General features: G+C 58.5%; 1 protein-coding gene across 1 annotated transcript; it reads right to left on the reverse strand.

The window, feature by feature from the left end:
• Positions 1–3,817: 3,817 nt before the first annotated feature.
• On the reverse strand, positions 3,818–5,332 carry GSC (goosecoid homeobox; the record flags this gene model as incomplete). The annotated part of the gene is made up of 3 exons (XM_081094245.1): positions 3,818–3,973; positions 4,270–4,529; positions 4,978–5,332. 3 exons carry the CDS (start codon positions 5,330–5,332, stop codon positions 3,818–3,820), a joined length of 771 nt encoding a protein of 256 aa, XP_080950371.1.
• Between the last annotated feature and the right edge of the window lie 136,830 nt (positions 5,333–142,162).

A 142,162-nucleotide genomic window follows, 5' to 3' on the forward strand; every position in this document is an offset into this window, starting at 1 on the left:
GGTCGCTGAGAGGTGCTCTCCAGGGGTGTGGGTGGCAGAGCAGCGTTTCCCAGCGCCCCCACCCCATGCACAGCCCGGTGCTAAGAGCAGAAAGGGCGCTCCCTCCACCGAGCTCGTTCCCAATCACAGGACCCGCTCTTCCCCCCACACTGCACGCTGTTACTTGGCCCAAGTGACCTGGCACCCGGAAGCGGCTCCCCCATACCTTGCCTGCACCCGCAGGTCTGTGGGAGGCCTGCTCAGGCTTGGGGGCTCAGGGCCCGCTCAGTCCTCCACTAGGTGCCAAGGGCCAGGCGTTTAGTCAGAGCCTCCACTCCCATCTGAACAAGGGTCTGGCCTCCGCCTCCAGAGGGCCTGGGGCCTCTGGGGAAGCCTCTGCCGTGGTAAGTACTAGACTGAAGTTAGGGGTTCTAATAGACCTATTATACCTTATCAGCTGCTCCCCTGTCTTAAGCGAGTGTCCTGTGGTCATGCAAAAACTCCTACACCAACAATTACAAACAAGGTGTGTTGTCCCTGCTCTTTGCACTTAGTGGCAGATTAATTCCCGTGGCCCCAGGGGCAGCGGCAGGCACTTGTGCGTCACGTGCTGTGGAGCTGGTGTCCGCAGCTGTGTGGCCACCAGGAAGAGCAGCGGCCCCGTGAGGCGCCTGGCTCAAGGGCATCGCAAGAGCCTGTTTCGTACAGACGGCAGTTCTCATTTTGGCCCCGCGTGCTAACGTGATGCCTCGGTTTGCTGCACTGTGAAATGGGGAGAATGCCTTCAGTTCCAGGGGAGGTGTGCAGAGCGGAGGCCACTCAGGCAGTCTCCTGGCTTACGCCTGGCCCGTGTGAACACACACGCACACCACTCCCCAGCACCCTGACCCCAACTCCCCGTCACGAGGCCCAGACCCTGCCCGTGAGGTCGCGTGTCTCCTGCTCCGTGACACCACCCAGCCTCCCCGACTCCCACCGCGGGCTGAGACAGCAGACTGAGCCCCAGCTGCCCGGGGCCTGCAGGAGAAAGAGGGGGGACAGAACCTGCTCCGCCCTCGGTCCCCTCTCCCTGTCACTTGCCATGGACCCCTCTCCAGACTAGACAAACGCATACATTTTAGAATACAAGATCCCCTCATAGAGGAAGTGTGAGAGCGCGTTCTGGGCAAAGAGACACAGAGGCGTTTATAGAGTCCTGAAGATGTCAAATCTCTTAGGGTGGGATACTGCCGCCACTGCTGCCCTGTTAGAATGTTCTAGAACAGTGGTCGGCAAACCGCGGCTCGAGAGCCACATGCAGTTCTTTGGCCCCTTGAGTGTGGCTCTTCCACAAAATACCACGTGCGGGGGCGCACGTACAGTGCAATTGAAACTTTGTGGCCCATGCGCAGAAGTCGGTTTTCGGCCTGGGCGAGTCTATTTTGAAGAAGTGGCATTAGAAGAAGTGGGGGTACATTTGCTGAGGTCGACCCCTCAGATTGAGGACGTTTTTAGCAAAGGCCAGCTTAGGAGTACCCTAATTAAGTTAATAACAATGTATCTACCTATATCGTTTAAGTTAAAAAAATTTGGCTCTCAAAAGAAATTTCAGTCTTTGTACTGTTGCTATTTGGCTCTGCTGACGAATGAGTTTGCCGACCACTGGGCTAGAATAATGGAGTGCCTACGGAGGGGAAGCCAGGGCTCATCCTGGATCGCCTGCAGGCTCACCCCTCTGCAGGGGGGTGGGGTCAGCACCCAGGAGCAGCAATGGGGAGCAGAGTGCCCAGCAGGCGAGGTCCCCTCGCCCTGGAAGTCAGGCAGGCCAACGGCACAAGGTTCATCTGAAGGTAAGGAATCGGCTTCGCTGAGCAGTGCTCCAGCCCTGGTCTCGGGGGGAACATGTCCGATGGTGGCATAAGACTTAGGTGGGCGACGATGGCGCCCTCTCTGTTTCTTACGAACTGAATGTTGTTCAAATGTTTAACCTTTCTGAACCTTAATTTCCTCACCCGTAAAAATGGTGAAGACACTCCCCGCCCCCAGAGCTCTCAAAAAGGAAAATGAGATCGTGTACACAGATCCTGACGTGCTGGCCTGAGACAATAAAAACCGTTACTTATTTTTTAAAAAGTAGCCACGGTGGAGGCTCCATCACAGCGTCTGTGATGCCCACAACGGAGCAGCAGACCCGACCACTGCGCCAGGCTCACGGACATGGAAAGCAAAGTGCAGGGTTGGGGCCAAGTCATGGGCCCAAGGTCACCAAGGATGGAGTCTGGGTGTGAATGCAGCGCCCTTGCCCCCTCGGTGGGTCTGGGAGTAAGTGCCTCCTTATTAAAGAGGCATGGCTGGGAGGCACTGCATATTTCACAAGTGTCACCTCATCTACTCCAGAAGCACCTTTTAAACATATAAGAAGCTGTGAAAAAAATACTGCTTCTTGTAAAAAGCTGTTACCTTGCGCGGACTGAGTTCCACAGCCGCACGCACAGCCTTCCCCCGAGGGTGCTTACACCAAATGCGGCGCAGCCCGGGGCAGGAAACGCCGCTCACATATTCCTGCTTCGGGCGGACACCTCCGCGGAGCTGCGGAGCTCAGTCTAAGCCTCCTCGTCCATGCAATGGATTTAATGCAACACCCATAACGTTCAAGCACTCGAAGCCACTTCGGCGGACCCCTGACCTCCTCTCGGCCTGCCCCTGGTCTGGGAAATCACAGGGAAGGCTTGCTCTTACCTCGCTCCTTATCCCAAGCGCTCACCCGCCCCATTCAGGCCTTCGCAGGGGAGGACCAGCGCACCAGGCTCTCTCCGGCACTCCCGTGGCCCCAGTTGGCGCAGAGAAGAGACAGCTTGGGGAGAAAGCAGGAGGCGCCTGTGCTCCCACCTCGCACCGCCTGGGCAGCCAGGGCGCTCTTAGGCCCGTTGGCCGCCTGATCCCCAGAACTAAGCGCTCAGGGAGAAGCCCTAAGGGCCCAGCGCGGTCTCCACTGCGCCCCAGGGCACGCAGCCCGGCCACCGGCAGGAGCCAGGCCAGCAGGGCTGTGGGGCAGAAAAGGTTGCCCTGGAGGAGGCGGGCAGCAGCAGCGCCCATGAAAGGCCAGGAAAGCAGAGGGAGCAAGGGCTCGCCTATGCCTGACCTCACCTGCGAACCCTTAGCCTCAGGTGCGGGGAATTCGCAGGAGCAGGGCCTGCTGAGGGTCCCGGCCTCCCCCAGCTCCCCTGCGGATGGATTCTGCTTCCCGAGAAAGCTTCCTGCCTGCGACGGTCTCCCCAAGAGCCTGGGGAAAGGGGAACCTGAGGCTGCCCCTCTCGGGGCAATACTATACCCCGCCCCCCAACAGACCCCAGCGCTCCCCACCCTTCCCAGAGACCTAGAAGCCAAGTGTACTTTCAAACCAGAACGCCCGCCCGCCCTGGGGCGGATTCTAGCCACAGTTTCTTTTTCTTCTGGACACGTCAGAGCTGCCCCATTTTCCTTCCAAAGCTGGGCTACATCGATTTGTTTCCCGGGCCTCGGCCCGGGGTCCTGGGGAGGCACGAAAAACAGCCTGTGGCCCATCTACACGGCCGTCACTTTATTGGGTTGTCACCTTTAACTTAACTATAAATACTACAGCGGACGCGAGCAAGACGCAGGTGGCTTCGGCTTCGGCCCGGACTGTGGGGCTGCGAGCCGCCGCTGCCCGACCCGGCGCCGGCCGCCCGGCCCTCCCGGCTCTGTACACTATTTACAGCTCCTCCGTCCTCGTTCCTCGCCCGACCCCTCCTGCAAGGCAGCGTGTGTGCAACAAAGTGGCATCGTCTGTCTGTGCAAGTCCTTCCCGTGAGGCAAGCGCCAGGCCGGCCTGCGGCCGTCAGCTGTCCGAGTCCAAATCGCTTTTACCTTCCTCTTCCCTCTTCTCCGGCGACGCCTTGGAAGACGGCTTGGTCCACTTCTCGGCGTTTTCCGACTCCTCCGACGAGGACCGCTTCTGCCGCCTCCACTTGGCCCGGCGGTTTTTAAACCAGACCTGATGCATATGGAGGACAAAACAACAGTTACCAGCAAAGGCGCGCTCGCTCCCCCAGAGCCGGGGCACCCGGGACCGGAGAGCGCCCGCGACAACAAAAAGAAAGGAGATCCGCTCCCTCCGCCGCATTTCCCGTCAACTTCCCGGGCCTGAAGGGCCCTCCGCAGCCTCCCGGCCACCCCGCCGCGATACGGGGTATTGCTTGGTGTGGAGAGGCCCGCGGAGCGCGGACGAGCCCGGCTGGGGCCCGAGGATCCGGGAAGGGCCTGGCAGCGCAGCGCAGGGCCCGCGCCTACCTCCACCTTCTCCTCGCGGAGGTGCACCTTCCGGGCCAGCTGCTCGCGCGTGCCCACGTCCGGGTACTTGGTCTCCTGGAAGAGGTGCTCCAGCGCTTCCAGCTGCTCGTCCGTGAAGATGGTGCGGTGCCGCCGCTTCCGCCGGCAGTGCAGCTGGTTGAGGAGCTGCAGCTCGGAGCGCGACAGCGTGCCCACGTTCATGTAGGGCAGCATCTGGTGCGGCACCGGGGACACCAGCACCGAGCCGGGGCCCTCGTAGCCTGCGAAGGAGCGGGGCGCACGGTCAGCGGCTTCCCGGCCCGGCGCGCCCGCCGCCCGCCGCCCGCCGCCCGCCGCCACCACTCCAACGTTCATGAAACTCCTCTACAAGGCAGTGCTGGGAAGTGGAGGTGCGTGGAAATCGAGGGTCCACCCACACTCCCAAAGCCAGCCAGGGAACCCTACAAGCCTGAGTCTCCTACACAGACAGTTCCCGCCAACCCCCCATCAAGTTCGTAGCAAGTGTCAAACCCCTGCCCCGATCGGCAAAAACAGAAAATAAAATAAAAAAAAAAAATAAATAAAATAGAATAAAATAAAATAAATAAAATAAAATAAGGGGGGAGGGGGGTCCAGGTTTGCAAGAGGAGGAAAGTTAGTGCAAAGTGGGAAAAGCTGGCGCCACCGCCCGCCCACGCCCCAGGCGGAGGCCCGAGCGCGCGACCCTACCTGGGGGCGTCGGGACGCAGGAGCACTGCTGGGCGCCCAGCGGCGGCACGGCCCCGCAGCAGGCCGGGCCCACGGGCGCCGCCTGCACGTGCAGCTGCCCGTAGAAGTAGTTGTTGTAGCCCAGGCGGGAGCCGCCGACCGCCGCCGGGAGGCCTGCGCCGCCGGGGGCCACGGGGCGCGGGTAGAAGGCGCCATAGTCCGAGGAGGCGGCGCTGCCGGCGCCGTAGAGCGAGTCCCCGTGCAGGGCCGGGAAGACGACGGGCGCGGCGGTGCTGGGAGCGACCGGCAGCACCGAGTCCTTGCAGCGCGGCCGAGCGGCCAGGATGTTGTCGATGCTGAACATGCTGGCGGGCATCCCCGAGCCCCGTGCCGGGACCGGGGGGCGGAGGGGGCGCGCGGAGGAAAAGAGCCTCCAAGTGGGGGGGTCCACGCTCCTCCGAAGCCGGACCAAACCGAAAGAGAGCGCCGGAGAGTGCGCGGCCCCGCTCCCCTCCCCGCCCCCTGCGTCCGCGCTCCCTCCTCCCGCCCTCCCCTCGCCGCTGCGCTCGCCGAACTCAACCCGCGGGTAGGACGGAGTTTAGCCCAGCTGAACCTCTTGTTGGTTTTATACCGAGTCGACGTCATCCTGGATTTAGTTCCTGGTAATATGCAGATGACAAACAGACCAGATTCGGCCCTTGCCGTTCCTTGTGGGGGGGGGGCCGGGGGAGGGGGGCTCGGGAGGGGGGAGGGGCAAAGGTGCCAAGGGGAGGGGGTTAGGGGGCCTGAACAGAGATTGTGGATTGCAAATTAATGAAATTAACCTAATCTTTTCCATTCTGCCGCCCCGCTGCGGGCCGGCGGAGCTGGGCGGGCGCCCTAATTGCCCCGGTTAATCTCATTAATTCCATTGTGCGGCCGGGCGCTCCGCTCCTCCGCTGACCTCTCCGCCCCCACCTTTCCCCTCGGATTGGGTCCTGTGATTGGGTGCGATTTCCTCCACGAAAAGCTCAAGTTCATTGTGGCCGATTCTACTTTGGGGCAACTTTTCTTTTTTCTTTCTTTTTTCCCCCCCTTTCCGATTTTGTTTTGTTTTTTAGAAAATGTGAGGGGCAGCTTCACCCCCAGCAGGACTGACTGCCAAGTCCGCTCTTCCCGACCCGGCACTCGCAGCCTAATCTCACCTCCGCTGCGTTTTGTCTCCCAAACGGGACTGGTTACCCGCGACCCCGAACCCTGTAGTTTTTGCAAAGGCCGACGTTTGTAAAGGCCCCAACGACGGGAGGGTGCCGCGCGTCTTTACATATTCGTGTGTATGTATTTTTTGCAGCCACGTTGGGTCTGAAAAGCACCATACCGGGCAGCCCGCAGGCCTTGCCGGGAGGAAACCGAACTCGGCCACTTTTCCGCGTGGCCATCAGAAGCAGCCTTCCGAGCCCGCTCCCAGCTGGGGACTGCGTGGGTGTCGGTAGGTTTTGCATTTTTTCTTTTCTTTTTAAAAATTATTATATTTTGGAAACGGGGTGTCTCCTCCAAAAATTTTTGTTTCAATACAAAAATGGGGCTTTGGGGGTTCCCCCTTCCCCCCACCACTGCGTCGCGCTTTTCCCCTCCGACTGGCCGGCTCCGGCCTGGCCAGGGCCCCTCGCTGTCCCTCCCGGGAAGGCCCAGGCTTGGCTCCCGGCCTCGGCGGCCCGGCCCGGCCAGGTTCCGCTCGCCGCCGGCGCCCGCGTGATTTGCGGGATCCTCGCGCGGCACCGCCCGCCCACCCGCCGGAGCCTCGGGAGTCGCGTCCAGCCCACGACGGCGCGCAGGCAGCCGAGCGCCCCGCGAGAAGGTAGGCGACTGGGCGCGCGGAGCGAAAGGACACCCCGAGGTCCCCGGGCCGGCGCACGCGTCCCGCCCTCGGCCCTGCGGGGCGGCCACTCCGGCCTCGGCCGGGAAGGGAGACCGCGAGGGCCGAGAGGTGGGGGCTCTGGGGGTCCCGCGGGAGGGTAGCCTCCAGCTCACGCCCGTTGCCCCCCGTTTCTCGCGGGTTGGCTGAGGGGTTCCACGGGGCTGCCGGAGGTCGCCGCACAAGGTCTGAGAACGTGGGCCGCCGCCTGGGCGCCGGGGCGAGGGGAAAGGCCGCTGGTCCGTGGCGGTTCCCGGTCGGAGCGCCGAACCCGGCGGGCGCGGGAGGAGCCCAAACGGAGAAGCCGGGCGGCGGCGCCGCTCCTCCCGGGCCGCCCCGCACAGCACGCGCCTCCGTCCGCGCCCGCGCCCACCGGGGCCTGAGCGCCCAGCAGAGGGGGAAGCGGTGGGCGGTGGCGACGAGGCGGGAGGAGCCGGTGTCCGCGGGGAGGCGACGGGACTTTTACAGTAAAAGCTGCTCCCAGAGCCAGGAGCGGGGTCCTGCCCTTCGGAGGGGACAGGTCGCGGGAAGCGGTGCAGCGCCTCCCCCTCCTACCCGCCAAGGCCGGGCCTTTCCCCTTTCCCGGAGACTCCACGCCGCGGCCCCGGGCACACACCGTCCGTCCCCAGCCGCCCCGGTGCCATCGCGGGGAGACGGCTGGGGCTGCGCTTCCGCGGCGAAGCTCACGGCTTTGGGGCGCGCGGCCGGGGCGCGTGAGGGGCCCGTTCCGATCCTCGCGGAGCCGCCCCAGGCAGCAGCGCCGCGGGAAAGGGCCGAGTCCGAGCGGGTGTCGCCGCGGTGCGCAGTGTAAGGCGCCCCGTTTCTCCTCCCCGCGCCCTCCCCTTGGCGCACCGGGGCTCTTGCTGCGCCTCAGAGTTAGACTTCGGCCTGGCTTTCCTGGGTCCCCCACTCGCCCACGACTCCCGGGTGAGAAGGGCACTGGGCGGCCAGCCTGACGCGGCCACTTTGGCCAACCCCCCTTCCCTCTAGGCCTCGGGGTTTCCAGCGGATAGAACCACGGCCACACTCACGGGGTCGCTTACCGCCCTGACATTAAAGCGGCTGCCGCATTGTGACCCCTTCCCGCGGAGGCTGGGGTGACTTAGGGGCATTTTATTTATTTATTTTTATTTTTTAGTGCTTTTCCTTGGGACAAAGAAGTGTGCTATCCCCACCTCCCCAACCCCCCTCCAAGGATGTCAGCTGGGTCCAAGAAAAGGAAAATCATTCCCAAGGTCTGCCCTCCTGCAGAGGGGCTTCCTGAGAGAGGACGCAGGGACCCCAAGGCCAGCTACTCCTCTTATCCCACCGGCTCTCCCGGGGCAGCGGGCCTGCCTGGCCACATCGCCCCTCTATCTGCAGGCGGTGGCGGGTCCGCAGGAAGGCAGGAGCCGGGAAGGTTGGCAGGGGCCCTTCGACTGCCTCCTCCGCCGAAACCCACAAGTGTCCGCTGCACCGAACCAACAATCAGCGGCCTCGCTCTCCCTGTTCAGTTGGAATGACAAATGCGTGGCACGCAAATTGCCCACCCCGTGTGGCTGCGCGATTGTTTGTGGGGCCGCAGGCACCGCTCAGCAGGGAGGACCCGGAGTGGCCGAGGCGGCTGGCGAGCGCGGAGGGCGGAGAGGCGGTAAACACGCTGCTGATTTCCCTCATTATCACCCAAACACGATTTCACACGAAGCAATCACCACGCAGAAGTCGACGAAAATGTGTTTGCTGAGGAGTCCGTCGCTCCGGTAATAGCCCTCATTTTTAAGATATTAAAGAATGGATCAGCGGATTCGACACGCATAAGGTGTATTTGCGGTTCCGGCATCCACGCCGCAGTCACCGCTACATTGATTCCTCGGCACAGATGACATTGTTTCTCTGATGTAACACCGTGCCCAAGGCCGGAGCGCGCCTGGGCGTCTCCTGCGCAGATGTTTCCATCGCGGAGAAAGCTGTCGCCCACTGTCCTTGCCCGCGAACTAGCACCCGCGGCTGTTCAAAGCAAACAAACAATAAAAGCATGAAGCATCCGGGGCCCCAACTTCTTAGGGTTTCAGGAGCTTTCTTTTCTTGATTCTTTCAGCCTCTTGCCCGGCAACAGAGCAGAGCGCATAATGGGGGCGTTTCAGTGGGGTTTTTCGTGCCACGTGCAAAACGTGGCCCGTGCTTTTCAAAGGTGCAGAGCGCCCTTGCAGGGCCAGTGAATGGGGGCAAAGCACAGGGCGGCTTCAGCCTGTGGGCAGCACCCAGGCCCCGCCTGGGATTCACAGCAATTCCATTGTATTGGGGCTTAAAAAAAATCCATTGTCTCAAACTAGTGCTTAAAACCTGCCCTGGGGCCCTGCTGCTGCCCGGAGCACATCTCTAGTAGCCTCGGGGAATTTGCCCCGGGAGGTTAGGCGTGTGCAGTAGAACAAGAGGCACAAATACCACCCAACTGCTCCGCACACAGGGGCTGGGGCCTCTGCACTGGCGATAGAGACCCTCTCTTGCAACCTTCCAAATGAACGCGCCGAGCCCCTGAGGATGAAATAATCAAGGTGTTAGGAAAACTCAACATAACACTGGGGGTAAAGAAGAGGGTGTCGAAAAATGACGTGTTCCCAAAGCATCAGAAAAAAAAAGTATAGTTTCCAGGGTTGCAAAAACCGGCTTTCCACAGCGGAGCTATTTACTCAAGTTTATTTCCTAAGTGACTGCCTGTTGCTTTTGCAAATCACAGAATGCAAATGACGATAATTTGTTCTCGGCGGGGCTTTCTCTTGAAATGATTAGCAAAGTCAGTCATTTGAAAATTGGAGCTAACGCACCGCCGGTTCCGAAGCCCCTTGCTAATCGATATCAGCTTCTAAAGTTTTCATTCATGTAAACCTCATTAATGAAGATCTTTTATTTAAACGTCAAGGGGATTTGAAATTTAGAGTAAATTATGAAGCTTGTATGTCTAGCCAAGTCATGGGTCAAATGCATTTGTAAAAACTGCTAAAAGAGCATATGGTTTTGAATTTTTCTACAATGACTAGTGTTTAAATAAATTGCTTGTACTGCTTAACTTCATGTGTAATTTTGACAGAAATTGGCCTATAGCCTTTTGATATGTAAACATTTCAGCCTTTTATGCGGCATAAAAAAGACACGTGCTTTTGAGGACCAGCTCGGGCGGTCACCCTGTAATTCAGAGGGCTGGCGAGTACCATTACATTCTTGCGAGATTTCAACTTTCAAGTGGCAGCCTCGGGGAGAAAAAAAAAAGAAAGAAAGAAAGAAAGAGGATATTTCAAACGCAATGTCCATTTGAGATGAAAAGCTGCAAATGAGGTGAGAACGTGCCACTTAGCTATCTATTAAAGAACATTTTCTGTCATTTTCCTTTAAGCCAGCCCTTCGAGGGGACACTTAAGCAGGGCCGGGACTGACTGGCATGTCATTAAATGCTCGTCTTAGCACCCAGCCGATCAGTCCAACATACAAATAGGTGTTAAAAACTCGGTATCACTTCAGGTTGTTCCCGGCGAAATGGCTCCGTGTCACCGAACCCATTAAGATGCAAACATCACTCAGTCTCAGGAGAGAGCCACGGTGGGCATGGAAGTACTGGGCACAATGGTCGATCCCAGCCTTGCACGGGTTTTTTTTTCTGGGTGGGAGGCTGTTGGTGGGAGATTCGAAGTCTGTGCGGGGTGCAGTTCCGGACTTCTGAATCTGCATAAACCCCTTTGTTGCTCATACATCCGTCTCCCCTACATAAGCATGGGAATGTGGATTGGTCGGTGTCACCCAGGGGGATTGGGAGCACGCACCCTACAGTTGCTAGACTGAGCCACTTGACTTCGTGGGGCTGGGGCAGGACAGGCACCCCCTCCCCTCCGTTCTCCAGTCCTGGGGCGTTCATCATATTTGTCATATACAGACTTTCCCAGAGACCTTGCCCCTGGCTGGAGTTGTGGAGGTGCTGGGGGAGAGAGGACGCTCCTGGAGCAATGGGGGCCCCTTTCTTGGTAGACAGTCGAATTTTCAGAACAAAACAAGGGAGATCCTCCTTATAAAATCCAAGCGGGGGTGGGGGGTGGGGGGTAATTAAGACAAAGGACTCTGGGAAAGACAGGAGGAGGCGTTTATTTACATTTCGGATGCATTCCAACACATGGCATTATGGTCAGCAAACCAGGGGGACGGTCGGTCACGTTGCCTGACGTAAAGAAGCCACCAGGCGTTTGGTGGTATTTTTTTTCTTTCTTTCTAAGCGGTCTGCAGTCCCATCTAAATTTTCTGTCCATCTTGATGTGGATAAGGGTCACTTTTTTCATTAGCTACAGTTTTAAAATTATTAAAAAAAAAACCAAAACAACCCACAAACAATGGACTTGTTAATAAAATGGTCCCGGAGCTTTTACCTTCTTAACTTTCAGAAACGTATCCCCAAATGTGTTTGTGATCAACATTAGCGAAGCAAGGGATATATTTTGGGTAAAAGAGGGACACTTGGTACTTCTAAGATAATTTGGGAGGTTGAAGGTGTTGTTGTTGTTTTGAAGTAATAATATTATAAAATAAAACCGAAAGTTATAGGAAAAGATCGCCATGGCCGTGTCACATGGATACAGCCTGGGGCCAGGAGAAGCGCGTGTTGGCGGAGACGCGTGTGATGTTCCACTTTGTCAGTGCGCGTATCTTCTTGCAGAGGGCGTGAGAAAGCGGTCCTGGTCTGGTGGGTCAGTTCAGGTCTGGGTGTGAAGTTGATATGATGTTGTAGTGTTGGTTCTCGTTAGTCACCCAAGTGAGGAAACGAACAAGCATTTCCCAGGGGTCTTGTCCTCCAGAGTGGCGGCTGGAGGCCCTCCAGCTCGCTTCGAGCGCACTGCTGGGGGTGGTTTCGAACAGTTTTCTGAATAGAAGGGCACCGACTGGGGCCCATTAATTCCCGCCTGCCTTTTAAGGAAGCAGCCAGACTCCCGTGCCCATGTGTATGTGCAGACATCAAGGCTTTTGCAGCCTGAGGAGTAATGGGAAATGGGGGGGGGGGGCGGTTCTTTCAGAGGTCACCGGTCCTGTCACCTGTTCAGGGCCACCACCTGAATGATCTGAGGCCGTGACTCAGTTACAGCCTGGCCTTGCTGCCAGCAGAGGAGGCGGAGCCCTCGGCAGCCCCGCTGGAGACTCCAGGCCAGTCCTCTGCTCGTCCCTGATGGGAAAAGGAGAATTCCCAGGAACAACCCAGACTTTCCATTTGATTTTTGTTGGGGCTTTCATTGCCTTTCCTTAGCCAGGAATACACTGCCCCCCCCCCCCCCACACACACACACACGCACACACACATACTTTGTTTTGCATGCCTGGCCGTTTCTGGGCCAGTCCATTCCGGCCAGCTCCCTGGCCACCTCCTGCCCGGAGTTGGTGTTTATTCTCTCGTTTGGGGCGTCTGCACTCCCAGGGAGGAAGCCCCATGATGCTGGAACCATGCTGTGGATTGGATTTCACTTAGCAGCAAAATTCCTTCTGCAGACCCGCAGGTCGTGGGTTTATAATCGCAGGAGTCTCTCTCCCATGCGGTTCGGCTGTGCGTGATTTATGTTACGGGGGAAAGGAGTCTGTTCCCGGTAACGATAGCCGGGGGAGTTCCGCGCCGAGCCAAGCCCCGGACAGCTGAACTGGAAAGAGCCCCTCCTCGTTCACATGGTCCCTGCAGGTTTTTAACAGGCCCCCCAAGAGCAGTCTGTCCCCCTCCCAAGGTTTGCAGACACAGTCATGTTCTGCTCTGCCTGGCGGGTCACCGTGACATCGGCCAGCGAAACGGTGACGTCAAAGCGCTTTCATGCCCAGCTGGTGACAGTACTTTCTCTGAAACCCTCGAGCTCTGCAGCTATTCGGATCTTGAGGTATCTCCAGTTGGCTTAGAGACGGGAACATACGTTTTTGATCATGCTGTCCACGTTCTGATTTAGGTCTTGACCATTCTCCCCTTCTCCCCCCGCCCCCCCGACCTCCGCACCCTCACCCCCCGCCCTCAGAAAGTAGCTTCCAAGTTAAGCTAGAGCAGGGTGATCAAGTGAATGTTTGACTTGAAATAATTTTTAAAAGAATGTGTTCGCTGTCCGGGCCCTTCAGCGAAGGCGCAGCGGCGGGCAGGCCAGCGGGCGAGTTGCGTTTCCCAGCTCTCGCTTGGCCAGGAATGTGGCCCTTCCTACGGGAGGCGGGCGCTGACCGTGTGTGGCGAGGGCACCCCACTCCGTGTGTCACGGCGATTCTTTATTGAATATTTCTCGCTCACGAGACCAGAGTCACTGTGAAATCTCGCTGCTCGGCTCTTGTCGGGGCGGACCGAGTGTCTCGACCTAGTGACACGTTGCCTGTAATGGGCTCCTGTTCTGACTGAGAGCAGGCGCCTGATCCTGGGGCAGAGAGAGGCCTGAACTAGTCCCGGGGCAGGTCTAGGACAAACTACTCGGTCAGTTGTTCTAGAAAACGGTCGAATGGACCCGGTGCCCGATCCTGAAGCTCTGGCCCAAGAGGCAGAGGGAGGGAGCACCACCTATGTGCTCAGCGGTGCCCCTTGAAGCTGGGGCCTCTATGGGTGAGGACACAGGACAGCGGGTCCCCCAGTGGAGGCCTGAACTTAAACTCAGCTCTGTTTAGCTCCAAAGCCACCCCCTTGCTATCATACTGTGTCAGCTCTTGTCAAACAAGAGAGATGCCCGGTGCTCGGGCTGGCAAGCAAGACCTCTCGCTCCCTGGCACCGAGTGCCTTCCCGCCTCCCTCCCCGAGTGTCCCCCGAGGACTGCCCGCCCCTGCACCCTGGCTGGTCTTCGCCACCCCTGCGGTTCTGCAGACCCACACCTGGCTTCCCGGTCCTGCCTGTGGGGTGTCCTCTCCCACTCTGAGGGAATTCCTAGAGCAGCGGTTCTCAACCTGTGGGTTGCGACCCCTTTGGGGGTTGAACGACCCTTTCACAGGGGTCGCCTAAGACGAGCGGTTCTCAACCTGTGGGTCGCGACCCCTTTGGGGTTCGAACGACCCTTTCACAGGGGTCGCCTAAGACCATCGGAAAACACATATATAATTACATATTGTTTTTGTGATTAATCACTATGCTTTAATTATGTTCAATTTGTAACAATGAACATACATCCCACATATCAGATAGTTACATGAGGATTCATAACAGTAGCAATATTACAGTGATGAAGTAGCAACGAAAATAATTTTATGGTTGGGGGTCACCCCAACATGAGGAACTGCATTAATGGGTCGGGCATTAGGAAGGTTGAGAACCACTGTCCTAGAGGGAATGGTTGGGGACTGGAGTCAGAGGTGTCGGACGGGACCACAGGGCCCAGCAGCACTGACTCAGCGCCTGTGTCCCACAGCGGCCGGCCTGGGCACAATGGCTGTGCTAAGTAACGCTTTGTGTAAGCAGAGTGCATTTTCACCTTGGCTCCCCACGCCCTGCTTCCAGAGCTCCCCAATTCCCGGCCTAAGAACATTCCCAGGAGAGTGTTAATGAAACCCAGTGGGTGCTCTCCTCAAGTAAAGAAGAGGAGGAGAGGGCGAGGCAGGCCGTCCCCAGAAGCTGGCTGGGGTCCCTGCAGGTAACACCTGGGTCCCTGCAGCCACACCTGTGTACACACACAGGCGGCCGGCCGGCTGTCACCTTTGAACCCGAGGACTGACACACTCAATGGAGGGCCCCATCGTCGTCTGGGTGGGTCCCGAATGAAGAGCATGAAGACGCCCCCACTGGAGCCTTCCTCTTCCCGTCTGGGAAAAGGGGGAGCAATCCAGAAGCAGCAGCAGGCTTCCTCAGCACAGGCACCTGCCGCAGAGCATGTAGCCTCAGGGCACGTGGCAGAGCCGCCTGGATGCCCGGCCTCCCGCGATGCTCGCCCCTCGAGCTGGGGAATTGGAAACGGCCCCTCCCGGAAACCGGGGTGGTGACGTATTGCAGGTGGGCTATTTTAAGACCATGGATCCCACCGCCTGCCCCTCTGAGTTGACAGGCGCGTCAGGGAAGATGGTTGCTTGGCACAGCCGAAGGAGTGATGGCCTTGGGGGCACGCCGGGCACTGGCAGTGTGTTAAGCGAGAGGCCATGCTGAGCCCGCCTGTCGCCTGTGGGTTCCAGAGCCCCCGGTTCCCATGGCAGCGGCCAGGAAAGCAGCCTGAGCTGCGTCCTCCATGCTGGGTGGTGGCCGCGAGGCCGGCTCTGTCAGGCTGACCTCCAGCTCTGCTGCTCGTGAGCCGTGTGAGCGGGGCCCGCCCTGCACATGCTCAACTCAGCCTTCAGTTCTGTGACCTGGGATGTCGGGCCCTCCTGGGGCATGTGGGGGGGGGGGGCACTCACCCAGCAGCTGGGGTTTTACAGGTGCAGCCCCCCCCCCTCGCACAGGACGAGACTTTACCATGAAGGCCGCCCCCCAAACAGTTTAAGGGCTGCTTATCGAAGGACGGAGAAGCCCGAGTACCTGGGCAGCTGGGACAGAGGCCTGGGCTCTGCTCGCTGCGAAACAAGAGGTTCCACCCTGTGGGGGGCGTTTCCAAGGAAAATGGCGCTTTCCTTAGGGATTGCAATTTGATTGTCAGATGAGAGCAATGGGGGGGGGGGGGGGTGCGCGGGGCAGACCCTGCACCTCAGCTTTCCTGATGAGGACCCCGAGGGCTGGGAGCCCAGTGGCTTGCTCCCGGTCTCAGGGCTGGAGTCCAGGCACCACGGTTGCCTGAGGGCCTCCTGGTGGCCTGGCTCCCGTCCCCCTGATCCCTCAGGGGCAGCCTGGTCGTTGGCTCCTTCAGACAGCAGCCACTCCAACCTGCTTCGGTGGAACTCAGGGTGGCTTCCCCCGTGGTAACCTCTCCACCACCCACCCACCCATGGACCGACCGGCCAAGGGGCTTAGCAGCTCTGCCCACGTGTATGTGATGCGGAGATTAACCCGCTGAGCTAAGGTTTCCCACGCCTTCAGTAAAGCCACCCCAGAAACCCCTCCCACTCTTCCTCTTCACCAGGCGTAGGGGACAGTATTTATGGCGTCGAAACACCGAAAGGCTCGCCGTGGGGTTCTCGTTAAACAAGCCTCCGCACTCACAGCAGGTGCCCACGCAGCCCCGGACGTGACGCAGCCTTACACGCACGGACCGGGAAAATCTCCCAGGTGTACTGCTGAGCCACAAGGGCAAGTTGTAGAATCCTGGCTAGTGAGTGTGTGTGTGTGTGTGTGTGTATGTGCGTGTATGTGCGTGTGTGCGTATGTATGTGTGTATGTGTGTGTGGGTGTGTATGTGTGCGTGTGCGTGTATGTGTGTGTGTATGTGGGTGGGTATGTGCATGTATGTGTGTATGTGTGTGTGTGTGCGTATGTGTGTGTGTGTGTGTATGTGTGTGTGTGTATGTGTGTGTGTATGTGTGTGTGTGTGTTCACATATACATGACAGCACTAGCTGAGTTACTATGAGGAAGGCGGTTAAGACAATGCCTGGAACAGTAAGTGTTGTGTCAGGTTTGAGGGGGAAATAAAGACGCCAGAGGGGAAGATCCGAGGTCCCCTGTGGAGTCAGCAGGAGCGATCGCCTCGTGGAAGAGGGGCTGGTTAAAGGGGACCAAGCCTTATCGCTCATATTTTATTTTCGCACAAAGACACGACAGTTGCATTTTACTTGTGAAGTTAAATATGCATCCAAAGCCAGCATCTCCGAGATAGGAATCTCTCTTCCGCCTCCACAGACAGCCGTGGAGGGAAGCAGCGCAAGGTCCAACAATGACAGGAGATAAGCCCGCCCCCACCCTCCTCACTTCCTCAGCTAACACCTCATCACAGGCCACCTGCAGCCTCGGGAAGGAGTCCCCTTGCTCCTGGCCAGCAGCTGGAGGGGGAGGGTCCTGAGTGGACAGCAGCTGGAGGGGGAGGGTCCTGAGTGGCCAGCAGCTGGAGGGGGTCCTGAGTGGCCAGCAGCTGGAGGGAAGGTCCTGAGTGGACAGAAGCTGGAGGGGGGGTCCTGAGTGGACAGCAGCTGGAGGGAGGGTCCTGAGTGGACAGAAGCTGGAGGGGGGGTCCTGAGTGGACAGCAGCTGGAGGGGGAGGGTCCTGAGTGGACAGCAGCTGGAGGGGGAGGGTCCTGAGTGGCCAGCAGCTGGAGGGGGTCCTGAGTGGCCAGCAGCTGGAGGGAAGGTCCTGAGTGGACAGAAGCTGGAGGGGGGGTCCTGAGTGGACAGCAGCTGGAGGGAGGGTCCTGAGTGGACAGAAGCTGGAGGGGGGGTCCTGAGTGGACAGCAGCTGGAGGGGGAGGGTCCTGAGTGGACAGCAGCTGGAGGGGGAGGGTACTGAGTGGACAAATTGCAGGTTTAAAGTCTCAAGACTGGATTCAAGTTCCAAGAGGTGGCCCTCGCACGTGTTCACTTCTCATCTGTGCAGCGAGCAGCTCAGCCCCTGCCTGGCGTCCCTCTCAAGGTGTGAGCGTACCTATAACCATCTGCCCCTGCGCCCCCAGGGCCTGGCACGCCGGGTGCTCAGGGGGTATCATGACCCCGAGCTGAGCGTCGTTAATAGGGAATTAAAACAGTAACAGTGGCGGTACATCGCGACGCGTGGAGTTGATACTTTTGATCTTTCCAATTCGTGTTTGCGGGGCAGTCACTGCGCAGGTATTTCACATTCACTGTCCGTGTGCCGGGAAGAAAGGGGTGAACATGAGGAGCCCCGACTTCGTGGCGCTCACCCACAAAGACATTGCCAGCAACCCCAGTGCAGGGACGGGACGGGGCTGTGACCGCCGTCGGAAGTGTTGCAATGCACACAGCACCATGGGAGTTCTTGGGTCACGTGGACCCGTCACTCACATGTAGACGCAGCCCGACTTCTCCATCCCCGTGTTCACACAGCCTGCTAGACCAGCGGTTCTCAACCTGTGGGTCGCGACCCCTTTGGCGGTCGAACGACCCTTTCACAGGGGTCGCCTAAGACCATCCTGCATATCAGACATTTACATGACAATTCATAACAGTAGCAACATGACAGTGATGAAGCAGCAACGAAAATAATGTTATGGTTGGGTCACAACATGAGGAACTGTATTTAAAGGGCCAGAAGGTTGAGAACCGCTGTGCTAGAACCTTCTGGGGAGCCTGCTGCATCTTCACCGGCCACCGTGGGGAAGGCAACGCCGATGACGTTTTGGACCAACCATTCTCCTGAGGCAGACCTGCGCTCCCAGGCCAGTTCCACCAGCTCAGCGCTGGCTTGTTGGGGTGACAGGGCAGGGTATCGGGGCCCCTGGTCTCAGGATCCGTCCGTGTCAGGTTGCACATTGGGACTGCTGTCCACGGGTCATTGCAAGAACCCAGCACACAGAAGGGATCCAGCCAATGGCAGCGTGTTGGACGGCAAGACACCTGCACACACACACACACCCCCACCCCCTCAGGCTGGCACTGGCCGCGGCCGCGGGGGCACCCTGGGGCTTCGGACTTAGCCTGTTCCTGGGCAGAATCTGTCCTAAGTCTCAAGCCATTGTGTGGCTACTCCAGTTGACTCAGAAAACCAGCCACGGCCCTCTTCAAGGAGAGAGAGAAAGAGGTCCTGACAGGGTCGCTGTATCTGGGATAGATTTGAAAGCCCCTTTAATTTGCGTTGTCATCCCCGTTTGCACAGGAGGAAGTGAGGTCCTGGGAGATGAAGCGAGCACGCGGGCTGTGAGGAGGTAGCAGAGGTATGAACACACCCCACTCGGCCCACGGCCTCGTTGACCAGGCGGGAACGCGGGGGAAACGCGGGCCCCAGCAGCGGCTTTGGACCCGCAAGTCTCTCCTCTGCATGAGCCTGGGCAAGTGTTCTAACCTCTCTGGCCCTCGGTGTTTGCATCTGTAAATTGGGGTTGATTGTAGTTCTCTCCGTATAAGTTGCTGTGAGGACTAAAGGAGTTCATTTTGTGGCTAGAGCGTCAGCCTGCGGACTGAAGGGTCCCATGTTCGATTCTGGTCAGGGGCACGTGCCTGGGTTGTGGGCTCATTCCCCAGTAGTGGGTGTGCAGGGGGCAGCTGATCCATGATTCTCTCTCATCATTGATGTTTCTCTCTCTCTTTCCCTCTCCCTCCATCTCTGAAATCAATAAAAATATATATATATTTTTTTTTAAAAAAAGGAGTTCCTTTGGAATGGCTTTAGCAGGCATGGTGGCCCAGAGATTGAGGCTGTGTGGACCCGATTCATAGGCGTCCGACTCTGAGATCGGAGGAAAACAGTTTACGCTGCTTGTGTTTTTATGTAACTGCACAAGGGAGTGACACAGGGTGGGGCAAAGTAGGTTTACAGTTGTGAGTGCAAGAAACGGTTTATTGTTATATTATCATTTATTAATTATTGTATTATATCCCATCCAAACAACTGTAAGCCTGCCCCGTATAGTAAAACATCACCTATGGCTACATAGGCCTAACGCTCTCCTCACGTGCAAATGGAGGGGCTAAGTGGCGTACGCAGGCACAGACCCACGTGAGATCGTGTGGTGCTTAGCAGGCACCAGGGTGGGTCAATTAAGAGAGATGGTGGCCCGGCCGGCGTGGCTCATGGTTGGGCGCCGACCTGTGAACCAGCCCGGGTTGTGGGCTCGATCCCTGGTGTGGGGTGTGCAGGAGGCGGCCGGTCAATGATTCTCTCTCATCATTGATGTTTCTATCTTTCTCTCCCTCTCTGAAATCAATAGAGAGAGAGAGAGAGAGGGAGAGAGAGGGAGAGAGAGAGAGAGAGCAAGTGGAACCAGGCTTGGAGCAGGCGCCCGGGTCCTGAACAGACGTAGGTAGCTGGGTAGCTGCCTGGCTGCCTTCTAGACCCTCTGCTTCCCAGGGCGTGGCTGAGACTGGCTGACAAAGGAGGTATGGCAGCTCTGTGTGCACCTGCCCTGGCGGGGGTGGGTGGGGTGGCGGTGGGGGGAGGTAGATGCAGCATCTGGGAACTCTGTCTCCATCCTGTCCTTCCTCTTTGCTGTACTTGGGACAATGCCGAGTTTTGGGAGAGGTGGGGCTGCCCGCGGGCGTGGGGTGTGGCGGAATCCCGCTACCCTGGTCCCCTGGAGGCGGTCTGCGTCCACCTGGGCAGGCAGGCAGACAGACAGACAGACAGACAGGTGGGCCAAATGCTCCGAGCTGGGAGTCAGGCCCTGCACGGCCGCTCCAGCAATGGAAGAAGGTGCTGGAAATACTGTTTTTTTCTTTGGGATGAGAACTTTTAAGATTTACTTTTTTGGCAACTTACAGTTTTATTGACTGCAGTCACCGTGCTGTGTATGATTTGGGCCATGTTTAGGCAGAAATGAAAGGTACACGCGAGACTGGAGCTGAGTTAGTCCTGATGCTGGTGGTCAGGACAGGGCCGCCGTGAGGGTCCGGGTTGCAGGCTGACTGGAGGGTCAGGCTGAGGTCTGGAGTGAGGTCGGATAAGGGCCAGAGGAAGGGCCCCCTGGGAGCTTGGTGAACTGAAGTCGTTTGGAGTGACCCTCAGGACTGTCCCTCTCCCTCATGGCGCAGGGCTGCAAGAGGCAGCTGAGGCTAAGCGCCCGGCATGTCCCCTGTTCCCCTCGGTGCTGAGATGCACTTCCTTACCTTTCTTGTTATTTACATTTTAGCGCATCGACGTCGTCAGGGCTCGATGGCGAACTGTGATGGAATGGGCAGCACACTTACCTTTCTTCACGTACAGAAATTACTGTCATCTCATGTGGGGCACCTTTGGCTAGTGGAAATACAGTCTGGTTGCTGTTCTTTTAAAAAAATAATTTTTTTATTGATTGCAGAGAAGAAGGGTGGGGGGAGGGAGAGAAACATCAACGTGCCTCCTGCACGCCCCACACGGGATGGAGCCCAAACCTGGGCTTGTGCCCTCACCAGGAATCGAACCGTGACCTCCTGGTTCATAGGCTGATGCCCAGCCACTGAGCGACACTGGCCGGGCCGGTTGCTGTTCTTGAGCCACCTGCCCTCTGCCTGGCGCACAGTATGCCCATCAGTTTGCTTAGATGGGTCACCACGCTGGTCCCACTGTGCCCGGGGGCTCCCACATGACTCCGGCATGTACCATGTGGTGTTTCCTGCTCAGTAAATTGATACTTTTCTATCCTGCTCCTGTGAGATCCTCCAGCGAAGGAACTAGCCTTCCCCAAGCCCCTCTCCCCCCAGCCTGGTCCCCAGCACAGCACCTGGTCTGATATGAACCACGATGTTAGCAACAGCGGCCATTTTTCGGGCACTTTTTACCACGAGGGAGGCATTTGCCAAAAGTCTCACATTTATATTTTCATTGAATCCTCATAATGGCTCTCAGAGGCAGCTATGATGATCATTGCTCTAATTTATATGAGGAAACTGAGGCACAGAGAGCTTATGGGGTTCATTCAAGGTCTCTTTTTAAATAATGGGCTTGTGGGCAGCTCTGAAGACAATGCACATTTTCAAAACAATAGCTTCATAAGGTATAACCCACTTCCCATAATGTGGACCCGTTCACAGCGTCCCCGTCACTGGTTCCTACTATACTCCCAAGGCGGTAACTAGGCACGTGACCCAGCATCAGAACATTTCTCCACCCCACACAGAACCCCACACCCATCAGCGATCGCCCCGGGTGCCTCTCCCTCCCGCCCTTGACAAACAGGAGTCTGCTTTCTATTTCTATGGACTTGCCTGTTCTGGACATTCCATATAAAGGGAACCCTACCATACATGACCTTTCCTGCCTGGCTTCTCCCCTGTGTCAAGGCCCACCCGTGTTCTCGTAGATGTCCGTGCTGCAGTCCCCTTTCAGGAGAGTGACATTCCACCGCGTGGAGAGACCACGTTTCGTGTATCCGCTCATCAGCTGATGACACTCAGGTATTTCGCGTTGTTAGGCTATTGTGACGAATGCTGCCGTGGACATTGGGGTACAACTTCTTGTGTGGACATACGTTTTCGTTCCTAGGAGTGGAATTGGTGGGTCATATGGTAACTGTATAGTTAACCACTTACGGACGTGCCAGACTGTTTCCGAGGTGGCCACAGCATTGGCATTCCCACCAGCGACATATGAGGGTTCCAGTTCCCCCACATCCTTGCCAACACTTATTATTGTCTGCCTTTGCTCACTGTCGCTGTCCTAGTGGTGTCAAGTGGTATCTTGTTATAGTTTTGATTTGGGTTTTCCTAATGACCAGTGATGGTGAGTGAGCATTTTTAATGTCCGTATTGGTCATTTGTGTGTCTTCTTTGGAAAAATACCTATTCAACTCCTTTGCCCATTTTTTTTAATGGGGTTGTTTTATTTCTATTGTTGAATTGTAAAGGTTCTCTGAGTATTCTGGAGACAGGTCCCTTGTCAAGTATATGAACACGTCTCTGTCCTGTGCGTTCTTTTCACTTTCCCGCGAATGCCAAAGTTACTTCTGTGTGGTGTGCCCTTTGCATTTCCCTCCGCATGGCATGTTTATTCATCACCTTGATTTACCAGCTTTGAACCAGGAAGTTGGTTTTCTAGTATATTCCTAGAGGGACCCAATGAGTTATATTTTTTCTTTATATTCTGTCTTCTTCCGAGTATCTGAGCTCACAGATTTAAGTTTATTTTATGTGTTTCAGCTTACTGAAGCACGTTTTCTCTTAATGCTCATGTTTCCCCGTCTTTGGTGGGAGGGAACCTTAGCAAATGTGCTCCTGAGTCTTATATGACGAGACGTTCCAGAATCCTCTCATCCACTTTCTGTCCGAGACCGAGAGCCAGCTATTCCTGGGTTCTCCACGTGAGAAGCAGTATTTGGAGCCCGTGCTCTGGGTACTGGGGATGTGCACTCATACTGGTCGCCTGTTGTTTCTAGACCTTTCCCGGGGCCTCCGGTAAGCAGAGTTAAAACATGTACTTTTTAAAAAGATAAAATATACCAGATTTTGTACTGATGCTTCTAATCCTAATTCAGGCTGCATCTAATCTTTAAAGGTTAGATTTCTATCTCCCTTTTCCTAGACCGAAAATCTGGGCTCCAATTGACAAATGGGGGAGATAACTAAGATTAAGCTGATAAGTGCGGTGCAAACAAAAAGAGCTGACAGATACCGTGGGGTTCTCATGTGCCAGGCCCCACCCATCCTCCCAGCCAGCCCAGCACCCAGTCACTGTTGCACATGGGGAACCCAGGCACAGCGAGGAGAGGGGACTGCAGCGAGGAGAGGAGAGTGGAAGGGAGAGGGAGAGACAGAGAGAAACATTGATGTGAGAGAGACACATCGATTGGTTGCCTCCTGCACACGCCCCGATCAGGACCGGGGAACCTGCAACCAAGGTACGTGCCCTTGACTGGAATCAAACCTGGGACCCTTCAGTCTGTGGGCTGATGCTCTAGCCACTGAGCCAAACCAGCGAGGGCAGGTTACAGTATTTTTAAAATAGTCACTTCTCTGAATTTCATAATTGTAACGGTTACATAAGAGAATGACCTTGTAAAAAGAAAGAGCAAGAATGACCTTGTTAAGAAATACATACTGAGATCATGAAAACCGGAAGGTCCTCATCTCCATAGCGTCCTCTGAGATGGTTAAGCACATGATAACAACAGGGGGTCAGTTATGTATATCGTGCTGTGTGCTGCTGTCTATTGCACATTACTGAGTACGTCATACACATGTGCATACATGTTGTCAAAACCAAGCACACGCTACCTCGTGCCGAGTTTAAGGGCTTTTCCTGGATAACTTACCTGGAATGGTTGTTGCCTCTCCTTCTGACTGTAGCACCTAAGCCCCATGTAGGAGGCATCTCCAGGGTAATTCATTTAATTTGTCAACAACATTCAGCCCTAAAAAGGCAAAGTCATGGCCCTGGGATTTGGGGGAGGTTGAGGCCGAATAATCCCAGTGGGTGGGAAGAGAACCAGCGCCTAGAGAATGAAGAGAGTGAACTCAGGCCAACAGGCCCGTGTGTTTATCTGGACGCTGGTGATGAAGCTGTTTGCATGAGACTCGGCCGGTAGAGTGTGGGAGCTGAGAGCTTAGACGTGGTGCCCAGCAGAAGTATAACAGGAGCCACAGTGCAATGGTACCTTCTCTAGTCGCCGCGGGAAAGGGGGAAGCAGGGACAGGGGAGCTTGGTTTTGGTACTGAGTTCGATGTAAGCTAATACATCCCAAAGCGATCATGTCAGCATATACTCAATATAAAAATCCTCAGTGAGACATTTTTCATTCTTTTTTATTTTAACTATAGCTTTGGAATCTGGGATGCATTTTACCTTAAGCACCTCTTACCTTGGATCAACCGTACTTTTTTTTTTAATATATTTTTATTGATTTCAGAGAGGAAGGGAGAGAGAGAGAAACATCAGTGATGAGAGAGAATCATAGATTGGTTGCCTCCTGTACGCCCCCTACTTGGAATCGATCCTGCAACCCAGGCTTGTGCCCTTGACCGGAATCGAACCTGGGACCCTTCAGTCCACAAGCTGACGCTCTATCCACTGAGCCACACCGGCCAGGGCGGATCAGCCATACTTAAGTCCTCAGGAGCCACCCTCTGCTGGTGGCCACCACATAGAATAGCACAGGGTCAGACCATGAAACAGGAAGTGGGGGTTCAAATCCCAGCCCTGCCACTTTATAGTTTTGTGAACTTTGGGCAAACGGTGTCGTCTCTGTAAGCCTGAATGTTCCCTAAACTATAAGAGGGGCTTTGACTTGGGAGCCTATCTCCTGTTTTGAAGATTAAAGTCAATGATCTGTGTAAAGCTCTTTATTGAGCTCTGATTCACTCATCCACCCGTGAATGCATCCATTCCACTGATGCGCTCCACGCAGGCGAGCGTGCTGCTTGCGCAGGTCCGACCGCCGAGCGAGCTTAGAGCCGTGGATGTCGTGGTAAATGCATCTGACAGATGCTGGGAGGAAGCGGCATGCTCCGCGGTCCCCTGGACACGGTGGTGACTCCTGGCGCAAAGGTGGGCCTCTCCGAGCACCCAGATCTGTGTGATTCTTCCGCAGGCCTTCGCCCCACAAGCCCTGGCTGCACCGGGAGCTGTGCCTGGAAGGCTGGGAGGCGATCGCAGGGGAAGAGATGCCAGGCGAGCACAGAAGAGCTGGGAGGGAGCCAGGCAGGAGCGTGGCCACGTGGGAGGCAGGAGAGGGCTCTGAGGGCCCATACGACTTGGGAGAGAGGCAGGGACATGGGACAAGGCCGTAGAGAGGCAGATGGGAGGCAGTGCACAGTGTTAGGACCAAGTGACCGGGACGGGCAAGCCGTGTCTTGCACACGTAAAAGTAAAGGGGAGGCGCTTTTTGTGGCTTAAGGAGAATAAAACTGACTACGTTTAAAAAAAAAAAAGTAAAGGAGAGGCCTTAGCTGGTATTGCTCAGTGGATAGAGCGTCGGCCTGCGGACTGAAGGGTCCTGACCCCACTCCAGCACCTTCGCCTTCTCGTCCTCTCTCCGCCCCGCCTGCGACCCGGTTCTCGGTCGCCCCTCCCACCACCTGACGTCACACCATTGTGTTACAGCTGTCTGTTTCCTCCTCTAGAAGGTCATGTGCTCCCTCATAGCAGGGATTCGTCTTGTTCCTGGTTCTCGATCCGCCTTTTGGGACAGCACTTGTCATCTGGTAGGCGTCCGGAAGATACTCGTTGTCTGGATGGATGGATGGATGGATGGACGGACGGACAAATGTAGTGACTCTTTCGATGAGCTTAAAACCAGGATGGATGGAGAGGCTGCACGTAATTTGAATGGAAGGTGGGAATTTTTTGATGTCGTCCTTATTTCAGAAACATTTCAGAGCTGAACTTCATCTCAGTGACTGCCGTTGCGTGGGGAAGGGAGAGAGATGAGGAAATGGGATCTTAAAGCAGGACAAAGAGGCCACCCAGGAGCCATACCCAGTCTACATGGATGGTTGGTTGGAACTACATGATCTTTGAACATTTTTTTTTAATTAGTTGCCTGCATTGAAAAACTTCTCAAGATTTCAAACAACACATTTATTTATTTATTTATGGTTAATTCTCACCTGAGAATATTTCTCCATTGATTTTTAGAGAGAGTGGAAGAGAGAGGGAGAGACAGAGAGAAACATCGATGTGAGAGAGACACCATCCATTGGTTGCCTCCTGCAGGAGCCCTGACCAGGGCCTGGGCCGGGGAGGAGCCTGCCACCAAGGTACGTGCCATTGACCGGAATCGAACCCGGGACCCTTTGGTCTGTAGGCGGACGCTCTATCCACTGAGCCAAACGGGCTAGGGCTCAAATAACACATTTAGATATCTGTTTTCACTTACATCTGGCAACACCAGGCCTGCATTTTTACGGGACAAAAATTGGCTGGAGAGTTTGCTCCCATTTAACCTGGCCGGCTTGGCTCAGTGGATAGAGCATTGACCTGCGGACTGAAGGGTTGTGGGTTCGATCCCGGTCAAGGGCATGTGCCTGGGTTGTGGGCTTAGTTCCCCGCCCGCCCCCCCCCCCCCACTGGGGGGTGTGCAGGAGGCAGCCGATCAAACTCATCATTGATGTTTCTATCTCTCTCCCTCTTCCTTCCTCTCTGAAATCAATGAAAATATATATATTTTTTAAAAAGAACATCCTACTCCTAAGTAAAAAAAACAACAAAACTTAAAAAAAAGGAGAAATAATTCTCATTTCATAGTTCAGATGACTTGAAATGTTGAAACTCTCAAATGTCCCCAGATTGAGCCACAGACTTAATACAATTCCAGTCCAAAGCCCACCTGGATTTTTCAAGGACCCGCACACGCTGATTCCAGAATTGACGTGGGGGAGCAGAGGCCCCCGAAAAGCCAGGCCTTCCTGCGGAAGCCTGAGGGGGTCCTGCCTGAGGGGGTTCTGCTCAGGAAGGCTGAGGTCCAGGCCGCGGCCCACACGGCACCCGTACCGCCGGCCGGCCCGGTGCTGCCGGCACGGAGATGCTGCCGGCCCGGTGCTGCTGGCACGGAGATGCTGCCGGCCCGGTGCTGCCGGCACGGAGATGCTGCCGTCAGACACAGGAGACTCAGGAGCAGGCCCCCGCGCAGTGGGCAGCCTGGCGTTCGACGGCGGCAGCGTTTCGGGGCCCCAGAGGGAGGAACTAGTCACAGAAGACGCTGGGGCCACGGCTCAAAGAGCAAAAGTGGGCCCTGGCCTGACCTCCCGCCCACACCGCCTGGACCTAGACGTTCCCTGTGTCCACGGGAGGCACAGTCGAAGATCTCTCAGGAGACAGCCGGGAGGGCATGCTTGGGCTCTCGACGTCAGGGGCCCTTTCGAAACCAGGCTCAAAAAGGACGAGAAAGATCGGAAAAGACGGCAAGTGAAATGAAAAAAAACACACGTCCAAATTCACCTTCAACAAACTTCAGCCCGCCGGCGTGGCTCCGTCCGTGGTGGAGCATCAACCTATGAACCAGGAGGTCAGGGTTCCATTCCCGGTCAGGGCACTTGCCCGGGTTGCAGGCTCGATCTCCAATGTGGGGCGTGCAGGAGGCAGCCGATCCATGATTCTCTATCGTCACTGATGTTTCTCTCTCTCTCTCCCTCTCCCTTCCTCTGTGACATCAATAGAAATGTATTAAAAACAAAACAAAACTGCATCCTGGGACGAGACAATGCAACACCTTCACCGACCAAGGACCACATCCAGCGGCATGAGCAATCCCTGTAGCCCAGTGAGGAGCAGCAAGCGGCCTCCTGGGACAGTTGTGATAGAACGGGATCCCCCCAAGACAGAAGCAGACTTCCGTCTGCGCCTTATGGCTGGCGTCTCTGAGTTCTGTGCTGGGAGGAAGCTAAGGAAAGCGTGACAGAGTCCCCTTCCTGGAAGAAATGGGCGGCCACTGCCGGGGAGGATGCTTTGAGCGGGGCTGCGACTCAGCTGGCCCAGGGGGCAGAGAACAGGAGATAAGGAAAACTTGTAAATAGGGAAAGAGCAATTCTCTTTTTATCATTGCCTCCAGAATAATCCTTAAATTAAGGGGATTAGCATATGGGCAAAGGGTTTTGAAAACAAAGGGTTTTATCAGCGATGGGGTGGGGGCAGTTCCCTGCCCCCCTAGCTTAGCCTCCAGAGAGGAGGAACGGGGCCGCAACGACACAAGTTAGAAGGTCAAATGGGCACCTTGACCTCCGTGGCGGGAGCCTTTACCAGCTCCCAGCAGTGCCTGCCCAGGAGCCGAGATGGCCAGACACCTGGGCAGTAAGCCCCGGGACAGCAGGGGGCCCTGGGCAGCTGGGAGCACTGACCTCAGGTTCCTGTCCTGTTTAAAATGGGGGGTAACACCCTCTGCCCAGGAGGTATGGCCTGTGTCACTCGGGGAGCCCGGAGAGCCTGGCACACAGTAGGAGCTCAGCCAAGCTCTCCGGGCTCTGTCTCCCTTGGGAAACCCAACAGCATGTCCTTGCCGAAGTTCAGTTCCTTCCTCCCACCTCCTCCCTCTGCTTCTCTCCTTCTCCCCCCTTTCCCTTTTCCACCCACTTTAACCAACCGTTTTCCTATAGGTATTGATTGATTTCCAAACGCCAAGCGGGGGTGCAGGTAAACACAGCAGCAGGCACACAGCCATTGTCGCTGGTGTAGGCGGGAGGGACCGCTGTGGAGGTAGGGCCTGTGGTGGCGGTGAGCACTGACGTCCATGGAGGAAGCGATCACATTAGTGGAACTTGTGGCGATTCACCAGCGCTGTGCCCGCGGCGGTGCTGAGCACACGCACGCTCCCCGCCCCCCCACCCCCCCGCCGCACCCCCCCACCCCCCCCCACCCCCCCGCCTCTCCCTCGGTCCTTCCCTAGAGCCGGCCCTGCTGCAATTCAGCCCGTTTTGCTGGTGGGAAAACTGAAGCTGGAGAGGGTTGTGTCTGGTCACGGCTTTCGGTGTGGGAATCGGACATCTCCTGCTGGGAAGGGTCCCGGGCCCACATGCCCGCTCGGCCTGCTGCCTGTCGGCGCGGGAACCTGGGCCAGGGGCGCCTCTGAGACCAGCTGCCGAGGAAATGGGCCCACAGCCGAGTCGGAGCATTTGGCCAGGACTCTGTCCGACAGAACGCCGCGGTGCGTGGGGTTAGCGGCTCCTACAGGCGAGGTCCTCAGCGCGGCGCCCGCCACAGGCACCCGCTCCCGAGGGCGGCCGTCGCTGTTGTCCTTGGTGCTGGGAGGACGCGGATCCCGGAAGGACGAGCCCCTCTCGAGGGCCCCCAGGGCGCTGGGGAGCGTGTCAGTCAGAATCTCGTGGGCGCCTGAGACACACAGACCCCTTCAGCCCATCATGTCTTGGTGGGAGGGGGAGTCGGGTCTCACACACACGACGGGGACTCCCCAGCTTCTCTGGGAAGCTCCATCTGGTGGCCCTGGCCCGCGTCGGGGGGAAGTCGATGTGTGTAGGTCCTTGCTGCCCGCCTCGGGGGGACCTGCCACTGGCCCGGCCCCTGTAGGCGTGGAGTCTGCAAGCCCCGGAGGAGGTGTGACTCCCGGGGCCTGGAAGGAAGGAAGGAAGGCTTCTGAGAGGTGAGGTTTCAGCAAGTTCCTTCTAGAAGCAGGAGACAGCACGCGTACTGGAGAGCGTAGCATGGACACACCGTGTAAAGGACGATCAGGAAACGCGCACCCGCACCTCCTGTCCGGCCGCCCAGAGCCAGGGTGCTGGGCACGGTCCCCTCCGGGTCCTGCAGACCCAGGTACCTCGCGGGCACCTCCGAGCCGTGAGGGGCGGCTTTTGCGGTTCCGAGAAGGGCGATGTGCTTGCTGAGAGCTGCGTGCTGACCACGGTCCCGGGGACGAGCTCCGTTCAGCTCCCCTGCCGGCTCCCTGGGAAGGAAGTTGGGGTGAGGGCACCCCCGTAACCTGGGTCCAGGTTGGCTCTGTGTGTTTTGCCTGCCAGCTCAGGAGGGGATCAGTGTCTCCGCTGGACCGGGGCCCTGCCCAGGAGAGCAGGCACCCCGTCTCCTATGGCTGGAGCAGGCCCGCCCGCCACGCCGGGACCGTGCTCTGAGGGTGACGCTCAGCGACCGGCTCTGCGGGCCCAGGACGGAGGTGGCGCATCAGGCCAAGGGGACAGCCGCCAGATTCCTGCCGTGACACCAACTTCCGTGGCTCCTCTCCTCTTCTCCCCCTTCACCTCCCGGGGGGAAGGGTGTTGGGGGGGGATTGTTGACAGGAATGAAGTGAGGAGGGTGCTCAGCTCGCCCTCTAAACCCAGCTCTTTGGCCAGATCCTGGAAGACAAAGCGTGTTCAGGACGCGGAGAGACCTCCCTCCGCGGGGGCTGTGGCGGGGACAGTGGTGTGTGGATCTCCTTGGCCCACGCAGCGCAGCCCCACCGTCGGGCTGGCTGGGGACAGCGGACATGTGTCATCTCCAGTCTGCGGGCCGGAGGCTGAGAGCAGGGTGCCCGCGGGGCCTGCTCCCGCTGAACACCGGCCGCTGCCTGCCTTGGAGGTGGCCGCCAGCCTTGGCCTGTGGCTGCCCGCCCCGGCCTCTGCCCCCGCCATCACACGGCCTCCTTCCCTGTGGGGCAGGGTCCTCTTCCCTTCCCATCAGGACCCCGTCCTGGGGCGGAGGGCCCACCCTCCTCTCACGCCGTCATCTTCACCACCTCCATCTGCAAAGACCACATTTCAAATGAGGTCACATTCAGAGTCTCTGGCTTAACATGAACTCTGGGGGGGGGGGGGGGCGGGGGCGAGGGGAGACACTATGAAACCCAGCAGGTGGTGTGGCTGAGCTCGGGGCGACAGGGAGAGGGCTGGGACCCCCAGGCCTCACTAGTTGGACTTTATTCTCCACCTGTGGAAGGTTTTATTTTTGTTTGTTTTTGTTTTTAAATATATTTTTATTGGTTTCAGAGAGGAAGGGAGAGGGAGATAGAAACGTCAATGATGAGAGAGCATCATGGATCGGCTGCCTCCTGCACGCCCCCTACTGGGGATCAAGCTCACAACCCGGGCCTGTGCCCTGACCGGGAATGGAACAATGAATGACCTTCTGGTTCATAGGTCAATGCTCAGCCATGGAGCCACACCCGACGGCCGGCCTACCTGAATGTTCTAAGCGTGACAGTGATGTTGCCCCCCCCAGCACATCCCTGCCTCCACTCCGCCTCCCGGCTCAGGCCCCTCCTCCCCAGAGCCTATCCTCCCAGCAGGGAGGAGTCCGGCCAGCCTTGCTCAGCTCCTCACACTGAGCGGCCCTTTGCTCACCCTGCGGTGACCCAGGGACGTGTCCATGTCTCTCCCCCGACAGGCGCGCTCTGGGGACAGGGCCACCTCCCTTCATGTCTGCAGCCTCTGCTCCAGCGAGTCTGGGCCCAGAGTGGCTGGGGCCGAAGGGCGGGGAGCTCTCTACGACCAGCCTCAGGGCCAGGGCCTGGACCGGTCAGATTGTTTCCCCGAAAGGAATTTTCTTCTTAATTTTTTTAATTGGTTGATTTTTAGAGAGAGAGGAATGGAGAGAGAGAGGGGAATAAAGAAGAGAGAGAGAGAGAGAAATATGGTCATAACACCAACTGTCCACTTGTGCCTTCATTGGTTGCTTCTTGTAGGAGCCCTGGCCGGGGATCGAACCTGCAGCCTTCACATCTCAGGACGACACCCTTACCCACCTGAGCCGCCCGGCCAGGGCGAAAGGAACTCTCTTTTCTGCGTCTCCAGGAGCACCGCTTTTCCAGGTCAGAGATTCTTCATCCTCTCTCTCCTGGGCCACACTTCCTCCTAAATGGCCTCTCGCCCTCCGTGGCCAGAGGCAGGGCCGCCCATCTTCGGGGCCCTCGTGCCCGTGTGTGAGCCACAGCCCCAGGCCCCACCTGCAGGCCCGCCGCCCGTGTCCCCGCCGCCCTCCTCTGACACAGGCCTTGCTCATAAAACCAACTGTCCGCAGCCATTAGGGCCAGGCATGGCTAATGCCAAAACGGGCCTCCAAATTGACAGCTAATGAGGGCAGTGGCGAGGGGGCGCGAACAGACGGGCTGGCGGTAATAAACAGGCCGTGAGGGCCCGGTAGTAAACAGCTTGCCAAGGGCCATTTATGAATTTATTTTTCTGAAGGGGGAGCACTGACCAGCGAAGCCGGTCTCCTTCGGTGACGGGGTCTCGCCGCAGGAGGAAGCGAGAGACCCTGGGAAGGCAGAGCCAGGGACGGGGAGGCCGTCCCAGGAGCCCCCTATGTAGGGCTGGCAGGCCTGTGGGCGGCGGGCACAGGCTGGGGGCGCCCCCAGGGGCAGGACTTTGGTCCCAACTGTCCCACACGCGCTTGGAGGCTGAGTGTGCTGCCCTGGGACGCTGGGACCTGGCTGGAGTAGCCTGACTCCTGGGGCCTCAGGTCCTCCAGGGCCCACAGGAGGGTGAGCGCCATCGCCTGCCTGGTCAGGGCCTGGAACCGAGTTAAATGCCCCCCCCACCCCCTCGCCCCATCCATTCCTTCCTGGATCTGACCTCATCTGGAAATAGGTCGCTGCAGGAGGAATGAGCCATACCGGATAGAGCAGGACGGGTGTTAGTTCGATGTGACTGGTGTCCTTACCAGAAGAGAGGAGACACGGTGTCCCTGCCCCGCCTGGCACTGGCTTGGCGGAGGGGGGTGGGGGTCTGCTTTCATAGCACCACCTGGGGGTGCGGAGGGGAGCCCCGCAGCTCTGTGAGCAGTGAGCAGACTGTCCAACTCGGAGCTCCGGGCTCGGGGGCGTCTTGGGTCTGCAATGCCCTGTGGCTTCGGTAAGTGCTGGAAGCAGCAGAAGCCACTGTCCCTCCTTTGTAAAATGTGGGCCACCATGACAGCACAAACCTCTGCGTTCCGTGAGGATAAATGAGACGATCCAGCAAAATAAGGCTCTGAGCGCAGCGCCTGGCACAGGGCGTGCGCCAGGAGCCCGCTGCCTGCTGCACAGCATCCGGTCCGGGAGCCAGTGCCCCGCCCCCCACTCCCCGCCCTGAAGCAGGGGAGGCAGCCAGACACTAGGGGGGCTTCTGGCTAGTGACCCATCTCTGAGGCTCAGTTTGCAAATTGTAAAATGGGAATAGTGCTTATTTTCATAAACATCACTGGGACAATTAAACGAAACAAAATCCATAGCAAGGTGCCTGCACGGCTTTAAACTCATCCCCTTCCCTCTCGCTGCCTTCGTCGGGGGCCTGGCGAGACGCGTGGGGCTCCCCGGGGGCCTCATCACTGACCCCTGGGTGCTGCCAGGCCCATTTCTGGCAGCTCACCCGGACCTAGAGTTTAGGGGTTCCCTAGAGCTAATAGCACCCAACACCCTGGCCTACAAAGGGAAGCCTGAGACCTGGCGAGACAGCAACCCGCCCGGGTCAGAGCAGAGGCCCATCGCTTTCCTTAGGATTTCTGCCAAGTTCACCCGTCAGCGCCGAGGGCCCTGCAGAGCAGGCATGTGAGAGGGGCGGCGAGGTCCTGTCCCGCCTCCCAGCCGCCTGCGGAGGGTCCAGTGATGGCTCTAAAGCAGGGGTGGGCGACCTTTTTGACTCGAGGGCCACAATGGGTTCTTAAACGGGACCGGAGGGCCGGATGGAGTGTTTGTGTGAACTAATAATATAAATTCAAAGTAAATATCATTACATAAAAGGGTACGGTCTTTTTTTTTTAGTTTTATTCATTTCAGACGGCCCGGATGCGGCCCGCGGTCCGTGGTTTGCCCGCGGCTGCTCTAAGGGACACGTCCAGCTCCGTGGACGTGTCTTTGGAAAGGGCCCCTTGTAGGTGTAGTGACGCTCAGAGTCTGGAAGTGCGATTACCCTGGATTATCAGGCGCCCCCAAGTCCCGGGGCCTTTTAAGGGACAGAAGAGGAGAGAGAAGAGAAGGCCATGTGAGGGTGGGAGCAGGAATTTGGCCTGATTGTCCCATCTTACAGGTAAGACAACTGAGATGCAGAGCAGCCAAGAGGAGGTGGGACTGAGAAGAACCTGTGTTTGCTTCCAGCCTGTGCTCTTTTTAAAAAAATATATATATTTTTTTATTGATTTCAGAGGGGAAGGGAGAAGGAGAGAGAGAGAGATAGAAACATCAATGATGAGAATCATTGATCGGCTGCCTCCTGCACACCTCCTACTGGGGACCGAGCCTGCAACCTAGGTATGTGTCCTTGACTGGAATCGAACCCGGGACCCTTCGGTCCACAGGCTGACGATACTCTATCCACTGAGCCACACCGGCTAGGGCCTGGCCTGTGTTCTTGACCTCAGTGCTGGGCTGTCAAACCCTAGAAGCCCCTCACAGCTTCCCTGTGGTCCTCTCCCCAAGCCAGCTTTTTAGAGACCCTGCCTGGCCCAGCGGCTCCGGGGCAGTCGGGCCAGTGAGGAATGGTAACCAGCCAGGAACATTTACTGAGCCTCTACGCTGTGCCAGGGCTGTGCAAACATATCCCTAATCCAACGACTGGTACTCTCCCATTCCACAGATGGGAACGTTGAGGTTTCCCATGCAGGCCGGCTTGGCCAGGGTTCCTGGTCTCAAGCACCCTGTTTTGCTTTAAGCAGTTCTGAGAGGGGTCCAGGCCATTGGCCGGGGCATTCGCACATGGCTTGAGGGTGCCGTCCTGCTCGATGCACGTCTTACATCACATTCCTAGCGCTCAGCGCATGCACACCAGCCGCATCCCACTGGTTTGGCTTCACACCCGAGGATGGAACCTCCGGGCTCGGTCTCCATGGCTGCAGGGAGGTGAGTCAGTGGCTGTCTCCCCGGTGGACGCTGAGCTCTCGGGGGTCAGGGTTTGTCCCTGGACGGCGTCTAACGCAGGTGGAGACGGAGGCCCGAGTGGCGACGCCCTCACAGGAGACGGAAACCCACGGAGGAAGTTCTCCCGAAACAGATACCCCTGTTCCCGGGCCTGACGTATGGGAATGAAAATGGTACTTAATTGGCTAAAACCAGAGCTGTCGTCACCTAATCAGGGGGCCTGAAAACAGATTTTCAGCGCCTTCTGCTCCTGCTGGGGAGCGGGGCTGGGCGGCTGGGAGGCCGGGTGTCGGAACGGCCGCGGCGTCTCTGGGTCGGGGGCCACCTGGAGCTTTGCTTTTCCGATCAGGGGACCAGGCGTCCGCAGGGATGGAGACGTGGGTGCTGAGGAGCCTCACGTCCCGGGAAGCGGACACCCGTTTGCTTCTCTGGCCTAAAGCAGGGCCATCTGGGTCCCCTGGGCCCGGCGCCTCACAGCCTGCAGCGCGCTTTCACGTCAGGAAGCCCCCCTCCGTGTCGGGGAGGGTCCGTGGGCTCGTCCCCCAGGGCTGTGGCCAAGAGGTCGGGGGTCACAGGCGCGGGCCGGGCCCGCCACAGTCGGGCTCCTCGAGCCGGTCCTCAGAGCCGCCTCACGGGCAGCGCACCCTCGCTCAGGACTCACCGCCCGGCGCCAGGAGTCACGCTCAGGACCCTGCTCACCACCCTCGCCCTCCCGGTCACCCCTGGCCTTGCGTCGTCGGTGTGCCCCACCCTCCTGGCCTCCCTGGCCAGGCTCCCTGCCCGCCTCGCCTCCCTCCTCCCAGCCCTCCTGCCGGTGGCTCAGCTCCGACTCCCCTCTGTGACCACAGGCCGGGGGACCCCTCTGTTCTCCCTTCCCAGCCCGGGAGAGGGACAGGTGCCTCCTTATGAGGGGGTTCGCTGTTTGCTTTTTAAATGTTTACTTATTGATTTTTAGAGGAAGAAAGTGGGGGGGGGGGAGGGGAGAGAGAGAGAGAGAGAGAGAGAAATCTGTTGTTCCACTTATCGATGTGTTCATTGGTTGATTCTTGTGTGTGCCCTGAGCTATCGGGCCAGGGCTAGCTGCTTCTTTGTGTGTGTGTGTGTGTGTGTGTGTGTGTGTGTTTAAACAATAAACCTTTCTATATATATATTCTTTTCTTGGGAGACTTTCCATCGCTTGGCCAGGCATCACTTGGCATCACTTGGCTTCCCCCGCAGGGACGCTCTGCCCACTGCTTCTGCCATCAAGGACAAAGCCTTTTGTCTCTGACCCAGGAGCTCTGTGTCTTCTCTCAGCTTCCACTAAACCAGCATGTTGGTTTGTTAGCTTCCAAGCAGGGTGACATCTCACAGCTCCTGACAGCATGGCGCTTGGAGTGGGGAGGACAGGGCACGCCTGGGAGGGAGCAGGAGAGCCAGGCCAGCGGCTCGTGCAGCGGTCCAGGTGGAGATGATGCTGGGCCAGCTCAGGAGCCGCCTGTGGACACGGGGTCCAGGGGCTGGTCTGGGCTTTATTTTGGAGGCAGAGTTGCCAGGTGTTGCTGAAGGGAGGAGGGCAATGTGGCCCGAGCAGCCGTGTGGAGGGCGGTGCCATTCACGGGAGGGGGAAGACGGTAGGAGACAGACTGCTGAGCGCCAGTTCAGCCACGTGAAGTCTGAGGTCCCTCGGGGACACCCAGCGAGGGCATGAGGGCCTGGAGTGTGGGGAGGGCCTGGAGTGTGGGGAGAGCCTGGAGTGTGGGGAGGGCCTGGAGTGTGGGGAGGGTATGGAGTGTGGGGAGGGCCTGGAGTGTGGGGAGAGCCTGGAGTGTGGGGAGGGTATGGAGTGTGGGGAGGGCCTGGAGTGTGGGGAGGGCCTGGAGTGTGGGGAGGGTATGGAGTGTGGGGAGGGCCTGGAGTGTGGGGAGGGCCTGGAGTGTGGGGAGGGTATGGAGTGTGGGGAGGGCCTGGAGTGTGGGGAGGGTATGGAGTGTGGGGAGGGCCTGGAGTGTGGGGAGGGTCTGGAGTGTGGGGAGGGCCTGGAGTGTGGGGAGGGTATGGAGTGTGGGGAGGGCCTGGAGTGTGGGGAGGGTATGGAGTGTGGGGAGGGCCTGGAGTGTGGGGAGGGCCTGGAGTGTGGGGAGGGCCTGGAGTGTGGGGAGGGTATGGAGTGTGGGGAGGGCCTGGAGTGTGGGGAGGGCCTGGAGTGTGGGGAGGGTATGGAGTGTGGGGAGGGCCTGGAGTGTGGGGAGGGCCTGGAGTGTGGGGAGGGTATGGAGTGTGGGGAGGGCCTGGAGTGTGGGGAGGGCCTGGAGTGTGGGGAGGGTATGGAGTGTGGGGAGGGCCTGGAGTGTGGGGAGGGTATGGAGTGTGGGGAGGGCCTGGAGTGTGGGGAGGGCCTGGAGTGTGGGGAGGGCCTGGAGTGTGGGGAGGGTCTGGAGTGTGGGGAGGGCCTGGAGTGTGGGGAGGGTATGGAGTGTGGGGAGGGCCTGGAGTGTGGGGAGGGCCTGGAGTGTGGGGAGGGCCTGGAGTGTGGGGAGGGTATGGAGTGTGGGGAGGGCCTGGAGTGTGGGGAGGGTATGGAGTGTGGGGAGGGCCTGGAGTGTGGGGAGGGCCTGGAGTGTGGGGAGGGTATGGAGTGTGGGGAGGGCCTGGAGTGTGGGGAGGGCCTGGAGTGTGGGGAGGGCCTGGAGTGTGGGGAGGGCCTGGGCTGGGCCCGGACTTAGGAATTGTCGGCATGCAGGGGACAGGGGAAAGCGTGTGGTGGGCTGTTGGCCCTTGCAGCCAGCAGTAGACCGCTATGCAGGCCCTGCAGAACCTCCCAGACTACCCCAGTGGGACCAACAGCCGGGCCCAAAAGGGCCCCCAGGTGCCCAGAGCTCCCTGAACTCCCAGTGGCCACCAGCTGTGAAGGCCACTCTCTCTGGACCTGCCCCTCGTTCACAAGACGAAAAGACGAAATCTCTGTAGGCAAACACCGGCCTGCAGAATCCCCGAACTCTGAACTTGACCACCCACTCTCACTTTTCCCCTGGGCAGATCATGTGGTTGCGTTAAGCCCCATTTTCTATCTTCTTAGAACAAGGGTAGCAGCACCCCCCTCTTGGCTTGTCCCTGCATTAAATGGATACTTCATGTGAAACGTCACCGCAGGGCTGACATTATACACACTTAGGACCACTGGCTGCTGCCCCCACCCGTTCCTTCATTTTATTCAGTGGATGCTTGTCGTGCACATATGCTGGGCCAGGCGCTGTTCTAGGCTCCGTGGACACAGTAGTGAACAGTGCAAGTGGAGGGGGGCAGAATAGGAATAAAAAAATCAATGGGGAACAGCTAAGCAGGGCCTGGGGTGCCTGTGCCGTGCCACCCCGGTGCCCCTTCTTCAGGGCACCCTACATTCCCCTACCTGCCAGGAGCGCTGGCTACCAGAGGTTCTCATCGGCTGCCAGAGTCTCTTCCTGCCAATTGCTCTCAGCTGAAGGGCGCCGCCTCACCCAAGGTCACGCGTATTTCCTAGGGTCATCTGCATCCAGTGACTGGTTGATGTGGGGTATGAAGGCCTTGGCTCAGTTTGGGACAATTCCAAAGGGTCATCCCAGATCCAGAGCTCCCGGAAGGTGTGAGACCTTTGTTGTGGGAAAGTGTTGGATTAAAGGATGGATGGATGGATGGATGGATGGATGGATGGATGGGTGGATGGAAAGATGGATGGGTGGATGGGTGGATGGAAAGATGGATGGATGGATGGGTGGGTGGATGGATGGATGGATGGATGGATGGATGGATGGAAAGATGGATGGATGGATGGATGGATGGATGGATGGATGGATGGATGGATGGAAAGATGGATGGATGGATGGATGGATGGATGGATGGATGGATGGAAAGATGGATGGATGGAAAGATGGATGGATGGGTGGATGGATGGATGGATGGATGGAAAGATGGATGGATGGATGGATGGATAGATGGATGGATGGATGGGTGGATGGATAGATGGATGAGTAGATGGATGGGTGGGTGATGAATGAATGGAAAGATGGATAGATAATGGATTGACTGATGGGCAGATGGATGGGTGAATAAAGGATTGCTGCCTTGCTGTATTTAACCTGTTCACCTCAAGTCCCATCTCTTTGATCTTCCTTGTAAATTCAGCCAAACTCACTCTCTGCCCTTCAGCACATGGCGCTCTGCTGTCCTCGGTGCGTCCTGCTATCGGCTGGCCTTATCTGCATCAGCTGTTTGGGGAGTGGAACGATGATGTGGAGCAAGTACCAGCTCTGGAGTCAGAGGGCCTGGACCCAAGCTCGCCTCCGCCATCTGTCTTAGAGGATCTGCAGTAAGTCTTTCAAATGTTAAAAACTTCTCTCCAGCGCTCACATAGTGCAAGAAGCATAGTCATGCGCCCTGGGGGTTGTCCTCCCCCTCCCCCCCCCCCCCCCCACACACACACTCCTTCCTTCCCTCTTGATTTTTCCTCTCGGTCTAGGTCCTGTGCCTCATTCATCCTGAGCTTATTTAGAGCAGCAGCCACTGAAAAAAAAAAACTACTTAAAAACTGTTATTTCTTTGCAACCTGTCCCTAAAGACATGATGGGTAAGCTTAGGCTGAAATTTAGTCTTGGGAAGGATAATCCAAGGTGAAGTCAGGAATTAGGAAAACAGGGAACTCAGAGGCACTAACCATAGGCATGAGCAATTGCTGGCCCTGAGCTACCTGGCAGACAAGGCGAAAAGGGAAGCACAATCACATGCCTAGATCTTACCATCAGCTAATGAAGAATCCACCAGCCATCCCAGGAGATCAGAAATGGAGCATTCTACATGCGACACAAGACATGAAATCCTGTCCCCTTCTAAATTTCTTCAGTGGAAAGAATCTTGGAACGCGGTGCCTGCCTTTTTCTAGGCAGAATTTCCACATAAAACCTAAACTAAGGCAGGGAGAGGGGGAGGTTGGGAAGAGGGGAAGTAGATGCTGTGAAAAAACTATGACGATTACTCATAGCAATGGACTTAAACTAACGTCTCTGATCTGATGTGCCTCTGTGGGGAAATGAAGCTCATATGCACGCCGGTCGGAAAAATGCTCCCACCTAATTGCTGTGGATAAAGCGCTTTATTTATAGACGTCCAGAAGGAAGCGTGGCTCCCTGCTCTGTAACACGCCAGGGAACGGGGCCAGGTAGCGGCCGCCTCCAGGACGCTCCATGCGGCAGGCATGCGGAGCCACTTTCCCTATAAACACAGTGGCTTCTTCCCTTCTTCTTGCTTTTCTTTAAAAAAAAAAAAATAAATAAATTTTAGAGCTTTTTGAAGAAGAACCGCTTAATCAAGGATGTAAGGGGTTAGTCACCCTGATGTGGTTAGGTGGTGGGATCGGAGGGGTGGGGCGGGGACTCCTTTTAAAACATAAAGACAAGGATGGGCAGTATCCATTACAACTAAACACAGCCCCAAGAGAAGCGAGCGTGGGAGCACCCAAAAGACGGGCCAGAATGTCCATGGAGCTTTCCTCACCCGCGTCTCCCACGGGACACACCCAAGTGTCCTTCGCCAGGGGATGGGCGCCGACATCGTGGTGCACACGTGCAGCGAAGTGCTGCATGGTGATCACAAGGGACGAATTATTGACACGTGGGTGAATTCCGCACACACGACGACGACCAACACACAGCCTGCCATGTGAGATCTCCTGTGCGTGGGCTGTGTCTCCACCCGGGGTCACGCCATTTGCAGGAAGCTCACACCCAGGGGAACTAGCCGGTGGGGAAAGACGTTGGGAATGGTTAGCTCAGGCGGGGATGTTGCCGGGGAGGGGCCATGCGGGAGTCTCCGGGGGACACCAAAATACTCCGCATGTGGATCACGATGGAGGTGACATGACACCCCCGTGAACGTTTGTCCAGTTGAGCCATGAAACGTGTTCCAAATACAAGTCAAAGGCAGGGACGTGGAGCGGGGACAGGGACCCGGGCGAGAGCCGCCGGCCCGGGCACCGAGCAGCTGCCTGGTGACAGGAGACCTCAGGACATGATTGTCGGGAGAACGACTGAGCGAACGGCATCAATAGTCTCACACGGAAAGCGCGCCAGCTCCGTGGGGCGGGAAGGAAATGGGAAATGCAGCGAGACGGGACCCGGGTTAATGAGCCGCGGACATCCACTTATCTGTCCAATTTGGGGGAAGGAAGAGAGCTGGGTGACCATGATTGCAATGCCAGCCTTTGTTTTGGTGACAAATTAGTCTGCCCGGGGTTCGGGGAGCGAGGAAGCATGCTCCGCGCCATCCCGCCGGCCGGGCGGCCTCATCTGATTTCCGAGGAAGAGGCGACGGCGGCCTGATTTCCATGTCGATTACTCCAGAGCTGAATGTAAATTGATGTAAATCAGTGAAACAGATTGGCGGCCACGACTCCTCACTCTCCACGGCGGGGCCTCCCTGTGGTACGTGGACTGGCCAGGGGCTCTCTGGGCACCTTCTGGGCACCTTCCCGATCTGAACCGGCTGGGGGTGGGGAGGGGGGTGCGGGGGGACAAGGAAGCCCAAGGGGCGGTGCTGTGGGCTCCGGGAGCCCCTGAGGAAATCGCAGGTCCCAGGGCAGGTCTCTGTGACAGCGGCCACCCAGTTCCTCCCAAACCCCACCTGCCAGGACACGTCCCGCGCTAAGGGGCGCCTCGGGCCTGCAAGGGAAGCCGGCCACGGTGCCTGTCAAGGCAATCTGTGCCCTGTGGGGCGACGAGCACATTCAGAGAGCAAAACAGAAAAGATGACCAGCCCGCAGCTCCCTGGCTCCGACCATCAGTGAGATGCGGATGCATTTCCTCGCGGGCCGTCCTAACGGACATGCAGCCGGCGTGTCTGCGGGTGGAACTCGGGGTCTAAGGGTTGGCCATTGTAAACCGTTGTGTTCCCGAGGCTCCGTGTAATGAGTTTAGGAACCAAGTCGGGATGAAGGAGGTAGACTTTATGAAGCAAGCGACACTTACGTGACAGGACCCCCCACTCACTCAGCCCCCTCCAGGACCCTGCACCCTGATCTGCATTCCTCAGTTTGTGTCCTTTCTCCTGGAGAGGGCCGGCTGCCCAAACGGGCTCTACGCGCCACAAAGCCTGGCTCCCTGCCGCCTGTCGCCAAGGCCAGTGCCGTGGGCTGCCTTGTGTCCCCTGAATGGACTGGACATCCTAACCCCAGCACCTGTGAACTTGAGCCTGTTACGAAATAAGATCTTTGCAGATGTGATCAAGTTAAGGGGAGGTCCTGCTGGGTTAGGGCGGCCCTAAGTCCAATGACCGGTGTCCTTACCCGAGAGGGAAATTGGGGCAGGAGCACAGGGACAGGCCATGTGGAGACAGAGGCAGAGATTGGGGCAATGCAGCTACGAGCTGCGGGAGCCCGGGCGCTCTGGGCACCCCCCCGAAGCCAGGGAGCCACGGAAGGGCTCTCCCCTGGTCTCCAGGGGAACACAGCCCCGGGACACCCGGTTTCAGACTGTCAGCCTCCGGAGCTGGGAGAGTGATTTCCGTTGCTTTATCAGCCATGCGGTGGTGGTAGTTTGTCCCGGCAGCCTGGAGCCCAAAGCTTGCCGAGCCTCGGAGCTCCTGGGGAGACGCAGGTGACCGGCAGGAGGCTGCTAGGTGAGCAAGGGCCCCGGTCAGCGGAAGGGAGTGTGCTGCTGGCATGTCCCCGCTCACACGCTCCTGCCTGCTAGCCGGGTCTGCCGTAGGCAGCTCTGCAGGAAAAGGAACCCCCGCCTTGTTGTTCCGACCTCCCTCCCCCGCCCAGCCCAGGGAAGGGAAGCGGGCTCACGGAGCACCTGCGAAGTGTCGGGACTGAGCTAGGTCTTCACATTTGTGATTTATTTCCACAAACCTCACAGTAGCCCTCCAAGGTCCATGGGATCATCCCCATTGTACCGGCAAGAAAGCTGAGGTTCTGGAAGGTTCCACAGCTTACTCAAGGTCACAGAGAGCAGACGACAGAGCCAGCTCTGAACCTAAAGGGTGCTTGCACCCACGCCTGTATACTCTCCCCCCGTCCCCTAACAGGGGCTTGGAGTCCGTGTCGAAGCTTCCGCTCTCACCATCCACGGCTGGAGACAGAAACGACTGGGCGGGAGTTCTCGGCGTCAGCATAGGGGAAGTTTCGCTCAGAGCCTGGCTTTGCTGTGGTCCCACCAGCGGTGATCCCCCGGTGGGCGGGGCGGCCCATCTGCTCACCACCACTTACCAGCCAGTGAGACTGTGGTGGGCACTGAGTAAAGCAAGAACAAATCTCCCCTTAAAAACACACACACACACAACACACCTTAAAATACAAAAAGGGAGAGCAACGACTGTTAGCGAGGGTGTGGGGGAGTTGGGACCCTTGTGCACTGCTGCCGGGCATATAAAATGGTGCAGCCGCTGTGGAAGACAGTCTGGCAGGCCCTCAACAAGTGAAACAGAATTACCGCAGCACGCAGCAATTCTGCTCCCAGGTATGGACCCAAACAAACTGATGACGGGTATTGAAGAAAAAACCTGTACTCAGAAGATCGTAAGCAGCACTGCCCACAGCAGCCAACGGGGGGAGGCAGCCCAAATGTCCACCAGCAAATGAATGGACAAACGAACGCAAGAGAGTATTACTCAGCCGTAAAAATAAATAAAGTGCTGCTACGATCTGGATGCACCTTGAACACATTGTGCTAAGTGAAAGAAGCCGGTCACAAAAGGCCACACATTATATGATTCTATTTTCTTAAATACATGTTTTTTATTGATTTCAGAGAGGAAGGGAGAGGGAGAGAGAGGTGGAAGCATCAGTGATGAGAAGCATTGATTGGCTGCCTCCTGCATGCCCCCTACGGGGAATGGAGCCCGTAACCCCGGCATGTGCCCTGACCGGGAATTGAACCATGACCTCCTGGTTCATAGGTTGATGCTCAACCACTGAGCCACGCCGGCCGGGCATATAGGACTCTATTGATAGGGAATATCTGGAATAGGTAAATCCATAGAGACAGAATGCAGATTGCTGGTTGCCAGGGGTTGGGGGGAGGGAGGATGGGGAGTGACTGATAATGGGTGTGGAGTCTCCTTTGGGGGTGACGGAAATGTTTGGGAACTTGACAGTGGTGAGGGTTGCACAGCCTTATGCCACTGGGTTGTACACATTCACCTGGCCAATTATATGTTACTAGAGGCCCAGTGCACGAAATTCATGCAAGGGCCTTGGCCCCGGCCCCTGGCCGCCGCCGTCACACCCAGGGGCCTCTGCTGCTTCTGCCACAGCCCCCGCCCACTGTGGCTTTGTCCGGAAGGAAGGATGTCTGGAAGGACGTCCAGTCTAATTAGCATATTACCCTTTTATTATTATAGATGTGTATTTTACCAAAATGAAGACTATTTCAAACAAACAACACACCTTCAATGGATTTCTCATGCGGCTGCTTTTCTACCCTCTTTCCTCTCTGTCACAATCAAATTTCTCAGAAGGGCTGTCCATGCAGGCCTTCGAAATGTGGCCATCACCCCTCACCCACCACCCCTCCAGGGCGGTCTGGCACCCTTACGTCCCTCAGGTTGTCACCTTTTCTCCTGCCTTACCTGGCCTGAAGGTGTGGTCACACCACACACACACCCCTTTTTCCACCGGGGTGAGCTTCCTTCTTTGAAGCCTGCATTGTCCTTAATGCAGCTCACTTGGCCAGGACGCTGACCTTGAGCAAGGTTTCGTTCCCCAGCCAGGGAGGCGGCTGAGCCCAGCAATTACGCACTGACGGCCGGCCGTCAGCCCAGCTCACCCCTGGGGAGAGACCCGCCCCGGCGGCGGCAGACAGGGAACGTGTATTCATGAGCGTCAGAGCTAATGCGCACCTGTCAGAGGGCAGCCTACCTTCCCCGCCAATCTCCCGCCCCCGGGGAAGGTAAAATGAAAGCTTCAGGATATCACACCTTTCAGTAGTTACAGGTGACGGGTAATCAAGGTGTCAGAGCTACTGGCAGGCTGACGGCTGAACTTGGGCTTGGACTAGCCCTTCATCACACTGTAATCAGTGCCCGTGGGCACCAGGCCCCGAAGGCAAGAGCAATTACTGTCAGGAAAACACAACCAGAGTGAAAACTCCGTGGATCCTCTCGCCAGCACACCTTCCAGACAACGTTGAGCCCTCTGGGGTTCAATGTCATTGAAACTCGGAGGTGACAGAGCTCCAGGGTGCAGAATGCAGACCTTTCTACCAAGACATCCACGCACCAGTCCTGGCTCTGCCACTTGCCAGGCGCGAGGCCCAGGCCCAGGCATTGGCCTCTCGGACGTTTGGTGTCCCGTTCTGTCCCTCCCTACAGCGTGGGGGCTTCTGTGACACTCCCCGGAGCACACTTCTCCGCCAGACACACAGAGGGCAAGCTGGAGGTCCAGCCAGGTGCGTGCCTGCCCTCTGCCACCTGCATCCTAGAGACACTGCAGGTGCAGACCTGGATGAGGCCTGTCTCCCTTAGGCCTTCGGTGCAGGCTAGTTCACATTATTTAGAAGGAGAACACATTTTCCTCTTTTTTCTTTTTTATAAAATCTTTTATTCAAAGAAGTATATTTTCTATTTTTTTTTAACATATATGTGTATTGATTTCAGAGAGGAAGGGAGAGAGAGAGAGAAACACCAATGATGAGAGAGAGAGTCATTGATCAGCTGCCTCCTGCACTCCCCACACTGGGGATCGAGCCCACAACCCCGGCATGTGCCCTGACCGGGAATCCAAATGAACCGTGACCTCCTGGTTCACAGGTCGATGCTCAACCACTGAGCCACGCCAGCCAGGCCATAGCCAGGCTCCTTCTGTTCTGAATCCGAGCCTCAGAAGGGTTCTAAGTCGAGGCGCGTGGAGGGAGCAGGTCCCACGAGCCTGCCCCGTTGTAAGGGGGTTCAGGAACAGTGAGCAGCGCAGCTGGAATATCGCCGTGGTCCAGGAGAGACGGTCGGGACCCACCAGGATGAGGTGGAAAGGCAGCCAGGAGGCGTTTCCCTGGCATCTCCTCCGAGCCCTCCTGTCGGGCTCAGGTAGCCCAGGAGCCGCTCAAGCTGGCCAGGGGCCTGGGCGCTGGGAGCTTTCCCCACGGCCTCGTCAGCAGCCACCTGGGGGCCTGCGAACAGGGCCCCGCCCGGCTGCTCCCTCCCCTGTGAAGGCCCCGAAATCCACTTGTAGACGAGCTCCCTCCCCAAAGGCTCATGTCAATTTTAAAGGAAAAATCCACCCAGGAGAGGTCTCAGCTCAACCTATTGTCAGGGACTGACACCCGCAGGGGGCAGTTTTTGCAAGTCACTCTCTCCATATCGGCCTCTGTTCCCTCCCCCCTCCCTTCATTCAGCAAGGCTGGTGCTGGTGCCGCTGTGCCTGCAGGTGCTGGGAAGTGAGGTGCGCAAACTGCGCTTTCTGCCCCCAGAAGTCTGAGATCCGGGGGCCCCTCAGGCTGCTGTTCGTCTGTAGAAATAAAACATGGCTGATGTGCCCCGTTGGCTGAGCGTCACTCCCGGCGTCAGGGCGCCCCCAGCCCTCCTGTCTGACCTCATCCCGTGCGTCCTTTCTGGGGCAAGGACTCTCCTCTGATCAGGCCGTGGGGAAGGTCTGGGCACTTGGCTTATGGCGGGCGGCCCCGGAGGGACAGGCCTTCGCTCACACAGATGGCTGGAGTTTGCGACAAAAGCTGAGCAGTGTGACACTCCTGCCCAGGGCGCACCCTCAACCCACTGCGTCCGCGGCTCTTCCCCCGACTCCACCTCATCACAGTCCCCTCTCGCCCGAGCCTGGCCGGGGCCTGGGCCAGAACCTGGGTAGTGGCGGCTGTCGGTGTGAATTGGCCCGGCCCGGAACATTCCGACGCAGCCGCCAAGGCCACGCCAGGCCTTGTTAGTGCGGCTCCAACATGAATTCCTTCTAGAAGGGTCTTGCTCAGGAGGCCAGAAACCTGTTTGGTTTTCTTAAGAGGGGAAAAGAGTGACATGAGATCAAAGAACAGAAAGAACAGGAAAAGCATGAGCAGACACGGACGGCCTACTGTGCGCCGGGGACGCCGCACACGCCAGCAAGCTGGTGGGCCGTTCCACAGACAGGCCTCCGGGGCTGGGAGCGCCTTGGATGGTCAATAGGTTGGAAGGCTGGGAAGCCAACAAACTGTTTGCCTCCAAAATGTTTCCTCTTGACCCCCGGGTGAGCCCAGGGCTGGAGTAAAGGCTGTGGCATTTGGGACGTGGCCTGCAGACACCTTTCTGTGGCCAAGTGCCCTTCATTCGGACAACACCTAGTGAGCGCACGCATGCCCGGAACCCAATGGGCCCGGGGCCCCACGATGCGCTCCCTGGCCTCACAGAGCTCGCAGCCAGCAGGGACACACACACACACACACACACACACACACACACACACGGACAGAGAGCGACAGGCCGAGGCTGGGAGTTCAGGCAGCAGATGTTCCCGGGGACGAGGTCGCATTCCCTTCCAGGCACATCCCAGCTCTGACGATTCTTTCCTTGGGAGGTTTTCTCTGACTGTAGGTCACTAGCTCCACCATCAAAGGGCATGGATGTGGCAAAAATGCCCTTTTGCAGTGGGGGGTGGGGGGTGTTTGTGTTTGTGTTACGGGCCCTGAAAGAGCACTGTCCGGCCCACATGCGTGCCTCCAGCTGGACACCCCCAGTGGCCACCTGCAGTCCCGGAGCCCAGCGCCACCAGCATTTGCGTTGCAGGGAACACGGAGCGAAGGCTGTTCTGGGGCCCGTTTCTGCATCATCCGTCATCACAGGGAAGGAGTCCGTGGTCTGTTTAAAAAGGAAGAAAAGACAGGGAGAGAGGGAGAGAGGAGGGGAAGAAATGGTGCCCCATTTTCCGTGGCTGTGTAACAGATCCCCACACATTTAGCACCTGAGAGCCACGCCATTCATTACCTCACAGTTCAGGGCAGGGGGTGGCAGGAGGCAGGTCAAGGTGATGGCCAGGGCGTGGTCTGCCCTGGGTCTCTGCCGCGCTCGCCCAGGTCGCTGACAGAACGCAGGGCCTGCGGCCTTGGGTTCCTGCCGGCTGTGGGTGCAGCCACCTCAGCTGTGAGGCCACCACCCTCTCGCCACGTGGCCCCACCACCTCTCCGCCAGCAGTGGTCGCTGTGGGGCGGGTTGTTACAACAATTGAGGAGGGGGCATGCCTGGCATTTCCTGGTGGGTAGGTGCCCTCTCCCAAGGCCCAGGGCATCCACACAGCAAAGGTTCCCCCCTAGACATTCCCGTAGGTAAATCAGAGGCAAGGCCTTCCTGCAGGTATCCAAGCCCAGGCGGCGGCTCTGCGCGGAGGGCGTGTTCGCTCATCTGAGGCCGTCAGCCCTGTCAGGCAGCTCAAACCCACGCGTGCAGACAGCCCAGCCTCATCCCACCCTGGACTCGCCGCCCCCCAGATCTCCCGTCGTAACCCCCACATCCAGGCAGTCCCCAGGCCCCTCCCAGCCATGCCCTCAGATGTACTCTTCTCCTCCATCCTTGCCTCCCCTAAACAACATGAAATAACAGGAGCCTAGAGTGCTGGGTGCTGTCCTGAGCGCTTTGCACACAGCAGCTCGTGCAACCGGAACGACTCCGAGGTGGGTGTTGTTCTCACTGCCATTGTGAAGAGGGGCGGGTAGATGCAGAACGATGAAGCCGTCTGTCCCGAGATCCATCCCAGAAGAGGTGAAGCTGGGATTTGAACCCAGGCAGCCTGGCCCCCCTGAGGCGTGTGTCTGAGCAGCCATCCCACAGCGCCTCCTAGAGGCACCCGGCCCAGAAACCACGGGGGTCCCTGCAGAGCACACGGCCATGGGGGGATCTGGGGCGGGGGGCCCTCGGGAGGCTGGAGACTGGAGCCTCACCTCCTTCCTGAGGCCCAGGCGCACTCCACGCCAGGCGCGGCGGGTGCGTGGACGCTGTCGGTCCGGGAGTTGCCGTGCACACGTGACGGCTACACAGAAGGACTGGCCGGCTGCATCTCCCCAAACGGATTCCGGCCTGGCCTGGCGTGGACTTGTAGTCGGCCGGCGCACAACGAGATCTCTCTCATCATTGCAGTCTCTCTCTCCCTCTCCCTTCCTCTCTGAAATCAATTAAAATCAAAAGCAAACTCCATAGCAGAACCCGGTTTTTGAACCTCCTAAGCGCACACGTTCTCCCCGCTGCTGCCTCCCTCCCTCGCCCAGGGGAGGCCTCGGGTGCTGGGAAGCAGCGTCTACCCCACTCCGAGCTCCGGCTCCATGTCTTATTAGCTCCGTGACTTTGGACACGTTGCTGCTATTAGTCATCATAAGCTAGACTCCTGCCTCAGTCTTCCCATCTGTGAAATGGGGACACTCCTGTCGCTCTACCTCCTGGGGCTGCTTGGAATGAAAGGTTTATTACAGGTAGCGTGCTTTTAGCAGTGCCTGACACACAGTAGAAGCTCTTTTTAAAAATATAGTTTTTTATTGATGTCAGAGAGGAAAGGAGAGAGAGAGAGAGACAGAGAAACATCAATGATGAGAGAGAATCATGGATCAGCTGCTTCCTGCATGCCCCCCACCAGGGATTGAGCCCACAACCCGGGCATGTGGCCTTGACCGGAATCGAACCCAGGACCCTTCAGTCCACAGGCCGGCACTCTACCCACTGAGCGACACCAGCTCTCATTGTTATTATTACTAAGCCAGGCATGACTCCACTGTGGTGCCAACCCCCCAGTGACGCCCTAACCTGACCTCGGGTGGTCTGATTGGTTCTCGGCACCCTGGCCCTGTCACTGACCCACTGTGTGACTGTGGGGACACTCACCACCACCCTGCCTCAGTTTCCCCACATGCAAGGTGGGGTTGAACAGGCCAGTGACGCGGGACCCTGGTGGCGTCGCGAGCCCTTGAGAACCTGCGGTGAGCGTGGTCACCGCCCCGGAGGGCCCTTCGTGTCTTCCCAGCATCTCAGCCCCGCAGCCACCCGGGAGCCTCCGGCCGAAGCCTGCAGGTCTGTGGGCTCCCCGAGCCGCCAGCCAGCTCAGGGGGGAGGGGCTGCGGGTGGGGAGCGGGGTGCTCAGGGTCTCCTCCTTGCCTTCCTCTTTTCTCCTTCTCCCGATTCTTTATTTCCTGAAACCTTAGGTTAGAAAGAGCCCGAATGCAGGATAGAGGGTGACGGGGCCTGCAGTGTCCCCGTGCGCCCCCCTCCCCCGCTCCCCATTCCTGCTGAGGTTTTCTCGGCTCTCCCACAGCCCAGAAAGCCGTCCTTAGCGGGTGAGTGGGTGGGTGGGGTGGGGTGGGGGTGGGGAGGCGAGTTTAGGAGAAAACAGGGTAATCCCCACCCAGGGAAGAGGCGACGGGAGAAACCCGAGATGCTGGGGAGGCGTCCCTCCTCCTCGCTGGACGGGGGGCCAGCTGCCTGTGCAGCGGACCATCTCATTCCCGCTCAGCGGCAATCAGGGGATTCACTGAGCGGCGGGGAAGCAAACCAACCCCCACAGCCTCCACCCCAGGCCTCCGTGAGGTGCCACGCCCCCTCCTTATAAAAACAAAAGAGGGGACCAGCAAGGCGGGGGGGGGGTGCACCGAGTCCCCCTCTTTGGGGGAGGTGGAGCTGTGCAGCCCGCACTCTGGGTGTGCGCCCGTCCTCGCTCCCATAACCGGCCCCGCCGCGTGGCAGTCTGCTCTCGCCGTTTTTATTGGGGGTCATTGCTGAGGCCGCGTGGCAGTCTGCTCTCGCCATTTTTATTGGGGGTCATTGCTGAGGCCGCGTGGCAAGGTAGCGGCTGGGGCACACTGGGGCCCAGTGACCAGGCCGGCTCTCGGCTAATCACTCCAAACACCTGGAGGGACCCCTCGAAGGAAACGAGAAACAAAATCCCTGCGATTAGGGTTGCAGGCTTCTGGGGGTCCCAGCTAATCTCTTTCAGGTGGAGGGCCCGTGGGGGGCCGGCTGCCTCCCGACCCCAAGCTGACCCAGAGCCGGGAGCCTGGGGCCTGGGGACCAGCGGCTGGAGAGCGTGTCCAGCCGTGAGGTTTGCAAGGCTGACCTGAACGTCTGTGGCGACAGGTGCCCTGTAAGTGCCTGGGGACCGTCGAGACAAGCCAAGGTGTGTGCAGGGACCCCATAAAAGGGCTCAAGCTCTGTAACAGACCCCCCTCCCCATGGGCGTCCCCGCCTGCTCAGTCCAGCCCTAAAGCAGGCCAGGAGGCAGAACAGTGCACAGCTTCCCAAACAAAGGAAGCAAACACATAATCCTTTAACATCAAGGATTTTTAGTTTTAAAAAAATGTTTTTTTATTGATTTGAGAGAGAGGAACATCAATTTGTTGTTCCACTTATTGATGCATTCATTGGTGGTTCCTGACCGGGGATCGAACCCCCAACCTTGGCCTATCGGGACGGCGCTCTAACCACTGAGCTCCCTGGCCTGGGCAAGACTTCGGTTTTGCTCAATACAAAAGGAATACATGTTTATGGTGAAAAAATAAGATAATATACAGAAAAGAAAAAGAGGGGGGAATGGAAGCACCAAGTCCCACCAACCCAGAAATAATCAGGTTTAGTATTTGCGGTTAAACCTTTATTGCCATCTATCCTGGACATGTGTAAATATTATGTAAATATTTCCCCCAAAGAGAATCATGCCATGAACCCCATCTTACCCTATTGTACGTCCTCGCGCGAGTGCCGTAGCGTCTTTCTGTGGCATTAACTGCTCTCCCCGCCGTCCACGCGGCCGGAGCCTCGCCCTGTGCGGCGCCTGGACTCATTTGGCGCGTCGGGCGGGCGGCTTCCCGGGGCTCCCGCCCCCACGTCCGGGATTACTCTGCTGCATCTTGAATCTTGAAAATGTCGTGACCTTGCACCCGGGGCACTGCTTGGAAACAGACAACAGAATAACGGAGAGCGTCGCTGAATTGAATGAGCGTTTTACCTGAATCGGCGCGTGGAGGACCCCATCCGTCCAGCGCATCCTCGGAGGGGGGAGGCTTGGGGGCGGGGACTGTGACCCGGTCCACCCCAGCGGCCCACCAGTCACCACCAGTTTAGCACGTGGAGAGGGAAGCATTTTGGCCAAGGTCACAGGACAAGGACGTGCCTGAGGCAGGACCCGCCCCTGATGCTGGCCAGCCGGCACTGGGAAGGATCCGGGCAGTTTGCCTCGGTCCCAGGCGAGCCTGGAGGAAGCCTATGGCGTTTACATCTTTATTTATTTATTTTAACCAATAAAGGCTTTTGTTCTCCCAACAACTGAGGCCCAAACCGCCTAGCGCACAGGGAGACGAGGCCCACAGGAATGCCGGCCACTGCACACCGAGTCCCCGCTGGGCAGCCAGGGGCACCGGGGACCTTCTGAGGGCCGCCTCGTGGGCAGGGCCAGTGCCCTCAAGCCTGGAGGGGAGCCCAACCCGGGGAAATGCCCACGGACAGGAGCCATGCCCGCTGCTGCCTGGGCTCGGAGCCAGCCACTCTGTGCCCATCATCCTGGGTTCATCCCGCAGGGCCAGGCTGTAGGCCGAGGGGGTCCCCGCTGATGGGGGAGAGGCCCCCGGGAGGGAGAAGCTTCAAGGGGGTGGGGTGGGAGGACTGCTCCCCACTTTCCAGGGTCCCAGTTCTGAACCCTGCATCCTGGCTTCAGAAATGGCACCTCCCCCAGTTTCCTCACTGAGCCCAGATTGCTGAGCTGGCTTACTGAGGGCACAGTGCAGGCGTGTGGTGGGGCCGGGACCCAGAGCCCGTTCTCAGGGCCCGACGCCATGCCACGGTGCAACCAAGATGCCAGCCTCCTCCTGCAGCCGAGACCACTGCTCCACCCCCACCGAAGCACCCAATTCAGTACCATTATCACTATATGCACGTGCACACACACACACACACACCTATAAGAATATGTGCACACACACCTACTCACAGCACACACACACACACACCTATAAGAATATGTGCACACACACACACACCTATAAGAATATGTGCACACACACCTACTCACAGCACACACACACACACACCTATAAGAATATGTGCACACACACACACACCTATAAGAATATGTGCACACACACCTACTCACAGCACACACACACACACACCTATAAGCGTATTGCACACACACACACCTATAAGAATATGTGCACACACACACACCTATATGTGCACACACACCTATTCACAGCACACACACACACCTATAAGCATATGTGCACACACACCTACTCACAGCACACACACACCTATAAGCATATGTGCACACACACCTACTCACAGCACACACACACCTATAAGCATATGTGCACACACACCTACTCACAGCGCACACACATGTGCACACACCTACTCACAGCGCACACACATGTGCACACACACCTACTCACAGCACACACACACCTATAAGAATATGTGCACACACACACACACCTATAAGAATATGTGCGCACACACACACACACCTATAAGAATATGTGCACACACACACACACACCTATAAGAATATGTGCACACACACACACACCTATAAGAATATGTGCACACACACACACCTATAAGAATATGTGCACACACACCTACTCACAGCACACACACACACACACCTATAAGCGTATTGCACACACACACACACACACCTATAAGAATATGTGCACACACACACACCTATATGTGCACACACACCTACTCACAGCAAACACACACACACCTATAAGCATATGTGCACACACACCTACTCACAGCACACACACACCTATAAGCATATGTGCACACACACCTACTCACAGCACACACACACCTATAAGCATATGTGCACACACACCTACTCACAGCGCACACACATGTGCACACACCTACTCACAGCGCACACACATGTGCACACACACCTACTCACAGCACACACACACCTATAAGCGTATGTGCACACACACCTACTCACAGCACACACACACCTATAAGCAAATGTGCACACACACCTACTCACCAGCACACACACACACACACACACACACACCTATAAGCATATGTGCACACATACCTACTCACAGCACACACACACCTATGAGCATATGTGCACACATACCTACTCACAGCACACACACACACACCTATAAGCATATGTGCACACACACCCACTCACAGCGCACACACATGTGCACACACACCTACTCACAGCACACACACACACCTATAAGCATATGTGCACACACATCTACTCACCAGCACACACACCTACTCACCAGCACATACACACACACACCTACTCACAGCACACACACATGTGCACACACACCTACTCACAGCACACACACACACCTATAAGCATATGTGCACACACACCTACTCACAGCACACACACACCTATAAGCATATGTGCACACACATCTACTCACCAGCACACACACCTACTCACCAGCACACACACGTGCACACACCTACTCACAGCACACACACACATGTGCACACACCTACTCACAGCGCACACACACATGCACACACCTACTCACAGCACACACACACATGCACACACCTACTCACAGCACACGCACATGTGCACACACCTACTCACAGGGCACACACATGTGCGCACACACCTACTCACAGCGCACACACGTGCACACACAAGTGCACGCCATATACAAAGGACACAGGTGGAGCACACGGGATTTCTGGTGAGAATGGAAGTGTGATGGCCAGATGCAGAGGCACTGGCTCTGTCGCTTACGAGCTGGGAGGTCTTGGGCGAGTCACTCCACGCTGTCAGTTTGCTCATCTGTGCAATGGAGCGGCTGGCAGCACCGCCCACAGGCTGTGGTGGGGGTGGCCTGGCACAGTGCTGGCTGCACCAAGTGCTCGAGAAGCGCCAGCCAACAGGATGCTGTGGGCCGGCTCAGCCCGCAGGCACAGGCCTTCGCAACAGGCCATGACGGCATGGCCTCAGAATCCGAGTGATGTGACTCACGTTCACGGGGACGAAGTGATGGCATTTCCTCGGAGCCTCGCGCCTGCGGGGAGGAGAACGCTCGGGGCCATTGGACGGTGTTCCCCTGGCTGCTGGGTGGCGGGACAGCGCGCGGCCTCCCCTCCGGGTGACACCCCTCAGCCCGCACGCCCGCCTGGCGATTTCACCGTTTGTCGACCCGAGAACAGTCCTCACATTGTTTCATCCTCGGCCCAGTTCACTTTTCCGTTTTTACCGCTAAATTGAATCTACTGCCTGTAATCTAATTTACATTTGAAGGCGCACACAACGCCAACACGACCAAACGCCAATAAAATTCCGAGTAAAACCCATAAAGGGCTCGGTGCTTGTGTTTATGGAAATCTTAGCCTGCTCCTGCCCCAGGAGCCCCGCAGCCCCGCGTCCTAATCACGGCCATATGACAGCGAGGCGCTCCGGGCGCCCCGGCCATGGGGCCTGTGGTGCGGACCCCGGACCTCTGCCCCGTCCAGTGGAAGAGGGTGGGAAGGGGGGGGCAGTCAGCGTCAGGTGCACACACCTGCAGAGTCGGGGCAGCTCTGCCTGCCCCAAACCTGAGACTTCTTCTCAGTGTGTCTGCCACTCAGGCCCAGGGCATTAGAGCTGGAGTGGCCACCTTCCCATTTTACAGATGTGGAGACGGAGGCATCTGCGGGCCACACGGGGGGCCCAGGCAGGGGACTGACCTGGCTGACACCACATGCCACGTCACAGCTTCCTCTTGGAGGTCAGAGCAAGAACCAGGACCATCCGGCTTGGGAGAGGCCTGTGACAGGAAGCCACGGGGACCAGGCAGGACCCGTGTCCTCAGGCTCGTGGCTCAGGGACGGCACAGGGAGGAGCAAAGAGGTGGCGGTCGGGGAAGAACGTGAGCTACACGTGGGTGGACTGCTGAGCACCAGAGGCAGCCACATGCCAGGGGCCTCACGCCAGGGGCCTCCTGTCCTGCCTGCACCCACGCCTTTCTGCTCAACTCACCGCCCCTTCCGGCCCAGGCCGCCTGCACCCGGGGCTCCGAGGGGCCTTCTCAGGGGCAGCTTCCACCTGCTGCTGGAGGCACCGTGGACAGCCACACCGGGAGCCTAGGGGTGCAGAGCCCAGGCCTCGCCCTGCCTGACCCAGTGGGACATGCATCTCGGCAAGACCCCGCCCGCCTGCTTGCTGGTTTCTGCCCCTTCGTGTCTGTCTCCCTTCGCTGGACTGGACGGCTCCTGAGGCCAGGGGCCAGGGACCCTGTCTGTCCTGTTCATTGCCGTGAGTCTAGCGCTTGGAACGGTACGCGGCACATTCGTGGCCTGATGCTCCGCACCAGGTGGTCAGCTCTATGCGGTTAGAAGCTTGTCTGTCGGCCTCAGCACAGCCCTGGGCGCGTGGGAGGCACTGGGCTGGTGGCGTCTCCGCCTGCGTGGCTCTGGGCCCGGCGTTCAAACTCCGGGCCTCTGGCACCTCATCTATCCCATGGGGGTGATGGTAAGAGTTTATGCCTCAATAGAGCTGTAGGGCGGAGTGGGGGTAGGGGAGGGGAGTCAGTGAGTTGAGAGAGAGAGAGAGCTGGCCTGTGGTAGTGGGTATATAAGCACCATTATCAGTATTTCCAGCCCAGTTTTCTAGACCTTCCCGGTCACAGAGGCCACAGGCCATGGTCCGGCTCTGTTTCGGTGCCCACCTTGTTCCTGGCACACATTGCTTCTCTTCCTTGGTGCCCAAACATTACGGTGATATAATATGCACGCAGAGGACTGTCCACTGCCCCCACCCTTCCCAACCGCTCTTCCCTTCCGTGGTGCCAGACCCTTCATTAGCTAAGCCACCCGTCCAACGTTTATGGAGCACCTACCACGGGCCGGTACCATTCCAAGCGCTAGGCTTGCGGCAATGAAGAGAGCAGACAGGATCCCTGTCCCCCACCCCCACCGCCGCCCCGACCCCCGGCTTCAGGAACCTCACGGTCCAATAAAGGGCGACAGACACGGAGGTACAGAGACGAACACGCAAGATGACGCCATGTGGGTTCGGGCTGTATGTTTCCATTCTCACCCAGTACATGCCAGATGCATTTTTTGTTGTTTTGTGTTGTTAATCCTCACCCGAGGGTATTTTTCCATTGGTTTTTAGGGAGAGTGGGAGAGAGAGGGAAAGACAGAAACATCGATGTGAGAGAAACACATTGACTGGTTGCCTCCTGCACGTGCCCTGACCAGGGAGGAGCCTGCAAACAAGGTACGTGCCCTTGACCGGAATCGAACCCAGGACCCTTTGGTCCGCAGGCCGACGCTCTTCACTGAGCCCAACCGGCTAGGGCCGCCAGGTGCATTGTGTTGTTAGGAAGCCATCACCTTACCAGCCTTCGACTGTCTTCAGAACACTTCACGGGCAGCGTGATGACGTGTATAGAATTCCTGCCGTCAGTCGCCCATCTGTTGCCAGGGTGGCCTGGCAGCGGCGGGGCTCTCCTCCTGTTCCTGCTCCTGGCGAAGCGGCCGTGAGCGCACCGGCTTCTCCATCCTGGCAGCTGGTGGAGGCAGGTGGGTGCGTGGCTCAAGCCTGGCTCTCGGCTCCAAGCAGGAGACCTCCTGGGTCTGCCCCAGGGCCTGGGATGGGGCTTTCTCTCTCTCTCCCTTGATGGGCTGGAGCCCGGAGGATGCTCGCTGGGCTGGGGCAGCATCTCACCACGGTGGCTCCTGCACACGGCAGAGCCGAGGACAGAGCCTGGGGCCGGGGGGAGACCTGGAAAGAGCGGGGAGCTCCCAGCTGCCCCCGACTGCTAAGGGCTTCATTGAAGGCAGCCGGGCTGGTTTCCTCGCTTCTGGGAGACACAAGGTCATCTTGACCTCACGGGAAGACGTGAGGCTCTGGGCTGTAAGGTGGTGCCCAGGACCATGAATGAGTGCCTGGCAGAGCAGCTCTCAGCGACCCTCAGGAGGTGAGTACCCTGCCCAGCCCCGCGCCCCTCCTGTGGGAGAGTCCCGAGTGCGAATCTCACCGCTCCCAGGCCCCGGGCGGCGGCGGCCAACTCCACCTGCGCCCACGGGGGCTGTCTGCTGACACCCTCCCGGACAGGCTGCCCCCACTTCCCTGCGGGTGTTTCCGGGACCCCTTCCCAGACCCGCGGCCTGCGCTGCCACCTGGCTGAGGGGTCTGCGTCCCCGGGAAGGGACTAGGCCAGTCCCTCCGAAGCAGCTGGAGGGGGGCCAGGGGCATGTCTGCACCGGGAAACCCCATCCCCACGGCGCTCAGCGGTGCTCTCCCGTTTGGTTTTGCAGCCCGTGTCGGCCTCCCTTCACCTTTTCTCCGAGGGACACACGGAAGGAAGCCGAGCCCCTCTGCAGGCAAATGTTCGTCGTAAACCTCCCTTGTGCGAACGGGGTGCAGCGCCCGTGAGCAGCTGATGAAACCCCGGGGCTCCCCACGCGAGGGCCACGTGGCCCCGCTGCTCCGGAGCGGAGCACGCGTGCCGGCCACAGCCGCGGAGGCTGCGCTGTGCGAGGGAGGGCGCGGCCAAGGACACGTGGGGGTGGGCGTCTTCACGGATGTTAGCGAGACAGAAGCGAAAGGGAGCCGCGGCTTTGACGGCCCAGGTGACAGTTTCCAAAGCTGGGGGAGTAGCTGCTCCGGCTGGGGCGGGAATCAGGGACGCGGCACTTTACGCTTCCTCTGCAAACTGTCTGGGGTCGAAACGGTGTCGGCGCAGCCTTCGTCCCACCCTCTGTTGTCCGGGTCCCCGCCGGGCCTGCTGTGGGGGCACCGGATGGAACAGCTGGGAGAGACCCCGGGAGCCCGGCACTGTCTAGGGCAGCGGTTCTCAACCTGTGGGTCGCGACCCCTTTGGGGGTCAAATGACCCTTTCCCAGGGGTCGCCTAAGACCATCAGAAAACACATCTATAATTACATATTGTTTTTGTGATGAATCACTACGCTTTCATTATGTTCAATTTGTAACAACGAAATTGGGGGTCACCACAGCACAAGGAGCTGTATGGAAGGGCCGCGGCATCAGGAAGGTTGAGAACCGCTGGTCCAGGGATTTCCAAGGCACCGACGCGAGGGACACGCACAAGCCCGAGCGTAGGGAACAGTAACAAATCCAGGGGAAGCATCCAGAAGCGGTGAGTTTTGAGAACTTTTTAGCTTTGCTTCTATTTTCCCAAGTTTTTATTTATTGATTGGAGAGAGAGAGAGAGAGAGAGAGAGAGAGAGAGAGAGAGAGAGAGAGAAACATCGATGATGTGGCCCCACTTGATGCATTCATTGGTGAAGCAGGGATCAAACTCACCACCTGGGCGTATGGGGACAACACTCTAACCAGCTGAGCTACCTGGCCAGGGCAGCTTCAATTTCTTTATTTTCTTTTTTTTTAAAATATGGCACAAGGCAGACTGTCACACCTTTTAATATGATTTTATTGATTTGAGAGAGAGGAAGGGAGAGGGAGAGAGAGAAACATCAATGATGAGAGAGAATCATTGATTGGCTGCTTCCTACATGCCCCCTGACTGGGATATAGCCTGCAACCGGGAATTGAACCACGACCTCCTGGTTCGTGGTCGACATTCAACCACGGAGCCACGCAGACTGCGCAGCTTTGCTTTCGTAAAAATTGACACTTTATTTTGTTAGAGCGGTCCCCTAGGGTCCCTGCCCCCTCGCACACGCCTGGCCTTGTCTACCATGTGATGTGGGTTGAGACACATGTATGATGACATGCCTTCACCATTATAGTGTCATACAGAGTAGGTTCACTATTACCTTTGCTTTTCAAATAAGTTATTTAATTGTAAGTTAACTCAGCTTTCAGTGATGTCTCTGATCAGTGACCTGCCTGTAAGATTCCTGGGATTTTAACGGTCGGCCCTCGGGCCAGTGCATGCGGATCCAGCACGTTCCTGGCCTTGGGCCTCCCTGGAGGCCCTAAATGTCCTCCCGGCAAAGCCAGGCTTACCTGGGGTGCCCTGAGCGCGGAAGACCGCTCAGAGCTGGGCTGCGGGCAGGCGGAGTCGGGCTCCTGCCACCGTCCACCAGGCCTCGGAGTCATCAGATGGAGCTGCCCGGTTGGGGCGCACGCCTGGACGTGGGCGCCCTGCGCGGGCAGCTGGCCAGGGGCGGGTGCGGGGACAGCTCTGCAGGCCTTTTATCACCCTGGGCCCACTGTTGGGTGAGCATCGCGTGCTGTGGGTGGGAGGCCCCAAGAAGTTTACCATAAACGCAGAAACAACGTTCAGGTGAGGAAGAATCGCTTACCTGGGGAGCCGCGCCCGCAGTGTCTCCGTCACAGGCGGCACCGGCAGGGCTGTGTCCCTCCGCGGATGTGGACACGGCACGTGGCCTCAGCAAGCCCTGGGCCGGCCTGGCCGGGGGCTGGAGCCACCCGCGTGCTCTGAGGGCCCCCTCACAGTGCAGGGCTGGGGCTCCAGCTCCGCGATGGTGCAGTGTGGGGGGCTCTTCCAGGACAGGGCGACGGCCCCCCCCCCCCGAGCACTCATTTACACTCACGCACACGCCGGGCACTGTGCTAAGCACGTGCAAACCTCATAACCAAGGGCGATTCAACCACCTGCAGGTGAGGAAACCCAGGCCTTGGCGGGGAAGTCGCAGGATTTGAACTCAGGCAGCTGAGCTCCGGAGTCAGTGCTCTTGCGAGGGCGCCCCTCAGAAGGCAGCGAAGTGTAGGGCACAGCTGGGAGGCTGCTCCATCCGGCCAGCGGGCCCGCGTGCATGCGGGGAGATGGGGGAGAGTGAGGGCAGGCCGGGGGCACACGCATGCATGCACACATGCACGCCCTCACACACGGACACACCCACAATCTTGTGCACGTGTGTGCACATGACCATGTGTGCACACACAGTCACACGACACATGACCATACATGTGCGCACACACATGCACACATGCTTTATCTCTACCCGGTTTTCCCTAAAATGAATAGAAAGTTCTTGGTAAATTATCCAACGAACAGCGCGCAAGCCACGGTTTCAAACCCTTGTCCTCGTCAAGAGGGTGAAATGGAAGTGGCCAGCATAGCTCCTGACACCCGATGTCAGCACGGGGGTGCATGTGTGTGCACGTGTGTGTGCATGTGGGGGGGGCAGGAAATAAAGAAACTGGGGCCCCCAAAGGGTCAGGAAATGCACAGGGTCACCCAGTCAGTTTCCAGGGGCGCTGGGGTTTGTCTGTACCCCCTGCTGTCGAGGTGCCATGGGAATTCCCAGCGTCCCTTGGAAAGATCCAGGAATCCTGGCCACGCATCTCCTCGCACAGGGTGACCTCCCCACCCCAGGGTGTGCTGGCGGTCACTTCCAGGCCTCACAGGACAGCCACCTCCAGGTCAGCAGCCACAGGCGACCCTTGTTAACGTGAACAGAGTGCTGTGCATGCGCTGGAGCTGGGTGAGCTGTGACCCCTCTGTCTGCTGCCCCCCCATTTCCCCCCTGCCCCCTCCCGTGCCCTTCGAGGTGTTTCCTGCTGCTCCCAGCAAGGGCACTTCCCCCAGAGGAGCCTGGCGACCTCAGAACAAGGGTCAGCTCGGCAGGGGCTGCCGTTGGACCAGGGGCCTGGGTCAGCTCCGGCCTCCCCCTTGCGAGCTGTGAAGGGGCAGCATGAGGCGCGGGGCTGGGAAGAGCAGGTGCCTGGGAAGTGGGAGAAACGGGCGGGGGGGGGGGGGAGGACGGGCACGGGGAGCGTCCTCCAGGAGGGAGAGGTGTAGGCGGGATAGTTGTGCAAAGGGTCCTTCCTCCGACCTGGAGAAGCGGGGTCGGCTGGTACAGAGAGCTGCCGGGACAACCGCAGGGCGACCTCTCGGGCCACCGGTCCCGAGGCCGGGGGCGGGGGGGGGGGGGAACAGGGCAGGGCACGGCCAGTTGCTGGGCGACCTCACCCAGATCGCACGGCCCCTCTGAGCCTCGTGCCCTCTTCCTTGCAAGGGAGGTGATTGCCTCCGCCTGGGAGCTGCTGTGACCTCCGGGCCGTGGGAAAGTCCCGGCGCAGAGCACGTGCTCAGTGACAGCCGCTCCCGGAGGCCTGTCGCTGTCGCTGGGCATTTGGGGGGCCTGTCGCTGGGCATTTGGGGGGCCCTGTCGCTGGGCATTTGGGGGGCCCTGTCGCTGGGCATTTGGGAGGCCCTGTCGCTGGGCATTTGGGGGGCCCTGTCGCTGGGCATTTGGGGGGCCCTGTCGCTGGGCATTTGGGGGGCCCTGTCGCTGGGCATTTGGGGGGCCCTGTCGCTGTGCGGACACTGAGGCCGGAAGCCCTGGGCGAGGCCTCAGGACACTCCAGGCCGCCTGCAGCGGGAACCTCCCACAACCCCTTCGCGTACCTCTCTGAAAATTAAATTAAAACGTAACAGTGGTGCCATTGTGGCTACACATCGCCGGCCTTGCCAGCGCACCGTCTTTAATATCCACCGCTGACAGGATGGAATTAGCTGCACTTTTTGTTTGGGTTTTATTTCTTGCTCTGACTTCCATCCCCCCCCCCCCCCCCCCCCGGGTGTAAGCTGGTGTTTAATCCCATCCCGAGCGCGGGCGCTCTCAGCGGACGGGACGGGCGGCGGCGAGCGGGCTGCGCCCGAGTTGGCCAGCACAGGCCGGCAGGCGCAGGGCTGCGGAATCAGCGCTGAGCCTCCGGTCATTATCCTCGTTAGAGGAAACCGGAGCCGGTTGGGCGGCTCTGAGCCCGCTAAGAGGCGCGGGAAGAAGACGCGAGGGCAATTCAGTAATCCTGGAAACAAGTCCGCATTCTTTTCTGTCTCTGGCCCAAAGGAGAGGTAATTCCCGGCGTAGCCGGAGGAGCGGAACCGAGTGGCTCGGGAGACAGGCCCGGCTGGTGAGTGGGAGACGTGGTAGGATCTGGAGGCTGGGGTGGCCTCCCCTTCCTCGGCAGCCCATCGCGGCCTCCACCAGCCCTTCGGAACCTTCCAGAACCTTCACGCGCATAGAGATAGGAGCCCCTCTTTCCGGGCCAGAGCAGCCCTGCACCCGACATGGTGTGGCCCCCTCAGCGTGCCCCTACGTAGGGGTTGCCCTGCCCCCTTCCCACGTGGCTGCCTGCCCAGGGTGCCCCCCCCCATTGGTCTGCAACCAAAGCCTCACTGGGCAGGTGGGCCCCTGACCTCTGACCCCAACCTCCTCTCCTACGCCACCACCTGCACTGCACCAGACCCTCGGGGGGGCCCCGGCTGCCTCGTGCCAACCCACCTTTCAGCCCTGCCTGTCCCCATCCAGGGCGGGGTCCCTACTCTGCACACAGGGGCCTGCCCAGCACAGGGGTCACTGGGGTGGCAGACACAGGGACATGTCTTACTACCTGTACAGCACCCTCCTCTTTCACCCTCTGGGCTCTCCCACAGCCCCATGGCGGGAGGGGGGGGGGGCGGAGGGGGATCGAGGAGCAGATGCGGGGCCGGCTTTCTCAGGCAGGGCTGCCGGACCACGGAGGGCCTCTGACCCAGGGCTTCGGACTCTGAGTCCAGGCCCCTTCTCGCAACCTCCAAGACTAGAATGGGTGGAACTGTGTCCCCCAAACTCTTAAGTTGAAGCCCTAGCCCCAGCACCTCTGAATGTGAAGTATTTGGGGCTGGGGGTCTTTGGAGAGGGGGTGAAGTTAAATCAGGTCGGTAGGGTGGGCCCTGGCCTAATACGACTGCTGTCCCTGTACGGAGAGGAGAGTCGGATGCCGTGAGGGATGACCACATGAGGACCAGGGAGAAGGCGGCCAGCAACACGCCAGGAAGGAGGCCTCGGGGAGCCAGCCCCCCGACGCCTGCAGTGGCCTCAGCCTCCAGGACAGCGAGCAGATGGATGTCGGCGGGTAAGCCGCCGGCCTGTGGTGTCCAGTATGGCAGCCGAGCTGGCTCAAGCGCAGTCCCTGCCGGCCTCCCTGCCCGTGGAGTCTGCTGGTAGCCCGGCCCCGTGGTGGCGCTGGTGGGCAGGGACCCTGGGCCCAGCCCCAGGGGTGTCCAGTGAGGCCTGAGTGTGACAGAGCTGGAGGCTCCGTAAGCCAATTGGTCTTTTAGGATAGTTTTTCTTTTTGTAAAAATTCTCACCTGAGGATATTTTTTTCCATTGATTTCTAGAGAGAATGGAAGTGAGGGAGGCGGGGGAGAGCGAGAGAGAAACATCGATGTGAGGGAGACACATCGATTGGTTGCCTCCCACACACGCCCCGAAAGCTGGGGATCAAGCCTGCAACCAAGGTACGTGCCCTGGACCGGGATCGAGCCTGCGACCCTGCAGTCTGGGGGCTGACGCTCTACCCACTGAGCCACCGGCCAGGGCCAGGATATTCTTTCCGATTAGCTTGTGTTTCATGAGGACTCAGGCCATGATCTCAGCTTCGTGAGTCTCAGGGTGCTGGCAATCGCTGCCTGGGAGCCGGACTCTCGGAAGAACTCTCACACTTAGAGTTATATCAGTGCATGCACAGACTGCATACGAAGACGCGGGCAGACGTGTTTCGTGGTTGGTTTTATGATAAGGTTCCCTATTGTACATTACATCTAGACACCAACACACGCGTGTTTGTGTTTCCTTCACGCATGGAAACTTCTAGCTTACATCCAGCCTCTGCTTATCGTTGGCCTGTGAAGGTAAAATAAAAGGCACGCTCCCCCTAGGCGTCTTTTCCGGAAACTGGTGGAGATGTGGCCACAGAGGCTGCACCTCGCTCACCCTGGTCATGTTTGGCCTTGACGTTTCCCACGTCCTCCGTGAAAGTGTCTGAGGCCTGTGTGTTTGGCCCTTACGTTAGGCTACGTCTTCAAAACCCACCAACTAATTTCCACTTTCCCCAAATCTGTGTCTCCGTCCGTCTTACGTGGTGTGTCCCCCATGAGCCCGCAGCAGGGTGGAGTGTATGCACAGGCGCTCGTAAGGGCCGAGGTTTTCCCCGGGCCCGTCCAGCCCGCTGGGTCCTGGCCGCCTGAGCGAGTCCGCAGGAGTCACTGAGCAACAGCCATGCATGGGGGGGGAGGGTGGCGCTTCTCGTCCCCACCCCCGGCCTGCCCTCCAGCTTCCCATCCTCACCTGGGAGGGTGGGCGCTCTAGCCCGAATGGCCACGCTGAGCCAGCGGGCCGAAGCCTCTTGCAGAGGTGTGTGCATGCCTGCACATGTGTGCACATGCACGTGTGTATGTGCACACACATGTGTCCCAGCCCGCTGCACCTTGCAAATGTGCACACACATGGCTATATACGCACATGTGTATTTGCGCGTGAGTGTGTGAGTATGCACGTGTGTGTGTGTGCGTGCACTCGTGTGTCCCAGCCTGCTGCCACAGTAAAACCCAAAGGCTCACCTGGCTCTGGGCCCGGTCAGGGGCCGCCCAGGTCACCCTGGCTCCCCAGGTGGTGGCTACTGGGAACCAGCACATGAGAACATGGCCCTTGGCGATGGGAGGTCCACGTGGAAGCCCACGCCGGAGACATTTGTGACGAGGTTGGGGTGGCCGGGCCGAGGGGACAGGGCCGCCTGGGGGGAGCGGGAAGGCTTAGCAGAGGAGCCACTATTCAGTGAACCTGGAAGGTGAGCGAGGGCTTGTGGGTACGGAATCGACGACGCCCTTGAGGCTGTGTCAGTGGCCCTGGGTCCATCCTCTGGGCTCCTTGGCCCGGACGCTGTGACCTTGGCTGCGGCCTCCTGTCTGCAGCGCTGAGAGAGGCAGGAAAAGCAGCGACTTGCCCACCAGCATCCAGGGCCAGTGGGATCCCAACGGTATGAGTGGGTCGGTGGGTGTTTGTGGGGGGCCTTGGAGCGGGTGGGGGTTCAGGACACCAGCAGGAAGGCAGGAGACCCCCCTGAAAGTGAAAGCAAGACACAGGAGGAAGTGGGTGCCCCTGGGGAGAAGCTCGCCTGTCCAAGCAGCCTGCCGGGAGCGTGCTGACGGGGAACCCTGTCCCCAGAGGTGCCCAGGCCCTTCAGGCGGCTCTTTCACAACAACAGCGTCTGTCTTCGGGTCCAGAGCGCCCCCTCCCGCGTGGGCCCCGGCCGTACCTGAGACGCATGCACAGCGCCGAGCCTCCGACTATTGAATTAGGCGGCTCCCGGCGTGGCTATGGTTGGCACGGCAGGCCGGGTGATGGCTATCAGCTGTAATCAAATCCGTAGAGTGGCTGGGACGCTAACACTCCCCCGCGGCCTGTCCCTCTGCGGGCACAGGTGGCCGATGGCCCTGGTCAAGTGGCCCCGTGGCTCCCGTCCACCACCCTGTGTGTCTCTGTGAGGCCTTTGGCCCCCACCGGGAGAACCTTCCCGTCTTCCTCCTGCTGTCAACTCCCCCCTCCTTTCAGGACCAAGTTCGAAGCCCCGTCGCTCAGCTCTTTCTCGCCTCCACTCTTGGCATCACAGCCCTGTAGCTGCTGACCCGCACAGCCCAGCCCGGTCCCAGGCACCAGACTCCACGCCCTGGCTGTGCTGCCTCCAAGCCCAGGGGCCCTCCGAGCCTCAGCTTCCCGCTCTGTGCAATGGGCGTGCTCATACTGGAACCTTCCTCGTCTGAGGATGGGCTGCACGAAGGACACAGCCCAGTGCAGCCTGGCCTATACTAAGCGCTTAGGAACAACCGTCTCCTCACCACGCTGTGCGATTGGTCACTTACTCACTCGCCGCCCCTGCCCCCACCCAGTGCCGCGCGCTGCACCTCAGGCCCCTAGAAGGAGGTCAGGGTTCGATTCCCAGCTAGGGCACATGCTGGGGTTACAGGCTCGATCCCCTGTGTGGGGCGTGCAGGAGGCAGCTGATCTCTCTCATCATTGATGCTTCTATCTCTCCCTCTCCCTTCCTCTCTGAATTCAATAAAAGTATATTTTAAAGAGAGAGAGAGCCGAAACCGGTTTGGCTCAGTGGATAGAGCGTCAGCCTGCGGACTGAAAGGTCCCAGGTTCGATTCCGGTCAAGGGCATGTACCTGGGTTGCAGGCACATCCCCAGTAGGAGATGTGCAGGAGGCAGCTGATCGATGTTTCTCTCTCATCGATGTTTCTAACTCTCTATCTCTCTCCCTTCCTCTCTGTAAAAAACCAATAAAATATATTTTAAAAAAAATAAAAAAAAAATAAAGAGAGAGAGAGAGAGAGTAAGGGGCTCGGGGTTGACCACTGTGAGATATGGCCACCAGGCTGAACCCAAAGGGCCATGTTTGATCCCCACGTCTCTCTCTGAGGCAGGAAGACCAGGGATCATTTACTCCCACTTCTTAGAAAACCCAGGCTCAGAAGGGTAAGCTGCTCACCCAAAGTCACACAGCTAGTCATCGACAGAACCAGGCCCCAACCTGGCTCTCTTGCGCCTTCCCTGCCTTACATCTCTGCCCGGCTACTTACTCAGCAAAGTAAAATTACAGAGTTGATGCCGAATAGGGTGCCTATGACCAAAAACATGTTCTTTTTCCATTTCGAAGGGTCCCGGCCGATTCTGCAAGGGGAGGGGGGCACTCGGGACCGTCTCGGGGCGTGTGATGAAGCCTGGCGAGGAGCATCTGCCACCCCCGCGTCCTGGCGCCCTTAGGAATGCCATCCCACCCGGGTTTAAAAGCCACGGACAGTCAGAACCAGACCCGGCAGAGGACGCCAGGGGGTGGGCGGGCGGGCGTGTGCGCGCATGCGCTCCTGCACGCCACGCTGGCCGCTGGCCGCGCTCCTGCCCACGGGGACGGGGTCAGGGAGGAATTCCTGTGACTAATTGGGCTTAACTTGCCAGGGAGAACGTGGACATTGGCAGCCTATTGTGAAGAGCGAGACAAAGCTTGAACTAGCGTGAACCTCATTTCCTTTGCACCGAAAGGAAAGCAAGATTAATGAAATATCCCCAAATCCGTCCTGTTAGCTTTTATTAAATCAGCAAATGAAATCCAACCTCCAGTTCTGCTATGGCTCCTTTCCTGCAGATTTGGTTTCAACGAGCCCGAGTGAAACAGACACTCCCCCCCCACCCCCCCACCCCCCACCCCCCCTACAACAACATCTCGGTGGGGAGTTGTGTGATCGCCCTCCGCCTCAGGTACCTGGGGAGCAAGCCCCTTGGAAACAGTGATTTCCACGCAGAGCGGAGTGCATGTAGGCGGCTGCAAGTGGACCAGAGCCACGATGCTCTGAGGACGGTGTTTCTGTGACGCCGCGTTCCACCCCTTTGCTAAATGCTGATTAAAAAAATCAGCGGAGCCCTAGCCAGTGTGGCTCAGTGGATAGAGCGTCCGCCTGAGGACGGAAAGGTCTCAGGTTTGATTCCAGTCAAGGGGTTGCAGGCTTAATCCCTGGCCCTGGTCGGGGCGCGTGTGGGAGTCAACCCATTGGTGCGTCTCTCTCACACCGATGTTTCTCTCTGTGTGTCTCTCCCGCTCCCTTCCACTCTCTCTAAAAAAGAAGTCAGTGGGAAAACATCCTTGGGGGAGGATTGACAACACAATCAGGTGGATTTGATGTCAGCAGCTGCAATGCTTTCATCTTCAAATGGGGGTAAGGAGGAGGGAGGGGGAGGGGACAGCCAGCAGCGGCCTGTGAGGCACCTACTGTGCGCTGGGCCCCGGCTGTCCTCCTGCTTCCAGGTGACACTATGTACTCGTTATAAGGATGAGGACCCTGAAGTCTCGGAAGTGACTTGGCCAAGGTCACGGAGCTACGGCTGCACGACCCACACTGGGGGCCTGTGCCCTGACCGGGAATCGGACTGTGACCTCCTGGTTCATAGGTCGACGCTCAACCACTGGGCCACACCGGCCGGGCCCTCGTGACTTCTTGCATCGGACCTTCACGTGGCCCCAGGAGAGGAGGCGCTGATGCCATTGGACGGAGTTTCAGAGCCGGAAGGAACTGGTCCGGGGGGGGGAGGCTCAGTGGTCAGCCCCGCGGTCCAGGCAGCACATGCAGAGGTGACACCAGTGACGTCATCCTCGGGCACCGTGGTGACGAGGGGCCACCCTCCGGGGACGACTTCCGAAGGGTTTGCAAGGGCGGCTCTCAGGACCGAGGATCTCCTCCCCCGCTTCCTGCTGTTAGCGGTCGGAGGGGAGAGTCCCGCTAGAGGCGACTGGGAGGCTGGGAGCACCTTTGTCTTTCCCAGGGCGGAGGGCGACCCTCTGAGGCTGGGAGCACCTTTGTCTTTCCCAGGGCGGAGGGGGACCCTCTGAGGCTGGGAGCACCTTTGTCTTTCCCAGGGCGGAGGGGGACCCTCTGAGGCTGGGAGCACCTTTGTCTTTCCCAGGGCGGAGGGGGACCCTCTGAGGCTGGGAGCACCTTTGTCTTTCCCAGGGCGGAGGGGGACCCTCTGAGGCTGGGAGCACCTTCCAGACGCAGCCCTCAGCTCGGAAAAGGGTCCCTGCACCGGAGCTGCCCTCGGGCGGCGTGTCCGCCTTCGGGGGGACGAGAGGCTCGTGGCTGGAGGACAAGTGGGGACAAACTGACCGCTTGGCGAGCAGGTCCGGCTCTGTCATCCGGAGCCTCTGTGCCTCAGGAAACTTCCAGCCCACGTTTTCTCCGGAGCGTGGCCCAGGGACCCCAAGGCCGGGACACGGTGTGCCAACCGGGAGAGGATGCCCACCGCCAGCCGCCCTGCCACCTGCGCCTGGGCTAGCCCTCGACGTCCGCGAGGCCTGGCGGTCTCTGTGGGACGTGGGGACAGTGACCGGTCCTCCTCGGGGCTGTGTGTCACCCGGGTTCCAGGAGAGGGCGAGCGCCAGGCACACGGTAAGGGCTCAGCACGCGGCCAGGAGGCCTGGCTGTTCCCAGGACCTCTCCTTCCTCCGAAGCAGGACGACTCGCGCAGAACTCCTGGCCCGGCCGCCGAACATTCCTGCCCCCAGGGAACTGCTCCCCGGGGAGGTGACCCCCATCAGACACCAGCGCCAGCAGGACCATCGCCGCTCTGGCCGCTGCATGAAGTATCTGCAGCGATGGCCAAGGAGGGGCCTCTGCCAGCCCCGGCCCGGCCTCTGGAACTGATTACGGAGCAACCCGGGACTAAAGCGATGCCAGGGCGAGTGGACAGGCGGTCGGCTCATGTTTCCAATCCAGCCCCCCACCCTGCCCCCCGACAAAGTCTCCTCCAGATTTTACTAAACTTCATTTGACAGTTGTCAACGGGAAGCAGGCCGCGCAGCGACGGAGCCTTTAAGAGACATCAGGAGAAGTCAGAACCAGTAGAAATCTACCAGCGTCCCGCCCGCCCCTCCCCGAGTGGCTGTCTCCCTCTTCAGGGGCAGGCTCTGCTCGCCGGGGTTCACTGGCTGGAGGAATGCGCTTAGGAAGGTCCTCCTGTTTATTTTGGGGCGTTACCTCCTCGCCTCCTCACCGTAATCCGACTTAATGACTTAATCGCAGGGTTACTGGGAAGACACCAATCGGTCAGCAGAACGGGCTGTCCCCTCCCCCCAGCCCCCCAGCCCACCCCCCATCGGAGGGGAGAGCCCCTGGAAGGTAGGTAATTAGCAGAAGGTGCTGCTCGGTTCTCTGCAGACCACCAACAGACTGAAGGGCCCTGAACACCCCCCACCCCCCTAACCCCGCCCCATCAGAGGGCCTCGCCCGCCCACTGAGCGGGGTGGCCCCCCTCCCCTGCGCATTAGCAGCCCCTCACACAATGCCTCTCACGGCACAGGACTTAGCACAGCTCAGGCCTGAGGTGCACACAAAGCATCTGGCACAGCTGGCTGGTGGGGCAAGCACCACACTGGGCAGCCACTTCCCAGATCACACCCCACGTGACCGGATCCCGGGGCCCTTCCTGCTGGGGGCCGGCCGAGGGGAAGGCATGCAGGTGGTGGGTCATCTCCACGGCCACGCCCTGGTCTGGGCAACTGACAAACTCTTTTAAGGTGAATTCCACAGAAAGAGACCCGCCCGCTCTCACACCTCTCCACCACCCCTTCCCGCGGGGCGCCCCAGGCCTCAGGGTGGCCCTGGGAGCTGGGGTATGTGCGTGTGAAGGCACAGTGGCCCCAGCTCTCACCTGCCTGGTGGGGGCCCCGCCGGCTGCCCGCCTGCTCTGACCCCCGGAATTCCCAGGCCTCTCCCTTTGTGCGTTGTGACCAGCTCAGAGGGACCATGGGAGACAGTCCTAAGCTGTGTCCTGTCTAGCACCAGGACAGGATGTCTCCCGCCGACCTGGGTGGGGACGCGTCTGTCACGATCTCAGGAACTGGTCTGTCGGAGACCAGCGTGGCGACCGAGAAAGCTGGCGGTCAGAGCTGGGCCCGATGGCTCTGCCCAGGCCTGGCTGGGGGACGTGGCTGGGGGACGTGGCGTCTCTGGCCACTGTCCCCTCACCTGTAAGGCTGGAAGCCGCCTGCCTCGGGGCGGCCGGGCCTCAGGTGAGTGCGGGGCAGTCGCAGCCCCGGCCGGAACCCAGTGAGCGGGGCTCCCGCTGCTGTGAGGTGAGGCCAGCGAATGTCCTGCGAGCGTTTCACCACGAAGTGCAGGCAGCCTGGCCACTTTGCTCTGGCGGAGACATCGCCCCTTTCAATCCCCTTCGGACCTGGTGAGAAGAGGCCGGCCCGGTATTACCTGCCCACAGGGTCCCAGCCAAGGAGACCTGCGCGTCTTACACTAGATCCTCCCGAGGAGCTAAATGCGAGCCTGGGGCGCCTGGAGGGCCTGCCGGTGACCTGGGGTGGCCTGCCCTCTGCTCTTCTGTTTTCCCAGGAGAGAGCCCTGGGCTAATGCCACCCACTCCCAAAGGGCCTTGTGGAGGTCACGTGTGCACACACACACTCACACACACGCACATACACACATATACACACATGTGCATGCACACACACATGCAGTGCACATACACACGCGCACACACACTCATACACATACACACATGTGCATGCACACACACATGCGTGCGCGCGCACACACACACACACACAGGACCAGGAGGCGGTCAGCAGTGGCACTGGCATCGCAATAGAAGGTGAGGTCGTCCTGCGGGGACGGAACCCCTGCTGTGTGATACGTGTTCCTGCTGCGCCTGTGAGGGGACGTGCCAGACGTGGGAGTGACAGACCCGCCCCTCCTGCTGGGGCGCTGCCCTTTGACCTCAGCCATGTTGCCCTGTCTGGCCTCTGGGCTCTCCTCTCCCAGGGAGGGTATTGGGTGGACGGCCGAGTTCTAAGAACCTGTCTGTCTGTGTGTAAGTGGCCAGCCTGTCTCCTGCAGACGCGGGGCCTCCCTGCACAAGCTCCTAAGTCAGTTGAGCGAGTCTGTGGGGTGGGGAGGGGTGGGGCGGGGCGGGGTGGGGTGGGTGGGGGGCGGAGCTTTCTGCCAACAGGTTGGTCTCGGGCTTCATTCACTCCTGCGTAGAGCTTATGGCAAGAGCATCCTCAGAATGGCATTTCTCTGGGAAGCAGGCTCCAGCCGTGGCTTCCAGGCCAGCCACAGGGTGAGGCGAGGACAGGACCCGGTTGTGGGGCGGCCTCCTTCCGCCCTGGGATGGGGCTGTGCTCTGCAGGGTGAGGGGGGAGTTGGCGCAGGTCCTATCCCAGCTGCACACACACCTCACTCATTGCTATGCCCTTGGGCCAGACCCCAGCCTCTCGGGGCCTGTTTTCTCATCTGTGTGCTGGGGTAATGGCCTCCCCCTGGCTGCCTGGGAGGACTGAGTGAGAGCAGAGGCATACCCAGGGAGAGAGGAGTGGGTCCGCACGAAACTCCCTCCCCTGACCTGCCACTAGCTCCCCCGGCTGTCCTGGCGTCCTCGGTGGAGCCGTGTGGCTGTGGGCACCGCGGGGACCTCGTCTGGCCGATCGCATCACTGACTCTGTTCTGCTCATGGGCGGCTGTCCCTGAGCACCTACCTGCGCCCCGTCTGGTGCCCGGTCCCAGGGACAGAGAGGCAGAGGCCCACTCCTGGCTCTCAAGGGCTCACCATCCTGAGGAGAGAGACACGTCAGCCATTCACGAGGGTGCGGGTGGCGACCCAGGGCCCTGGGAGCCCGCAAAGGGGGTTTAGATGCCACAAGGAACCCCTCCGCCTGCCCAACGAGTGACCAGGAGGCGTTCTCTCTGCGGCCTGTATTTTGGGGTCTCTGCCTACGTTCCTGCTCTGGATAGATGGGGGCCTTCCCCACGCCACCCCTGCCACACTCACCAGCAGCCGGACTGCCCGCGGGTTCCTCCCAGGAGCCCCTGGCCTGAGCCGCTGCGGGAGACTCACTCCCGAGTGACGCCCACGCTGCTCTGACCGGCCTCCAGGCTGCCAATCACAGAGGCTTCGGCTAACCCCAGAGACCCCCCAGCAGAACCCTCCGCCTACAGACCCCAAAGGAAGGCATCCTGGAGTGGGCACCCTCCTGATCCCCAAGCCTCGCCTCTCCTCTGCCTTCCAGCTTTCCTGCTCGTCCAGTCCCGCCAACACACAGGCCTGTGCCTCCTCTTTTGGCGTCTTTTTTTCACACAACAGGGTGAGATTTCACAGACGGGGAGATGGTGGACGGCCCCGGAGGATCCTGCCATCCCCCCCCCCCCGCCCCCTCCTCTGTGGCAAACTCTCAGGGAAAGGGGAATTATGTGGATAGAGGCGGTATTTGATGAAATACAAGAAGAAAAATGCTCTAAAACCCATAATCACAAACACAGCATATGGAAAGAGGAAAGGGCGCGTTTGGGGTAAGAAGAGTCTTTTATCTGCTCCCGCCCCTCCCCTTTCTGGGCAATATTAGATACATAATCAGCGAAATGCTTAAATTTCACCCAGCGCCCGCTTGAGTTGAAAGCTGGAGTTTTTTAAAGAAATCTCCGACCATCCGTGCGATTAGAAGGGGGATTTTCTTTCTCAAGTGCTTTCACCTGTCAAAAGCCCTCTGTCCAGAAGCTTCGCAGAGCACGCTCCCCTCCGGCTCTGCAAAGCGGAGGGAAGGAGGCCGCGTCCAAGGGCTGAGAGCCGGGCACAGACAGACGCAGGCAGCTGGCATCTCGCGCCGCCTCGAGGAGGGCTGGCCAGGGCACAGGGCCGCCCACAGAGGCCCCGAGCCTTGCCCTGGGCGCCCGCCAGGGGACAGCAGAGCCAGGTTCTGTGTGACCCAAGCCCACGCACCCGCTCCCTGCAGTGCTGTTCTCTGAGCGGGCTCCCTGCCCAAATGCGGAGACACTGGAGTGGAGGCACGCGGCCCTCAGCCAGTGAGGCCCATGCTTCCTGTTCCCTTCACGCCTCCGTCTCTGCTTCCCTCCTTAGGAGAGCCCTGCGAATGGGCAGCTCGGCCACTTTTTCCCGTTTGATCCTCCCTCCCTCGCTCTCTCCCTCCCTCCCTGCATTTTCACTCTCTTGATCATTAATTTTTCTTATTCACTGAGAGCTGACATATCTCACTAAATGCACACATCTGCAGCTTGTGATGGGTTTGTGCAGAGAGAATCAGCACTCACTCCCCTCCTCCTTCCTCTCCCCTCCCCTCCCCCACAAACTCTGTGAGGTCTGTCCTGACACCACCGGCGAGTCTCCCTGGGTCTTGAGCTTCACTGGTGCATGCATCAGTAGCATGTTCTTTTTCCTTGCTGTATACTATTCCACCGATAACGCATCCATTCTACTATTGATGGACATTGGGTAGTTCCCATTTTTTTTAGAGTTCATGTGCATAGTGTTTCTTTGAGCATTCTTATAACTGTCTTTTGATGGCTATAAATACTCACTTCACTTGCATATATAACCAGGAGTAGAATTATTGATCATTATTATTTTAACTTCAGTAGTGATAGACCTTCATGTAAAAGTTAAACAGAGAAAAAGGGAAGTCCCAACTCCTCTGGACTCATCCTCCCAGGGTATATATTCTAACACACTCCTCTTCTTGCTCATACAACATACAGGTACACATACACCACACACATAGAGTATTCTGCATTTTTTTCTTTTATTTAAAAAATATTTTAAGGGGTGGGTGGGGAGAGATTAACCAAGAACTTAAATACATATATGCATAACCCATGGACACAGGCAATAGTGTGGTGAAGGGTGGGCGCGGGGGGGGGGGGAGTGAGGTGTTGGATGGGTGCAGGGTGAAGGGGATCAACAGGAAAAAAAGGGGGGCATCTGTAATATTTCCAACAATAAAGATAAATGAAAATAAAAAATATTTTTTTAAACAAAAATGAGATCATTCTACTGGTCTCTGGGGCCTGGGGCAGGGGGCAGCCACCGGAGCAGCAGCAAGATGCGCTGATACGGGGCCTGGATGTTCGAGGCCTGCGCAGTGGGCACAGCGCCAGGCGTGGCCTGCAGACCGCAGCTGCGCACGGGGGCGGTGTGTGCTTGCTCCACCTGGGCACCAGCGAACCCGCTTCTGGAACACTCCTTGTGACTTGCTTTTTTTTTTGCTTAAACTTTGCACATCTTGGCCACTGCCCCCCACTGACACGTAGGAAGCGCCCCATTCTGTTCTCTAGCTCTGTGACACCCAGAACGTGGGTGTGGAGTCAGCTCTTCACCAGGACTCTTTCGCTGGAGGTGGTTGCCAGGCTTCTCACCCTGACGCAAATTGCTCCGGTGAACATCTGCGAGACACCTGTCCGTCAGCCCTGCTGCTTCTATTTCCCTGTAACGCAGACTCCCAGAGTTGTGTGTTTTGGACCAAAAGATACATGTGCATTTTCAGATGTAATGTATCCGAGCCGACACGAAAGGACAGGTACTGCATGGCTCCATTCACATGAGGCGCGAAGACGAGGCAAGTTGGTAGAGGCAGAAAGCAGAGTGGAAGTTGGGGGGGGGGGCGCAGAGCGGGAAGGCGGTGGGGCATGAGGAAGTGGGACCCAGGGTGCAGCGGAAGGGCTGGGAGGCCATGTGTGTGGAGCCCCCACGGCCCCTGGGGAGGGGGTTGGAAAGAGAGGGCGGGTGGAGCGAAGCGGAGGAAGAGCTGGAGCGAGTGGTCAAGATCAGGTGGCCAAGGACTTTGGACTTAATTCTGCTGCGTGAAGTTGCACATCTGGGCCAGGGCCTGGCCTCGGGGACAGGGCGGTCAGCTAGGAATGCTCTCTCCATCCCCTCCTGCCCAGCAGTCCCCGGAGCAGACAAGATAGGGCAGGGGCAGAGACAGGATGAGGTTGGAGCAGCCGACAGCAGAAGTCAAGTTCCAAACGTTCCCCAGCCACAAGGGTGTGGGCACTGGTACAGACCGGTCACCAGCGTGGCTTACACTGGGGGCTGGCGTGGGCGTTGACCTGCTGCAGTGAATCTGGAAGAGCCCAGCTGTCTTAGAGATGCCCACTGATCGCAGACGGACAGCACCACTCACAGCAGGGAGGGGCCCCGAGTGAATACCGCCTGAGAAGGTGCCTGATGTTGGGGCGGGGGGCGGTGGCTACCGGGCATTACCTGCAATAGCGCTGCCTTAAGGAGCTGGGAGCGAACCAGACCAGGGCCACCCGATGGCAAATATGAACCATGTCGGGTGACCAGTCCTCGTTAGTGTTTGAGAATCCGTCAGAGGCTTTTAATTAAAGCGCAGAGCCCCCCTGCCACCCCCCCCCCTCCCGCCCGCCGAGCGGCCTGTGGCTTTTCAGCCTGTGCGGCTGTGAGATTAGTTCTGGCTGATTGACGGGCGGCGGGGGCGGGCGGCGGGGGCGGGCGGCGGGTGTGAGGCCTCACTCAGAAGAAGGCCTTTGACAGCCCATGTTGACTTTCAGGGACTCAGTCCCAGGGAGGATTGGGAACACCCGGCAGCGTCATCTTGGCTATTTACTCTGGTGTGGAAACCCAAAGTGACCCGTTCCAGGTTGGTTCGTTTGTTTACTTTCCCTGGAACCCAGGCCTCCCCCCCACACACACCCCCCTCCCCCGCGGGCATCTCTCCACCCCCTGAGGCCTGCTCTTGCGTATTTTTACAAAAACGGCCACCGGGCATTGGAATGGTGACACTCCTCTAACCTTTGCCGACGTCTCTTACTCTGTCCTTACTCCCCGGCTCCAAAGAGAGGCTATGCCCGCGGCTCCCTCTGACTGGCTGGTCGCGTCACCTGACCGAACCGACAGGGGCCAATTTCAGAAAACTCCATGTCGGGAAGGCACGTGTCGGGATTCGGAAAGCGGAGCCCCTAGGGGTGGAGAGAGGACGGCTCAGCACGTTTTAAAAGGAAGCGTCTGCTTCTGCGAAACTTTTCACCTGCTTAGCAGCCTCCTCTGCTGCATCAGGACATGGTCAACCGAAGCTTTGCACCTACTGTGCGTCCAGCACTGGACGAGGCATCACGAACAGCAAAATGATGACAGGAGCAAGGCCATGCGAGAGCCAGGCACAGAACAGCCAGCCACCTGCTTCCTTGGGAAACCCCGACTCCCCAGTCCACCTCCCGCTCTTCATTCCGCCCTGCAGGCCTCACCCCTGCTGTTTTGCGTGAGAATGGCTGGGTTGAGGCATCTCAAGAGACAGGTTTGTCTCTGGTCTCCTGGTTCTTAGCTCAGTGACTGGAGCACAGTAGGTGCTCAGTAGATGTCTGATGAGTCAATAAATCAATTCATGGTGGGGTGGCTGGGCTGAGCCAGGCCCTGCGAACGCTGCCAGCTGGGTCTCAGCGGAGACGATTACGGCAGGAGCCAGTTGGAAAACTGAGTCCAACTCCTTCGAAATCCAAATGACATGGAGCACTCCCAGCCACGGAGCATTCCACCGCTGGAAATGCTGGTGTGAGGTCGAGGGGACGATGGTGACGACGGGTTTCAGTGTGGCCTGGGACAGAAGAGTAGGATGAAGGGCCGCTCGGGCAGTGATTGAGGGCTGGGCTGATTCGACCAGGAGTTTGTTGGAAGAGCTGGGGTTTCCTTTGCCCGCGGAGGGAGGCAGGCTACACTGCTCGGGGCTCCGCTGTGATTGAAAGTGGCATCCGAAACCCCACTTGGGTTTTGCCTTTACTCTGAGGTTTGAAAACTGTAAACCCGTCCTCATCTGTTTCCAATGCTCTCAGCGCAAGCAGATCCCCCGCCATCCCAGCGCCACGGAGCACCGGGCGGGAGGGAGCTGGGGAAGGCGAACAACCGCCCAGGGTGCCCGGGACTGTCCTGGCTTCAGCCCTGAGAGCCCACGTCCTGGGACCCTCTCGGTCCTGAGCAGTGACCATCGCCGGGGCGTCTTCGGAGACCATTAGGGGACTAGAGAAGCAGGTGCAGGCCCTTGTACGCCCACCTCTCGGCGATGTGACCTCAGGGGAGGCGCTCTGCCCCCTAAATGTGGGTTTGCTCCTCTCGAAAGCAGAGACTGGCGGAGTCTGGTTCCCAGGTGGTGTGTGATGCAGCGTAGGACCGGCCCCTGCAGCGCAGGCGACAACTGACAGTTGTTATGCCCGGCCGGTGTGGCTCAGGGGCTGAGCATCCACCTATGAACCAGGAGGTCACGGGTTTGATTCCCGGTCAGGGCACGTGCGTGGGTTGCGGGTTCGATCCCCAGTGTGGGGCGTGCAGGAGGCAGCCAATCAGTGATTCTCATTCATGTTTCTGTCCCTCTCTCCCTCTCCCTTCCTCTCAGAAATCAGTAAAACTACATTTTTAAAAAAGTAAAAAACAAATTACAGTTGTGCCTCAGTGGGTAGAGCGTCGTCCTGCGGACTGAAGACTCCCTGGTTCGATTCTGGTCAAGGGCACGTGCCTGGGTTGTGGGCTTGATCCCCAGTGTGGGGAGTGCAAGAGGCAGTTGGTCAAAGATCCTCTCTGACTTTTGATGTTTCTATCCCTCCCTCTCCCTTCCTCTCTGAAATCAATAAAAATGTATTTTAAAAAATTACAGTTGCTACTATGGTGACACACCAAACACCCCCCCCCCCCATGCAGATGAAGTGGGAGGAAAAGCGCTGTCAAGGTCTTCCCGGGGGACAGAGTGGGGGAGCCTGACTCCTAGCCCAGTGCTCGTCCCCAGTCAGACCGATGTAGGCGCAGCCACGCCACCAGCTCTGCCAGCCTCTCCGCCCCACACACGCCCCAGCGCCCATGCCAAAGCCCCTGCAGCGCAGGGAGCCCCCTGGGCACACGCAGCAGAAGCACAATCTGGCCGACCAGAGAGAGAGGGTCGTGCTGGGAGGACACGGGACCCCGAGACCCCCCGTGAGCCGGGGCCAGCTGGGAGCGGGCTGGCCCGAGGGTCAGGCAGGCCCTGCGAATGCGTGTCTCCTGAGCAGGGTTTCCACCGGGCGCCCACCTGAGGCCCGGGCCCCGGAGACAGAGCCTGGCTCTCAAGGCGGGTGGGAGAGGCAGGGCTCTCTGGGAGTCGCCTGCTCCCATAGCGGGAGGGCAAGTACCAGGATCCCATGGCCACCAAGACAGCACCCCGAGGAGGTGCCCCCAGGGAAATCGGGGTCCCAGTAGGAAGGGGAAATGGTGGTGAGGTGTGGCTCCAAACTCCAATGCTCATGCAGCCGTGAGCTCAGGGAGCGAGTTCTACACCCCAGGCTGGGCCCCCGGCCCTGGGCCCCCTCTCCCTCTCCCTCACCCCAGTAGAATCCAGCCCGACTCACCCATTTCCAGAAGGGGCTGCCTGAGGGATACACATGTTCCTATCACGTGTGCCATGTGGGACACCCCTGTCACCACCTTCTCTCTCCACGTGACCCCTTTTCTCCCAGGGGCCACGCCTTCGCTCTGCCCGCCAGGCGGGGGTTCCTCACACCAGGACACAGGGGATGGAAAACCATTTCTTGGTTAAACTAAGATGGCAGCTGCTGCAACCTTTGTTTTTGTTTTGTTTTGTTTTGTTTTTGATACATTTTTATGGATTTCAGAGAGGAAGGGAGAGGGAGAGAGAAACACCAATGATGAGAGAGACCCATGGATCGGCTGCCTCCTGCACGCCCCCTACTGGGGATCAAGCCGGCAACCCGGGCGCGTGCCCCGACCGGGAATGGAACCCTGACCTCCTGGCTCATAGTTTGACGCTCCACCACGGAGCCACGCCGGCCGGCCCAGCTCCAACATTAGAAGCCACATGAAACCCAAGTCAAACATTTGCCTTGGAGCCCAGTGGCTGCAATTTGCAGAAAAGCACTGAGGGAAAGAGAGTAGATGCCCCAGAACTCTCCGTGTGGCCAGGGACCGGCACCCCGTTCTCCCACAGATGGGTCTATTTTCACCCTCTCCTCCAAAGCACCCAGAGGCATCGCGCCGAAAGCCCGCAGCGCCCACGTCGCTCTGAAGTCCAGGCCGTCTTCCAGGCTCTCCCCTCTCCGAGGTAACTTTCTGGGCGCCTCTGGAGTCTGGTATTAATAATAAATATTATTGCCGTGCATCCTTATTTTTCCCTTAATTTGATTAGAGAAAATGTAATAGCCCTTATGAAAACAATATATGAGTTTTCAAACCTAATTAACATGATACAGAGTGCGCAGGTCACCAAACGTGCTGTTTTCTCTGGAAAGCTTCCATGCAAATAGATAAAAACAAAACTGCCTTTAATTCCACAGTCCGGGCTGACAGGCCAATCGGAGCTGACGGCCCTGGCCCGGGGGCTCTGTCTGCTGGTAATAAATACTTTCCTTTTGTCACAATTGGAGGCTGAGCAGGAGCGATAGGCGAGCCCTATCAGATATGCCGAGGGAGGCAAGTCAGCCGTGACCGTGCAGCCTCCTACCCTTCACGATCCTTAAGCCGAAAAGCAGCCCAGATGTGAGGGCGCCTGCTCTCCTGCGTGGAAATTGTGTTCTGCAGGCGGTTCCCCGGTCAAGGCTGGCCTGTCCCAGGCACGGGCATCCTTCATCCTCCATCCTCCTCCAGTGGGCAGGGGTCTGGACCATGCCCAGGTGGAGCGGGCAGAGCCCCACACTCCATGCCTGACTCTTGGGGTTTTCTCCAAAGCCAAGCAGGAGGCGCTGTGGTCACTTGCCTGAGAGGCAAGACAGCACCCCTACGTGCCTGGCTTGGGCTCCCCCAGGACTCTCTCCAGTCCCCCCGAAGCGCACGCTTGGGTTCATTTCTCAGGGTACACCTCTCCTTCCTTCCCTGATCAGCAGCCCCCCATGTGCCAGGGCCTCGCCCCACTTTCCTTTCCTGGGTTTGAGTCCAGGCTCCCCCACGTGGAGACCTGAATGAGTCTCCCACCTCTGCAAGGCTGGTCGGTGAAGTGAACATGGTAAGGGTCTCTACCCCTAGTGTTGGGGGAGGCTTAAAGTGCCTACTATGTGCTCAGCTTATAAAGGTTACTCCAGTGCTGACAACTTCCAGTCATTTATCCAGTCTGAACATGGAGTGGGGCAAGGCCCCCACACACACTCCTGTCCTCTCCGCAACTCACTAAGCAGCAGCTCACAGCAGCCCTTTCCCCACACGGGCTTGGGCCCTGCTTCCGGAGAAGTAGGGGGATGTTTGCATCTTGGCGGTGCCCGTGTCAGGGAGGTGGAGTGCCAGGGGGAGAGCCTCTACCTCAGCCCCACCACCATCCAGTCTGAACATGGAAGAACATCCAGAAGGTCTCCTAGAAGGTCTCCCAGTGTAATTAGCATATTACCCTTTTATTAGTATAGATAGAGGCCTGGTACACAGGTGGGGGCCAGCTGGTTTGCCCTGAAGGGTGTCCTGGATCAGGGTGGGGGTTCCCTTGGGGCATAGGGAGGCCTGGGCAAGGGGCTTGTGGTGGTTTGCAGGCTGGCCACTTCCCTTTCAGGGTGGGGGTCCCCACTGGGGGGACATGGCCAGCCTGGGTGAGGGGCTGAGGGCTGTTTTCAAGCTGGCAACACCCCCTTTAGGGTGGGGGTCCCTTCTGGGGTGCCTGGCCAGCCTGGGTGAGGGGCTGAGGGCTGTTTTCAGGCTGGCCACACCCCCTTCAGGGTGAGGGTCCCCACTTGGGGGCATGGCCAGCCTGGGTGAGGGGCTGATGGCTGCTTTCAGGCTGGAGGCCACAGCTTCTGGAAGCAGGTATCTGGGATTTATTTATCTTCTATAATTGAAACTTTGTAGCCTTCAGCGGAGCCTACAGCTGGCCAGGGCAGGCGGGAAGCTTGGCTTCCTCCATCACCAGGGGCAACCCAAGCCTCCTGTTTGCTCCAGCTCTGTGACCACCACCATCTTGGCTGGGTTTATTTGCATACTCGCTCCTGATTGGCTTGTGGGTGTGGCTTGTGGGTGTAGCGGAAGTATGGTCAATTTGCATGTTTCTCTTTTATTCAATAAGATTATTACTATTATGAATCAAACCATGCCTCTAAATGCACCTGTTACAAATGCTTTCGCACACGACACGGACACTGGGATGCTAATGGCTGCCGATTCCAATATTCACTCATTTGCATGGGCACATACATGGTCTCTGTTGGCAGGCCCTGCCTTCCTTCCGCGTCATGCTCCGCCATGTGGTACCCATCCCACATGCTCGCAGCCGGTAAAGGCTGATCTCTGAAGACACTGAACCGGGAGGGTGGGAACCCAAGGTAACCAGGCCCAGCTGAGGGGTTAGGGAAGAGTTGGCAACCTAAGTGGTGGGACCCCGACCCTCCCCCTCTGGATCCCAGGATGCAGGCAGCATCTTCCACGGGATGCGCGTGGGGCGGGCCTCTCTGGGAAACGGACTCCCTGAGACAAAGATAACTGTAGCTACTCACACATGAGGCCCCTGTAAGGAGGCTCCCCGTCCGCGAGGCCCACCCTGCACCCGAAGCTTCCCGTTGGCTTTTAGTGCTTTGTTCTTAAACGTGAACCGGCGGCCAGGCATCAGCAGGCCGAGGGAAGCACGGAGAGCATGAACAGAGCAAAAGCCTGTGTAGGAAGCAGAGACTTCAAAAGCACTCATTAATGTCCTCGGAGAGATAAAAGCAGCCCGCCCTCCACAACGGGTGTCACTACAGAGCTCTTAGAAAGTAAAGCCTCCGTCAAGGAACAATCCAGGGGAGGGCTGAGCGCTGTCATCGAGGTAACCTTTTAGAACATAGAGCAGGAAGACAAAGGGCGGGAAAGTAGACAAACCAAAGAAACGAGGGGGTCAACTCAGCAGATAAAATATTAAGTTACTAGAAGCCCAGCGCGCAAAATCACGCAGCCCCGCCCACCCGCATGCGCCTCGCCATGCTCGTAGCCCCGCCCACCCGTGCCAGTCTCTGGTCGTTACAACATTAGGGCCACTGGGTTTTTATAATATAGATTAGGATTTCTAGAAAATGAGAGAATTGCAAAAAGAGAAAGAAAAAAATATATCAAGTAATACAATTACATTTGGCAGAATGTAATCAAATGAGTTTCCAGATTGGAATGGCTCACTGAACACCTAGCTCGCAGTAAGAATAAAAGGTCTTCACCAAGGCACATCATCAAGAAATTAGAAAACAGAACAACACAGAGAGAAAGGGATCTTCAGTGCTTCCAGGAGGTGGGGACAGGTCGTATACAAGGAATCATGAATCATAATGGGCTGAATTTCTTTATATTTTTTTGAAGGTAAAAAGTGATGGAACAAGGCCTTCAGCATTCCAAGGAAAATGACTGCCAACCAAAAATTATATACCCAGACAAAGCAGCAGTTGAGTGTGAGGACAGACGAAATACAGTATTAGATGTGGAAGGTGTCAAAAAAAATGCACTTCCATTAACCGTGTCTGAGGAAGATACTAGATATTGCCCTCCTCCAGGATTAGAGCGTAAACCATGAAAGAGGAAGGCATGTGTCCTTCATCTGCTTGGGCCACCACCAGAAGATACCACAGACATGGTGGCTTCAGCAACCCAAGTTTATTTTCTTACTAGAGGCCCAGTGCACAGATTCGTGCACCGGTGGGGTCCCTCGGCCTGGCCCACGGGGATCAGTCTGACACCGGCTCTCCGACATCCCCCGACGGGTCCCAGATTGAGAGAAAGTGCAGGCCAGGCTGAGGGACCCTACTGGTGCATGATCAGGGCCAGGGAGGGACACAGGAGGGCTCCAAGTTGTGTCCAGCCTGTCTTGCCCAGTCCCGATTGGCCAGACCCCAGCAGCAAGCTAACCTACTGGTCAGAGCATCTGCCCCCTGGTGGTCAGTGCATGTCACAGCAACTGGTCAAACAACAGTCGGACACTTAGCATATTAGGCTTTCATTATATAGGACAGTTCTGGAGGCTGGAGTCCCAGCTCAAGGTGCCGGCCACTTTGGGTTCGGTGAGAGCTCCCTTCCCAGCCTGCATGCGGCTGCCTTCCCGCTGTGCCTGCAGTGGCCTTTCCTCAGTGCGTGCGCTGGAGAAAGACCCTCTCCTCCCTTCCTCAGAAGGCCGCCAACCCCACTGAGTGAGGACCTCACCCTTCTGACTTAATTTCACTGAGTGAGCTCCTCAGAGCCCTCCCTCTAAATGCAGTCACATGAAGGGTTAGGGCTTCAACGTACGAATTTGCAGGGTTACAGCTCAGTCCACAGCAACACGGAACCCACAGATTAGTCACTTAACACGGGACCAAGGATTTCCAGGGTGACAGCTGGGCACCCGATCGAGCGGACAGCGGGCACAAGAGCAGAAGCTAATAAGGGAACTAGCAATGAACCAAAGTGTTTGCATGTATCAGGAGGAAACACACACTTCTGGCAAGAATACTTGGGATACATAGAAAAAGACAATTTACAGAACAAGGCGCCCTCGCCGGTGTGGCTCAGGGGATAGAGTGTCAGCCTGCGGACCAAAGGGCCCCGGGTTCGATTCTGGTCAAGGGCTTGTGTCTCAGTTGCAGGCTCCTCCCCGGCCCAGGCCCTGGTCGGGGTGTGTGCAGGAGGCAACCAATCGATGTGTCTCTCTCATATCAATATTTCTCTCTGTCTTTCCCTCTCTCTTCCACTCTCTCTAAAAATCAATGGAAAAATATCCTTGGGTGAGGATTAAAATAATAATAATAATAAATAAAAAACAAGGCAACAGTTAGCTGTTAGCTACTTGATAAGCAGTTATTAATAGAGGGAAGAAAATTCATGAACCTATGGCTTAGCAGTGAACAACATTTACGCAGCCCTGACATTATAAACATCGAGCACTGGTTTAAAAAAAAAAATAATGGCATAACTATATTGAACGTAAGTGCGTCATGCTTTGCAGGTAGGGTCGGAAAATTGTCGGAGCAACAGGTTTGCTCGATGCAAAGCAGCCACCCTTTCACCCCAGGGGAGGCCCTCCCCGCTCCTCTGGGCCCCACCACTCAGCGCCCCCGCCTCTCCCAGGACTTACCACCTGGCACGGCCGTTCTCTTTCTGCACGTCAGCCTCCCCCGAAGACGGCCCTGTGGGGAGCACACCCAGTGAAGGAGACAGAATAGACACAGCAGCACAGCAGCGTATCAGAAAAGAACAAAAGAGGAGAGGGAAGCGAGGCTGGGAGGCTGGAAGAGGGGTTGTTCTGAAGTAGGAGCTAGGACATGGGGAGCCATTGAAGGTTTTAGACCAGCAGAAGGACTTGACCTGGTTCCTGAGTGCAGAGAGGCCAGTGAGGGCGACGGAGGCAATCCAGGTAAGAGGTCATGGGGACTCGGCCGAGGTGGGAGCCGTGAAGGTGGGAAGAAAGGGCTGGATTCTGAATATATTCGGAAAGAATGAATGACAACCCCCCCATGTGCGATCCTATTTGACGTGAGATTTGGGGGGGGGGGGGTCTGGGGAGGGACAGCCTGGTGCAGGGCGCTGGTCTGGAGGCATCTGTTTCCTTGGACCCGGTCTCTGTGTTCTGAAGCCTCAGAGTGTGACCGTCTCTCCAGCGTCGTCGGGAACCGGGACTGGGGAGCAAGACACGCTGAGCGGAGCCTGACGCCCGACCCCCCTTTCCTCTGCTGCAGGCCCTCCCCCCTGACCCTGCGGGTGCTAAAGCACCTCGGAAGCCAGGACCCACCCAGGCCCTCCCGGAGCCCCAGTCAGGGGAAGGGGCCTGGCAGCAGGGCCTGCGGCCGGTGAGTGTGGCATTGGGAGGTCTGAAAAGGCTGGAGCGCCCTGTGAATGAGGAGGTCGTTTCCGGTTGGGGAGGGGGCGTGCAGGAGGCAGCCCACCAGTGATTGCCTCTCGTCATTGGTGTTTCTATCTCTTTCTCCTCCCTTTCCCTCTGAAATCATAAAAATGTATTTTAAAAAAAGACACCAAAGAGCAAATGGAAGCAGAGAGGGGTTATTTACAGAGAGCCGGCTCTGTGCTGAGCTGGGCCCGGACACCAGGCACCGGCCTCGCCCCTCTCCTCGAATCTGAGCAACCACCGCGCCCTCCGGATGGGGACACCCAGGCTTACGGAGACAAACGACTTGCCTGAGGTCACCCACGAAGAGCAAGTGTGAGAGCCAGACTCGGACCGAAGCTCCCCAGATGGCTCAGCGCGGGCTTTTCGTTGGGGACAGCCCTCCGGAGTTCAACCCGAACCAGCTCAGGGACAGACAAAGGCGCCCAACCCGACACACGGCCTTGGCCAGCGTGGTTCCGAGAAGACAGAAGGGTCGACGAGAACTGCCATGTGATTCCTGGGGCGGCCGTCACGCAGGCCTGCCGATGCCTTATCTTCTTGAGGTTTCAAACTTGGGGGCCCTGGGGGGCGAGGGAGACGTCAGTGCCCTGCAGGGGGAGGGGTGGGGTGCGTGCAGCCTTCTGTGCTTCCCTGCACGCTCTCTGCGCTCGGACACCCCACATGTCCTCTCAGCAGCATGCAGGCAGCGCACATACGTGCAAACACCCCATCCAGCTTCTGCGGAGATGTCATATGGGCGGCAGCTGGACCACAGCTCCTTTCTCTGGGGTCTGAAAGGAGCAGGAACCGCGGGCCCTGCTTGTGCGGCGCTCCCGAGAGGGTCACGGGGGAGAAGCAGCAGGTCCACGCCGACTCTCTTTCAAGATGAAACATGGAGCGTTGCAGCCAGATGGGCCGGGATTTGAGGCCTGGCTCGTTGCTTTCCTACGTGGGACCGAGGCAGTTCATTCATTTCCCTCTCGATGCTTCAGGTTCCTCCCCTACATAGAGGGGACCCCCGAGGGGCCGCTGTCAAGATCCACTCAACATGGGATCTTGTCAAGTTGCCCGCACGGTGCCTGGCGCAGGGATGTCGCCATTAGGGCTGGGTATGAAAATCTGACCAGGCAAGGACGAGCCTCACTTCTTGCCACCTGGGACCAAACTCTTCTACGTGTTTTGCAATGGGAAACTATTTTTAAATCACCATGTATTTTGTTTTATTTTAGTTCATCCCCCACGTCATCCTATGAGTTAGGCATCATTGTTTTTATTTGAGTGAAGAGAAAGCTCTGGCACAGAGAGGTTCAAGGGCACCCAACTAGCAGATGACAGGGTGGAAGAGGCCATCTGCCTGCAAGGGACCGCCTGCCTGTGCCGAGTGAAGGCTCTGGTGGGCCTGCGATGAGGGTGGTCACGAGGCAGTAGCCATGGCGACAGCTTGTTGGCAGTGAGCGTGCACCAGCCCAGGGAGAGCCGGGGCTCAGGACCACTGGGCTGCGTGACGTCCCGCCCCTGCTGCTCTCCGGCTGCACGACCGAGGTGACCTGCTTCCCCTCTCGTGCATCAGCTCCCTGACCTAGGAAGTGGGGTCACAACGGGACCTACCTCCTCGGGTTGGGAGGAGGATGTGAGGCGATGCGCGGAAGGTCTGGCACCATGCCCGCATGCCATGAGCGCCCAACACACTCAAGCTGGTTTTGTCTTCACTGAAGAGAACATGTGTCCGAGGTCACCTTGCTCATCAGTGGTCCCTTCTGCTAAATCCGTAAACTCCTCACCGCTGTTACTGAGCACGCTACGGGCTGGGCATGAGATGCAGAGGGGGGTGCCTGCCAGGGCATTCGCTTGCCACCCCAACGGCTACAGACTGAATGTGTCTCACAGCCAAATTCATATGTTGGAGCCCTAACCTCCAATGTGACTGCCCTGGGGATAGGGTTTTCGGAGGCGATTAAGGTTAAATGAGGTCAGAAGGGTGGGGCCCTAATCCAATTGGATCGATGGCCTTTTAAGAAGAGGAGGGGAGATCTCTTTCCCTTTCTCTCTATCCCCCTCCCCATCTTTCTCTCCTCCATCCCACCTCATCTCATATCCCCCCTCACACCTCCCCCTTGGGCTTGCAGATAAGAGGTTCCCATGGGCACAGAGAAGGCAGCCACCTACAAACCAGGAGGAGAGCCCGCACCAGAAACCAAGCATGCCAGCACCTCGATCTTGGACTTTAACCTCCAGAACCAGGAGAGAACACGTTTCTGTTGCTTAAGCCCCAGCCTGTGGCGTTCTGTTAGGACAGCCTGCGCTGAGCCACCCGTGTCTTCGGGCTCTGTTAGCGAAGGAGATAAGCAACGGGCCACAGCAGTGGGCACACGCGAAACCACCCAATGCCCAGTGACAGTGAAAAAGATGAGGCGCGTCTCCAGGAGCCGGTGTGGAAATGCTGAGTGAAAGGCAAGTGAGGAGCAGCTCAGAGCGCAGCCAGTTTACAAAGCCCCAGCAGAACGTCACACACACTCACAGCCACAGACGCTGCCCCACGGCCCGCGGAGAAAGGTCAGGAGGGCCGGGCTCATCCAACCCGTTGCCTTGGTGACTCCCAAAGAGGAGAGCAGACGGGGAGGGTCACAGAGGACGTCAGCGTGAGCGGTAAACTTGAACTTTCTACACGGAAAACTCTACTCGTGTACTGTGTTTCTCGAGGACTAAAAAGGTAATAAATTTTACGAAAGGGAAGAAAGAGGAAGGAGCGGCTGCTGCGGTGATCTATGCCTCCTTCACACACATAAAAGCCGCCGCGGGCATCATTTCCTGATGCCTCTTCACCCCACACCCCATCACATCTCCCAAATGAAAGCCTTTTGGAACCCAGGAGGACTGCGGGGAGGATGAGAGGAGGGGAAATGCATTAGGCAGGCCGGGGGGTGAGGGGGGAGGGGAGGGGCAAAGGAGAGCGAGAGATCAGGAGGGGCCCTTTGACCGAAGGAGGGGGGTCGGAGGCATCGATACTTGATGCACGTGTTCTCGGGGTTCCGAGGCAGCCCTGCTGAGCCCTCACTCGGGTAGCAGAACCCCGTGGCCCCAGCACCCGATCCTGCCCCCTGGCGCTGCCTGCTGCCGGCTGCCCGCCCTTCAGAGGAAGGACAGATGGACAGCCCTGGTGAAGGCAGATCTGACGGCACCTCGGCCTCCCTACAATGCGGCCGGAGCCTCCGGTCACTGGCCGCTCCCTGCCCCGGGGGACACTGCGGAGCCGGAGGCAGCTTGGCCCTGCCCCTGTCCCCCGCCCTGGGCTCCTGAGTGGCCTCTATGTCCCTGGAAAGCTGACCGGCCCCTCTCTGCTGCCCCGACACCAAGGAGCGGCTGGCAGCTGTGGGCAGGCCCAGCCTCGGGCGAATCACGTCATCTCACGCGGGGACTGTTTGAAAGGCCCAGGGCTGGGGGGGGAGGGGGGGGGGTGTGTTCAGGTCACATCCAAAGACCGAGACACCAGAAAGATCATCGCCTGGAAGGCTGTTTAAAGCCTCTGGTTTTAAATTAACCCCCTTTCCCGCTCTTAGCCTTCCTGCACGGAAGTGGCCGTGCAGCTCTTTAAGTGACAGAGAAGGGAGAAAGCAGAGTGTGGGTGGGTGCCGCTGTTGGTTGACGCACGCGGTAGAGGAAGGCAGGCCACACAAAAGGCTAACTAACCCCACAGCGATCTCCCTCCCACCCCAGAGCAGCTGCTCTTGCCAGTGCCTGTGTCTCCCTAATGCACATACGTACATCGGCCACGCACATCTGGAGGAGGCTGTGCATATCATGTAGCATTTCATGTGTTTTTCCACTGACGATACAGAAAGGAAGTAAGAATGACGAGGTTCCCCGCCCTACGTCTCCTCAAGACGCAGCCAGGCCTGGGCCTAAGGGGTGTAGTCTGGCAGGCACCCCACTATGCAGCGAAGAGTGTGAGTCTGTCCACCGGGACCAGGGGGTGGGACAGGCATGGTGAGCAGGTACGGTCACCGGCCTGACTGACAGGGGTGAGTTCTGGAGGAAGGAGCGATTGGTTTGGAACAGAAGGACCCAGAAAGGCTGGGCATGGCCCGGCACCTCTCAGACTGGGGGACACAGGCCTGGGGTGTCCATGTTCCCATGGGATGGAGTCACGCCGCACAGCACAACACTGAGCTGGCATGGAAGACAGCCTCAGAGTTTCTGGGTTTTAGGAAGGCATCCCATCTAACCCCGCGGTGCAGGCTGGGCAGCCCTCCCCACCAAATGCACTCACATTTCTAGAACATCTACATATATAAAAGGCTGAGCGACCGGCTGACCACCCAACCGGCTGACTGGCCAGTGGGTATGATGCGCCCTGACCACCAGGGGGCAGACGCTCAACGCAGGAGCTGCCGAGCTGTGGTGAGTTGGCAGCGGCAGTTCTTGGATGATGCACCCTGGAACCAGAGAGGAGGGAGCCCGATATTAAAATATTTCTTCTAATTAATTTCCTTTCAATGTGCACGAATCTGTGCACTGGGCCACTAGTGTTTTTAATAAGTTTTGGTTCTCAAAGCTTTCTGAATTTCAGAAATTCGTGTATGAGGTTATGGACCTTAATAAAGAACCTACCTCAAAAAGAACAACATTACAGCCAGTACAAGGAGGGGGTCAAGAAGCAATGCTGAGAAATTAAATTAGGAAACAGGTTGCTAAATCTACAGAAACAAATTTGTTTGTAGAAATGAAAAGAAAATGATGATTTTGGGGGGGGGGTATTTTATTTTATTTGGTTCATCCTTACCTGAGGATATTTTCCCATTGATTTTTAGAGGGGAGGGGGGGCGGAGACAGAGAGAGAGAAACATCAATGTGAGAGAGATTGCTTACCTCCCAATGTACCCCAACCGGGGCCCTTACCTCCCAATGTACCCCAACCGGGGCCGGGGATCGAGCCTGCAATGGAGGCATGTGCCCTTGACCAGAATCGAACCCGGGACCCTTCAGTACACGGGCTGATGCTCTACCCACTGGACCGAACCGGCCAGGGCAGTTTGGGGGGATTTTAAATATAAGCAAGAACTAAACTACTTGACAACGATTAGGTGAAAATCGGAAGGTGGACCGTCCGAGGTGAGACTGAATCCTCGGGTTCTCCGGAGGAGGATGGGGATGTCTCCACCCTCGAGGTGAAGCACCCGAGTGGACACAGGACAGGGACGGCCCCGCACTGAAAGCATAACAGGGGGCCTGCAGACGGCGACAAGGGGGAGCTAACGAGGGAAGACTTGATTCAATGCTGTGAAGCAGGAAAGGAGACCAGAGAGAAGGCGGGGAGAGACCACAGTGAATAGGAAACGGAGCCAGATGGCAGGAGACAGCCGAGTGCACACAGCACATGGACACACACCAGACTCGTCTATTAAAAGACTGAGATTTTTCGGAGTGAACTCTTTAAGACCTGAGCCTCCGATGTCTGCGAGACACACCTACAACACAACGCCACAGAAACGCTGGACGTGGAGGTACGGAGGAAGAGACACAGGCAAAGAAATGCCAACGTAAATAAATTCTGCGGCCCCGCCGTTCTGTCGGGCAAAGCCGTCTTGGAGATGTCATTTAACTGGGTCTCCGTGAGGACAAAAAAGCAAGCAGTCCAATCTGGGCTATGAAAAATCTAAACGTATAAAAGAGGTGAGCCCTAGCTGGTTGGGCTCGGTGGATAGAGTGTCAGCCTGTGAAATGGAAGGTCCCAGGTTCGATTCCGGTCAAGGGCACATGCCCGGGGTTACCAGCTCGATCCCCATAGGGGGCGTGCAGGAGGCAGCCAATCAATGATTCTCTTTCATCATTGATGTTTCTATCTCTCCCCTCTCCCTTCCTCCCTGAAATCAATAAAAACATATTTAAAAAATAAAAAATAAATAAAAATAAAAGAGACGAAGGCCGATGTATCGGCCCCAGACGGCACGTGATGGGGGACACTGTCTGCTCATATATCTGTACCGGCCGCTGGACGCCACGCCCCTGGGGGAGACCAGCCGTGTCTCATTAGCAGTCACTCAGGCCCGGCTGAGAGGGGTCTTCATGTACGTTCATTGACTAACCCCCTGCGTCCGAGCCTGGCTGCACGTCAGGATCTTCTGGGAGGTTTTACACACACTGAGGCTGCCCCCCCTCCCCCCCTCCCCCGCCCCAGACCAATGGAAAGGAAATCCCTGGAGGCGGGGCCTCAATTTGGTCTATGTTTTAAGAGCTCCCAGGTGAGTCCGTGTTTGGCCGGGCTGGGAACTGCTGGAACGAATAAAGGGCTACAGGGCCGGGCGCAGGAGTGCCTCTTTGATTTAGACGAGAATTCGCGGCAGGGCTCCTTTTAAAAGCGCGTTCCCAGGGTGCTTTCGCGAGGTAATTTGATTTTAAGAAATTTGATTTACACCCAATATTGCCGGGACCATCTATTTCATAAAGCAAGGAACATCTGTATTATCTATCAGTGTTTTTAATGGATTTGGGAATACTCTGTTTCTCCATTTAGAAGGGAGCTGGAGGCTTGAGCAAAGACTGTATCATTTCCTGTCCCTGAAAAATGCCTTCCCCGCCTCTGGCTCCGAGAGGCGATTTCCCAGCAACGTGAAGCGTGGGCTGCATTACGAGGACACTTACAGCGGTTTTGAGACAAAACACACACATCAGGCCTGGGCGTCCTGCTGCTGACGTTATGGGAGTGACAGCTGAGGACTCGAACTCGGCCCAGCCAAGGGCACGGGGGCCCTGCAGGGCGCCGAGCGCTGGGTCGGTGCTGGGAGCAGAGCGGGAGACAAGTCCACGCGGCGGGCAGGCCGCAGCCAGGAGGGCGGCAGGGGGCACGCAAGGGTCAGGTGGGCGGACGGAGGTGGCACTGTCCTGCCTTCGGTCCATCCAGTGCTGGGCAGCAGGAGGACAGACCGAGTCCTGGGTCCGTCTCGGGAGGCGGGAACAAGGAGCGAGGCTGGGTCTCTGTCTGAACCAACGGGGAGGATTTCTCCGGCCGCTAAGCTGGGCGGAGGGCGTCTGGCAGAGGGAGCCGTGTGAGGGGGTGAACAGCAGCAGACAGAGGGGTTCCAAAGCTGGAGACCCTCTCATGGCCACCTTCCCCCCAGGGACCCGCCGGCCGGCCCCATGGGGAGTTTCCTGTTCCTGCCGCCGACCCCTGCTTGGTGAACTGCTGTGCGCGTCTCCTAGGGCGGCCTTCACACAGCACCGCAAACCGGGCCTTAAACCCACAGAAACAGCCCGGGCTGCGCACCGACCTATGAGCCAGGAGGTCACGGTTCGATCCCCAGTCAGGGCACATGTCCGGGTTGCGGGCTCCATCCCCAGGAGAGGGTGTTCTCTCTCATCATTGATGTGTCTATCTCTCTCCCTCTCCCTTCCTCTCTCTCTCCAAAAAAAAAAAATCAATAAAAACATATTCTCAGGTGAGTATTTACATAAACAAACAACAGAACTGCACCCTCTCACTGTCCTGGAGCCAGAGTGTGACACCTGCAGGGACCTTCCCTGGCTGCCCCTGGCTTAGGTGCTGCTGGCGATCCTGGGCCCTTTGCTTGCAGACTGTCACTCCGACCCTCCCTCTTCGCGTGGCCTCCACCCCGAGACCTCGCACCGCCTCCCCGGTGCCTGTCTGTCCCTGCGTCCAGATGTCCCCTTTCCCTCGGACACAGTCCTCCTGGAGTAAGGCCCGCGCTCACGACCTCATCTTCCGCGGATTCCTCTGTGCAGACCGTTTCCCAAGGAGGCCCCGCTCCGAGGTGCAGGGGTCAGAGCCGCACGTGTCATGCGGGGGCGCCATTCAGCCCATGGCCATTGTAAAGGGGGGAAGCCGGCCTGTCTATATTCTCCTGTTTTTTCCTTTCCCTACCTTGTCTTTCCTGCCTCGAAGCAACTAGAATTTCCTCTTCTTTTCCTGCCCAAATGCTGAGTTTTTGCAACCCCTCCGGCCACCCTGGAGGTGGGAGCAATTGGTGTGCTGCCCGGGGACTTCCCCGGGAGTGTGGCTGCCCTGCCCTCTGCCCTCCCTGCCCCACGCAGTGGTCGGGGCACCTGTCAGCCTCTCCCCCGCCTGGGAGTGGGGACAGCTCTTCCTGCCATCCCCCCTCGGAGTCTGTCACTCCAGGCAGCTCCGGGCCATCGGCTCCGCACTGGCCTTAAAGCCCGCTGGGCCCGCCTCCGGGGCCATCCGCCTGGGCAGCAGGTCCTCAATTTCCCCTGCTGGCAGGAGCAGCCTCTTAGTGGTAACCCCAGAGCATCCCACAGCCTCCGGTCCTCGCTCTCTCCGAGCGAATCCGAGAAAGGCCAGCCTTAGCTCCACCACAGCCACCCCCCCCCCCCCCCGGGACCCCGGCCCCCTCCGCGGCTCCTGGTACGTTCTCCAGTGTCTGCAGCCAAAGCTGCGTCTCTTCTCCGCTTCCTCCCTTCCCCTTGGCTCTTGGCCGGCTTCCCGCCCTGTCCCTCTGCTCCTGTGGTCACCTGTGGGACGCTCCCCTCCTGCTCTGCATCCTGGGGGGAGTCTGCCCAGGCTCCCAGGGCCCTGGGCTCATCCCACCCGTCTGTGCTCAGTCACTGCCAGCCTTCCTGAGGGTGGTACCCGCTCAGAGAGAGCCTGGATGGCTGCCGTGGGGGACTGGGTGTGGTCCTGCTCGGCCACTGGGCAGGGGAGCTCTATGGTGAGAAACAGCTGGACCTGGGCATCGGGCAGACCAGGGTCTGGACTCCCGCTGTCATTCCCGCAGCGGGGTCACACCTGTCTCAGCGTTGGCCTCCTCGTCTGTGCCAAGCAGGACAGAGCAGCTGCCTCCACCCACCTCATGGGGATGCAGGTGGCAACTCTGAAATCAGATAATTCCAGGAATGTTCAAGAAGAGTTCATAGACAAAGGGCCCATTCGCCAAGTGGGGGTGCAGCCCGCAGCCCTGAGAGATGGGCTGTGGGGGTGGGCAGTTACTAGGTTCCAGAAGGACGAAGCGCTAGGGAGCCAGCACCTTGTCAGAGGCAGAGTCCGAACTGGGGCCACATAAATGCTGCAGGGCGGCGCCGGGGAGCAGAGACCCCCGATCCCTCCCCTCACCCTCCCGACTCCTGCTGCCTCCCATGGCCTGACCCCGCGGGAAGCCAGAGACCGGTGGCCAGCCCCCCCAGGAGATGGAGTGACATGGGGAGGAGGCTAAAGAGGGGCTCTGGAGGAGCAAACCACTTCCTCCTTGTTTTTTGTTGTTGTTGTTGTCATGTTTGTTTTTTAAAAATATTTTTATTGATCTCAGAGAGGAAGGGAAAAGGAGAGAGAGACAGAAACATCAGTGATGAGGGACAATCATTGACCGGCTGCCTCCTGCACGCCCCACACTGGGGATCGAGCCTGCAACCCGGGCCTGTGCCCAGATTGGGAATCGAACCGTGACCTCCTGGTTCTCCTGGTTCATAGGTCGAAGCGCAACCACTGAGCCAGGCCGGCCTACTTCCTCTGAATTGTTGAGGATTCCCACTCCCACTCCTCCTCATAGCCCCACCCGTGTTTCCACCCCACCTTGGCTGCGTGCACCAGGGTGGCCCCTCACCCTCATTAGCAGAGCACCGCCCAATGCTCCCACCTGGCCTTTAGCTGGTCGGACCAGAGGTGGGTCCCTAGGATGCTGCTGGCTGGTGATTGGCCAAATCCACCAGCTCCTAAAGGGTCTGCATATGAGCTGCTTAGAGGAGTCCATTCACCAGAAGGTCCAGGAGCTGGGGGAGCCGAGGGATCCGAGGCCCCTCTAAGGGGACGTAGTAGAGAAGAGCAGCGGACGCCCAGTTTTGATGCCGAGACCCAGGGCCACTGCTTACTCCCAGATGCTGGTCTAGCGCCCCCTGAGGCCGGGGGGCGGGGAGGGGGGCAGTCCTGAGCCTGCCCTGCCCCCCTTACTTCGCACATCACTGTTCCTCTGACAAGAAGCCCTAAACCCTTCTCAGACACGTTGTCAGAGCCCTCAGGCAGGAGGCACGGCTGCAGCCCGTTTTCTGCTCCTGAGGGAAGTGCTGAAGGTTTACGATAAGGCACATGCCCCCTCTCCCGCTTGTCAAAGCAGGCGGGAGCGCGGCGAGGCACTTCCAATATTGAAGGACCCCTCTTGATTACACAGTTACTTAGTTTGTTATTTTTATAATCAAGCGGGCCCACTAATATGTGAAAGGAATTTATTCAAAATAAATATTCGACAAATATTTAAGCTACGCTGTAATAGAGCTGAGCCGCCCGCCCGCGCCCTCCCCCGCTCACACTATTCATTCATCCTCACTGAGCAATCCCGCAAGCTTTTAGAAAAAGAAACATAAGTAGCTGCCGTTGTTTGCATCTCCAGACCCAAAATATTTCATTCTCCGACACGCCTGTCGGGCGCTGGACGTATGTCTACTCCTTTCTCGTTCTGAATGGAACGCCAGCATCGTGGGGTCTGGCCTGCCCCTTTCCTGATGAGAACGTCAAGGCCCCACAGAGCTGGTTGGTGCGTGGCCCCAGGTCTCAGCAGGTTAGAGGCGGAGAAGGCCCAGAACCGCAGTCCAGAACCCCGATCTAGAACCCCCGGTCCGGTCCCTGCTCCTGCCCACAGCCCACACCGTCCTCCTGGCCTGCAGGCACAGGTCCTCCCGGCGCAGGGCCTCGTGAGCCTGCGGAGGCGTCCAGAACAGCTGCCAGACCACCACCTCCCGAAGCCCCCCATGGCCCCGGGGCACCTGGCCGCTCCTGGGCGGCGTTCTCACTGTGCGTGGGCCACACCTGCCTCGATGCTCCTCCCTGCCAGCATGGCCCAGCGTCCTCAGGCCTGACTTCCTGCCGTGCTCCAGTCCTCCGAGACCCAGGCTCCGGGTGGATCGCCTGCAGGTTTGCTGTCGCGCCTGGCTCAGGGCCAGTCTGTGTTTATTGGGCGGATACGTGCGTAAGTGGCCGAAAGGACAGAAAGGACAGTTGTCCTATGGGAAGCGGGCAGGCGCCTGTAATTGGTGGCAGCGGGGATGTGGGGGGCGACGCGGTGGAGGCTAAGGTCAGGAGTGGCAGGGACCTGGCTTGTACTCCCCGTCACACTCACCCAGGCAGACTCCTTCCTCTTCCTGTGCCTCGGTTTACCTGTCCGCACTGGGGGTAATATGAGCCCCTCTCTCTACTGAGCGGTTTAAAGTGTACGATGGAGTGCCTCCCCTTTGTTGTGGACACCATTGCTATCCATTCCCAGAACCTTCCCGGCATCCCAAACAAAAGCTCTGTACGCACTAAACAACAACTGCTGAGAAATATTGCAATGCGAAGTTCTAAAGAATCATAATTAATGTAAAAAATCCACCATCATCAGAATAACAAACATTTAAAGGTACAATTAGTCAGCGGAAATCAATTTAAAAATCTTGCCCTGACCAGTTTGGTTCAGTGGCTAGAGTGTCGGCCTGCGGACTGAAGAGTCCCAGGTTCGATTCTGGTCAAGGGCATGTACCTGGGTTGCGGGCACATCCCCAGTAGGAGATGTGCAGGAGGCAGCTGATCGATGTTTCTCTCTCATCGATGTTTCTAACTCTCTATCCCTCTCCCTTCCTCTCTGTAAAAAATCAATAAAATATATTTTTTTTAAAAAATAAAAATAAAAATCTTTAAAATTGCCACTTGGTTAAGAGAAATTTTCAAACTTGTCAATTCTCTCCACTGAAAACAAAATCAGCAGAGAAGCAGATTTAAAATATATATATATTGATGAGTTTGTTTCCACTGAAGGCCGGAAAGTAAAATGGTAATAAATTCTGTGTAAGATGTTAACATAAAATATTGAAACTTAAGATAATTTGTGACTTTTAATACACCCACTTTCCTACTTTTCAGTGATTTTTCCCAATGCTTACTGTTTGGGGGGCGGAAAGTAACCATCAAACAATATGTGAACTTGTAACGTGGGGCACACATTTTGCCTGGGGCTCAGCATTGCTCCCACGGCTGTGCTACTGGCCCTGTAAATACAACATTTTGCTATTTTGTTCATCATGGAGTTTTAGCATTAATTTGGATTTAAAGACACGATATTGAGGCATTATTTATGCTGATTTCTGAACTTCTTAGTGGTCTCTTCATTTTTGTGCCCGGGTCAGAGCCGCACTCACCTCACCTTCATCCTGGCCCTGCCCCAGGGGCTTCTGGGGAACTTGGACATGACCTTCCTTCGGAGAAGAGTGACGTCCTCTGGGAGAGGCCGGCTCCCTGGCCTCCTCCAGGCGCCTGGGAAGCGGAGGATGGGCCGTCCCGCATCCAGGAGCAGCTCCGTGCTCCCAGGACCCGGTACAGAGGAAAACACGGGCCCTAGTTCGAAAAACCAGAATTCCCAGCTGGCGGCCACCGAGCCCCCAACCACGCGCAGGCTCCTTCTGGGCGTGGGGTGCGGTGTGCCCACCGGGTCGCCCCTTGAACTGGCTCTGCTCTCCGATCAAAGGCGGGCCCCAGCCGGGCCCCACCGCAGCCCTCTGCTCTCTCTGGCGGGTTCACCTGTCTCTCCTCGGCAGCCACGGTCTCTGCAGCTCCGCGCGGACCAGCCAGACCTCCCCAGCCCCCGGAAACCTCCAGCCCAAAGCTCCCCGGCACGAAGCAGGAGACGGAGCACAGTGTGTCTACGCCTCCCTCTCCAGAAAAAAAGCACCTCAGATGTGGGACCATCATTCATTCATTCATTCATTCATTCTCTGAGCAGGCACTGAGCCCCTGTGTGCCAGGCGCTGGGCTGGGCATTCTGGGCCCAGACAGGATGAGCGCCAAAGCCCTGTCTTCGAGGACTCAGGGGCCTCGGTAAGGAGGGAGGTGACGACAGTGTGGGTCCCTCCCCCCCCCCCCGCCCCCCAGGCAGCACAGAGCAGGCGTGAGCGTGTCTGCTGGAGCGAGAGGTGCACAGATTCCTCTTCCTCTCCGTCCCGGAGGGCGACCTCTGCCTACGACCTTGCGGGAGAAGGTGTCGGGGAGGGAGGGCTCGTCTCTGTAGCCAGAAAAGGGCGCAGAATGCCCTGTGCCCAGGCCCAGATGCCAGCCCTTCGGGGCCTCAGGTCCCTCCCTTGCAAGTGGAAGCTGCCTCCCCTCACGCCCGCAGCTCCCGTGCAGCAGACCGGCCGGCGAGGGGTTCTAAGGCCCATGTGCACGCAAGGAGGGATTGTGGCGTGAGGGCCCCACATATCCGGGCCCCACGCGCTATTCCACGCAGCTGCCTGTCGTGTGGTAGCTATTCAGCAAACACCTGCTGGGCACCGGCTGTGCGCCGAGTCCTGTGACGTGCGTGGCATCGTCACGCCCATTCAGCATTTCCATACGTGACTTCTTTTTCATTCTTCCCGAGGAGGAGGGCAGTTGTAATTAAGTCCCTTTTTATAAACGAGGAGATTGAGGATGGTGACATTGAACCCAAAGTCACTTGGCTAACTGGGGCTCTCTGAGACGGGAGCACATCTCTGCCTCTGCCCAGTTCTCTGGTTGTCTCTCGAGGCTCCTGCAGGACCTGCCCATCACCCACACCGGGCCCGGGGCGGAGGGTCCCGTAGGGGTCCCATCCCCCCCTCCCGCCTGCTGCTGCAGCCCGACTCGGCAGCCAGCTCTGACCTCCTGCCCCACGCGTGCTCTGGCGGCACAGCAGTGGCGTCTGGCAGGAAGAGCCGCCGAGCAGGCAGGCCCGGCCTCCAGCCCCAGCTGCACTTGGCTGGGCCTTGACCCTGGCCCCCCGTGCTCCTTTGCACAGTGGGAAGCAGGTCCCAGCACAGGGCTGTGAGGGCTGCACAGCGGTACGTGCGAAAGGGCCTGGCACAGGGGTTTCTTTTTCAGTCAAAACAACACAAGCCTTGTCTGTACCTGCAGCCCCTCGGGGGGCAGGGGTTGGTGGCCACTTGCCAGGGCTCCTTCCACGCCAGTCCCTCCGGAGCAGGTCACAGCTTCCCCCTGCACCCCGGTTAGAGGGGTTCCCCTTGCATCTCCTCCAGGGCCACCCCAGCAGTCTGTCCCCAATTTCCATGCCTGTGTGAACCCTCCCTGTGTTCCCAGTGCCGGGCCGAGCGCCGCAGACAGCGGGAGGGCCTGGTTCCTGCAGACTCTCCTGCGCAGCACGCACTGCTGCTCTTTGTCGGCACCAAAGCCCTGTGGACTGGGACAGACGCCCCCGCCCTCCTAGGGAGGCACGTGCACTCCTGGGGGGCCTCCCGGAGGAGGAGGACGTTGCGAGGTGTTGGGGGTTCTTCGGTTCTCTTCCTGGAGACACTGAAGCATCAAGGAGGAGCACCCTTCAGTGGGGTCTCTGGCGCCGTTTCATTCTTCTCTCCTCCTCAGGGGGCTCTGTCCCAGCACACAAGCTGGTAATAATACGACCAGTCTCACAGGATAGTCCCAAGGCAATAACGAAATAATAGACATGACATTGCTTTGTACCCTGTCCAGTGACAGACAAGTGTCAGCTGCTGAGATGGCCTCCCCAGAGCCGGCTCACCCTCCGGCACAGTGCTCGGTCCTGGGCACCCGCCTCGGCTCTGAGGCCCAGCCTCCAGGCTCACCGCGGTCCCCTCTTCATTCCTGGCCTGACTTCTGCCCCCTCGACGGAACTCCTGTGAAGACGGATGCGAAGCTGTTCATGGCCTCAGAATTACTTCTGTGTGTGATCAAACATACAACGTACGTGTTACCATTTTAACCACTTCAAGTGCACAGCTCAGTGGCAGGAAATACATTCACACTGTTGTGCAGCCATCACACCATCATCCCCAGGACTCTTCATCGTGGGAAACTGAAACTCTGTGCCCACTAGACACAAACTCTCCACCCCCCACCCCCCCTCCTCCCGGCCCCTGGCTAACACCCTCCCACTTCCTGCGTGGCCCTCGCACGCGTGGAATCATCCGGCACCTGTCCCGCGTGACTAGCTCATCTCACGTAGCATGATGGCCTCCGGGTTTGTCCATGCTGCAGCGTGGGTCCTGCAGAACTTGCTTCCTTTTCAAGGCACAGGTACCACAGGGTGCTGTCCGTCCACCCCCAGTGGACACATGGGCTGGCCCACCTTCTGGCGACCCTGAACCTGCGCGTGCGAATATCTGCTCAAGTCCCCGCCTCCCTTCCTGGGAGAACTGGGGGTGGGGTCGCTGGGTCGCGCAGTAGCTCCGGGGCCAACGGTTGCAGGCACCTCGGGCTGTGGTGACCACTTTCCATCCCTGCGGGTTGTGTTCGACCCGCTCCGTCAGCCCCTGGGCGCACACAGCCGGCTCTCACTGAGAAGCCCAGGTGGAAGGTGGGGTTTACAAACAGGAAAGAGGGGGCTGAAGGGCAACCCCGGGGACTTTCGGGAAACACGGGAGGCCATCGTGAGGCGCTCGAGGGAGCATCTCGGAGCGGAGCCCAGCCCTGCATGGAGAGCTCGCCATACAGCCGCCTCGAGGGTGCGTGCAAACGTGGATTGTTTTATTACTTCTTACCAGATGCCTGGCAAACCCCTGGATATAAAGAGCCACGACTTCTCTTTTGCTCAAGGACTTGGGAATACCTATTCTGAAACCGCCGCCGCCGCCAGGGAGACCACGCGGAGCAAGCCGCCCGCGCAGACGGGAGCGTCCCCGTAAGAGCCCTCGGGGCAGAGGACTGTTTACGCCTCACACGGGACCGCGCTGGCTCCCAGAGCGTCCTGGTGTGAGCGTGGCTGCCGCAGGCTTAGTCCGTGCGTGGGTTTATTTGTTTAACGGCATCTGTGGGACCGTGTTTTCACCCCCGTTGGCTTTTTTTGTTTGTTTTGCTTTCCCCCCACATCCCATCTGCTAACCCTCTTCCCCGCACAGCACGGGAGAGCGGCTAGAGCGCGAGGGTCCTCTGGGCTCCCCAGGGCTGCTCCCAGGCCGCGGCGCTCCTGGCCGCGAACACCCATCGGCCATTTCTGTCGCCGCGTTCCTTCGCCAGGGTGCCCTGGGCTGCGGTGCGTGCCTCTCCGGGAGGGGCTGGGAGCGCCCGACAGCTGCGCATTAGACGCAGGTGGCGGCGGGAATGCGCTTTCTGTCTGGCCCAGAACATTAACCATGACCCACAGCTTCTTCCAAAGGAACTGGAACGAATTAAATTGTTTAATAAAAACTTACTTACCTGGATAAACTCATTTCTATTCTGCATTTAGATCCCCTAATGCATCTTTCCAGATTGCTGTTTGTAAAAGAAAAAGCTAGATGTGTTTACTTAGAAAGCCAAACATCAGACCCTAATCCTGGTTCCTATCCAAGAGCCTTGCGACGTCTGTTTCTCCCCTGCCCCCCGACACTCCCCCCCCCCCCACACACACACACACAGACACACTTCCTACTGCGTTGTGAGCCGGTGGGTATTCACTCAGCAGGAATCAATAATCCCACATCACACCCGAAGGAAGACGCGGGCACGCAGCTTCTCCGAGTCCGCTCTTTCCAACTTCACCACGTCAGACAGCAAGAAGGCAGAAGCGGCAGGTTTGGAAATTGATTTTTTTAATCCTCACCCGAGGATATGTTTTTATTGATTTTTTTCTTTGAGAGAGAGAGAGAGAAAGAGAGAGAGAGAGAGAGAGAGAGAGAGAGAGAGAGAGAGAGAGAGAGAGACATAGAGTGGTTGCCTCCTGTATGCTCTCTGACCATGGATCAAAACCACAACCTAGGTAGGTGCTCTGAGAATTGAACCCACAACCTTTCAGTGCACGGGATGATGCTCCAACCAACAGCTGGAAATCGATGCTTAAAAAAATATTCTGATTGGTTTCAGGGAGGAAGGGAGAGGGAGAGAGCGATAGAAACATCAGTGATGAGAGAGAATCATGGATGGGCTGTCTGCTGCACACCACACACTGGGGATAGAGCCCACAACCCAAGCATGTGCCTTTGACCGGAATCGAACCAAGGACCCTTCAGTCCGCAGGCCGACACTCTATCCACTGAGCTAAACCGGCCAGGGCTGGAAATCGATTTTTAAAGCGAAGCCGGTTCAAAAGGCCTGGAGGGCCTCCCGATTGGAGCTCCTGGGATTGTAAGGGCCCGTTGAGGAAGCTGCGTGTGGAAATGGGGCTGCACCCGTACAATCCCCTGGAGGAGGGAGGCTCTCCAAGCGTCACAAGGGAAATGGGCGTCACGCTGGCTCCTGGGGAAACCCATCACCCCTCCGGCGTCCTCGCCAAGAGCGGCCTGGCGCTCCGCCCGCCGCGGCCAGTGCTTGCTGGACGGATGAACTGAGCACGTGAAGGTGAGGATGGCTTGCGGCATCTCACGTCCCCCTGTGCCTCTTTCCAGAAGCCCAGGGCCACGGCTTATGCTAAAATACAATGAACTGTGTCGGCCCCGGGATTCGATCTGGTCGCCTCTTCTCTTTCTGTGTAAAACGGCAGCATCGCATTCAAACAGTCTCGCCGTCTTAACATCAAGTCCCGAAGATGCTGTCGCCTCGTGAGCCAGCCTCCACCGAGCACGTCCTGTGTCAGCTGTCGCCTGGCATACTTTGCTCGCCTGCCCCTGTGCCAGGAACCCGTGCCGACTGACTTTATAGGGAGCCTGCACACTCCTGTCCTTGGTTTTGGGTGGGGGAGTGGTGGCCGACGTTTCTTAGCGTGTACCGTGTGCCCGACCGTGTGCCGATCATGGCTTCATCCTCGCAGTCACGAGGAATTCACCGCACACGTGTCCTGGGCACCGTGTTTTGTGGATGCAGAGCCTGAGGCCTGGGAGTTAAGTAATTCACGAATGGACGCCCAGCTGGGACGTGGCAGAGGCGGGAAGGAACCCAGGAGTCCCTCCTCCCCGGGCATCGCACGCAACGTGACTCAATGCAAGAACAGCAATGTCTGCCCTAGCGGTGTGGCTCAGCAGACAGAGCGTCAGCCTGCGGACTGAAGGATCACGGGTTCGGTTCCGGTCGGGGCACAGGCCTGGGTTGTGGGCTCCATGCCCAGTAGGAGACATGCAGGAGGCAGCCAATCAATGATTCTCTTCCATCATTGATGTTTCTATCTCTCTTTCCCTCTCCCTTCCTCTCTGAAATCAATAAAAAAAAAATATTTTTTTTTTAAAAAAGCAATGCCTCCCAGCAAACGATTTCTTCAGATCCAGGTGCTCGCACGGTCCTAAGTGGACTTGGGATAAAAGCCAAGGGAATGTTACTGCCGAACGAAACGGCTGCTAGGCCGGCGTCGCTGGGACGAGGATAGGGTCACAGGTGGCACAGACTCAGCCACGCCACTGAGCGGAGGAGCAGGGGCGCCGGCCAGGCTGGAGGAGCCCGCGCTGCGGGGGCCTGGCCTAACCCTGGTACTGCCCCCCCTCCCCCCAGCTCTGACCAAGGGCAAGCACCACCCCCTCTCGGAAACCTCTCGCTCTGATCAAACATGGTGTCGCTGGCTGTTGGCGGCTGAGGAGCCCTTCTCTCCCCTCCTCCTGGCTGTCTGCACGCCTCCTGCCCACGCTGGGGAGGAGCCCTTCACGTCCAAGCGCTTGAGAAACTCAACAGAAACATTGGAGATGAGGTGCTTGAGGTTTGTCAAGTTTTCGGGATGACACCTCCATAAACCCCTTTACAAGGCCACTCAGCCCCAGCCCCTGGAGCCTCCCGGGGCCTGGCCGCCCCCTCTGGCAGGCGCCCCAGAGGTTCCTGGAGTCAGGCCGCCCTCCACCCACCCAGCCACCCAGCCACCCAGCCACCCAGCCACCCAGCCACCCAGCCACCACCCAGCCGTCAGACCCACCCCGCCGGGTCCTTGGGAGGAGGAGGAGGGGTGGGGGGCGCAGCGCTGGTTGTCTTATAATCAAATTTTCACTGCCCTCTCTGACAGGTTTTTAAGTCACTTAAGGGATCTATTTATATGTGAACGCATCGGCATCGCGCAGTAAATCCAACCACAAGCCAGGCCCGAATTTTATTAAGTTTAAGTTCAGTGAAAGTGCAGAGCGAGCGAGGGTCCCGTGCCTCCCCGTTCCCTCTGATTTGCGGTTCCCATAAAAGGGCCCACATGCCGCTGCCTCAGATGTGTTTTGGATTGAAAATAGGATTAATGTGCTAACGTGTGATTAGAATGGTTAAACACGATTAATTGGAACAGACTTCTGCTGCCCAGGGAGCTCCTCCGAGGCTGGCCCCGCGCCAGCTTCCCGGGAACAAAGCCGGCCAAGTGTCCGCGCTCCCCGGCGGCTCCGTGCCCTGCCCCTCGCATTTTCTCATCGCCAGCCTGTCTCAGGGCAGATTAAATGCAGCTGAGAATGTCGGCTCGCTCGGCGCGGCCGTCCTCCGGGAATAGGCAGGAACCTTGGCCCGCCCGGCCTCGCAGGGCTGGCCCGGGGCTGCCAGGCACGGGGGCAGCGGGCCAGGTGGCTGGCCGGGGGTGGGAGTAATTTGGGTTTTTTAAATGATCTATTAAACCCCTGAACTTTAATCAAGCTGCTACCACGCTGACGGCGCTGACTGACTCGGGGAGCCCGGGAGGGGGCGGGGGCCAGGCTGGGCCAGGGCGGCCCCTGAGGCCTGGGCCGCCGGCTCCGGTCACCCATGGCCGCAGAGGCTTGTCCTGGCCACCAGGCTGCATCTGACCTGCCTCCCACCCCGCCACAGCAGACGGAGCCCAGCAGGATTTCCTCTGCCCGCCCCGAGGCGCCTGACTTTGCTGGGCTCCCCTTGGACGCTCTGCTTCCCCACAGTACAGGCCAGTGGTGAGCGCAGACAACGGGCAGGCCCGGGGCGACACGGCCACGGGACCTTCTCGGACGTCCCACTCGGGGTTCACATTTTATACGAGAGGCCTTTCTTGTATAAAGGAGACTTTTTAAACAGCGAAGGGAAGCGTCTCATGGGCTCTAAGACATAAAAGCTCACTGGCCTTTAAAAGGGTCATCTGGCCTTTACAGGGAGCTCTGTCCTGGGCGCTCCCAGCGGGTGCCGGCCGGGGGGGGGACCTCCACCGGGGAAGGTGGGGTTCACTTGCCTCTTGGGTTGGCGAAGTTTGGTTGTGTGTGTGTCTGCCCGTTTGAGTGTGTGTGTGTGTGTGTGTGTGTGTGTACACGTGAGAGAATGGGTTTGTGTGGTGTGGGTCCATGTGTGTCTGTCTGTACAAGTACGTGTGTGTGTCCATCTGTGTAGCATGTGTACCCGTGTGTATGTATGAAAGTATATACATGTAATTGTGGGTATGCGTGTATGTGAGTATCTGAATGTGTGTGTCTATTTGGTATATGTAAATGTATATGTCTATGTGGTGTGTGTCTGTCTGGTATGTGTGAGTGTGTGTGTCTGTGGTGAGGTGTGTGTGAGTGTGGTGTGGTGTGTGTGTATGAGTGTTTGTGGTGTGTGTGTTTGTGGTGTGGTGTGTGTGTCTGGTACGTGTGAATATGTGTCTGCTGTGTGTGAGTATGTAAACGTATGAGTGTGTGTGTCTGGCATGTGTGAGTGTGTGTGTGAGTGTGTGTGTGTGTGTATGAGTGTGAGTGTGTGTGTGTGTGTCTGTGTGCACGCACGTGTGGTGGGAGCAGGAGGCGCATCGGGCCTTCCTGATAGGTCAGCTTGCACCTGCCTGCCGGGTCCCAGTGGGGAGGCTGGAGCCTGTGAGGCACGCGGCTTTACCACAGGGTGTGTGTCCAGACCCGACCACTTGAGGGTAAAGAAGTGTGAGTGATGGTCCCAGCAGGAGCAGAGGGGTGAAGGGAGCCCAGCCGTCACCCCCATGGGAGACCCGGCGAGGGTCCAGGCCCCGAAAACCATCCAGGCCGCAGAAGAGACCAGCCCGGAGGGGGCGCCACGTCCAGACAGCACAGTGAGTCGGTGGGTGAGGCTGGGGGAGCCCGTCCGGCGCTCTTCTGGGGGTGGGATTGCACCCCACGTGGCGTGGGTCCCATTTCACTCCTGCTTCTGTGTTCCCCTCCTTCCTTCCGGAACACTCCGCCCTGGATACCACCCGCCCCACACCTGCCCAGCACACCGCCCGCGGCCCCGCTCTTCTGTCCCCAGGGCCCGGCCCACCTGTTGCTCTGCACACATTTACCCAACTGCCCTCGCCTCCAGGGTGCCCACCCCAGGTCTCATGGGTTGGCCATGTTCTCCCTCAGCCTGACTGGCGCCGGGGGCTAAGGGGTCAGAGCCGGAGCCCAGGGCCAGCTGCCAGCCAGCGCGGTCCCAGTGGCCTGGCTGCTCCTTGTCTGGGAGACGTGAGCAAGTGGCTGAGCGTCTGGGACCCTCACGTCCTCATCTGCAAAGTGGGCACAGTTCCCTCCAGGCCGATCCCTGCGTGGTTTGGGGAAACTCGGGGCGCATTTCTTCCCTCCCTGAAACCCCACTGTGGCAGGGCTGGCTCCTCCGCTGGGGCGGGGGGGGGGGGACATGTTGGAACTGAGAAACTTCAGGAACACTCTCCTCCCGCGAGGTGCTGGCAGCGGACACAGCGCTCCCTGCATTAGGCACCCCGCACGGTGGCGGCGATGCGAAGCACTTGGGGGAAGCGAGCGGTGCCCATGGAATCGCCAGGTGGCTCTGCGTCTGGTTCCGTCTCACGGCCCCGGGCACGTGGAAGGGAGGGCCCGTCCTTGTCCCCCACAGCTGCTGAGGTCCTCAGGGTGCCTGGTCCCTGCCGCTGACTAGAATCCCCCCCCCCCCCCGCCGGCTCCCCTTGGCCTGAGGAGCACCCCTGTCCCGGCCCCAGCCTGTGGGCTGCTGCGGGAGCTGCAGGCCTCCGTGAGAAGGTCCGCCCCCCCGTACCCCCGCCCCCCAGGGCCTTCCTCCCAGCCCCTCCTCGCATCCTCTCTGGCCCCGCAGAGATCAGCCCCTGATCAATACGTGGGAGTTAGGGTTAGTTCGTTTGCCTGGCATTGGACACCCGTCCCCCGGCCGATGATCAGCTCCGTGAGAGCCAGGACTGGGTGTGGTCCACGGCTCTTTGCCAGGGCTCAGCCGGGCTGGCGGGAGCTGCCCAGAGCCCCTGCAGGAATGAAGGGCTCGTTTCCCTGGGGCTGGGGGCCCTCCCCTAGGGGGCTCCCCACCTTCCAGGATGGTCTGCATCGATGGCGGAACAGCCCGGGAAAAGGCGAGGACCTCTCGCCCACTTGGGACAGACTGGGTGGGCCATGGAGGGGGGGACTGGGGGTGGCGGGGCCTCTCCCGGGATGGCATCCCAGCTCAGCGCCCCTCCCAGCCCTGCCGCTGCCCGCCCCCACTGCCTTCCCGCTTCAACTCCATCCCAGAGTGTGGGTCCCCGGAACCCTCAGCTACGGCTCCTCTTGGGGGGGCCGTCGTCCGACCCGCACAGACCGAGGAGATGGGGCTGCAGCAGGGACGCGGGACTTCATTACATCCCCCGGCGTTCCTTGGATTTGATTCCACTGAAGAGGTTTTCAACCGTTTTCCCTGACGCCCCCTCGGGAGTGATCCTGGGGGCCGGAGGGGTTCGATTCCGAATGGTCCGGCAGGGCTCCCCTCCCTCCCCCATCCAGGCAGCTCTGCCTTATTTCAGCCTCATGCCCTGCCTGTCTGCATCCAATTTTGCTTGAAGAAAAGGTCCTGCCCTTAGAAAAACCACCGACTGAAATGATACGCCGACGCTGACACTAGCCGTGACTGGGCCCCGTCCCCGGTCCCGTGCGCCCGGCGTGCTTCCGAGCCCGCACTCAGATTCGCCGTCTGGTCCTCACCCCGCCCCCTGGGGCCGGACACATGGCCACGCTCCGTCTCATCACTCAGCACAAAGGCACAGGGCCGCGAGGGGACAGGCATGCCCAGGCCACACCGCTGGAATCCCACCGGCGCTCGGGGATGCGGCCCCGGGGCTGGTCCAGGCGCGAGGTGAGGGCCACACCTCTGGCACAGCTGGCGCAGCCCTCTTGACCCGGTTTCAGGAAAGCGCCCGTTTCTTTGGAAAACCACGGGCCCAGCAGGCTTCCTTCTCTGCTCTTCGGCTCTTTGCTGTCTTCCTTCCCTGGGGCAGTGAGTGCTGACAGGCTCGGCCCAACATAATCAATCAAGAAAAAGGGTGGTTGAACTTTTTAAAAGTGTCCCAACAACCGTCTGCTGTCTGGGCGGGACTCGCCCTCGGTGCACAGACTCAGTGGTTCAGCCTCTGAGCCAGCGGGGCTCTCTGCACTCTGCCAGGCTGCTTCCTTGCTTCCAGAAACTCCCAGAATGAAAACGGGGCCTCGGTCCATGGCCCACGCCCACTAAATACTAAATCAGGGCCCGGGGCGTCTGCACGGAGGGCCCGACCGGGGCCCAAGGCTCCGAGGACACAAGGGCGCGAGGACGCAGGGCAGTGCTGGTGCCAAACCCCATCGAATCCAGTTTCCCAACGTGGCTCCTAGCATCAAACCCAGGCGCTGGGACCTCGCAGGAAAAGAGGACACAGCTCCTCAGGGTCCCAGTGGGGAGCAGCTGGGCGGAGGACGGCCACGTTCTCCCCAAGGACCGGGGCAGCGAAGACAGCCTTTGGGATCCTGCCAGGCGGGCCTCCCTCAGGTCTGCACGCACTGGCTGCACTGGACCCACCCCGTTCCCTCGGGGTCAGGCCCTGCTTCTGCGTGGAGCCCACAGCTGGGCGAACATGCCAGGGCCGGGCCTCGGGGCCCCTGGAGCAGCTTCCCCCAGCCTCCGTCCCCGTGTGCAGGCGGAGTGAGAAGAGCAGGCTTGTCCAGAGCACAGGCAGAGCAGTGGTTCCGGAAAGCGGGTGGAGATGTTCCTACTGCGTCGCTGTCACTTCAGCTCCATTTGAGCGCCTCTCTTCCTGTGCCCCGGCCCACACTGGCAGGGGCGTGGCCGCCGGGACATCCTTATACACCAACACGGAGACGTTCCCTTCACTGGAGTCCTCATTGGACAGAGTTGTATTTGCTGGGCCAGGCCTGGGAGGAAGGCAGGATTCACGGGGCAGTCACCGGCTTTCTGGTCAACCTCTCTGTCCCATAGTGGCGCGCATGAAATTTCAGACAAAACGAACAAGCCTGGGGCTGTGCGGAAGCTGTGCCTCCTCTTCTTGGGTGGGTGTCTGATTTCTGCTGGACTTTGTGTTTAGATGAGGTGGGGCTCCCATGTTCACCCCCCACCCACACACATGCTTCTGTCTTCCTGGCCCTCTTGGGTGGGAGGTAGCCCAGGCTGGGAGCCTCCTTTCTGTTACAAACAAGCCATCAGCTGTGATGGCTGCAACCCAAGGACACCCTGCACCCAGGCACACAGCCCTCTGGGTGACAGACTCCCTAGGGGGCAGGCTGAGTCCCTCGAGAGACGGGCTCACTGAATGGCCTGGGTTTCCTGGGAGCTCCTCCCACTGGGGTCGGCTTTATGACACAGGCAAGGTGCCTCCCGCCCTGAGACAGCTGCCCCCAAGAGTTAGCCCAGTCTGGTCTCCTCCTCGGGGTGAGTAAATGCTGATGGCACATGTACTCTTGCAGGACCGATTGGCTGCAACCTGGGGTGGGGGCTGTGGAGGCGGCTGGGAGAGGAGTCGAGGTCCCCGAGGGGAAGGCACCATGTCCACATCCCGGGCTTATCCGAGTCACCTCAGAGGACCGGTGGGCCCGAGGGTCCTGGGCCCCGCACACACTTCCAAACCTCCATTCATTTGACAGAGGTTGGCGAGCCCCTTCTATGTGCCAAGGACGGTTCCAGGCAGCAGAGACGCAGCCTGAGTAACTCAGACAAGAGCAGGCGAAGCCACAGGAGAAGCAAGCAGATGCACACTCAGAGTGTTTGTTATAAAGTGAGCACGGGGGCCGCGGTGCGTGATGGTGGCTGTAGGAGCGCATCACGAAGTGACAAACGCTGTAAGGAAAACAGCCGGGAGGGGGCCGAGGGTGCGGGGAGCGTGTGGGTGCGATTAGAGACAGGCTGGCCAGGGAGGCGGGTGGGGAACCAGAGAAGGGACAAACCACCCAGCTCTAGAAGGGGCCCTTTCTAGAATTCGAAGAGGTGGGGGAGGAGGGAAGCAGGGAGCAGGGAGCAGGTCAGGGGTCAGGAGAGCTTCAGGGAGAAGCTGCCTCAGCTGAATCCAGAGACGCTGGTCGCTGCTTGGTAGGCAGAGTCCCCGGGAATTTTGAGTCCTGAGCCCCAGGCATGCCCTGGCACAGGGCTGCTCTCCCTGAGCGGTGGCTGTGGGTCTGGGTGGTGGCTGAGGGTCTGAGCTCTCGGAATTGCAGATTTAATAGTTTCCGCCTTAGGAGAAAAGGGGATAAGAACCCAGTTCGAGTGTTGGTCTTCTTGTTTTCGGTGAAAAAATGAGGCACAGCCTGCGCCTGGCCTCAGCCCGCAGGGCAGACTCCTGGGGAGCCCTCTGCCTCCCAATGTGGGGACTCGGCTGCAGGCAGGGTGCACGCCACCGGGTCCCAGCTGTGCGGGCCTGAGGACACGGCCCATCTGCCTCCGTGCAGGGTGGCGAACCCTCCTGAGCAACCTCGGTGCTCTGCTGGCCAGTGGGGCCGGGGGGACAGCAGGCTTCCCTCACCACCGGTGTCCCTCTGGGCAGGGCTCGCTTGGCTGGGTGCCCTGGGACTGGGGGCCACGTCTGCGTCCCCTTCCTCGCGCATCCCAGGTGCCTTTGCTCACACCACCACCGGCCTTCTCTCCACCCAAGGACCGCAGCTCTCGGCCTGTTGGTTCACGACCCCTCCCCCATTTCAGCAGACGGCCGTGGCATCTGGGGGCAGGCAGGGAGTGGGAAGGAATCCCAGCAAGTCCTGCCCCCTCTGCGGGCCTCAGTTTCCCCATTTGCCAAATGGAAGGCCCTCTGCCTTGTCCCGTCCAATTCTCCGAGTCTGCACACAGACCCCTCGAACCCCTGCTCCTTCACTGAGGCTGCACTGCTCTGGGGCACATCCCCTGGTGGGGGACAAGTGCGTGACCCCTGCCCCGCCTGCCTGGGACTGAGCGGTGTGCCAGGAGGTGGGACTTCCATGCCAGGCTGCCAGTCACCCTGGTACAAGGGCAGATGATTTTTCCCTCCGACACGTCCAGAGAGAGGGGAAGCCTGCATCCTGGCCGGGCTCAGCCTCATCCGTCAGCACCACCCTCAGGGGACTGGCGCGAAGCGAAAGGCTCTGCCTGTGGTCAGATTAATAGCAGGGGCGTCTTCGCCATCACGGGGAGCATCTGGGTGTCGTTAGACGCAGGCAAACCCGCGTGCGATATAAATCCGCACCGGGGCTGCTCACTGACAGGGAGGCCGAGACGGACAGGGTGAGGCCAGCCGAGCAGAGACTGAGGGACGGGGCTCCGGCCGGAGAGGAGCGGCCAGGCCGGCGGACACTGGCCGCTGAGCCACAGCGCTGGCAGGAGAGGGCGCCGACCGCTCCCCGGCCCCCGATGCAGCCCGGCGATGGGGCAGAACAACCCGGGGAGGAATCCACAGCCCCCGACCTGCCTGGCCAGGCAGCAGCCCCTGCCCTGTGACCTGGGCACCCCCTTTGAGACTGGACTGGGCCCCTGGGACATGCCGGGGGGCGTCATACTCCCACGCGAGTTTGAAGACACGTGGACAAGATGTGAGACCGCCTCGGGAGCTGGACGTGGAGACCATGTCGGATCGCACCGTCCTGGATCGCACCGGCCTGGATCGCACCGGCCGCAGTGCTGGCACAGCTGGTCTCCCTGTGGTTTCTCCTTCTGCAACGTGCCTCCGGGACAGGGGGCAGGGTGCCCGGCTGTGTCAGTGTCTGGGCCGGTCACACCACAGCCGCTTAGCCGCGGGGCAGCTTGTCCGCCCGCTCCGGAGGGGGGTCTGCCATGAGTGGCACCAGGTGGGCTCTCCAGGAGGTCCTAGAGGGGAGTCCGACCCTCGTCTTTCCTTTTTGTTAATCCTCACCTGAGGGTGCTTTCCCATTGATTTTAGAGAGAGGGGAAGAGAGAGGGGGAGACAGAGAGAAACATCGATGTGAGAGAGACTCAGCGATGGGTTGCCTCCTGCATGCGCCCCGGCCAGGGCCCAGGCCACGGAGGAGCCTGCCACCGAGGGACGTGCCCTTGATGGGAATCAAACCCGGGACCCTTTGACCTGCCGGCGGACGCTCTATCCACTGAGCCAAACCGGCTAGGGCCCGACCCTGGTGTTTTTCAGCTCCCAGGGGCCCTTGCAAGGACTCTCCACCCTCCACCTTCGAAGCCCACAGCTCCACATCCGCTGCCGTCACTGCCCAGCCTCGCCACTGGCACAGCCAGGGGCCCGCGGAGACCCGGCACCGTCCCGGCTCAGCCCAGCGGACTCAGGGCTGCAGGGGCCCTTCGCCTTACGAGCGGCCACTCAGGCTCTAAGGCTGAGGACCTAGTGATCTCAGGGGCCATTATTCAGCCTGCGACAAGCCCCTGGGACTGGCCCGGCCAAAAACCTCACTCCAAAGTAGGGGAACTGAGGCTGAGAGCCCCAATATGTTCAGCCAAAGTCTTTCCAGGAATTGGGAGCAAGGTGGAGTGATGTGCTCTCTGGGGCCTGGAGGCTGTGCCCACATCTGGGTGTGGCAAGGACACAGAGACCACAGGACCCGAAGGGGAGGCAGTGGGAAAAGACCAGCTCTGCCCTCTGGCCTTTTCCTCGGGGCACAGAGGACCAGGGGGTGTTGGACAGTGTCTGGGGGCTGCCCAGCTGGGCAGGCTGCAACTCAATGGTCCTCCAACATTTCCGTCTCAGGACGTGTCTACACTCTTTTTTTTTAAATTAAACACTAGTGGGCCAGTGCACAAAATTCATGTACATTAAAAGGGGATTAGAGGAAATATTTTAATATTGCTATTTGCCCTTTCTCTATAATAGAAGTGTCAGACATGAAAGAAAATTAGTAAAATGTATATGAAAATCTTCCTCCCATCAGAGTCTGGGGCGCACCACGGGACTCAGAGTCAAGTCCCCACCCACCCATGTGTGCCTCAAAATTGTGTGAGACCCAGACCTAACCAGCCCCCGCATTGGGCTAGTACCAGACCCAGCTGGTCCCACCCTTGTAAAGCCCCACCAGGCAGGGGGGCACAGCTTCAGGTCCCCTGGCCCAGCGCCGGGGCGGGGGATGTGGCCTGAGGTCCCCCATCAAGCCCCGCCAGGTGGGGGGCATGGCCTGAGGTTCCCCGTCAAGCCCTGCCAGGTGGGGGGTATGGCCTGAGGTCCCCCAGCCTGGCGCCAGGGTGGGGGGTGTGGCCTGAGGTCCCCTGTCAAGCCCCACGAGGGTGGGGGGGGCGGAACCTCAGGTCCCTGCTGATTGCTTGTTAAGGCTCATTATGGGAACTCAGCCTCCACTGTGGGTGCAGCCATCTTGTGTTACGGAAACCCCGCCTGCGCTGTGGGCACTGTCATCTTTGTGGCGGAGTGACGGTCAATTTGCATATTCCCTCTTTATTACATAGGTAGGATATTTTTATTGATTTCAGAGAGGAAGGGAGAGGGAGGGAGAGAGAAACATCAATGATGAGAATCATTTATCAGCTGCCTCCTGCACCCCACCCACTGGGGACCAAGCCTGCAACCCAGGCATGTGCCCTTGACCAGAATCAAACCCAGGACCTTCAGTCCACAGGTTGATGCTCTATCCACTGAGCGAAACCAGATAGGACTCTACACTCTTGAAAGTTATTGAGGACCCCAAAGAGCTTCTGGTTATGAGTAACATAACCATAGATATTTGCCATATTCGAAAGTAAAAGTGAGAAATTTAAACTATATTTATTAATTCATTTAAAAGGAAATGTAAACCCATTACATGTTAATGTAACATTTTTATGTAAAAAATAACGGATTTTTAAAACAAAAGCGTCTAGGAAGAAGAGTGGCCTTGTTTCGCACTTTTGCAAATCTCTCTCATTCTGTCCTCGTGACAGACGGTTCTCGCCTCTGCTTCTGCATCCGGTCTGTGCGACCTGTTGCTTTGATGGAAGAACATGAAGCTTCGCCCAACTGGACGGGGTGGAGGGGGCAGAAGTAGGTGTATAGTTGTTGGTATGGAACATAATGCAATCATTCATAAAGAATAATACAAGAATAAACTCTGCTTCTCAGACTCACGACTGGAAACCTACTTTTGTCTCACCCTGTATAACTGCAAAAAGGAAGAGTGTTTTAATTGTCTTTCCAGATAATTGTGAATGTTTTAGATATGTTTTGATAGTACACAAACACTCGACAAGTCCTTCTGCTTTATTTTTCAGTTTCAATGTGGAATCTGAAACCATATCGATGAAATGTTTGGACTTTGCTGCATTCAAAACCGTTGGTGTATCGTGCGCTTGGAATAGATCTTTTTCTCACCCGTGCCATTGCCACATGCATCTGTCGCTTGGAAAATAGATTCACTGACTTCTGCACTCTCCCACGTGGTGATGCATGCCATCATTTACAATAAGCGACCATCACAGTCACTAATACCACCTCCCAGCTCTGACACAGTCTTCAAGCTTTGGAAGTATGTAATCATGAATACAAATTTCCCCAAATTCAGATTTCCCCCGGAAAGTTTGACGTTTATTATTGGCAACAAATACTTTCAGTTGTTTGCCTTGAAGGGACAGGCTCACTTCCATCTATTTTCTAGAAAATTCTTGCCAAAAGTCTAAGTATGAATAAACATAAGTGACTTTGTTGTTCTTTCCAGTAAAAAAAAAAAAAAAAAAAAAAAATGGGTTCCTTAAAAAAATTAGCTAATTCAACTTGCAACGCCAGCGTGCGACTGTGCGTATCAGAAGCTCTCTAGCTGGTCACCCCAGATGGTCAGGAGACGTGTGCCCAAGGGTCAACGTTTAAGAAACTCATGATTTTTCCTGCTGCGTCAAGGATATTGGTAAGTAGAACTGCTTTTCCCGCCAGCGCGGTGCTGAAGAACACGAGGGAGAGGATAGCTGAGGCGCTGCCTCCGACCCCCGCGGCCCCTGCAGTTTACCCGCCATTGTTCCCACACCCCCAGTGCCGCCGGCAAGACCCCTGCACGGACCGCACTCCGCACTGCGTGACTCAGTGGACGCTACCTTCTGATGTTGGTCTTCGACGCCCATCCTATCCTCCTCTGCCGGGGTGGCCCCTCTGCTCCCACCACCATCTCACCCGCCTCCTCCCAGCCGGGACTCCCTGCCGAGCCTTCATGGCCTCGCCCTCTTGGGCCACCCACCTGGCACTGCTCCTGCCTGTGGAAGCGTGCCTGCCCGGGACCCGCTCCTCTGGACCACGCCGACTATGCTGGGCCCTCCACCTGCCGGCTTAGCTCCCTTCTTCCCTCTTTCCCGCACCCTCTACAGCAGGGGTGGGGGTCGTCCCGCCCGCGGGCCCGATAAGGTCTGAGAAACCCTTTGGCCTGGCCCTGCCAAGGCGTTAGGCGTGAGTTAATTAAATGTTTGACCAAACATAGCACGCTGATTTTTAAGTGGGTAATTTTGTGCGGCCCGAGAATGATGTTATAAATATCCAAATGGCCCTGGGCAGAAAAAGGTCCCCCCCCCCGCCCCCCTGGCCCTTACATCCACCCTGGGAAGGGCGGGGCGAGTCTGCACACCCCGCCAGGACCAGCCATGCACCCTCCGGGCAGCTTCTCGGGCAGCATGGGGCTGTCCAGAACCTCCACATACTGTGTCCTTGGGACCCATCAAAAATTAGAGAAAGACGGGAGGTGTTAAGAAATGGACATGAAAAATACTCACAGCAAACCCAGCTGAGCCTAAATCTCCAGCAGCATCTCCTCTGAGCCGGCATCCCCGGATACCTTCCTGCTTCCCACTCCCCTTCGAAAACCCGACCAAAAAGGAGAAGCAGAGGCCCGAGTGCTGAGAAGCCGCGTGACTCGGTTCCGTGAAAAGGAAAGACATTTAAAGGATCGAGGCTTCGATTCCACCCGCTCCTGTGGGGCCTTGGTCATGCACTCGGTGTCCAGGAGCGTCGGCCTCCTGACCGGTAAAATGGGGAAAATAAAGATCCTCTTGGGGGGCTGCTGCGATGATTACATTTAAATATTTAAATGCTCAAACACAGCCTGCCGGCTGGTGTGGCTCAGCAGTTGAGTGTCCACCTACAAACCAGGAGGTCACAGTTCGATTCCCGGTCAGGGCACGTGCCTGGGGTGCAGGCTCCATCCCCAGTGTGGGGCGTGCAGGAGGCAGCCGATCCATGATTCTCTCTCATCATTGATCTTCTCTCCCTCCCTTCCTCTCCCTTCCTCTCTGAAATCAATAAAAATATATTTAAAAAATAAATAAATGCTCGAGCTCGATCATAATGTCCTTGGCTGGACACTTCAGCACAGACAGGCCCTCCCCACGGCCACTCCCTTCCCTTCACCCCGCCCCCCTCTGGATATGGAAAGGCCACCACCCAGCCAGCTCTGGGCAACCCCCTCTCCAGCGCTTACTCTCCAAGAGGAAATGAGTGGAAGCAGGGGGCCCACGTGTTCCCTTTCACGGAAACCGAATGCCTGAGTGGGGGGCTGGGGACCCAGAGATGCCCCAAGGGGAGGGGGTTCTGGCCCTGAGAAGACCAGTGCCCCCCCATATTGTGGGGGAGGGGAAAGCCAGCATGAGCAGGCTGTGTCCAAGGGACACACCTATGGCCCCTTCCTCGCTGCGATGCTGTTAAAAGGCAGGGAGACGCCCTGGGAAAGTGCTGGGCCAGCGCCCGGTGAAGGCTGGTTAGGACCATGGCCCCCAACCGAAGCCCACCTGCTGTCGCCAACACCGACTGCGCTCTCAGGGGCTTTCCTGGCAGCCACCCCGCACCCTCACTCAGCGCAGACCTCTCCGGGCAGCCTGGCAACAGGGGACTTGAAAGTGGTCGCCACCTTCTCCCCGGCGACCTGCCTGGAGAGTGTGTGGCCCGACTGTGTGTGACCCGGCATTCTTAGGAGCATTGATCCGGTGTCTATTTTTGTTTCTGTTAACCCTCCCCCAAGGATATTTTTCCATTGATTTTTAGGGAGCGTGGAAGAGAGAGGGAAGAACAGGGAGAGACATCCATGTGAGAGAAACACATCGATTGGCTGCCTCCTGCACACACCCCGGCCAGGGCCAAGGCCGGGGAGACACCTGCAGCCGAGGCTGTGCCCTGACCGGAATCGAACCCGGGACCCTTTGGTCCGCAGGCCGATGCTCTATCCACTGAGCCAAAGCGGTGAGGGCTCGGGGTCTTTAGAATGCCCCTCGGTTCGGCTTTGTAGGCGCCTTCCTCCCGGCTAACTGGGTGATTCGTGGCAGGGAAGATCATCACAGGCGGAGCGCCCTCCTCAGCCCTCACGTCCGTGGTCCACGCCACTGACCCCACTCATGGCTGATGAGCATGACCTTCGGGCCTTGGTTAAGGTCTGGCTCGCCAGGCTGCTCCCCGGGGAAGTGGCTTTTCTTCCCCTTTCCACACGCGAGGCTTTGAGAGCAAGGCAGCGCGCGGGCTGCACCCGCGGGAGAGAGGTTAAGCCCCACCGCCAGGAGAAGGGCTCAGTCCCCTTCCCGGGTGTGGACGGATTTACTGCCTTCCTATCATCGGGAATCCTTCTCTGCGGGAGATTTACCTCCTCTTCCCCTATTTATTCAATCATTTATTTTTATCAGTGGGGGCTCGGGGAGATGTTGGCTGTGGTCCAATGGTTTATTTTCAGGTGTCTTTTTTTTGTTCAAATTATCCAGTTTCGGCCATTGCAGGCTCCGCGGTGGCTCCAGGAGGTGGCATTTGGTGACGTGCTCTAAAGGGTGCCCCACCCCCACCCCACCACAGTGTAGGTCCAGACTGACTACCCTAATAAAATGGCAACCAATCTGGAGGCATGCTGCCTCTTTTTAATTCATCTAACTTTTCCATCAATGCCCACATGATGCTCCACTGAGTCCATGGGCTGGCGCTCAGACAGCTCTTGTGTTTTGCTCTGATACGTGACACTGAAACGGACGTGTTTGTGCATTTCTACATGTGTTCCCTCATGAAAACAAGGAAGCTCAATGGATGTGGCTGAGTCGTTTTCTATAAGGGTTTGTGCTGCCAGTAAGAGTGTGTGCTGTTAAAAATAAGAGAGAAAGCAGAAATGCAATGGGAGAAGCAACGGCAAGTGCACTCGCTGACACACAGGTGTCTGAACAGCCACGCGTTTGTGTCGGGCTGGGCACGTGGAGACTTTTCAGAGTCAGTTACAGGCAACGTAGCAGGGAGGTCGACCAGTTGGCCCTTTGGGTCTTCTAGGTATTCCCATTCTGACCTGTTGGGTTCCATCTGTGATGTGTAAATATTAGCATTTAATATGCACACCTCTTTGTGCTTCTTCTGGGGACGGGCACCATCGATATTGCCCCATCCCTACCACACAGCGGAAGAGCCCTCCACGCCAGCGTCACACGGAGCGCCCTGCAGACCTGCCCTCGCTTCTCCCGCCCTCCGCCGCAGCTACGTCCCACGATGTTCTCATTTTGCAGAGGAGGAGCCCACAGTTGGCTTCGGTTACACCTCTACGCCTGTCTCCCCACTTCCCTGAACGCCTTGAGAATGGGGTCTGTGTCTTCCCCTCTGTTTCTCCCCGGGGCCCAGCTCAGACCCTGGCACATGGAGGGAACTCACCACAAACCAGGGGAATTATTGAGGCAACCCAAGAGAAAGTGAGGTGAGGATACACACGCGCCCAAAATTTATTAACAGAAACTCCAAAGTCAAAAAACAAAAAACAGAACTTGTACAAAGAATGCAATAAAGGATCCAGAGGCAGCGTCGGCCCTTGGTCCAGCCCCAGGTGCCACCGGCTCTGCTGGCCTCCCTGAGCCTCCGTGTCCTCCGTGTAAAATCCCTGCAGCCCTCCTGCATCACGGGAGCCGCGCCAGCGACAGAGATCCCACAGAAAGCCTCTGGCTGGTGCCGTCACAGATGCCCGATGGATGGCAGTGGTGTTATTTACGTGGCACTGACCTGGGGCCTCATCGTGGCTCCTCTGCATGTCTGGGAGACAGGGCTAACCGGGTGCCTTCAGAGGCTCATGGGGCGGTTAAGTGAGGCACGCGGATGGGTCCCTCAGCTTGGTCCCTGACCACGGCCAGGGTTCCCTCCGTGGTTCTGGAATTGGCCCAAAAAGAGAGGGGATGGAGGTGACCGCTAATCTCTTCATTTAAAAAGAAAACCTCACAAGATGCACCAACAAGAAGTCAAATCCAATCGGATCTTTGGTGCCAAAACCAACAGCCGAGAGTTTCAGTTCAGCAGCGCGAGGTCAGACTCTGGCGGGAGCGGACGCGGCCGCAGACCCTAAGCTCCTGAGGGCAGTGCCCGCCTCGGCCCTGGCCCAGGTGCCTCCTTCACTGGGATCCGGGGCAGCAATGCCAACCTCCTCTCCCCACCCCGCCCACCCCACCCCTGCTCGCTCTCTCCGCCTATGCCGTGGGCCAGCTGGAGCCTTCTGGTTTGTGTGGCAGCACGGAGAGCACAGGCTGGGCCTCAGACCCCTGGGTGTTAGTCCGGGATCTGCCGCTGCTGTGTGGCCTTGGGCAAGTGACAAGCCTCTCTGTGCCTTCGTTCTCTCATCTGTAAAACGAGAAAAATGAGCCCTACCCAACACTTGATATGAGCATGAAATGAGCAAAAGTGTAGACAGAGGAGGCCGCCGATGTGGGGCCGCTATCCACCCTGTTTGCACAAGGACTGGTGACAGGGATGGTGACACGCAAAGCCTTGCATGGTAGGTGCTCGCTAAAGATCTTTGGATGAACACGTGCATGCGTGAACAATGCATGTGTGCATGCATGAGTCATGCCAAAGTCCCTGTCCTCCTCAGGGCCTCTCTGCCCTCCCCTTGCCTTACCACCCCCTGCCCCGGCTGCCTGCCCCCTGGGGGCCTCCTTGCTGGAGGACCACAGCCCTCAGCCCTTCGTGCTCTCCTGTCCTCGCTCCCCATCGGCTATGGCCGCGGTAGGTGGTCACGGTTGGTGACTGGAAGCTGAGCAGTGAACCCGCTCGCCCTCTGTCACCCCAAACCCTGGCTGGCTGTGCAGTCTAGGGCCCGTCAGGATCCTGCCCCCACCACCCCCACCGCACCCCACGGCCCCCCCTCCCCACGCAGGCAGAGTTGAAATGAAAGGTGAGAGGCGGGTTTGGGGAGCGAGGATAACCCTGGGAGTAGCTGCAAAGTATTATAAACAGCATCACGTCAACGCGAGATTTAGCATCCGCCCCGCCGTGAGCGCGAGGAAACGGGCTGACAGGGAGACGCTCCCTCCCAGACAAATGTCCGGAGGTGTCTCGGGAAAGGCCGCGATGACGGCAGAGCTTATCGGGTAGGAAGTGGCCGCTTATGCGCTGCAGGCTTCTCTGAGTGCCGCTGAGGCCTCGGGGGGGTGTGGGGGGGGCTCCCTGCCGCACAGGTTGGGGCCGCAGACACCCCACCGGAGTGGAGCAGGGGCACCCTTCAGGGTCTCCCAGGGCCCACGGAGGACCCCAGCACCCCCAGCAAGACCCTGCCAGGTTCAAATATTCCTGAGGCTGTAGAATGCCCCCCACCCTCCACCCCCCACACCCCTTATCAGGCCTCCTGGAGACTCTGAGCCCTGGGGCTCCTTTGGGAATGGCCGGCAGCCCGAACGTGAACCTTCCTGGAAACAGTCCGTCAGTGGTGACGGTTCTAAGACGAGTGAGACCTGCTTCCCCGGGCAGATGTGCCGATGAAGACAAACCCAAACCCCATGGAGAAACCCCGTGACTTCCCTGCTGCAGAGCCGTCCAGGCCGGGCTGCCCGTGCAGACGCCACCCGCCACCAGGACCCGCACCCGCACCCGCACCCACACCTGCACCCGCCTCCGCCTCTGCACGCACCCACGCCCTCGCCCTCGCCCGCGCCCGCCTCCGCACCTGCACCCACGCCCGCACCCATGCGCTTGCCCGAGCCCGCACCCATGCCCTCGCCCGCACCCGCACCCATGCCCTCGCCAGCACCCGCACCCACGCCCGCGCCTTCGCCTGCACCCACACCCGCATCCGCATCCGCCTCCGCACCCGCACCCGCACCCATGCCCTCGCCCGCACCCGCGCCCACACCCGCACCCACGCCCGCGCCTTCGCCTGCACCCACACCCGCACCCCCATCCGCACCCGCCTCTGCACCCGCACCCACGCCCTTTCCCACACCTGCACCCGCACCCACGCCCATGCCCTCGCCCGCCCCCGCACCCGCACAGAAGGGCCAGTCGGCCTCCTCCGTGCAGACGCTGCTGCGCACTCCGGCTGGGCCCGGGCAGCCCGGACGGTCCTCGCTCAGCAGGGCGGGCAGGGTCCTGAGCCTCTCGAACCCCCACGTCCTTATGTAAAGTCCATTCTATGGAATGAATTGTCCAGCACATAAAACCCTTTTCCCCCAGAAATCAATTCCCCCCAAGCATTCCCAGCCTGTGGCCATCGATGGTGTTCAGTCGCTTCCACAGTCAGTTTTGGGGCCTCTCGTGCTTCCGTGTCTCATGTGATAAACGACCGAGGGTCGCGACAAGAACCAGCCCCGCAGGGTGTGTGCGGATGAAATGGGGCCCAGTGCTTGGCACGCAGTAGGTGGTCAACCGCTGCCAGCTGCTGTTACGATGGCACCAGGTGGTAAGTGAACCCCACGGTCTGTGGCTGAGGCTCAGGTACCCAGAGGAACCACCAGGCCCTGATGCAGGAGGTGCTTCTGGCTTCTGAGTCACATGGCACGGGCAAAAACAAATCAACACACACAGACTCTGGAGTCAGGTCGGGTCCGAATCCTGCTCTTCTCTCGTCCTGCTGTGGGAACGTGGGCCAGTTCCTTAGCTTCGCGGAGCCTCGGCTTCTTCGACGGGAAATCAGGACATTTAGACACACTCCGCAGCTGTCATGAGGGAGGAAGAAGATTCATGCATCCATTCGCTGATCTGACTGGTCTGAGCTCCTGACTGTGCGCACAGCGCCAGGGGCTGGGAGCCCTCCCCTTGCCCTCCCCTTGCCCTCCCCGCTGCGTCTGCAGCAATGAACAGCCAGGGTTGGAGGCCAGCGCTCTGGGTTCCGGGAGACACGCTTCCAAAGGGGAGGGCAGCTGTGGTCGTCCCTCCCATGCGCGAGGCTGTGTCTCAGAGGGTAGAGACAGCTCTTGGTGTTGGGGGAGGAGGGAGAGAAAGATCTGTTTCCAACTTCCGGGCTTGGCGAGAACCGCAAACGCACTTTGCCAACCCATTCCCCGTCCGTCGGGCCTGTGGGTGCCCCAGAGCCGCCTTCACCACGTGCTTTGGTTTCGTCCGCACCTGATTCATCAAAGCCCTGCACGGAGGCAGCGGGCCAGGGCAGCCTCTGCCCCCGAGAGCCACCCGTCCCCAGCATCCCGGATCGTGCAGAGCTTGCGAGAGCGCTCCTCACCCCATGCGGGGCTGCATCTGTCACCAGCCAGGGAGCACTGCTGTCTCCTCTGCCCCATAGGAGCATCTCTGGCTCCGACTCCTCCCTCCTGGGGGCTCAGAAAGCTGAGGAACCTCAGGGCCAGAGGAAGCAGGAGTCCTGGCCCGGTCTCCCAGGACCTGGGTCTCCACACACACACACACACTCCCCCACCTGGGGACCCACAGGGCGGCGATCGCCTCTGCCCAACAACATGTCAACTCTGTGAACACAGAGAATTCTGTCATCCAGTTCACTGTGCTTTCCCCGTGCCTGCAGCAGAATCTGGCACACAGTAGGTGCTTCATCACTATGGATGCAGAAACCAGTGGATGAAGGGTAAGCTTTCTTAGCGCACCCCCTATAGGTGGGGAAGAAATGTACTCATCTCTACTGAGCACCTGCTCTGTGTCAGGCACCATGCTTGACACTGCATGCACGCCCCCCCCCCCCCCACCACCGTAGCTGGTCAGGGCCTGTGGGCTGGGGGAATCTCCTACGTTGAGTGTCTGCCCCCTGGTGGTCAGTGCACATCATAGCAACCGGTCATTCCTCCATTCAGTCGATTTGCATATTAGGGTTTTAGATAGATAGATAGATAGATAGATAGATAGATAGATAGATAGATGATAGATATTTGTATTGATTTCAGAAAGGAAGGGAGAGGGAGAGAGAGATAGAAACATCAATGATGAGAGAGAATCATTGATCGGTTGCCTCCTGCACACCCCACACTGGGGATCGAGCCCACACCTGGGCATGTGCCTGCCCAGCGAATTGAACCGTGACCTCCTGGCTCATAGGTTGATGCTCAACCACTGAGCCACACCAGCCGGGCAGCCTCTCTTCCTTAGATCAGTGAATAGGATGAGTCCCAAATCCCAGCCATGCCACCTTGCTGACCCCTGGGAGGGGGCCTCACTGGGGTAGGGAGCACAGACAGGCCACACCATGGGGAGAAGTCACCACAGCTCAGAGGCTCGGCACACGCAGGCTCACGTGCCGTCACCCCGCACCTGGGCCGGGCTAAGCGGCCCTCCCAAGTGGCTTTGCTCGCAGCGCGGACTTAGCTCGTGGCTCCCGAGGTTGCAGCAGAAGGGACTGAGCTGAGGTCTGTGCAAGGTGTTTCAAGGCCAGGCCTAGAGATAGCACCCTGCTCCCGGCGCCCTCATCCTCGCCAGCCGCCGACCCAGCTTCCCCCCAGGACAGGCCGGAACAGCCTCTGCCCGTGCTCAGAGGCAACCAGCACTGAGCCCTGAGCCTGGGCGCCCACACCTGCCTGCAGGCCCTGCCTCCCACAGCTGACCCTGCAAGGCCTGCAGTGCCCCCGGGACAAGCCAAGCCCCAGACCCTGGGGCCTGAGCCCCAAGGCTGCACGAGGGACTCCGCTGGCCTAGGCGACACTCACACATTTGCCAGAGGCTCAGTGAGCGCGGCCTGGGCCCCTCTGGGCCTCCTCCCAGCCCAGAGCAGCTGCAGGGAGCCTCCTCTCACTCAGCGCTGAGCCCCGACTCCATTCCTGCCCCTGCCCAGCCAGGGACCCCAGTATGATGTCCCCTGCCCCGCGGGGCTGGCTCAGCCCCTGCGAGCCTCACCATCTCTGTTCTGGCTCCAGAAGCAGGACGCCCAGCGCGAACTCCCGGGGACAGGTCTTCCCATCCATCACTCAACAGAGCCCTGCATCCCAGCCTGGGCCTGCCTCCTGGAGCCAGCACAGCCTGGGCCTGCCTCCTGGGGCCAGCACAGCCTGGCCTGCCTCCTGGGGCCAGCACAGCCTGGGCCTGCCTCCTGGGGCCAGCACAGCCTGGGCCTGCCTTCTGGGGCCAGCACAGCCTGGGCCTGTCTCCTGGGGCCAGCACAGCCTGGACGGCTCCAGGGATCCCTGGCCCCAAAGGGGGGGCGGGGGGTGAGGGCCCACAGATACAGGATGTGGGAAGACCCTGAGAGCCCCTTGGCCCCTCCCCACCAGCCACCCCATGGAGCCAGGCCATTGCACTACGGCCACTGAACCTGGGGCGACACCAGGGCAGCCAATGCTGGGTTCTCCTCCAGGAAGAGAATTCGACTGAGAGTCCAAGGAATTTGACGGGACGAAGGGACGGCTTCCAAGCCTGTCCTCCCTCCTCAAAGCAGCCGCCAAGCAGGTTGCCAGACAGAATGACTTCAAACTGGCGACTCCCCTCCTCCCCCAGGGCAACAAAGTGAGAGGCGGAGCAGGAAAGGGCCACGTCCAGAGCCGCATTGTGGCTCCGCCTGCTCCTGTGCAACCTTGACCTGCGGGCCCTTCTCTGGGCCCGGCTTCCTCTGCAGAGAATGGAGAGGAGAGGCCACACACTGGCCTCGCGGCGCCGAACACGTCACGGAGCATCAGCTGGGAGGTGTAGTCCTTACGGTGCAGAGGTGTGGGCACGATGGGGGTCCCCGAGGCACAGCGGGTAGGGGCTTCTCAGAGGCTCTGCTGACCTTTGACCCGGGTCTCCAAGTGTGAATTGGAGATTTTGGCCACAGATGAGGCCTGAAAGGAAGTCAAGGTGGAGTGCACAGGCTGTGACAGCCGGGCCTGCCTCCTCGGCTGTGGAATGGGGGGGCGGGGGGGGGGCGCGCGTCGATGGTGGGCAGGGGGACGTCTTGACTCTACTCTTCCAAAGACATCTGTTCAGAAGCAGGTGGTCAGGGCGGGCACGGCAGGTCTGTGGGGCACCCTGACCCCCAGGCTCTTTCTGCTCCTGCTCCACTCACTTCTCTACGTGGCTCCCATACCCCACCTCACCATGGCCTGAGGCTGCCATAGGAGCTCCAGCCTTCACCTGGGCCTTCCTGGCAGCCGGGCCAATGAGCGGGAGAGCTGGACAAAAGACGCACACCTCCACCCGGCCGGCGTGGCTCAGTGGGTGAGCGTTGACCTGTGAACCAGGAGGTCACAGTTCGATTCCCGGTCAGGGCACATGCCCAGGAGGCGGGCTCATCCCCAGGGTGGGGCGTGCAGGAGGCAGCCGGTCAGTGATTCTCTCTCATCATTGATGTTTCTATGTCTCTCTCCCTCTCCCTTCCTCTCTGAGATCAATAAAAATAAAAAAATAAATAAAAAGACCCACACCTCGGGCAGTGAGCGCCTTTCCGAGAGTCTCCGGAAGTCTTTCCCTTGCATCACGTTGGCCAGGATGGAGTCTTGCAGCCACTCTAGCTGCAAAGATGGGTCAGCGATGTGGCCGGGGTTCTGAGCAGTGTCCTGCCCTGCCACAGAGGAGAGAGCTGTAACTGAAGAGGGCAGCAAGCGATAGTGAACAGACGTTTGGCAGTTCCTGGTCCGGTCCCTTCTGGCGGCAAGACACAGGATCCCGGCCACCCAGCCTTGAAGACGCCTCAGAGTCTAGAGGGCCAGGCCCCAGGGGTGGGCTCCTCACACAGCAATCAAGACCCAGGTCCTTCCTCTCCTGTGTCTGGCAGCCTCAAAGCACTGGACATCAGGGGAGCTCCTGCTAGCTCCGTTAATATTTGTAAAGCACTCGTGCTATATACAATCAAGTATGTTGCCTAAACCACCTCACCATCACAAGATGACTGCCCAGCTCCAGCCGCCTCATCCTGCCCCACATTCTATGACGTAGAAAGGGAGCGAGGGTGGCAACCAGGTCCGCTCGCTGGGCCAGCCTTGTCGTTGTCGAGAAAGACGATACCTCAGAAGCACGCCTCCCCCATCAGACCTCCCCTCCTGTCTCGTTAGCCAGGATCAGGCCACACACCATCGCTGGACCAGTCACTGTCAGGGGAGTGACATAGGTCTCACTAGGACCCACTGCCAAGGCTGGCGCGTTGCCACCCAAGCAAAACCAGGATTCCAATCGCAGGGCAGAGGGACAGGCGGGTGGCGAGAAGAGAAGGGAGGCTGGACAAACAGAGGAGGCTGCTGAGGCTGGGCCCGGGCGAGGGGCTGGGGGAGGAGGGTCCCCAGAGAACCCCGACAGCCTCTCCTCCACGCACCTTCTCCTTTCCCACGCGATGGGTCCCCGGCCCAGGGCCAGGCAGGCGGTGAGGCCGCGGGGCCGGGCGTGCGGGCAGCCCCGGCGCTGACTGGAAATTGCATCAGGCAGCCTCCTTCCTGCCATCGGGACGCTCTGTGCGCATTTCATCGCTCCCCGGGCGCGGGGCTCCACGCGGGCTGTGTCGGGAATTCTGTTTCCACCTTGGCCTGAGCTTCCCGACTTATCTTGTAGTTTCATTAAATCCCCGGCCACATACCACAGACATAGTTCTCCTCTAACGGCCTGTGGCAGGGGGTCCAGGCGCTGCGGAGACGCCGCGTTCTCAGCCCGGTTTTCTTTCCAAAATCAAACCATTCCCGCTCCCTCCCGTGTCGCGCACGGTTCACTTGGATTCATAACAGTGGACGTTCTGCCGCTCGTCCCGGCAGCAGCGCCAAGTCCGGTTCCAGAGACTGCGCGATGGAAACTATTTCCCGCAGCCGCCCCGGCAGCCAGCTTCTCTCTAACAGCTTAATTAGGGTTCAAGGCCGTGTCCAGGAACCCGGCCGCGGCGGCCAAGCCCGCGTGTTTACAGACTTCTGCAGTCAGGGCATCTCTGGTTTTGTATTTTGCAAGAGGACAGAAAAGGAAATGGCCGTGGGGGGGAAGGGGGGGAGGGTTTTTAATAACAGTTGGAAGAGGAAGCCTCAAATATGATGGAAACAGAGGTGAGCTGGCAGACAGATGGGGCGATGGGTGATGGAAATGCACACAGAGGCAGCCACCGACATCTAGAACTGGCTCAATCCTGCTGCGGGATCGGAGAGAGGAAAGCCATCCCCCTCGCCCTCCCACGCAGTCCCCACAGGCCGTGACCCTGTGCCGCCCTCCTGACGGGGGAGAGGGAGAGAATTGCAGTTGAATTCTGTCCGTGGTTCCCAGCCGTGCGGCCCTGGGAAAGTCGCCTCACCTCTCTGCGTGTTAGCTTCCTGTTCCGAGGGAATAATCCTGATGCGTGGAGTTGTGAGATTTAGACAGGAAGTATGAGAAACGCATCTGACAGGGACAGGGCCCCTGGGAAATACGAGGAGGTTTGAGTTTAATCTGAACCCCATGGACTTTTATGTCTCCCTAAATAACGACATTAGAATCTTACAGCTGGACGGCGGGAAACCCTCTCAGGAGCTGTGGGTACGATTTACACTCTCTTGGCCTGTCTTCTCATCTGTAAAATGGGTTGATAACATGTACAGAAAGCCCTTAGTTTGGTGCCAGCATGAGGTAGGTGGGTGGTCAAATCTGGGAGTTGGGCCCAGCCGGTTGTGGCTCAGCCAGCGGTTGAGCATCGACCCAGGAACCAAGAGGTCACCAATTCGATTCCTGGTCAGGGCATATGCCCGGGTTGCGGGATCGATCCCTTTGTCTCTCCTCATTAATGTTTCTCTCTCTCTTTCCCTCCCCCTTCCTCTATGAAATCAACATATATATATATTTTAATCTAGGAGTTGGCAGAAAGTGGTTTGTCTACGCCCATCGTTGTGCTGATGAGGAATCTGAGGCCCCAGGGCAGCAGATGGCACCCACTGACCCCCAACAAATTAGCGAGAGGACCGGGTGAGGACCACGTGCCATTCCACGCCCGGCCGGGAGAAACAAGCTCCCATTCGGTGCACGTAAAGGGACCCACAGAAGTTGGGAAAGGCCTGGTCCCTGGGCCACACGCTGGTGCGGACGGATCCGGGAGCTGGGAGGAAACAACTTCAAATGGGAGGGGCGGGTGCCAGGGGAGAAACCCTGCTGGCATCTCAGCGCGGACCAGCTTCTCTCTTACCAAAACCCAACCTCGATCAGGACCTCCCCTCGCTGCTCCTGGGGGACCTCCGAGACCACCTGACCTCGTGCGTCCTGGTCTCAGGACCCCTCCAGCCCTTCCTGGTGGCAGGCACTGGCCTGTGAGGACTGAGTCTGACAGCAAGACCCACCCTGAGCCTCCTGCACACTGGAGGGGGTTCCGGGAAGCAGGGGGCCCGGGGGAGACAGAGGCCGCTGGCCAGTGAACATTCGCAAAGAATTTGTAACGAAACAGGAAAAACACTACGATAGAATGTGAAGAAAAGGTACAAGGAACACAAAACCGCACCCACAGTGATTTCTAAGGTAAAATAAGTGTGTGAGGGGGCGGCGGGGGCAGGGGGGCCAGTCTCAAAAGACTGCACAGGGAGGGCCCCAAGCAGATGGCTGCCGACACCAGGCCTGCAGGACACCAGGCACGCACGACACCAGGCCACCAGGACACCAGGCCCACACGACACCAGGCCCGAAGGACACCAGGCCCACACGACACCAGACACACAGGACACCAGGCCCGCACGACACCAGACCCACAGGACACCAGGCCCGCACAATACCAGGCCCACAGGACACAAGGCCCACACGACACCAGGCCCGCAGGACACCAGGCCCACACGACACCAGGCCCGAAGGACACCAGGCCCACACGACACCAGGCCCACACGACACCAGGCCCACACGACACCAGACACACAGGACACCAGGCCCGCACGACACCAGACCCACAGGACACCAGGCCCGCACAATACCAGGCCCACAGGACACCAGGCCCACACGACACCAGACCCACAGGACACCAGGCCCGCACAATACCAGGCCCACAGGACACCAGGCCCACACGACACCAGACCCACAGGACACCAGGCCCGCACGATACCAGGCCCACAGGACACCAGGCCCACACGACACCAGGCCACCAGGACACCAGGCCCGCAGGACGCCAGGCCCGCAGGACACCAGGCCCGCAGGACGCCAGGCCCGCAGGACACCAGCCCCACAGGACACCAGGCCCACACGACACCAGGCCCGCAGGACACCAGGCCCGCAGGACGCCAGGCCCGCAGGACACCAGCCCCACAGGACACCAGGACACCAGGACACCAGACCCACACGACACCAGGCCCGCAGGACACCAGGCCCGCAGGACGCCAGGCCCGCAGGACACCAGGCCCACAGGACACCAGCCCCACAGGACACCAGACCCACAGGACACCAGGCCCACAGGACACCAGGCCACAGGACACCAGGCCCACACGACACCAGGCCACCAGGACACCAGGCCCACAGGACACCAGGCCCACACGACACCAGCCCCACAGGACACTAGGCCCGCACGACACCAGGCCCACACGACACCAGGCCCGCAGGACACCAGGCACGCAGGACACCAGGCCCACATGACACCAAGCCCACAGGACACCAGCCCCACAGGACACCAGGCCCGCACGACACCAGGCCCACAGGACACCAGCCCCACAGGACACCAGGCCCGCACGACACCAGGCCCACATGACACCAGCCCCACAGGACACCAGGCCCGCACGACACCAGGCCCGCAGGACACCAGACCCACAGGACACCAGGCCCGCACGACACCAGGCCCACAGGACACCAGCCCCACAGGACACCAGGCCCGCACGACACCAGGCCCACAGGACACCAGACCCACAGGACACCAGGCCCACAGGACACCAGGCCCACACGACACCAGACCCACAGGACACCAGGCCCACAGGACACCAGGCCCACACGACACCAGGCCCACAGGACACCAGGCCCACAGGACACCAGGCACGCAGGACACCAGGCATGCAGGACACCAGGCCCGCAGGACACCAGGCCCGCAGTTCACCAGGCACGCAGGACACCAGGCCCGCAGGACACCAGGCCCGCAGTTCACCAGGCACGCAGGACACCAGGCCCACACGACACCAGACCCACAGGACACCAGGCCCACACGACACCAGACCCACAGGACACCAGGCCCACACGACACCAGGCCCACACGACACCAGACCCACAGGACACCAGGCCCGCACGACACCAGGCCCACAGGACACCAGGCCCACAGGACACCAGGCCCACAGGACACCAGCCCCACAGGACACCAGGCCCGCACGACACCAGGCCCACAGGACACCAGCCCCACAGGACACCAGGCCCGCACGACACCAGGCCCACATGACACCAGCCCCACAGGACACCAGGCCCGCACGACACCAGGCCCGCAGGACACCAGACCCACAGGACACCAGGCCCACACGACACCAGCCCCACAGGACACCAGGCCCACAGGACACCAGGCCCACAGGACACCAGGCCCACAGGACACCAGGCCCACACGACACCAGACCCACAGGACACCAGGCCCACACGACACCAGACCCACAGGACACCAGGCCCACAGGACACCAGGCCCACAGGACACCAGGCCCACAGGACACCAGGCACGCAGGACACCAGGCACGCAGGACACCAGGCCCGCAGGACACCAGGCCCGCAGTTCACCAGGCACGCAGGACACCAGGCCCATACGACACCAGACCCACAGGACACCAGGCCCACAGGACACCAGGCCCACAGGACACCAGGCCCACACGACACCAGACCCACAGGACACCAGGCCCACAGGACACCAGGCCCACAGGACACCAGGCACGCAGGACACCAGGCCCACAGGACACCAGGCACGCAGGACACCAGGCCCACACGACACCAGACCCACAGGACACCAGGCCCACAGGACACCAGGCCCACACGACACCAGACCCACAGGACACCAGGCCCGCACGACACCAGGCCCACAGGACACCAGGCCCACAGGACACCAGGCACGCAGGACACCAGGCCCGCACGACACCAGGCCTACAGGTCACCAGGCCCACAGGTCACCAGGCCCACAGGACACCAGGCCCGCAGGACACCAGGCCCACAGGACACCAGGCCCACACGACACCAGGCCCGCACGACACCAGACCCACAGGACACCAGGCCCGCAGGACACCAGGCATGCAGGACACCAGGCCCACACGACACCAGACCCACAGGACACCAGGCCCGCACGACACCAGGCCCACAGGACACCAGACCCACAGGACACCAGGCACGCAGGACACCAGGCCCACAGGACACCAGGCACGCAGGACACCAGGCCCACAGGACACCAGACCCACAGGACACCAGGCCCACAGGACACCAGGCCCACACGACACCAGACCCACAGGACACCAGGCCCGCACGACACCAGGCCCACACGACACCAGGCCCACAGGACACCAGGCCCACACGACACCAGACCCACAGGACACCAGGCCTGCAGGTCACCAGGCCCACAGGACACCAGGCCCACAGGACACCAGGCCCACAGGACACCAGGCACGCAGGACACCAGGCCCGCACGACACCAGGCACGCAGGACACCAGGCCCGCAGGACACCAGGCCCACAGGACACCAGGCATGCAGGACACCAGGCCCACAGGACACCAGGCCCGCAGGACACCAGGCACGCACGACTGCTTGCGCTCTAGCTCCCTCATACTTGTTGATACTTTCTCTATCTGCCTCCCTATGTCTTACAAATGTCCTCCCATGCGTCTGTGTTCCTTCTGCACCCAGAAAATCTGAGTTAGATGCCCCGTCGCACAGAAAGGCAGACGCCAGTGACCTCGCCCAGCAGGCTGTCCCGCCCCCACGGACAGCCGTCCTGCAGGGAGGTGGCGGTGCCGGTCCCCGCGGCATCCGGAGCGGCACACACAGCGAGGGTCAGGTCTGCCTGTGGGCGCTTACTCATGTCCAAGGACAGCTGGGACACTTAGACAAGGAACAAGGACGTGTGCTCTCCCCACACGCCGGGGACACGGGGTGGCTCGGCTTCTGCGCCCTGAAGGACCGACGGAAGTGCCACCTCAATATTCCTGTCGGTGAGGTTCCGGCAAAGTAGCCTGAAAAAGCCGCCTAACCCATGACTCTTCTGCCGATAATCAGGTCAAATTAAAACCAAACTTGATAAAGGACTCTTGGATAAAAACGAGGGTGATTTCAGGTGCAAACTGTGTTTCGTAAGGTCCATATACATAGTCATAAAAATAAGTGTGCCAGGGAGTCGGCTCCGGGAGGCGCAGCTCGCCAAGCGCCACACCCGCAGGCCCACTGCAGAGGGCGTGGGGGGCCCAGGCCCCAGGGCGCACATGCCCGCTTCTCAGAAGCGCGCTCTGAGGCTGTGAGGCTGTGAGGTGTGGCCAGGTGCCGCAGCTAAAGCCAGGCGCTGTGACCTTGACAGTGGCTGAGAGGAGAGCCCGGCGCTGCCCGCACAGCCAGCGGTGAGTGACGGAGGTGCTCATTATCTCCCCTGTGCAGTTTAAATACGCACCCCGATGTTCTCCAGCTATTCTCAATTATTCTCCAATACAGTTAAAAAAAACCTGCAAAACTCCCCACATTTCTGTTTCAATGATCAAATGCTTGGTAACATATCACCCCAAACGTAGCACTTAAAGCAATGTGGGCTGATTATTTCTCCTCCACCTGTGGCCGAATTCAGAAGGGCTGGGAGCAGGGCTGGGAACAGGTCTGGGTGCAGGGCTGGGTGCAGGGCTGGGAGCAGGGCTGGGTGCAGGGCTGGGTGCAGGGCTGGGAGCAGGGCTGGGTGCAGGGCTGGGAGCAGGGCTGGGTGCAGGGCTGGGAGCAAGACTGGGTGCAGGGCTGGGAGCAGGGCTGGGTGCAGGGCTGGGTGCAGGGCTGGGAGCAGGGCTGGGAGCAGGGCTGGGAGCAGGGCTGGGTGCAGGGCTGGGAGCAGGGCTGGGTGCAGGGCGGAAAAAGCAGAGAAGCAGAGCCACATGAGCCCACGCACGAGAGGAGCTGTACAGTGTCCGTGTGATGTTACATAAACGCATGGGTGTGAGCCACAGCCATTTCTCTGGGGGCCAGGGTTGCCGGGGGAGGGGCAGGCAGACGTCTGCCTTGTCTATAATGGGTGCACCTTGCAGCGATAGCATCTGGTGTCTAAGGTATTAATGTATTACTTGTATCATTACAACATTTAAAAATTAAACTCCAGCCCTAACAGGTTTGGCTCAGTGGCTAGAGCAGGGGTGGGCAAACTTTTTGACTCGAGGGCCACAATGGGTTCTTAAACTGGACCGGAGGGCCGGAACAAAAGCATGGATGGAGTGTTTGTGTGAACTAATATTAATTCAAAGTAAACATCATTACATAAAAGGGTAGGGTCTTTTTTTTCAATAGTTTTATTCATTTCAAACGGGCCGGATCCGGCCCGCAGGCCGTAGTTTGCCCACGGCTGGACTAGAGTGTCAGCCTGGGGACTGAAGGGTCCCAGGTTCAATTCCGGTCAAGGGCATGAACCTTGGTTGCAGGCACATCCCCAGTAGGAGATGTGCAGGAGGCAGCTGATCGATGTTTCTTTCTCATTGATGTTTCTAACTCTCTGTCCCTTTCCCTTCCTCTCTGTAAAAAATCAATAAAATATATATTTTTAATAAATAAATAAATAACTCCAGGGACATCAACGGGCATGCAGAGCAGTTTAATTTTGAGGTCGTTGATTTCAACATCTTTACTTCAGACTTGTCGACACCAAGGCTCAGAGAAAGGAACTGACTGGCCAAGCCCACCCAGCCTGGGGAGTTTGTACTAAATTCGGTGGGGTTCCAGGTCTTCCTTCCTTCCTTCCTTCCTTCCTTCCTTCCTTCCTTCCTTCCTTCGTTAATCCTCACCCAAGAATATTTTTCCATTGATTCATAGAGAGAGTGGAAGAGAGGAGGAGAGACAGAGAGAGAAACATCGATGTGAGAGAGACACATCGATTGGTTGCCTCCCACATGAGCCCCGACCAGGACCGGGGATCGAGCCTGCAACAGAGGTACATGCCCTTGACTGGAATCGAACCCAGGACCTTTCAGTCCGCGGGCTGGCGTGCTATCCACTGAGCAAGCCGGCCAGGGCCTTTCGGCCATGTCACACTGCGCCCCCCGAGCTGAGTCCCCAGCTCTCTTCTCAGCACGAGGTACTAATGTTCACGCAGGCAGAGCCCTGTACCTGGGTGTTCTCCTCCCCCCGGCCTTCATCCACCTGCCTGGCCATCCTGGGGATCAGCTTGGCATCAGCTTGGGGTCACTCACCACCTGCACCCTCCCGTGTGACCTCGGGTGAGCAGGGGGCTGACTCAGCGGTCTCCCCGCTTCCTCCCAGGTCTCGGGTGCTACCCTCCGTGAACCCTGCCGGTGGCCGGGTCCACACGTACCCTCCGCGTGACCCTAGATCTCTGCCTCCTGGTCATAATTAAGAAAGAAACCACCATGAGCATGTGCGTAAATACATGCGGCAACAAAGCCTTTTTCCCCTGTATGTGAACTAGTTTGGCCTCATTTTCTCTTTACAGAAAGAACGGCTAACATTTCATGGGCAGAGATAAGATCTTGCTCTAATACAGTTAGCTTCAATTGAACTTGAACGGAGTCTACAAATTTCGTAGAGGTGACCTCTCCATCAATGCTGGATACACCGTCACCAATAAACGAACTGGGAAGATGCCGATTTAGATAACTGGTCTGATAGAGGACCCAAAATAAAGGCAGATGTGCAGGGCTCACGAGGGGGCACGGAATCGTGGGATCTTAGAACAACGACTTCGCGTGATCGAATCGGAGAATCTGGGCGCTGAGGAAGCAGAGCTGGAGGGGACCCCGAACGTGAAACGTGAAAGAGCTGCCCTGTGAGCTCTCCGGGGAAAGGGCTATGGGGTGGTCATCCCTGGCCCCCGGCCTGGCATGCAGTAGGCCCTTCCAAATACTTCCTGACAAGTGAGTGTCAAGGAAGTAACAATGGGAAAGCAACGCTCCACTGCGCACCTACTATGCGTCAGGCCCCGTGTGGCGAGGGCACAGAGGTGAGTCGGCGCAGATCCTGCCCCTGCAGAGGATTCTGGGAAATTCCCTCTAGTCGGGACCTTTTCCCACCCAAGCTGCTTGTCGGGGGCCCATCGCCTCCAGGACCTTGGACATGATTTCAGAGGGAGGAAAGAAAACATTTTTAAAGGCAAGAGAGCGCTACATTCCATCGCTGTTGCTTTTTCCAGATACAGTTACAGGTCTTGATTAAAATTAGCATCAGACTGACATACCTCGATGTGGGGTTGCAGGGAGGAAAGAGAGCAACCAAAGAACTTACAGACTTATATGCACAGCCCATGGACACAGCAATGGGGTGGCGAAGACCTGGGGAGGGGGGCCTGGGGGGAGGGGCTGGGAGGAGGGGGGGAGGGGGGAAATGGGAGACATCTGTAATACTATCAACAATAAAAAATATATTTAAAGAAATAAGTAAGCATCAGTGTCTGCCACTTGGAATGTACCAGGGCGTGTGGGTTTTTGGTGGCGCTTCAGACATAGACCAAATTGTCACACCAGGACACAGCTTTACTCAGATAACCTGGCCACGGAACCCTGCGGGGAACCCCACGGGAACCCTGAGCTGCTGATGCAAAGCAGACCCGTGAGCGTGCAACCCACAGGCCGGCACCCGCAGCGTGACGCCCTCACGATCCTTTTCATGGTCGCGCCATCTCGGTCGCTGCCTGGGCTCCGCGTTCAGCCCGGCCGCCCAGGACGGCGGTGGGCGCTCCGTTCGTCCTTCCCGTCCCCTCCCCGTCCCATGGGGGCGGGGCCTTCGGGGTCCACCCTCAGCGCCCCACAGGTGAGCCAGAGCGGACGGCAGCAGCGGGAAGGGCCGCGGGATCGGGCCCAGGCGTCCGTGGCCGGCGTGGCTGACGCTGCTGTGGGGCTGGGCACAGTCAGACCGGAAGGCGGGAACATAAACCAGGAACAGGTTGGGGAAGACCTGGAATCCCAGGTGAAGGGGTCCAGGCTTCATCCGATTCCCTCTCTGCCACTTCTCAGGCCAGCTCACTCTCCACGGGGCGCCCGGGCCCCCCATACCCTCACCTGAGTCTGCTCCCCGCACCCGGTAGGTGCCCCTCCCACCCCCCCCCCCACCCCCACGCTGTGCTCTCCCGAGGTCACCACCTGCCTCACATCGTCAGGTGGGTGCTGTCTGTCCCGTCTCCCTCCCCTGCCAGCAGGCGGGTCCCCCAAGGCCAGACGCTGGGCCTGGTGACCAGCACCCACACCGCCCCCCCACACACAGCTCCCCTAAACAGGATGGACAAGGGATTTCAGGCAGCGGAGGCGCACGGCTGGAGGGTCCTCGGGGGCTGTTTCTAGAAGCCAGTCCTCATGCGGCCACTTTTTATTTAAAGGAAATACATTCTTCGCAAAGGCACAATTCCATCCAAATCCTGGCATCTACCACATTCAGTGACAAGAGGATATTTAGTGCAAACATCTCCAACAGGAAGTCCCAGGGCCACCTCGAAGCTCTGTCCAGCAGGTCCGGCCTTTTATGGAAATGCCTGTGGGCCTCCTTGCCGCACCCTCGGCCCTCCCCTCGGCCCTCCCCTCGGCCTCACCCTGGGCCCCTTCACCCGGAGCACGGCCAGCCCTTGGTCACTGCGTGCACAACTCCACTAAAGCTTCGTCGCGCGTTTGAGGGAACAGAAACTCAGAAATGGGATGGGACCCGCTCGCGGCCTTACACTCAGCGAGAGCCGAGGTCTGTGTGGCCACCCGTGTCCCCAGACCCCCAGCGCCCGCCCTGCCCTCCCCACGCCTGTCCTCCTCTCAGCCAGGCCAAATCTGGGCCCGGCCCCGCGCCCACAGGGCGACGTCCCGCCCTCCTGGTGGGCCTCAGCTGGGAAAAGGTCATCAGAGACCCCGGACTGAAGAGAAGAGAGTGGACCCCACGGGAGGAGAGGCGGGCGGGGGGCGGCAATGGGAGACCCGGTCACGCTGCCCTGTAGGTGCCCTTGAGGGACCCCAGGACCCCGCTCGGGCAGGACATGCTGCCCTGACTCCCAAGGCCTGTGAACAGCATGCTCGCCCTCCCCACGCTCTTCCCGGGGGCCTCCTGGTGCTTGCGGGGGGCAGGCCTGGGCTCCGGCTGCAGACAGGCCTGGGCCGGAAACCCTCATCGGCCCCTACTGACCAGCACTTCCTAGACCCACCCTGAGGCTCAGTTTCTTATCTGAATATAATGACGGTAAAATGGCCCCCACAACCACTTTGTAAAATACATATACTTTTTTTTTTTAATTTGAGAGAGAGAGGAAGAGAGAGAAACATCGGTCAGTTGCCTCCTGCACACACCCCGCCCGGGATCAACCCGCAACCTGGGCATGTGTCCTGACTGGGAACTGAACTGGTGACCCTCAGCCAACGGAGCCACACTGGCCAGGGCTCACAAATTTGTTTATTTACTTTTTAAGAGAAGATGAAAGAATGTGTCTCAGGTGCCTGCACAGTTGATGGCACATAGGAGTTCACAAATGACAGGTGGTTGCCTGAGTTGGGGTCCCCACAGAAGCAGAACCTGAGACCAGAATTCACGTGCAAGGGGTTGATTTGGGAGGGGGTTGCAGGGAGCACCGCCCGGGAAGGGCGGGTTAGCAAGCGTGTTCCCGCCGCGCAGGGCTCACCTGATGGGCCGGGCCAGTCACGTTGGCTCTTCAGGCAATGGGCCTGGTTTTCCTTATTTAACTCTCAGTAAATCCAGCCGGTGGTCTCACTGCTATTCCAGTTTTATAATTAAGGGAGTTGAGGCTCAGCCTGGCCGGTGTGGCCAAGTGGTCGACCTATGAACCAGGAGGTCACGGTTCGATTCTCAGCCCGGGTTGCAGGCTCCATCCCCAGTGCGGGGCGTGCAGGAGGCAGCCGACCCATGATTCTCTCTCATCACTGATGTTTCTCTCTCTCTCCCCTGCTCCCTTCCTCTCTGAAATCAATAAAATACATTAAAAAACAAAACACAAAGATAACGGGCCCCGGCTCACGGAGCTCGGTGTAAGCCCAGCTAACTCCTTTGCTTTCCCAACCTGCCTCTCGGGAGGGACGCACGCCCAGCCCTGACCGGCAGACGTCCCTCCCTGCCCGCTGTGCAGCCGGGCTCCTGGGCCATGGCCTTCCCGGGCCGCCCGGGCACTCCTGGGCCTCGGCGTCTCCAGCCGGAAGACACACCTGCTGTGCAAGGTGAGGGTCAAGGTGGGCGAGGAACTCAGCTCAGCCATTGGCCGGCGAGGTGGTCTCTGTGGGTGGAGCTAGTGTGTCCCCTATAAGAGCCTGAGTCTTCTATCTCTAAAGCAGTGGTTCTCAACCTTCTGGCCCTTTAAATACAGCTCCTCATGTGGTGACCCAACCATAACATTATTTTCATTGCTACTTCATCACTGTCATGTTGCTACTGTGATGAATCGTCATGTAAATGTCTGATATGCAGGATGGTCTTAGGCGACCCCTGTGAAAGGGTCGTTCGACCGCCAAAGGGGTCACAACCCACAGGTTGAGAACCGCTGCTAAAATCACACACACACACACACACAGAATCTACAGCACAGACGCCATCGGCCACCGAGTGGGAAAGGACATGCGGCTATTGCTGCTCCCACACATACAGAAAAACAGAAGCTGAGGGCGAGAGAGCAACCGAAGGGCTTGTATGCATGCATATAAGCATAGCTAAGCATGCATATGGGCACAGACAATGGGGGTGAGGGTGAGGGCATGATTTGGGGGGTGGGGGGGAGTGGGGGGGTAAGGACACATATGTAATACTTTAATCAATAAAGAAAAAAATCAGAAGCTGAGGGAAGTTATAAAACATTTTATGAGAGCTGGGGAGGACCTGCGTCCTGACCCGACCATTTATGTTCTCTGTCTAAGTAATGTCACTCGTTACCATGGCATCTACATCATTCCAGACACTGTATTTCTTCAGTTATATTTGGGGGGCGGTGTGGGGGGTGTGTGTGTGAGTGTGTTGGAGGGTTTTTCATCTTGCTGCTGGCATTTCCTTTTTCATTATCCATCAAAAGCGTGTTTTTATTTATATCATCGAGCAAACTTGCAATAACTGCTTTAAAATCTTTGCCTGCTCATTTCCACATCTGCCAAGTCGGAGTCCGTCTCCATTCATTTTCTGTCTCTGAAGAACAGGTCGTGGCCCAGCGGGATGGCTCAGTGGTTGGGACATTGTCCTGTGCACCAAAAGGTTGCCGGTTCGATTCCTGGACATGGCAAGTTCCATCCCCGGGTGGGGCACATACAGAAGGCAACCAATCAATATGTTTCTCTAACATTGATGTTTCTTGCTCTCTCTTTTTTTTAAAAAAAAATTTATATGTTCTGTTAAACCTCACCCAAGGATATTTTTTCCATTGATTTTTTTAGAGAGAGTGGAAGGGAGGGAGGAGGAGGAGAGAGAGAAACACTGATGTGAGAGAAACACATCGATTGGTTACCTCCTGTATGCGCCCTGACCGGGGCCAGGGATTGAGCCTGCAACCCAGGTATGTGCCCTTGACCAGGAATCAAACCCAAGACCTTTTGGTGCTCTGGCCGACGTTTTATCCACTGGGCAACACCAGCCAGGGCGCTTGCGCGCTCTCTCTCTCTCTCTCTCTCTCTCTCTTTCTCTCTCTCTCTCTCCCCCCTTTCCTCTCTCTAAGCATGTCCTTGGAGGAGGGTTAAAAATAAATAAGTAAACAAAGTTTAAAGACCAGATAATAGGCCCCTGTTCCTTTGTGTGTCGAGTACGTCGGCTGCATCCTGGCCATGGTGACGGTGGTGCTGCAGGGACTCTGCACCCTGCTGGTCCTGCAAGGAGTGCTGTTCTGTTTGTTTGGCCGGCGACTTTAACACGGGGGACTCCAGCTTCCCGCTCGGTCTCCTGGACTGCAGCTCAAACCTCATTTCGGGTCTTCTCCATGTAGCCAAACCACCAGAGTCTGCCCTGCTCACCCGGCTCAGCAGGCCACCGAGGTCTGAGTCTGTACGCAGGCTGTGGCTCTTTATTCTGAGCTTCCCCACCCTTGGCTGTAAACCGGCTGCCCCGCCCTGCTGTGCGCCAGGCAGAAGTCAGAGGTGATGAAGAGGCAGCACCTTACAGGTTACAATGCAGAGGGAATCGACATGTAATTCCTGCCTAAAGCCTGACGCTCCGCTCACAGCACAGCGGGTGCCCTCTCAGTAACTGCTGAGCAGACACTGACTGTAATCATCTATCTCAACAGCAGGGCACAGCCGGACGCCCGAGACCAGGAGACGCCAGGGGTGTGGGGCAAGGGAAAGTCCAGGGAGAGTCAGGGCCACAGGTGGGCGGAGCATGTGGATGGGATGGCGGGGGGGAGTCCCCCTCGTATCGTGGGCTTACACAGGACTGGAGACCCCCTGGGCCCCACCTCTCCCCCTGGCTCCCAGAGGACCCAGGTGACCGGAGCCCTGGGTTCCCAGAGGGGCCAAGGGACCGGCCCCTCCCTCCACAGGTGACCCGAGGGTCAGCACCCCTCACTTGCAGAAACAAAATGTGTGTCTCTTTTTAAATGTGTATATTTTTATTGACTTCAGAGAGGGAGGGAGAGGGACGGAGAGATAGAAACATCCATGAGGAGAAAGAATCATGGATCGGCTGCCTCCTGCACGCCCCACGCTGGGGATGGAGCCCGCAACCTGGGCCTGTGGCCTTGACCAGAATCGGACCGGGACCTCCTGATGCTCAGCCACCGCTGAGCCACGCCAGCCGGGCAGAATTCATGTCTCTGAGGCCTCATTTCCATCTCGGGGAGAAGTTCACGGGCAAACAGACTATGCAGGTCCCGGACCCTCCGTCCCCCGGCTCCTCAGCGTGCTGCCCCTGAGGCTTCAGGTGGTCGCCCCTGGGAGGAGGGGAAGACCCACCCCCTTAATTAACAGCCGGAGACAAATTGGAAACAGCTGTGATAATTAGACACCATAAGTGCTGTGAAGGAGGAATAATTTCTGCGGCCTTCGCAATAAATCTTATGCTGTCTCGCTCCCGATGCCGGCCTGGAGCTTTTCCCCCTTTTGCAGGGTGAGTTAGCACATTACTCATAAAAGAAACAGTATCCCTTTTGTTTAGGCCGGGCCTGTTTAATAACAAAAGGGCCGATCGCAATGACAGGGGCAGCCGGTGACAGAGCCAGCGCCCCGGCGGGCAGGCTCGCAAGTTTCGCGGGGAGGCGGCAGGCCCCGGGCCCACGGTCCTGCCCAGCGTGGCTGGTTTCCACGCCGAAGGCTCCTCAGACTGGTCCTCACACTGTCGGCTGCAGGTTTTGGAGGTCACGGAGGTAAAGCTAGAGCGCGCAGATGTGCTCGCGGCAAACCAAAGGGCCGGAGTCCACGCAGCGTTGAACTTCCGCAGGATTCCGGGGGTTGGTGGGTGGTATGTCCAGGAGACGGAGGGATGAGCAGGAAACGCCTAACTGAAGAACAGGAAAGGCACGGAGGTGGCCCTAGGTCCCTCCCCTCAGTTTGGAGAGGAGAATCAGGCCCCACACAGAGGAACCGGCGGGGCCCAAGCTTCCGGGGAGCTTGTAGCAGGACCAGGTCTAGAACTGGACAGTCTGCTTCGGCTTCTGCAAGGCAGTCTCCGGGCGACCAAGTAATCAAGACCACGTAGCCCTCCCTCAGAGGTGTGCAGGCGGCGGCTCCCCAGGCAGGCTGGAAGGGTGACGAGCGTGAGCTTCCGTGCCCGTCCCGGTTCCCATCCTGGCTCTATCCCTTCCCACAGGCGACTGGGGTTAGTTACTTCACCTCTTCAGTTCTCAGTTTACTCGTCTGTGAAATGGGTATGAAACAGCTGGTGAGGTCTTTCATGAGGATTGATGAGGTCACGCGTATCAAAATCTCATTAACGACCTGCCTGCTCCCCACGGGCACCCATGCAGCTGAGCACGGTCAAGGA

The sequence above is a fragment of the Myotis nattereri genome (assembly GCF_964212035.1).
Source record: "Myotis nattereri genome assembly, chromosome: 1".
Lineage (NCBI taxonomy): Eukaryota > Metazoa > Chordata > Mammalia > Chiroptera > Vespertilionidae > Myotis > Myotis nattereri.